Below are 144,179 nucleotides of genomic sequence, written 5' to 3'. Positions count from 1 at the left end.
AAATACAGGTTTTTAGTTAACTGGCCACAGTAGTCAGAGAGAAGTACATTTTCGACGTCTCGTAAAGAACGAGACTTTAGAACATTCCAAAAATTAGCTGGACTACCCATAACTACCTCAAAGGGAGAGAGCCCAGTCTTAGTTTGAGGGGTTGTTCTCATAGATAATAACACGATCGGTAAGGCGTCCGGCCATTTTAGTTTGGTGTCGGCACACGTTTTAGCGAGCTTGTTCTTGATGATGCCGTTGTGTCTTTCTACTAGTCCAGCACACGATCTGTAATCCCGCGCATATCTGCAGAATTACAGCAGCGAAAAAGTGTGGACCATTGTCCAACCAGATGACTCTCGGCAACCCAAATCTTGGAAAATATTCCTTTAACATAGTCTTTTCCATGGTCATAGCTGTGGCATCTTTGACGGGAAAAGCTTTGACCCATTTTCTAAGCACAGATAACAACTAATACATACTTGAAATTGTGGCAACGCTCCATTTCAATAAAATCAAAATGAATAACCTCGAAGGGGACAGAAGGTGGACCGAAACTACCCCTAGGAGTTGATGTGCCCTTTCCCACATTATGCTACAAACAAATCATGCACCCCTGAACGAAGAGTTCAGCTACTTTAGGGATTTTGTCATTTACCCACACATTTTGCAACATTTTAGCGATTTGTCGAGCACATATATGGGTGGGACCATGAGCCATAACAACCATCATCATAATATATGCGTCAGGCAGTAACCACTTTCCTTCAACTTTGTCCACCAACACCCATCATCATCCAGTTTTCCCAAACCCTCAGTCCATTTCTTAGATTCTTCTGATGTGGCATCGGCTTGGATATCCTTTACGGAATCAATACCCTCATCCAAAGTACAGGCATTTGTGGCTTCCCTTGAAGTATACATTTCTGAAGAGAGATCAGTGGCAGTCTGTTTGGTAATCTGGTCAGCAAAAGCGTTCCCTTTTCCTACATGATCTACAATCTTCTGATGCACTGCAGATTTTATGATAGCTAGCTGAGTAGGAAGTGCAAGTGCTGAGAGTAACCGTACTATCAAGGAGCCATGTTGGATTTTTGTACCATGTGAAGTCAAGAAACCTCTTTCTGCCCAAAGTCTACCGAAGTTGTGAACCACCCCAAAGGCATACTGACTGTCAGTATATATGTTTACTGTAAGCCCTTCAGAAAGTTCACAAGCTCGGGTCAATGCTATAATCTCTGCGGCCTGCGCGGAGTTATGCGTGATTCTCTTGGTTTCCACGACCGTGCTCAATGTAGTGATTGCATAAGCAGCTGTGGATGTACCATCCAGATGTTTGAAGCAGGATCCATCGCATAACAGCTCCCTTTGCGGATTTTTCAAAGGAGTATCTTTCAGATCGATTCTACCTTTTGTCTCTTGTTCGGTAGTGTAAAGGCAGTCATGTTACTCTTCGTCACTGCAAGCAGTACCTTGTGGAAAAGGTAAAAGTTCAACCGGATTAAGAGCACAGCACCTCTTAATTTTGATGTGCGGTGCGAACAAGATCAATTCATTGCTCGTTAATCGTGCAGAGGTGAGGTGTTCCTTTGTGTTCTGTTCAGTAGAACATCTACAGAGTGAGGTACCATCAGGGTTAAAGGATGGCCTAGGACCATTCCCTCGCTCTGTTTTATGGACGCAGAAGCAGCAGCGACAGCTCGCAAACATCTTGGCAAAGCACATGCTACAGGATCAAGGGAGGAAGAAAAGTAGCCGCACAGCCTATCCTTCCCTCCATGTACCTGCGTTAATACAGCCAAAACACATCCATCACATTCATGCACATTATACACAGAGGCCTTTTCATAGTTTGGTGTGCCCAAAACTGGTGCCAAGCACAATGCAGTCTTGAGCAGATCAAATGCTTGCTGGTGTTCCAAGTTCCATGGCAATGGCGAAGAAATGCCCTTCTTCGTCAAAGCCAACATTGGTTTAATCACTAGTGAGAAATTGGGGATCCACTGCCTACAGTAAGAAACCATTCTTATCAAGGCTCTAACTTCCTTCTGCGTATTTGGGACAGGCATGCTAGAAATTAGTTTTATCCATTCAGGCGTCAACCTTCTTCCTTCCTTTGACAGGAGATAGCCTAAATAGGTGACCTCCTGAAAACAGTATTGACATTTTTTAAGCAAAGCTTTATGTCCATGTTTAGCCAAGTGAATAAGCAACAACACAGTGCCCTCCTTACAAGCGCTCTCTGAGTCAGTAGCTAAAAGCAAGTCATCAGCATATTGAAGCAGTGTACAAGTAGAGGGCAACTCAAGGGTATTGAGCTGCTCTTTCAAAGCCCTACTATAGATAGTAGGACTTTCTGTGTAATCTTGTGGTGCATGGGTAAAGGTAAACGAATGTCCCTCTAAGGTGAACGCGAACAGGTATCTACTGTCTTTGTGCATAGGAATACTAAAGAAAGCGTTCTTTAGATCCACAACACTAAAATGAGTAGCTGAAGCCGGGATCATGGTTAATACAGTTGTCACATCAGGCACAATTGGAAATTGTGGGGCAACGATCTTATTGATGGCACGTAGATCAATTATGAAACGAAAAGTAATTGCATTATCACCTTTTTTGTACACGGTTAAAATCAGACTATTGCACAAACTACCTGCAATTTCCTCAATCACCCCTCGATGCACAAAGTCGGAGACAATGCATTTCAAAGCTTGCTCACCATCGACCGAAATCTTATACTGGGGAATACGTGGCAACTTTACTCCATGTTTCAAGATGATCTTAACAGGTTCAATTTGCAAGACACCGACGTGATTATCATCAATTGCCCACAAACACTCTGGAACGTCACTAAATTCCAGCGGCAAAGGTCTAGTCAAGAATTGGGAGACAGAAAGTTGCTGTGGTGAAATCGTCAAACGCACTCCATCAGAAGAACAATGAATTACCACATTTAATTCCTTCAACAGATTTAACCCCAACAAATTCTCTCCACCATTCATAGTCAAAAGGAATGAACAATGATCCATAAAGGGACCCAAAGAGATAGGTACTGGCGAAGAAACCGGACAGACAACTGGTGTGCCAGAAAACCCTACAGAAACATTGGTTTGCCCTTACACGGGAATGTTTGTAACCCGTGAATGATCAATGGACCACTTCTGTGCCCCTGTATCTATCAAGAATAGATGTTTCCTATTTCCCACTAACATCTCAACGTAGGGACCTTTCTGATTAACGGGAATAGGCATTGGTTCCAAACCCTGCTTCGGGCAATCCTAGCGAAACAAAATGTCGTCAAAAGGAAGTTCTTCAGAGAGGTAAGCAGCAGAAGGATTATCAAAAATGATTCTATTATCCACACTCGAACTCTGATTGTCCTGTGAAAAAGGTTGCTGTGAATCCTGTAAAAACTGACCTCTACCAGGACACCCTACACCTGGGCGACCTTTGGATCGTCTACCCATATTCCCAAATGTGTTATTTGACCTCTGCTGGAGGATCGGGCATTGTGCATGCCAATGACCCTCTTGTCTACAACAAGCACACTGGTTTATATTTACAGGACCCAATGGCGCATTTCCCTCTAGGGCCTCTAACAATTTGCTGCAATAATACCTTTGTTTTTAAGTCACCTTTTCTCTTTTCAACTATTTCCTTTTCGTTATTGACATGATTCTCGTAATACTGAGCCATGTGCAATACTTCTGACTGAGACTTCGCTTGCCAAGCACTCTCGGAGGACATCATTTGCGACTGGATGTCAGGCAGCAATCCATGCACAAATTTGTCCACAAATAATCTTTTCCCAGACTCTGTGCCTATGTCTTGTCCACTGAAATCTGAAAATACATGTTCAAACCGATTAAAGAACTCGGTAGCACCCTCAGACTTCCCTTGGACACAGGCAGTAAGCTTGTCCCAAATAATTCTCTTTTCAGGAATTATAGTTTTCAATTTTGTAACTATTTGTCAGGCAAAGTTAGTATTACCTGAGGCGGTCTTTCGCCAGCAGGCCTTTCTCCATGGAGTCTAACCATGTTAGTCCATGTATCTCCCAACCCGGGTATATCATCTACAGTTCTAATCTGTTTCCACAGATCAACAGGCAGGAGTACAGGAAATAACAAGTCAATATCACTTAGAGTGAATACTGATGATTGCAAGACAGACTCTATTTCTTTGTTGAACCCTGTCAGATTCTTCCTAATGTCGGGAATAGATGTTTAATGGTGTTCACTTACTGTCTCGAGAATGGGACGTGAACGAACTGCAACACATAATGTGCAGGAATTTCATAGGCCTGCGCACCCGTTCCGGCATCCACTGGAACCTCGACTTTTGGGACAAGTGTCGGAGGAACCTCTCTCATCGGCAACTGAGAAGTAGGCAACTCCGAAAACTTACTAAGCAACAGAGCCAAATCGAGCACTAAAGCAGCCGAAGAAGTGTCAAACGAAAAAGCCCTCTTATAAATACTCAATAACTCTGCGGGACAACAAATCTTTCTTTTTACACACTCATCCTGTAGGTACTCTACCATTACCTGTATCACTTTCCTCTGCATTCCTGGTGTATACTTCAAGGGGAGTTATCGACGTGTCTGAGATCCATCTAATCGCATCTTTCGTACAAATTCATGTTTCCTCAGTTATCGATTCTCGACAATAAAGGAACCGTTTCTGTACAAACATAACATCCAAGCTAACACCATCTTCATCTTTATTTCGTAACTTTCCAGCTCCCTTCTATACTCAAGAACCCTCTCAACATGCTCTAGCACCTTCTCCGCAGTATCTCTAGAGAAAGCTAAAGTATTCAAATCTCTCAACCCTTGTGGGAGATCTATATTATTTAGCCTGTTCCACATTACACATAAATGAATTCCTAACCCTTCAATAAAAACGTTTTTCTCAGGAAGATTGTCTATATTAGAAAGTGTGGCTAAAACATTAGCTTGTTCACCCTTCTCCATGCAATGCTTAGCCCTCACAGTTAACTCATGCTTTTTCTCTGAAGACACATTATTAGGAGTTACAATCCTCGATCCAACTCCCCGATCTACTACAAGCGGTGTAGAACTACTTGGAAGAGGGAGAGCAGGCACGTTTTGAGCATCAGGAAACAGAGGTGCTATTACTGGTTCAGCAGGCAAAGGTGGAGGAATGGGTGGAGGATCAACGACAAGAGGAGGAACAACGACTAGAGGAAGAGGAACAGCAGGAGGAACAATAGGAGGAGCGGGAAGAACTATGTGTGGTGGAATAACAGCAAGAAGAAGCAAAGCAGCAGGAAGAGGAACATACGAAGGTGGCACAGTGGCACCAGACCTTCGTTCATTTAACAATTTATCGATAAGTTAATCAGAAACATGAAAGTCTTTAGAAGGATACATTTTGTGGATCCCAAGTGAAAAAGATCTATCCATATTCCTAACTGACTCCGACTGTTTATTTTGGTCATACAACAACACTTTTTCGGCGTTCGTCATATGACGGCGCGCATGCTTTTCTCTGGTCTTAAATTGCTGCAAAGCTTCTTTCTTCCAATTCTGTAATACATCAAATGCTGCAGGTCTAGCCTTTTTCTTCAATAATATAGATTCTAAGTATTCAATACAAGGGATTTCAAAGCTACCATTGATTGGCCACTGAAGTTTGGAAGCATGTCTAGTTTATCTGTGCCAAATATCATTAAATACTATACTACCAATGCCGTGCTTATAGTACATATTACATGGCAGCGACCCTCCATTGGTGCCCCACGGCCAAATTCCAAAGATTGTCTGTCTTTGCGGAATAATACCCTGAAGCAGGCAGACAATTTCCCAGGCATATCAGAATACTGGTGTTTCCTGGTCAATAATTGAACTCGCGAGTGCAATGCGCCAAAACAAATTATCAGGATACTTAAGAATTGGGTCATGACTCACCTGATCAAATCCTAAGGACGTCTGATCGGATTACAAAGTTTTCTAACAAAGATTTCCTCGTGTTTGGTTATTTCGGCAAATCTGCCTGCCTCGGTATATATGGACCCTCGTCAAGATGCCGACTCGGACCGCATGCTCACCGTCCAGGGATCGGGTCGTGCAGCGCTGCTGAGGTGTTGCGTCTCATCAAAGAAAGGGGCCCCCTTTACATCATCCGATCCCGGTCCGATAGCCGCATCAACCTTCAACGTGATGGCATCAATCTTGAGGGTCCCTATTCGGGCGCCATCTGAAAAAGCAAAAAGAGAATATCGAGGCTGAGTACCCCAAAAGGAAATACATCAAACACTGGCTTACAAAGATACACAGATCTTTATTCTATAACTGAACAGTTTTCAAAGGAACAAAGTATCAGATAGCTATCTGGCCCTCAGTACATCACAGCGAATACCAGCCCTTTCGGTGTGAGAAGTGAGTAGGACTGTACATCAGAACATTCATTCTTTTTATACAATTTGTAACATGATGTCCAGCCCATCTACAAGTTAATCATTCCTCGGGCTGGGGGTTCGTGCCGAATTCACTTCTAATTTATTCATCTATATGCATATGGATTATTCCTAGTTAATACACAAATAGGTTACAATGCCGACAGTGTATGTTCAGGTTTAACATTAAGCCTTAGTACATGTTTAATACACTGTAGTTCAATATTCAAAAAACATTGTGCTTAATATGTGCTGCCGGATCATTATCGTTGGCACAGGTAATCCTCAGCCTACAGGTCAACGAAGGACAAGGTCTCATTACATGACCTTAACATTTGGCCTACGGGCAGTTAAGACATTAACTTGCATGTAGAGGTCAGGGCAGCCAAGTTACAAACAGAAGAACACTGTCTAACATTTTAGAACACAGGGTGACTTTGGAGCAAGAATCAAAATGGCGGATGAACCTAAAATGGTGGCTAAATCGATCTAAGATTGGAACTTTGCTATGCGGATTTCTTCACAGAGCGACTGGGCTTAGGCCAATGTATACAATAAAGGAGGCACAATATGATATCCTGTTTAACATAGCCATTGGGGCAATTCTATCTTAGAAATGCATGGATTCCTATGATCTTCATCCAGTGGCTTTTCATTCCAGGAAACTGACGCCCTGCAAGGTTAACTATACCATCACAGAAAGAGAGCTACTCGCAGTGCGGGATGCTTTTCTGGTGTGGAGACACCACCTGTTGGAGACAACCCAACCTGTACAAGTCTATACGGATCGCCGTAACCTTGTGGGACTACAATCGATAAGGTGTTCTATAGCCCGCCATGCTTGTTGGCACAAGATTTTCTCGATGTACAATTATGTGATCACTTATCGACCAGGGGTGAAACATTCAAAGGCAGATGCGTTATCACGCATTCATGGTCCAAATGCATGGTCCAACAAGGAGAGTGTACATCTTCTACCTCATCAGGTGGTTTGTGGGTGTACCATGCACCCAAATTTGCATTCTAATAATTTGGAGTGCGTACGTTACCATCCACAGCAGGTCATGGAATACAAGCTGGATATTGTTCAGGACCTTCCCTATCATCCTGGCTTGGTTTATCTGCCAGGCATTTTATCTCGCAAGACCGCCATACAATGGTGCCATGATTTGAAATTTGCAGCACATCCCGGTGGCAGGAAAACACTTGATCTGTTAAGACGTTGGTGTTGCTGGCTATCAATGAGTAAGGATGTTACGGAATACCTAATGGGCTGTGCTGTTTGTATTCAAAGTAAGGTTACGCTTGCTAACCCCATGGGGCTCCTACAACCACTAGGGTTATGTTATCCATGGATTTCATAGTTGAACTACCAATGATAAGAGGCTACGATACAATCTGGGTGTTAACCGACTCATTTTCCAAGATGGCCTTGTTCATTCCTTACAGGGTTCTTCCGACTGCACCCGTCTTGGCGGATCTGTTTCTGAGGCATGTCTTTAGATTTTTTGGTCTCCCACACATTATTGTTTCTGATCACGGATCTAAATTCACTTAGCATTTTTGGAGGGCTTTTACACTTTCCCTTGCAGTTAATGAACGTTATTGAAGCACATACCATCCGCAAACGGATGGCCAGACAGAATGTCTGAATGCTACTTTGGAACAGTTCTTGCGCTGTTCGGTTCTTCAACACCAGGATACCTGGTTGTCGGTTTTAGTCATGGCGGAGTTCGCATACAATAACTCCATACATACCTCTACTTGGTCCTTGCCTTTTTTCGCCATGTATGGTAGACATCCTTGCACTCTTCCTTTCCGTCCATTGGTTTCCCAATCTAGTCCTGCTGCCGATGATTGTGTTCATGACCTGACTAGGATACGAGATGCTATCACTTGCCAGTTGCGTAAGGCTAAAGCCCGTGACAAAGTCTTTGCTGATGTCCACAGGACACCCGCTCTGCAATATCAGGTGGGTTCCAAGGTGTGGTTATCCACCCGTTATCTGCATATACCTGGTTGAAAAATCCTGCTGCCACGTTTTGTGGGTCCCTACCCAGTTACTGCAGTCATTAATCCTGTTGCTGTACGACTGACTCTTCCCACTCCTTGGAAGAGCCACCCCGACTTCCATGTTTCGCTTGTTAAGCCTTTCCATCCATCTACTAGATTATCGTCTCGTCCTCTCCTGATTCCTGTTAAGGGATAAGATGAGTACGAGGTTCAGTGTATCCTGGACACCAATGTCCGAAGGGGTGCCTGGTTGTATGGTTGTACCTAATGGATTGGAAGGTTTATGGTCCAGAATATAGGACATGGAAACCCTCCAAGAACATCCATGCCACCGGCTCGGTGCTGGTCTACCAGGGGGATGAGGGCATCTTTGGGTGTGGGTACTGTCAGGTTTGGGACTCAGGCGATCCGCCTGAAGCAGCCTCTCTGATGTTCCAAGGCCTTTTCAGAAATGCACGGTAAGCACCGTCATGGGATCAGACATTCACATCAGGTATCACATGTAAAGTCTTTCCATGGGATCCCTAAATCACCAGGTCCAATTCTTTCTCATTCTCGGGAGCCTCACACAGGGAGGTGGCCATGGCGATTGTGGCATCCTTGGCATGCACATTACACGTTCAGTGCAGGGAGTGGATGCAAGAAAGCCCACGTGAGGAAAGGTACTTAGCTTTTCATTTCCCGCAACTCACCGCTTCTGATTTTTGAAGAATCGTGGCTTTTGTATCTTTTGAACTCCTTGCAGATATCTTGTTACCAGACCCTTGCTAATCTCCACGGAATAGTTTTTGCCCAGACCTTGTGTACCTCGAACATTCTGATACGTGTAATGAACCTTGGACTGTTTATGGATACTGAACCTTGCTATTGATTCAGCCTTTGTCATTGCTCATTCCCTACCGACCGGACCGTAAAAACACCACCTGCTTCACATAGTTTGGAACTTTGGAATGCCTCACACAACACTGACTCGGACAAGGTAAAAGGATTGCTTTTGGATTTTGGAACACAGAAGGAACATCCCAGTGTCATTCCGGTGTATCTCTAACAAACTTTGCGCACAGACTAGAGACTTCCAAAACTGGCGCACGTCGTTAGGCAAGCTCATGCCATCGTGACAGGAGAAGAGAAGGACAAGAGACCCTTACTGTTGTAGGCCTCCACGTGCCGTTATGGTTAGTACTGTTTGGTGGAGTACACTTGGTGTCTCTTCGGAGTCTCTTCGAAGCCATGTGTCAACCAGTTTTCACCGATTGATCTGTACCCTACGGTAAGTCCTCTCTCCACATTTTTGACACTAGATTTTCATGCCATCCCGCTCCTCCTACAGTTGTCTCTTCTGTCTTATAGGTTTTCACCCAAAGGCTATCCACAGACCACTCTCCCTGTTGTCCTTGCCTCATAGGACAAACAATGATACACTGTTCAATGTTAGAGTAACTGAATATTGCTTTCATCCTCCCTAATGCCTGTACAATTCAAGTGTCTGATTTACTTGTTCTTGTTTGTTACAGTTCCTGAGTTCCGTGCCGTGTTCCATCTTCCAATGAATAGACTCCTCTACATGTTTATATCATTTAGAGGGGTACATTGGTAGAAAGAACTCTACGGCTACACTTCGAGTTCAACTACCGGGATTCGACACCAAGGTTGAAGAGTCTTCGAGTCTTAATGTCTACCTTGCCTATATCCCCAAGGAGGTATTTCAATGGTAGAGGTGTCAGGGTATACCAACCATTTCATGTAACGTACGTGCAATATGATGCCAATATTCTGCAATCGGGGGGCAGTTCTAGAGCATGTGCATAGTATCTGCTTTGTCAGAATTACATTTTGGGCAATGCTGTATCTCCTGTGGGTTTAATCTGGTAATGTGCATGGTGGTGTAATGGAGTCTATTCAGTACTTTATATTGTATCAGACGCAAGCGTGCATTAAGGGAAACCTCCCTGGTCAGGCTGCACATATGTTGCCACTTATGTTTGTCAATAGCAGACCATGTGTCTACCTCCCACTTTTCCCTTAGTGTATTAGATAGTGGCATACCCTATTGTATCTTAGATTACAGCCTCGCCACCAGTTTCCTCTTATTGTTGTTTTGTACTAACATTTCCATATATTCGCTGGAGTCAGGCTCAAATGGATATGATAGCCATTTTCGTTTAACTGCTGCATGCATTCAATAGTATTGCAGTGTTTTCACTAGGTTATTGCCCAGTTTGTCTTTGAATACACACAGTGTGACAAACCTGCCCTCTGGAAAATAGATCTCACAGTTCCATAGTCCTTTCTGGGTCCCAAGCATTTTGGATATCCATCGTCCATAGTGGGGGGGAGATCCAGGGGGTACCACAGTGGGATCTGTTTTTTATATGGGTATGTGATTTGTAGTTTTGTCATTATACACCTCCATGCGTCTAGTGTGGTACGTAGTAGGCCAAACGGGCAGGGGTCCACTTTATATTCACAAATCAGTGTAGTCTTTATGTTATTTGGTGCTGCAGACTGTTTCTCGAGGTCAATATAAGAATATTTGTTGTCTGGGCTATATCATAGGCCCGCATATTGGGCTTGAGCCGTAAGGTGGTATAATTCAAAATCGGGGGCCGCTAGTTGTATGGTGAAGGAAGGGATTCCCATTTTGCTCAAGCAGTTTTCCCGCCTGAAACAAATCCCATCGTGATTTTCCATAGTGTATTAAAGAATTGTAGTTCTGGACAGATTGGTATGGTGTTAAAGTAATATAGAGGTTTTGGAGAAACTATCATTTTCAAGACAGCAAACCAGCCAAGCAATGATAGCAGGAAATTATCCCATAGGTTAAGTTTTTTCTCAAGTGTGCTAAAATATTCAGCATGATTTTTATCATATAAAAGTCTATACGATTGTGCCACCCTGACCTCCAGGTATTTCAAAGTTTTCTCTGCCCATTTCATCCCGTGCAGTTGCATCGGTTTAGTGGTTTTATCGTTAAGTGGGAACAATTCTGATTTCAATGTATTAATCATGTATCCCGAGTAAGTGGTGATTCTGTTAACTTTGAAAAGGATTGGTTCTATGTATGTTTCGGGATGTTTTAGGTATATTAGGGTATCATCCATGTATAGCGATATTATTTGCGGGGGTCCTCGTATGTGTATTCCCCTGTGTCCTTGAATTCCTGAATCCTGCTTGCAAAGGGTTCTATAGTTAATGCAAAAACTAGGGGGGAGAATGGACATCCTTAGCGGGTCCCTCAGGCAAGTGTTATTTCCCTTGAATAGTTCCAATTAGTTTGTATCTTGGCTTTGGGGCCCCTATAAAGTATTTTTACATATTAACTAAATCCCTCCCCTACCCCCATGCACTCAAGTACCCCAAAGAGGAAGTTCCATGACACTGAATCGAAAGCTTTTTCAGCATCAAGTACCATTGCGGCTGCAGGAATATTTGGCTTTATCTGTGCCATAGTGCCAAATAGTCTTCTCAGGTTTAGGGCTGTAGATCTGCCCGGTATAAATCCCGACTGGTCTGGATGTACCATTTCAGACATGTGGGGTAGCAGTCTATTGGCGAATGTTTTTGCAAACATTTTTGCATCTGAGTTTATTAAAGAGAGTGGGCGATATAAGGAAATTTCATTTCAGGGTCTCCCTGGTTTTGCGAGCAGCATTATGATCGCCTCGGCGAGGGAAGGTGGTAATGCGCCCATGTTGCAGGCTTCCCCCAACCCTGATCAGCTTGGGAGCTAGGGTATCTTTATAAACATTGTATAGTTCAATACTAATGCCGTCCGGTCCGGTGGCCTTACTGGATGCCAAGGAGCTATAGCTTCCGCAGTTTCCTCCTGTTATTGGGCTGCTAAGTTTCTCGCTGGATTCTCTATTTAATGTGGGTAACTTGGTATCTGCAAGGTATTCCCTCACTTCCTCTTCTGACCCCCTATCGCTGTTTGAATATAGTGTCTGGTAATACTCCCTGAACATGTTGTTTATTTCGACAGGTTTGATGGTATTAAGGCCGTCTGGTTTTGTAATCCCGTTAATATGTTGCACCTCCCGTTCACCTCTAATTATCTCTGCCAGCAGCTGGCTGGGCTGGTCCCTCTCACCATATCATCGAGCCTGTACTTGTTTCGTCATAAACCTAGATTCTGGATCAGCCAGATCACAGAAATTCAGTCTGCTTCCTTTGCTTCCTTTGATTAGCCCCAGTAGAGCTCTGTCGTGTGTTGTTCCATACTCACTTTCTAAGTGTCTGAGCTCCTTCTCCATCTCCCCTAGTTCCCTTCGGGTAGTTTTCAGTATGCCTGCTGTTGATGCTATCATCACCAACTGGAACCATACCTTGAACGACTCCTACACCATGGAAAAGTTATCTACGGACCCTTCCTTTTCTGTGAAGAATGATTCAATGTCTATTCTAAGTGTCTCAATTAAGGAGTTGTCCAATAATGCAGCCGACACCATTCTCCATATTCGTGTTGGTATGGGTAAATGTGCCTGATGTATTTTCAGTACCAGTGGTGAGTGGTCTGACCATGTGCGTGGTACTATTGTGGTTCCATTCACGTTACCCACCCAGTCCTCAGACATGAGCCAGAGGTCTATTCTCAAATGGGCATCATTTACTGTGGAGTAGTAAGTCGATTCAACAGATGTCGAGTGTTCTATTCTCCAGATATCTATTAATCCATATTGGGACTGGTCTCGTTTCTGTGTTTGGTACCAGATCTCTCCATGGATATGTCGAGAGTTGTGTTAAAGTCCTCACCCCACAGTATTGGGCTATCGGGGTATGGCATATTAAAGTTGCCACTTTGATATAAAATGCGGGATCATATCTGTTAGGACCGTACGTGTTGACAAGAGTTAACACTCTATTATTGATCATGCTGGATACCACCACATATCTGCCCTCCGGGTCGATGTGAACCGACCCAGCTCTGAAGTCTATGTTTTTGTCAATTAATGTTATCACTCCCCTCGCCTGCGACGAGTAGTTTGTGAAGAATCCATTCCTCCCCATCTCTGTGACATTTGTTTGTGTGTGGCCTCCAGTGCATGGGTATCCTGGAGCATTATAATGTTAGGTGTATGACATTGTAAATATGCCCAGATCTTTCTCAATTTTATCGGGTTGTTTAGGCCTCTCACGTTCCATGAGATTATTTTAATGTGCCATGTCGCACTATAATCTCTCTCATCCTAGTGTTATCCATTGTTCCATTGTCCCGACTGCATCAAATAAAACCATGCTTGCATACAACCAACCCAGTTTGCTTGAACGTTAAAAAATATTGTAGCTCTGCTTCCCCATCTGTATCACCCTCCACCCTCATCATCAACCCCAACTTGATGATGTGACCATTGGGAACTTTTGGATAAACCCGAGGGGGCCATGCTGACAGCCTTTTCCATCTATCTGGCTTGACGTACCCTAAATCTTCAGTTACCGTTTGTTGCCACTGCTGCAGGATGCGAAGGATGGCTAGTTATGGTAATACATCTCGTGTCTCTTTCAATCACTGTCGTCTCTCTGATCAGCTTCATCATTCTGCAGTGCATTGGGTTCTAGGCGTGGTCGTTGTGGGGGCACTGCTATCGATGCCTCCACATAGGAAAGCACTTGCGCAGGGTTGTCTAAGAAATGGGCCCTACCCCCGTGCTGTATCCTCAGTTTGGCGGGGGGAACATAAGGGAGTATGGCACATTCCTGGCTGGGAGCAGACCTTTTACAGCATCGTAGGATCTTCTTTGTGTTTGTACGCCAGCTGCAAAGTCTGGGTATATGTGTACAGTGTTAGATTAAAATTGTAAAAAACCTTTTTCTCTTGCCAGCCGAAGAACAGTGTCTCTGTCCCTGTAGTTTAACAGACAAGCAATTATTTTTCTTGGTGGAGCTCCTTGTTGTGGGGGGAAGCGAGGAGTTTCTCTACAAATAGTTCCATGGAACCCTTACATGCTGCTTCCGGAATCCCCACCACTCGGATGTTGTTGCGCCTCAATCTTGATTCCAAGTCCTCACACTTATTAGTAATTTTCTTCAATTCAGTTTGGATGGCCTTCAGTGTTCGGTTGTGGCGCAGTATCGTGTCTTCATTTGTGCTTATTCAAGTTTCTGCTTCTGTGATGCACCCGCTCTCTTTTTCTAACTTCACCTTTAGAGATCCTAGTGTGCCCACAATGTCATCTAATTTGACATTGATAGCCAGGAAGCCCTTTTGCATTGTTTGTAGTAAATGATCATCTCTAGAGTTGTCATCTCCACATTCCAACACTGTGGCAGTCAGCGGAGAAGCAGTTGTTGATGGTCTTGGACCCGTGAAAGAATCCATTGGTCCTTTCTTTTTGTTAGCCCCTTTTGTCATGGTGATAACTTTGCTGAATTCAAGGACGATCTCACCTCTATGGTAAAATCCTCAGTGCCAGTTGATATGTATGCCGTAGTGTGGTTCCTCTCACTGATTCCGGTGCTCCGTCTGCGAATGGTAGGGCTGGTTACTGCCTATTCTGGTCATGTAGGTTGAGCAATAGGATATAGGCACTTGAGGATTTTATGCATGGACACACTGTGGGTACAGTATGGTAATGTCCTCACCTCACTTTGCCTTTCGATGCCACCATTGGAGTACGTTGTTGCCCTACGTTATTGTGCCGTCAGTGATAATTGTAACTCAATAAAGTTTGGACCGCTCTTCTAGTATTGTAGGTTGCCTGCCGGGAAAATGTGCAGTCCACAGGGCACACTATGGACCCAAATTTGTATCTGGGTGACCTTGCGTTGTTCTGGTGGTAAGTACAATTTACTGGTGTGTGTTTATCAGATTTGGTCTCCCCGGCGCCACCATGATGTGGGCATAATGCTACCTTTACATTTGCAGCAGATCTTATCAGCGTTCCCAGATTTCAGTACTGGCAAAAATGCCAGCAATTGTTATATCACCTCTCCTGCCTGGGCACAGTATTTTAGCTTGACAGAGGTTGTTTTGTATCCTCTGCACTCTCCTCTCTGAATTGGATTAGCGACTTTCTCGTGTGTACACAAACGGGTCGTCGGGCCCAGGCTTGCGTAGCGCACCGCATCCGAGTTATATTTTGGTTTAATTGTTGGGCCGGATGTAGGCCAGTTCTAGCAAGTAATGTGAACTGCCAGCTGATAATATAAGGCTTTAGCGCGTGCAGGGGCTCTGGTTTGTTTCAGTGCGGGTAGTGGGTTTCTGTAACATCCGGAGCGTGGCCTCCTTGGATGTGGGTCCCTCCACGTTGTACATTGCTGCGACAAGCTTCGCTCTCCAGCGTGGGTGGCAATGAGGTCTGCTCCAAGCGTTTGCGCTCTGTGCTAGGGAATGTGTTGTCAGCACTATGTGTCCACTGTGTGCGGTTGCCTTTTCCCCAGAGCACTCACTGCCAGGATGGATTCCCAGTGGGACCACATCTCAGAGCTAAGGGGTACTGTGTCAAAGTCACCCAGGCCATGACCGGGGTTGTGTTGGTTAAAATAATGTAGTGGGCAATGGCGGGGCACTCGTTCTCACCGCAGTACCTCGTTTGGGAGGTGGCGTGTTCTATCCAATTTGCCTATCCGTATTGTCCACAGGGGCCAGATGGCAGTGGCACCCATACTCTGTTGCTCGGCCGGGCCCTGCTGATGATGTGCCCACGGCGGTCTACAGGGGCCACGCACCAATTTTCTTACTCGCTACTCCTCTGGTCTCAGCCAAACCCCTGTGCCCTTGTATCGGGGGGGTGGTTATGCTCCTGACCCCGACTCACAGGTGGGTACCAGTCTGTTGAAGCTGGCGTGGCTAGGGCCACTCCAAGTCCTTTGCAGCCCAAGTCAAAACATTTTCACATCTCATGGGGCAAGCAGAGGCTCAGTTCGACAACGCACAGCACTTTATGTGTTGAATACAATTACTGCATCACCGCTCCAGGGACGCCAAAATGCAGTCCGGCTCGCTTCTCTCAGTGTCGGATGGAGTTCAATTGGGACTTTTGTTGGTATTTGTGGCTTCACTCTTTCCCCCTTGATTGTTCGCTATCCCCGGCGGAAGTCGGATCTTCCTCCGCCTATGTCTCTGGCATGTTGTTACAGCGTCTGCACAGGTCCTGCTTAGAATATCCGCGTGTACCGCCACAGCTCGCAGTTTCATCCTATTTTCGGGGGCGGGGGGTTTGCACAATCATCCCCCGCACTCCGCCTGCTCTTTAAAGTCAGATATTGATGTTCGGCAACGACTTATTGGGTAAAGGATTAATGATGGGTATGGAGCTCCTTTTTCAGGCAGCCATCACGACTGGCTGCTCAACAGCGCCCCCCATGTCCTGGCATTTTTTATTAGGCATCTGTGATACTGTATCATAGATGCACTGTAAAGAATGTTATGCCACAAAATGAAATGGCTACACCAATTGCAACAAAATGCCAGTCTAGCCCCGTAATAAAACATATCATGCTTGCTTTGTTATGCTTCTAAAGCCAGCATGATATGTGTTATCACATGCATAGACTGATATTTTGGTGTAGTAAGTGTAGGCATTTCTTACTGTGGAAGGCCAACTTTTGCTTGCCATGTATAATACTGAATCACAGACATTCAGTAAAAAAGGCCATGCCACAGTAAGAAATGGCTAGAGTGAGTGCATCAAAATGTCAGTCTAGCCACATGATAACACTTATCATGCTTGTTTTATTATCTTTTTAAAGCAAGCATGAGAAGTGTTATTATGTTCCTAGACTGTATTTTGGTGCAGTAAAGCCAGCTTTTTCTTACTGTAGCGTGACATTTCTTGCTAGGCCTCTGTGGTACAGTATCATAGATGTCCAGTAAAAGAATCACTCCTCCATCCCACTCCACAGCCCAATCAGCCTCCCAGGCCGGCAAAACCAAACACAAGCACAACCCATTTAATCAATCATTAAAAACACACATCAGCATTCACACAGCATTCATTTCAAAATGCATTCACACAGCATTGAAACAATCATTAAAACACAATAACATTCACCCAATCATTCACACAGCATTATCATGCTCATTCACACACATATTCAGGCATTCAAGCAGCATTCACTCAACATGCATGCCCTAATTTAAACACATATTCATGCATTCAGACAGCTTTCACTCGCTCATTTAAACACATTTTCACACATCCAAACAGCATTCAAACAGCATCCATTCACTCATTTAAACACATATTCACATGTCCAAACAGCATTCAAACAGCATCCATTCACTCATTTAAACACACATTCACGTGTCCAAACAGGTGTCCAGACAAGTGGTCGACTGTAAATTGGTCAAAAGACAAATGGTCGACGTAATTTGGTCGAAAACCAAATGGTCGAATTGTTTTTTTTTTTATTTATATATGTATTTTTTTGGTTTTCGTTTAGAGAAAAAAAGGGTTTTTTAGAAAAAAAGGAAGTGAAAGTAAAATAAAAAAAATTTGACCATTTGGTTTTCGACCAAATTGGTTCGACCATTTGTCCAGTCGACCAATTTTTTTCGACCAAATGTCTGGTAACCGTCCAAACAGCATTCACTTGGTCATTGAAACACATATTCATCCATTCAGACATCATTCACACATCATTACCCTCTCATTCACATGCACCCAACTACCTATAAATCAAATGCTCCCTCAATCAAACACACATACATACAGACATACATAAGAACATATACATACAAAATAATATATTAATCTTACCAAGGAACCAGTCCAGATCCCAATCCTTTGCTCCCGTGCACAAGAACAGAAACCAGGAAGCACAGAGTGAAACCTGGTTTCTGGACATGCACACAGGAGCCAGAGCGCTCATGACACGCTGCCCATTTCAGTTGGTATGTAAAGGGAGGCACCTCCTTGCACATACTAATGTGCAGTTCCCCAGCCTTCATCCCCAATAGGCCATGCAAGGCTGGGTAAGCAAAACGCCACCTGGTCTTGCATGTCTCATTGAACATGTGAACTAAATTGTCAAAGGGAAACTATGTTTCCCTTTGACAGTTTAAGCCAGTCCAGGAGCAGTCCCTCAACTGCAACAAAGAATTGGGAGAGCACTCAGTGAATACACTGGGCGGGCACAGCTCATCAATAATGGGCAAGGAATTAGGTGGTCCAGCAATCCTTTGCCCATTATGGATGGACCACCCCTGATGCAATGCCTTTTAAAAAAACATGTTCAAATATTGTTTTGCAGTACAGATCGAATCCTAATGGATCACAATTTCAAAATGTGTTTTAATTGTGTACAAGGGCAATCTCCACCTGCAGAAGACCACTGGAAAGGTGACGTGGGGACAGTGAATGAAAACACCAGACGTTTTATCCTTGAAACAACCTAATTCCTCATTGACAGGTTTATACATTGTAGTTACGATTAAGCTACCACATTCTCTAAATATTTGTTCATGGTTCACCTTGGACTGTATTTAAAATTGGCTTCTGGTGAGACTGATGAATGATCATGAATATGATTCAAAATTACTTACTGGTCATGTCAATTCTGTATTTATTCCATCCATCCCATTCATTGTGATTGCTGAAGAGGAGGACACATCATGGAAGGTTCCCAACCAATGTACATCAGCAAAAAAGTCAACCACAGAGCTGCAAAGTTATTTCTTTTGTTCAGTGGGTTATAGGGATTCTCTCCTAATGGAGCATTGCCCATAGATTTCCTGGAGGCATGCACTAGAGCAGTGTCAACATCAAAAAGTGCTAATGACTATTCCATGGTCAGGACTGAGGAATTCCCTATTCCTTATACTGAAAACACATTGAACATGTCCTCCAATTTCAAATTATCCATCTGAAATAGTGGCCCATTTAAAGGTGTTAGTGCTTGGTGCTTCTCTTCCTCTCGAATCTCCAATGAGTTCAAAAATAACTTGGAAAGAGAATTTTTTTTTTAAACATCAAACATATTTTAGGTAGTGTGGAGCAGCATAAACTGGGGGAAATGTAAACAAAACCGCTAAACAAAAATATTTGGCATTACAGGGAAAACATTTTGGCTGCTTCAGGGGCAAATGCCTATTACCGATTGACCTTGGAAATTCTCAGAAGACAGTAATTTAATTGACAAAAGCGATTCTACCTTAAAACCCTAATGACAATGGGGGTCATTATAAGGTTGCCGGTCCGAAACAACGGTACCAGTAAGCCTACTGGTACCGTTGTTTCTGGACAGGCAAACTACGAGTTCTGCGAGCGGGTGGCTTTGCACCCGCTCGTAGACCTTGATGGATGCACCGGCACAATTCATGAATGGTGCCGGTGCATCCGTCCTCCCCATTCCCATTGATTCCAATGGGACTTCGAATGGCAATAGGGAGTAATATTTTCCATCGGCCGGCAATGGGAAATTACCGGGACTGCCAGGGCTGTAATGCCCGGTAAGTCCCCATTGGCGGGCGGTGGAAAAAAAAATGACTCCAGCGGTAGCTGTGACTTTTTTACCGGCACAGCTACCGCCAGACTAATAATGAGGCCTGATATATTTTCTCCCCAACGGAGAAGGAAAAAAGAGCTTTTACCAATGTAAAAGGTATCTGTATAAATGAACAAATACAAAAAAATGAGGCAGAAATGACCACATTTGTTTACCTATTTTTTTCAAAATGTTGGGTCATTTTTCATAAAATATAGGTGTGGTGTGAGGCAAGGTTATTAGAAAAGGAAGGAGGGTAGTGGGGAGCAGGTGGCTTCCACTGCGTTTTTAGAAAAAAAATGTGGTCATTTCTACTTTCGATTTTTGAAATTCGGACATAAGGAAAAACAGTGTTACATAAATATCCAGGAATACATTAAATGTAATAGTACAAAATTGGATGAATACGTGTAATTGATATTGAAAAACATTATGCTGCTTTCTGGCTGTAGGGGCAATCTGGTGCAGGAGAATTTTTACCACCTAGCAAATTTAATTGCTGAAGGAACAAAGTGTCCTTACCCAAAAGACCTATGCAGGGCCAAATAGCCTATGCTAAATTTGATTTCTTGTGTTGAAGTTGTCCTGTCTGCATGTTGAAATAATGGATGCTATTAACTCAGTTAAACCCTCTTCTATACTGGGCCCACATGAATTATCAAATTATGTATTGCTTCCGGTAAAAAACGTAATTTTCTTCAAAACTCTCTACACTACACACAGAGCAATCCACAGCCAAGGGGCATAATTCATAAAGGGAAAAATCTCCATTTACAAACCAAAACTGACATTAAGGTCCAGCAATGACATTCAAACTCGAACCAAAACAATACTCAAAGTGTAAATTTAGGGAGCAGCATTCTCCTGCATTGTGATGAGACTTTGGAACTCGCTCCCAAAGGAAATACGAATAACAGAAGATCGCCAAATGTTCAGAAAATTGTTAAAAACATGGCTCCTTAAATAATTGAGCTAAACAGGAACATCATCGAAGGAAACCCACCAGCACATCACAATAGAAAACAGCGAAAACCTGATGGGTCGCCACAGGGGCACCGAAAGATATATAACATTCCACTGCAAATCACCATAGAATAATATTAACTCAACAAATCAACATAACATTGCACAAAAGGACTGAGATTACTCCCAATAACCCTACTAAAAACTCATCTTCAAACACTGAACACATTGCACACATTCCTCCTCCATAGAGAAAAAACACAAATAAAAACTATGCAAACCACAGACACTCCACAACACCCAACATAAAACTAAACCAATTGCACAGAAATCACACCAAACACACTCATGCAGCAAACACCCCATAATGCCTACCAACTAAAAACAAACCAGTACACAGTGACAGTTTGTTCCTAAGTGAAAATAACAACAACACATCAAAGCTATCTTGCACTTTTACCTCTCAATCCCACTAAGTCCTCCCAAACCCCTTCCTATTCAGATCCGCCATAGCGCTTATAGTCCATAAAAATGGCAGCGGTGCGCTGTATAAATCACAATCACATAGGATAACATATTAAGAACATGTTCCAAATAATTAGCCACATGTATGTATCCAGTGTTTCCCCTGTTCTGAGATGCGGTGTGTTTGGGAGATTTATAATTTTTATGCTTCATCCCCTCTTCTGGTGAGAACCCCAGCACTTTTTGCTGACCTTCTGGACCCTTTTCTTTATTCCTGAATGAGTGGGGCCTTTTTCACTCAGTCATTCTTAAAGGGCTCTGTCTTTTGGAACTTTGTTCTTTGTTTTACTGTCCTTTGGAGTCTACTTTCCTCCAAATCTCTTTTAAGGCAATATTTATTTTAGTATTGCAGCACACAGCTCTTTATGGCCACTGTTGACGGGGACCCTTTGGGTCCTCCTTTTTCATATCCTAGATTAACTACAGTTGTTAAGGAAAGAGAGATAGTTAGTATCTCTCCTAAAACTTTATAGTCTGAGAGATTGGCACACACCACATTCTCTTTGCTTCTATGACTTTTATGTCACATAGACAACCTCCTAGTTATGGATGGTGGCAGTGGACATGTTCTAACAACTATTGTGTGAACTTTCTACCGCAGGCCATGTCCATAGCCCCAGTAGTGCACAATAGGTTCACCAAAGTACTAACTTGGTGTCTCCCTTCTTTTTTCACCAATACTAGCATGGTTGATCTTTGTCAGCCTTTCTTCTACCATCCAGTGGGATGGAGGCCTGTGTGAATGTTTTGCCTCTGGCAGGAACCCTTGGGTGTCCCTGCCTAGGCTGCAGAGTGTCTGGGCAGGCAGGAAGTGGGGGAGGAGTAGTTCACTCCCTTGCCCGTCGTCTACCTGAGAGCCTGAATGGGACTAGCTCCCACTGGGGCTCTGGCTGTCCTGGTAGGACAGCACCTGCCCCTTTCTTTAAATTGCTGAGAGAGATTGCAGATGAGTGTGTGCTAATAAATGTATAAAAGGTGAGGTTCTTAAAGTGAAAGGCAAGTTGACTACTGGAAACTGAAGTAACCGAAGAAGATGACCAGAGACGCCTGCAGACCGTTTGCAACACTGTGAAGCGATCACTGCTGTCCTGATCATTTTCTGTGCAACTAAGGAACTCCAAAGAGAATGACTCCTTCCCTTTGACTGGTGGGAAATACCAGTCCCAAGACGGACTTTAATCAGAGCCATCTACAATTCAAGTGGATCGTTGTGGAAAGTCCCAAATCATCTTGGTCTTTTCTGAGCTTCAGGTGAACCTCCAGAGACACAATCCGACCCATCCAAGCCCCTTTCAACACAGTGCAGGACTTCAGGTAAGTAAGAAGATTGACCGGGAGGAATGCGTCCTTTATTGGTGCTGCTGAAAAGGTGCCAAAAACCGCAGAGTGACCAGAGAAGTTGCTGAAAGGCATGCCAGAGGTCCTCCCTCCAGACTGCTGCTGAGAGATCCCATCCATTGTCCTGCCTTTCGTCATCAGAATACAGAGGTCGGGTCCGCGCTGCAATATCGAGAAGAATCCAGCCACAATCTTGTCTTCAAACCTAATGTACTGTGGGGAAAAAGGTATAACTTACCTTGATCCGTGAAGTCACTCCAGAGCGTTGCAGTGCACAAAGAGGTATACAGGGTACCCCCCTCTTACCTCTGACTCAAGATGCTGCTTGTGTCCCTTTAGTGAGTCCTTAACAGGGTCTCCAATGTTGGTTTAATCATGGAACATTTCATATTCTGATGCTTGCCAAGGCTTTAAGCCACTCCAAACTGCCTTTAGCTTGGGTTGGAAATTTAAAGACTTGCTGTGTGAAGAAACAGCCTCTAGAACCTTAAGTCTTGCTAGTATAATACTTTTTCTTCCCCGAAGTGACTATCTTATTTGTGTGTGTGTGCAGAGTAAATGCCTTTACCGTATTTCTGCTAAGTTTTGCGAGTGCGCTTTATTACTGATAATACAATAGATCTGTCATTACTGTCAAAAGCTGTAACAAATGTAACAGCAAGCAACTACAATCTAAGCAGTGGCCTTTGAAAAGCATCCTAAAGTATTCCTAAGTGCTTTGGTCTATTGTGCTAAGTATCTAAAAGTGATTCTTGTGTAAATATAATAAATCTATATTTTAATTTGTATTTGTATATATTAACTTTTATGTAGCTCTTTGTTTTAATATACATGTATGTGTAAGTGTTTCTTTGATGTGCATCACTAACTAGGTTCAGTTTATTTATGGACAGCTCACATCTTCCTCTTATGATACACCTGACTGCTCTGCCACTCTACACACCCTTAATATCGGTAAATGCCAGTCAAAAGTTAAGGAAATGTATGGGGATTTAATATTTCTCAGTAGATATAATTATGATTATAAAACAAATAAATGTGACTTGTATTCTTTCAATTAAATTATGAAATTCATGAAATGTTTTATTAATCATCAGTCTATAGTACAAATATATATATATATATATATATATATATATATATATATATATATATATAAATGTATTGAGCTTAACCTGTTCCGGGAATATATATCCGTTCATCAGGAGAAAATAAACTTTACATTGAATCAATTAAATTATGATTGTTCAAACTCCAAAAGTATTTACAAGGTAAATCAAAGGTTGTTTCAGTCACCAGTGTATCATTCTACATATCTGATCATATTTGATCATTTGTAATAAGAAGGCAACTGCATAGAAATCACCCGTGTAGTAGGATGTTCAAACACAGTTGGTATACATCTGTTTCATGATTTCCTCTTGTATTCCGGCTATTGTAACTGATTACTGGGTATGTTCGATAAGCAAGAGATTGAATAAATAAACAAAGATTTGTCTCAGAACTTCACTGAAAAGAATCTCTCAATCACCAGTTTTGCACCAGGGATTTTAGAGCAGATTACTTACAGTTATATTCCAAATGGTCATGGAGGTATTTGGAGGGAATTTAGCTCTCCATCAACGATACATGTTTATATCAGCCAAGGCTTAAGAAACATTACATTTTCAGATATTTAGATTCAACCAACTCTCCCAGGTCCGATGTTGAGGGAACCTGGTCAGCAATGCACAGGGAATGGCAAAGCATATTTTTGTAGAATGCCCAATTTCTGTTCATTAACACAATGGACCTCATTATAAGCATGGCGCTCCCGTAATGAAAAGTGCCGGTACCGACCGGCACCCTTCATTACGGGGCGCCCTATTGCGAGGTTCCCTTTGCGGGACCCGGTAGGGACGCCTGGTAAAACCAGACGTCCTTAGCGGGTTCTGCGAGGGGAAAAGGGAGCTAATAACGGGTCGTTATTAACTGCACAGTTATTAGCTCCCTTCCCATTCCAATTGAGCCCTATGGGGGCTCAAATGGGAATGAGAATGGGTTCCTTCAAGGAGGAATTACCGGGTCCTCCAAAGTCGGAATCACCCGGTTATTCCTCATTGAAGGAACCCGCTACCGGGACCCAGTATGGAGGCAGCCATGCCTTTATTAAGGGCATGGCTGCCTCCATACTCGTAATGAGGCCCAAGACCTGTTTGGGAGAGATATTCTCAGCCAAGATCTCCTTCTGAGGGAGTGCTGAGATGGAAGTCTTTCTTATGGAAAGGAACTCCCATATAATATTGGCTATGGCTGCCTTTCGTAAATGTAGTGATATCAGCTGTAAAGGAGTGGATGATTCTAAAACATTTAGATCAAGTAGTGAATGTATAGATGCCATTTGGTCAATGACAAGAATTATGTTAATCATGCAAGGATGATATTTAGGTGTTGAATTAATTGGAAATGGAAGTTATAAGTTTATCATGGAGTTGCCAACTATCATGTTTTATAATTGTGTATTTTGTTTTCAATTATAGAACTTTTAAAATGCATTGTGGAAACCCGTTACAGGTCTAACACATAGCCTGGTTAGGCCAGCCATATCAATGCAAATCTTTTACAAATGTGTTGTTGAATAATGGGAAACTAGAAACATGCATCTGTGTGTGAGGGAATAGGTTAAATTGTCCTCGTGAAAAGGCGAGTATTGCATGTACTGTGTCAGCAGCTTTGCCATGTTCATGAAATGGACTAGCTCTAATAAACAATTTGGGGATTTTTTTTATATAGTGTTTCATTCCAGATTCTTCCCATTTCTAAACAGTGTAACAATAATTGTTATTAATTCCCAATTTAATGGTACCTCGTACCATCAACCTCGAAAGAATGAGTGGCTAAGGCGGTGCTGGTGCAGGGTTCGAACTCACAATGTGTTATCTGGCCTCATGTAGGAAATGAGGCTTGACCTATGACCTACCTCACCAGGTGCTCATGAAGAAAAGAATCTGATGACCAGCAATGACAATGTAGAATTTAATATTTATAGATCTATATATTGGACCTCTGCAAATTAATTAACCAATGTTTGACTTCTCAGAGTGGAGCATGACATACCAAATAAAGTAGCAAAACACATTCAAAATAAATTTGGAGATCGTAGAGCAAGTCAAATGCCATGTGCAAGAGCTAAGAGGGGAACCAAATGCATGTATTGGTTGAGGTCCTCTGAATATGGCTGCAATTGTTTATTGTGGGAAATGTTTAAGAGATGTACATATTTGGCTTGAATGATCTTAATGAACGGTGAGTAGCATGTTCTTCGATTTTGTGATTGGTCCCTCATGGCCCAAATGGTAGACGGTGCTATTTTGCCCTGTGCTCCATAACATCCCTAAAGTTTCAGCTAATGTAATCAGATTAGAACTGGTCCCTCACTCTTTAGTGTGGATGGTGCCTGGAGTCTTACATCTGTACAATGCCCTTTCAAGGGGCACTCACTTTCCAGAACAGTGTGTCACTGAAGAAATGCAAATAAGAGATTGTTGTGAATTATCTACATTCAATTAGAACTAATACATACTATTTTCATACTATTAAGATTTTTGATCATTTCTCACTTTCTCTCTCAGTTAAGACTTACTATGAATGGACCAGATGAAGCAAACCAGCTACTATCTATCCAGATGGGATTTAGCATTAACTGCAGGTGTTCTAAGGAGCTATTTTCATATTTATCTATATCTCCACCATAGATGCAAACCTCCTCATCATCTACATCATCAGAATGAATGCTCACCTCCACACCCCCATGTACTTCTTTCTTAATAACCTGTCTTTCTTGGATATTTTCAGCTCCTCAGTTAATCTACCCAGGATGCTTCTGGGCCTCCTCTTGTAAGTAAAAACCATCTCTGTTCATGGCGGTTTGGCACAACTTTATTTTGTCCTTTTGTTTGTGTTTGCAGAAGTATTTCAGTGATGTTGTATGATCGATACGTTGCAATGTGCGAACCACTGCATTACACCCTTATAATGGACAGGATATTCTGCACTCAGCTGGCAGTTTCCTTATGGAGTGGTGCTTCTGTGTATGCTTTGCTGCATACACTCTTGGCTTCCCGCCTTTCATTCTGCAGATCCAACATCATCAACCACTTCTTCTGTGATCTTGCTACTCTCTTCAAAATCACTTCCACTGACACCTTCATCGATATCCTGATGGTCTTCACTACTGGGATTTCCGTAGGATTGGTTTCAGTATTTTTTGTCTTCATTTCCTATTCACGTATCATTATTGCTGTGTTGAAAATACGCTCCTCACATGGGAGGAGTAGTGGATTGTCTGCCTGTGTCTCCCACCTCACTGTGGTAATCATATTCCATGGCTCAATGTTCTTTACCTGTTTGCATGACATTTCCAGCTCCCAACAAGTTTATGACAAAGTGGTGTCCCTCTTATATACAACCATGGCTCCGTTATTGAATCCACTACTATATGGCCTTAGAAATACCTGCGACCTGCGACAGCCAAATAGTGCCAAAAACTGTTATGGATATCAAAATGATGTTATATTATCATTGTCTTACTTGTATTGGCAAGCATTCTTCCTGTGTTGATCAATTATCTATTTCTTAACTTGTTTTCAATTATTCCTGTTTCTGCTGACTTGCTTATATCCCTCTTCTCACCCGTTCATCATCCACTGTCTTATCTTTTTGTTCTCAGCCCTCCCTGTTTCCCTGCATCCTTTATTACTCTTAAAAATGGTCGAAGTGAGCGGGAACAGTTTGGAGCAGTGTTCCACTACTTTTGTTTGTTACTGTTAACAGCGCCACTACTTTTTGCAGCCACTTTCCCCATTCTGGAACTGTTCTTTATGAGGTTAAAGCACACTTCTCCACTTTACCAACGAATGTCAGTTACAGCTAAACTGAAATGCATTTCAACTCAGTTGGCTGTCAACCAGCATTACTGAAACCCTTGAAAAGTGTGTTCCATGTTGCTACTTTCCTTGCTACTCTGTCCCCCGCTGGAGTCACAGTTCCACTACTTTTTTGGTGCATTTCTATCACTGCCCTTAATAACAATTCATCTCTCCCACATCTTGCACATTCAAATATGTGTCTTCATTCCCCATCCCAGCTTCTCTCCCTTTCTGGTAGTCAGATTAGCTTGTTGTTTATTACCTCCATGTCAGTCTTCCTCAACACTGTTCTTCCTCTGCGAGATAAGACCTCCTTCCAAAGACTTGTAGCACACGTATCCCTTAAAACTACGACTATTCGTGGGAAACTGCACAGTAAAAAGCCTCTTCATACTCACCAAGGCTTCCTTTTTGCCTGTCTCAGCTGTAGGGAGGCACCAATATGTTTCCTCACCAGCATGTCATAAGGTAAGTAGTATTGTGATATGTTGGCATTGTTATAATGAATGTCAAGAATATTCTTTTAAAAGCATGCTCCTGGAGTGTGCTAATGGAGGCATGTGGCCACAGTTTGGGGTTTTAGCACAAGGGCAAGGACCACTGTTTCTGTGCACATTATAATTTAGGGGAACTGTTGGGCAAACATGAACCCCCTGCTTCACGATATTCCACCACTCCTCTTTCTTAGTGACGCTATGGGGGATATGCACAGTTTAGGAAATCAGGGCACAGAGCGGTGCATGTGTGGGGTCTGGTGTATGCTGTCCAGAAAGCACTACAGGGGAGTCTCTTATAATCTCTAAGGTCTTATGACAACCAGTGGAGTAACTTTGCTGAAAAAGTTGGGGGGGGGACATGACATCTGAAGAAAAGATGCCCAGCCAAATGAATGGGACAAAAATGGTGTGCCATGAAAGTTGGGGGGGACAAACACCCCTATCTCCCCCCCCCCTAAAATTACGCCCATGACAACACCTGTTCTCTTGGTCCACTGCTTTCCTTTAATTCCGTTTGAGTTTAGTACCCATGGTACCTGCTTTATCTGGATAATCAGGTCTGTGCTTCTTCGCAGTGTAATCTATCACTGAGGTTCCCACGCAACCACAAAAGAGACTGGATTCAATGAGCAATATTATGGTACTTTTTTCCTGCCTCCCTTGCCCCTCCCTTAATTGCATCACACATGGTTATTTTAGAGCCAGGCTCTAGGAGAAATGTCTTACATATACTAGGTGAAATGGCAGAGTTGTTTGAAAGTTATCTTCACATGATTATTATGGGCTATGAGACGGTGTTCATGAGCAGAAACAAGCTGAACTTTGTGTGAATTAAATCCGGGTTACTCCTTTAATTTTGAATGAGATTGCCTCTTGTTGGGATGCGAGTGCCGCGTCAATGGTGGAAAGTGGTTCACGGTGCGTAAATTGTAAAAGCATAAAGAGCTAGTCATGTTGTGTCAGTACTGTACCATTTGAGTTGGCCGTGCTACACGCGTGCTCATTGTAGTTAGCTATAAACACGTGTGAACTGCATCGCATTAAGTCAGAGAGCAATATATGATGAAAGGAGGAGCAGCAACAAGGTTGCTTAGTATAATTAGGGATAGGCCCTGGATGTTTAAGGTCTCTTGTAGTTAGCAGTAAGAACATATGTTGTGCCTTGTCTGTAGATAGGAGCATTTCAATTATGCCCCTTATTTTGCAGTTAGGAGTATTATTTGAATAGCCAGTGAAAGGGTGTATACCAAAATTGGGTAAATGTTGGCCCAATAATATAAGGGCGGGGGCCACATTAGCAAGAGTTTGGCCATGCTGAATTAGGCCCTCTTGGAGTTTTTAGCTTGTATTATCTACAGCATTAGGCCAAAGTTGGGAGCTTGGGTTGTGTTAATTTAATTCAAGGGTATTTTGCCTTCCCCCAGAGAGTGTGTTTTTTATAAAGACACCTGGTTCCCAAGAGAGAGAGGGTAGGATGTACCAGGAGCGTTCCATGTTTCAGAATGGGAGTCACTAGAGGTGGTGACAACAAAAACAGAAGACGTTGGGTATTGCCAAATTGTCTGGCCTAATGTGGAAGCCATTGTTTTCCCCTGAGGTGTTGAATTCTCCTTCCACATCTGATCTCTAATTGGGTTCCGTTGGGGGCATGCACTTCTGTCCTTCACCATGCAGGCGTAGACCTATCACATTGTAGTATTTTTTGCTGAATGAACAACTGAGGTCCTCCTCAAGGGCTGTATTTAGATAAGCCAGAATGCTTTGTTGACCAATGGGATAGTTATATATAAGTGATGCTTAGATTTCTGTATAGGGGCTAACCAATGGGGAACGTGGGATTATGTTGTATCTGATATGTGTTGCTTATATTAATTTTGCAGTTTCCCACTATAAAAACTGTAACTTGTATGGGCTTGTTGAGTGAGTTGTTTGTTTTTCAGTTCTACTGAGCGGACTGATGCCCCTGGACCATGATTGTGTGTAATTCAACTTGCTTTTCTTGCAAGCATGCACTCCTTTTTGACCAACCGTATTGTTCTTTATCGGTCGGTGTTGGGTCATCCCTGCACTCTCTGCTCAGTAGAATCACAAGCCATTGCAAAAGCTAGTTTAAACCTTTTAATAATGTGAGCTCATGTGGGCTATGTATGTAGATATTGGATACAGATGTGTCTTGCTTCCTACTACTAAAGTGCTGAAAGTGTCTTCCCTACACGTGTTTGAGTCAGACTAAAATATCTGCTGTGTTTTCAATCTGCTAGGAAGATTTATTGAGCACAATTAAATTGCCACAATATTAAACATGCTGGTCAAGTGCATGCTTTAAGAGCTGCAAAATAGAAATGTCTTTCAGATGTAATAAAAGCAGAAACCAAATGACATCAGTGCTGCACGGTCTACCCAGGGCGGTTAAACTGGTACTTCTTTGAACTGTTCTTGCTTATGTTAGTTTATGTTGAAACTCTTGCATGCTAGGGAATTTCTTCAATGCTAGAATCTATTACCTTTCAATGTTAGCATGCATTAGCTTATTGTTTGAATTATCATTTCCTTTTGGAAATACCAGCCTATAACTCAAGAGTGACCTCTATATCTTTAATACAGCACTTTTTCTGAAGTAATATTGGCTTACTAGGTGTAAAAAGACATTTGAAGTAAAATATTGAATTGCAAAATACTACAATACAATTCGTTTAGCACAAGGGTATAGTCAAATGAAGTCAATACATTGTCAAACACCAGTGAAGTGTGTAGGGCAGGTCTAAATATCTCCTAAATTAGTCACAAAATGTCAAAACGCATCAACACTCACAAATACTGAATGGACAATGACACATAAAATGCAAGTTAATACTATATATTTCTCCTATGCAATTCATCTGAAACATAAAATCCTGATCTGCGGCAAAGCTCTGCTCTTCCTGCACCCACCCCTTGCCCACCTGCCTAGGAACCGCACACAAAGAGTCAAGCACAGTAAAGAACATGGGAGGGACCCTGGACTCGGATCTAACACTCTCACAACACATGAACACTGTATCAATATCTTGCAAGGTTCACATCCGCATCCTCAGACGAATGTACATCTTTTTTTCCTACACTCACAGGGTTTGAGCAATCCTGGGAATCATTCTCTCCTGCTTACACTATGACAATTCCCTCTATTTGGGCACCCCTACCTACCAGCCCAGAGAGCTCCAATGGATCCAAAGCTCTCTAGCCACATCACCCCTGCCCTCCACTGGTTTCCTATCAGCCGAGGTGTCACTTTCAAAGCCATGTGCATCACATTATGCCCTCCACAAGAATGATGCTGAATACCTTCAACATAAATTCACACGCTACCAACTGACCAGAAACCTCATATCTGAAGCGGCTCTCCTCCTTGTGATCTCCCCTTTCATTTCCACCAAAGTTGGAGGATCTTGATTTTCCGTTCGAGCTCCCACCATCTGAAACTCCCTTCCAATCAGTATCTACTGCGAAGAGTATCAACTTTCTTTCAGGAAGGTCCTCAAACCTGGCTTTCCCCGCAACAACCTGGCAAACCCCCTCACCTGCCAAGGTGTGGCACTTGGAATCACTTGTGAAATGGTCACATGCACAAACCAAGGTAAAGTACAATTTGGGGGCGTAGAAGATGATCAACCCCACGGCGACAACAAAGTAAAGTCCCAATCCGGGGTTCAAGGGTACGTATTAAGTGGACTCCAGGCGCAGGCATGGCCGCTCAACCGCATGCATCCGCCTCCACATAGCTGCCCATATCACAACTCACAGCACCTCTGCCATCAGAATGCAGCTAGGTCCCACGACAAAAATGTGGTCTAGCTGGAATGAGTCTCCTGCACTTGCGATTATCCCGACCCTTTTCTCAGCACCCATCCACATGCCTGACCACATGGGTAGCTAACTGGGACCCGGCCACTGTATCTAACTTCCGATTGGCCAAATGAATACATGCATTAAATCCTCTCCGACAATTTTTCCCATATCTTGGACTTCGGTGTACCAAGGGCGTTCCCCCCACAAGCGCATTGATTTGTATAAAATGTCACGCCTGAAATACAATTAATTTTACTCACAAAAAAACAATGCATTATATCCTAAAAGTAAAGTACATAATGTTAACCTGAATTCAATCAATACATAATATCGTACGACCAAAGTACAAAGTGTTGACCTGAATCCATTTCAATGTGGTGTTAAAGAATATCTAACTTCTATCAGATACCTATCAAATGCCTATTAGTGAAGTGACCAGCCTATCCTTATCATTATGATGTTTAATTTCTATTGGATGCAGTATTATTGGTACTGTAACTTCGTGAAATGTCACATTGCTCGTTTCAATGTCTAAGTGGACTGAGGAGCCTTGTGTAATACTTTTATGGCATGTATTTACATTATGGCTCATAGTCAATCATGTGTATGATGGAGAAGAGGTGTGGAACACAACTTTTGCTTCTGCCACCTCCTTCCTCTCCACCATACACATGCTCCAGCATCTGGACCGGCATGGATTTCCATGTCAGCACAGATGCTGGTGATCCCTCTGGGGAGTGCCTGCTTCAGGCATCAGCATGCAGCATACGGCCCCATAGGGATCCATTGTACACGCTTCCTGCCATGCGAGCATATCAGCGAACATGTACAATTATCATTAAACCTGACCAACATGTGAGCATATCGGGGAGGGTTGAATTTCAATTGTCAAGACTGCTTACCATGTGGGCAAGGTCAGCAACGTTCCCAGATGAAATGAAACCCTCGCCTGCATTTCATTTGTGAGCTCTGTTTGCCATGTGAGCACGGCAAGCGGCGCTCACAAACACATGTAAACGTGGCCTGCCATGCCAGCAAGTGTGAAGGGCAAAATGCAGCCTGCACGCTTGTACGCTGCCTTATACCCATTCACATTTGCACCCGCCGTGCAAATGATGAAAATGTGGCATTGGTGACCCGCTAATGTTTCATTGTAGCCATAACAGGTCCTGCCGCCACTTTTGTATACATTGGCTCCTGAGTGTTCCGACCAGCCTCGTCTTCTTCAGGGCAGATAGATATGAATCTGTCCTAACTCTACAAAAAACAGAATCTGTGTCACTCAAAAATTAAAGCGATCCAAGAAATCTATTAAATCATTAACTTTTTGGACGATGTTTCAATGATTTTGAATTTATGTTGCAAAAATTACCGGGAAAAAAAACATATGCAGTCACATCATTTATTTACAATAATTCCTCTATTCAAAATAAAGTAGCTATGAATTACCTTATAATTCTTTCATAGCGTAAATGCAAGGTGAGTAGGACCGTTTTCCGTTTTTTAATTCATACCATGCCATTGTACACTTCAACACCGTAGTGGCAGTCACTGGCTAATGAGGGAGCCGGGCGTCAACTATTGTGCATGCGCACACCTTCCATAACATTTCACTTAGTCTATTTGGAACATAATCAAAACAAACCAACGGTGCTAACTTCACTCTAGTTTTGCCATCATTATTGTTGCCGGCAAACTCTGCAAATGTGATGGGTGGAAACATATAGAGCTCCACGTGACTATAACGTAGACAGCTCAATAGGTTTAAATGCAGCACACCTCTCTCTTCTTGCCTTGGAACTTTGTGACATCTTAATTCTCAAGGTGTGTAAGAAAATGCTGAAAGAAGCATTTGATGTATGATTCAGGCATGTTCTATACCTTTGTGATCTATGAGGTGTGGTTATCTCACCGGTTCAATGATCAGTTAACGGCCTTCTGACTGAGAACACCTGCAGGCCTGGGGTTCTGCATTTATGTATACATTGAATGTCTCCCAAAGCCCTGTTTTCTTTTTCTGACATCCACTAACTGTGCCATTGTTATGTTGCCATTCCACATACTTGCTGCTTGTGTAGAAATCTTTTTTTTTGCAAAATGAAAATATTCACAGGGTAATTGTCCACAAAAGTGTACCTTGCACAGATGGGACTTCGAGGGATTGCCATTTGGTAAAGGTGTACAAGTTCTGGATTTTTTTATTTGTATTAATAAACAAGAGGCAGTTAATCCATCTCAGAAAGAGTGGTCTGCTCAACAGGCCCCTCTCTAAGCAAGTTCCATGCCAAAAGCATACTCTACACAGGTGCCCTTGTGCACCAGTGTCCTGATCAGCAGCTGCTGCTCTTTAGTGGCACAGAGAAGGAGGAAAGGTTGCATGTGAACTGTTTGATAGCTGTTGCGACACCGAAGTCACTGCAGGCAGAGGTTGCATTTGATTCTGCACCTCTGATCTAAAACCACTAGAATTGTGCTGACTATACATCAGGTGGCAGGGTGATCTCTAAGAATAACCCATAAGTGAATTATGATACAGTGACATATAATACACACACTTATTATTGCCACATCAGATTTGTATCAAACTCATGTCAACCAAGTCAGTTCAGGTAAGCTATAGAAAGGCTGTCTGCATTTGAACCGCGACTGCCTGTCTTTTTCAGCAAGCAGGGCACTGGGCAGGAAGGATTTTTCTCTTTGACTCTGCAGGAAGTTGGGTTACACCTCTCCCCAGCCCGGGAAACTCTCAGCAGCAGAGTTGCCGGGAGCCATGCTTCAAAGATGGCCACCTATAGAAAATGGCCAGCATCATGCCAGGGTGTTGCAGACCAAATGTCCTTTGAAGCTACAGTCTTGAGAAGAGGACAGAGATAGGACAGTCAGTTAGATCAGAAGCAGGGGTCAAGTCCTAATAATTAAAGTGGGGGGACTCAACAACAAACGAAATGGGATGTGACGTCACCCAAAATTAGCATATGAAGGTGAAATATGCACATTTCATTAAATTGGCTTTGCATAACCACCAAAATTGAACAGGACAAATCACATTTGCCTTTTATAAAATCAACACACAAAACCAATAGAGGATATTTTCTTCTAATAATGCTTTGGAAAACTTTAAAAGGTGTGCATGTTTTAAACTCCAACAACCAATACAAATGTTTTCCCTGGGACTTTCAGTACCGAAATGGGACATTTCATCTTTACTTGTTTATTATTTGTCATCAGGTTATATAGTGTAGCCATGTAGTGCACCTCCAAACAAGACGTGGTCTTCCATAGCACAAAGTGAGAGAGAGAGGGAAGTGTTAGGAAAGATTCTCTTTTCTGCACCTTTCCTTCCATCTTTATGGAACCCCTCAACTTTTTGCTTTTATTTTTGAATCTGACCTGTACTTTTTGCAGTACAGTGAAGAATTAAGCTTCGCTACACTGGCTATTGCTCACATGTTATGGGGTAACTGATATGTCCTTAAGGCTCTCAGTACTGGTAAACAGTTTTTCCCTTAGTCATGTTACTATGTTGCTACTTGTGGTTACTTTTGTATCACATGTGGTAACTTTTTATCATTGCACAAAGAAGCTTACACTGCAGTGCAATGGGGTGCATTTTTGTTTGGCCCTAGACTAACACTCAAAGGAATGTTTTGCTTACTCTAGATGTGCTTAAAAGAATTTCGTTTCAGCTTTACTTCGTTTACTGCGTTTGGCTACTGACTGCGGCTACTGGTCAAACATGACCGTGCCACCAGATTTTTCTCCCATTCTTTTTGCATCTTGTTGTTTAGCCTTCTTCCTGGCCTCAGAGTCCAAGAAGATCCTTATAAGGACTTCCAGTGCCCGGGAAAGCAGCAGCTTTTGGCAGGCTACTGGAAGGCTTTGTGTATTTGCATGCAGGATGTGGGCTCGGCCAGTCTGGCCCTAATCCACATCCAGGTTTCTGTGTGTCTGAGTGGTATGCATGAGTGTTTCTGCCAGTGTTCCTGATTGGACCACTGTGGGGTGTGTGTGTGTGGGCTAGTTCTGCTATTGGCTAGTGGGAGTTTCAACTCCTACCTGGCTTTTAGTATAAGAAGAGGACCCCTGCATGCATTCTTTAGAGATCCTGGAAGAACCTGAAGGAGCGAAGCATACTATCCAGCTGAGAAGAACCGCAAAGAAACCCGAAACCTGACTGAAGGAGGCCTGGCAACCGACTTCTGCTGCAGATCTCGTGAAGCTGTGTCTTCCTCGTGATCCTTAGTAGCCCTCCAAAGGTTCCATGACCCCTGAAGTGGAGGGACCATCCGATCCCGAAGTCTACTCAGTGCCCAGCACAAAAACCACTTTCGGAAGTGCCTAGGAGTCATCCTGTGGCTCACTAGCTCTGTTTTTGGGCTACCAGGTTAACTTTGTCACCGTTCTGCGTTTCCACCTGAAACTTGGCACACCCTCAACTGCAACAACACCCTATTCACAATTTCGGCATCCTAGCACAAAGGGGACCCGAGAAAGACCAGAAAGTCCGACCGCGGCTACTGAGTCCTGTTGCATCGCTGAGTCGGTGTGCACCATCTGAAACCTGCTTTTCCGACACCAGGCCAGTCCCTAGAGGGGTGATGCATCATTTGTTTTTGCATTTCTTCACTGAGAGTCCTTGCACCAGCAAAAGATCCCAACCGGAGTCATTCTCGAACCTGCAACCCCCGGGAGTTGAGGACCACAGATCTTGGCAGGAAAAGCAAGTCAGGGCACCCTTCCTTTGTTCTACAAAGACCTGGAAAGATTTGGAGTAAGGGGGGTAAGTTACAGAGCTTTTAACATACCCCCATATTCCCATCAACGGTCAATGGGCTTATAATAATCCTATTTCTTATGCTATTGGCTTTGTCGTTACTTGCCTTGGCAAGGCTTCTGACTCTTCGGGGTAATTTTGGGCACTTGTCTACATTGAACCCTAATTAGAATCCCTCACTGGACCCCAGAGACCCTACCTACATTTTTCCTTGCATCCTAAGTTCTGTGGAACTGTATCCTGAACGATAGAGCAAAAGGCCCCAGACAAGTTAGAGTTAGACAAGTTAAGCTAGGGATCATCTCTGTGGTCCTTTTTGTTTATGATACTTACCTATTCAATCCTCTGCAGGAGTATTTTGATGTGTATTGTGCATTTGAACCTGTGAATGTATATATGTATTTTAGTTTGATGGTATTGGTTGAAAAGCCTACCTACTTGTATTCATTTTCCTATAGTGTGTTTTGGCCATAATTAAATAACTGTATTTTTATACATCCTGTCTAAGTGCAATTTGTGACTCCCATTGTGTGACCTTATTGTGGACCCTTTACGCTCTCACCCCTCTCAAGAACTTAGCCTAGACCGCCAGTCACTGCTACCTAAACTGGTTTGGCTACAGCTTCACAGAATTGTCCCTTTCAGAATATAGGTTGGACTTCTATCCATCTGTGCACCAGGCCAGAGTATATAAAATCCGTCCTAACAGGAGGGTATTTAAAATGTTTGGCTACTGCAAAAGCAAAGGACCAGCTGCCCATCCTGCTATTTCGGTACTGGGAAACCACCAAGAGAAAAGCAGCAGCGGAGCAGAGAGAGTGGTTAGGCACATATCGTTGGAATTTCTCTTGTAAGTATTCCTTCCCCACTCCATAAAAAGCCACATGGACTAAACAGAGGGATTTTAAAAAGATATGTTTATGAACCAGTAACCAATGAAGCAACTGGAGGACCACAAAGATCTGAGCACTATAAGGGGTTGCAGTGGCAACACGAGCCGCTAGATTTTGAATTAACTGCAGACGATATAGGAAATAAAGTGGTTGATCCATAAAAGGGGAATTGCAATAGTCCAGGCGGCTCAATAGAAGATCACACCAACCTTGATAGAGGCAGACAGAGAGCATTTGAACATGAATCCAAGGTTCCTCACCTGCACATAAGAAAAAGGGAATGGGCCAAATTCCTGCAGCCAGCAGCTAGGGGACCAGAAAGAGGAAGGGATGGGGGAAGCAAGAGCGGGGACCAGGGGATGGACCCACCACCAGCACCTCTATCTTGTCTCTGTTCAGCTTAAGCCAATTGCTGCCCATCCAGCTACCCACTGATCCCAATCAATTCCAAAGATGAGATGCTGTGTCCAGCTGTGCTAAATCCAGCAGGACAATGATTTGTGTTTCATCAGCATAGGAGTAGCAACGGAAGCCGAGGGAGTAGATGAGCAGCAAAATAGGCTGAAGGTAGATGTTGAACAAGACAGGAGACAAGGTGGAGTCCTGCAGAACACGACAAGAAGTGTACTTGACGGAGAGAGAAAAGAAGAAAGAACAAGAATCTGTGTCTAATCCACCAAGAAAGAGTAAAGCCAGGAAAAGACTTGCCCGTTGAGACCCGCAGCAGCACGGGATGGTCAACAGTATGAAAAACTACGGAGAGATCCAAAAGAATCAGTCCACCTAGCCCTCCCCCTGGTCGACCATTACAGAGACTAGGACACTTGCAGTGCCTCGCCCTGGCTTGAAACCTGTATGAAAAGGGTTCAAAAACGTAGAGTTGTCAAGGTAAGAAGTAAAAAGAGGGGAAGCCAAAGATTCCAAGAGTTTCATAAAGTAAGGAAGCAAGGAGATAGGGCGTAAATTAGCAAGCACATTCAGGTTAAGAGAGGTTTTCTTTAGAAGGGGAATAATACAAGACTGTTTAAGTTCAGCAGGAATGAGGCCTGAGGAACAGGATAGATTAACTGCCTGAGTCATCATGGGAACTATTTGGGAGATAATGTCTTGCAGAATCTTCAATGGAATAGCATCCGATGGGGTCGCTGACTTGAGCCACCCCATTTCCTTTATAATGTCCTCCAAGGAGAATGACGGAAAGCCAGATCAGGTGTAGGAGCAGTAATAATTGGAATATGCAACCTTCTTGAAGCAATAAGATTGAGAATATCGATCTCTTTTTTCAAAAAGAAGTCGGACAGGGTATCGCATGAAGCTTTGTGGGAGTTAAACCAGCAGAGGTGTCAATTCTCGCTCAGTGAGACCACACCTCAAATCACAAGCTCCTTGTACTCTCCACTTTGAGTGTGTAGAATGCAGATTTAGCAAGGCGAATGGCCTGATGGTAATTATTAGCGCTATCTTTAAAGAAAGCCCATCTTCTGCGGAATACGAAGAGCACCATGTAGGCTCCTTTTGACGTTTTTCCAAATGAAGGGATCTCAGGTTATCACTATACCAGTGCACAGAGGGACGGGACATGACCCTCTGCCATTTAAGAGTGGCCAACCAGTTGGTCACTAAGAGGAAGGCCTGTATGAGAGATGTGAATTCTACCAACTGCGTTGTACTACATTCTGCATGAATGTTTGCTGTTATATCCTCTTTAGGTGCCCTATGCCAGGTAAGTTTCAGGATCGTACATGAACTTGCAGTCATTTGAGGAGCTAGTGTCTGGATTGAAAAAGGGACTGCTGAGTGGTCAGACCACACAATAGGGAAAGGGCAAAAGCTAGTAACCAAGGAGATATCCGCAAATATTAGATCCAGTGTGTTGCTTAGAGAATGGGTGGGACCAGTAATGAATTATCCCATACCCAAATCAGCCATAGTTTCACAAAGCTGGACTGCCACCAGGGACATAGGGGCATTATGTCTCCCCATACAAACGGGAGTAGCAGCGGCTAATGAGAAAAGCCAATTGTTAAATTCACCCTTCCACTCCTCTGAAATGCACAGATATTGTGATCTTCATGCCAAAATTGCACCTGCAGGTTCCAATGTGTGAGATCATTTGGGATTGTCTGAGTCAATCCTGAGTATGAGACCGGGGGTATCCAGCACTTGAGGGATGAAACCAGGATGCACTACTGCCTGACACTGACACACTGGAAGGACAATCGCCACCACAGGCAGAGAGAGGGTAAATACAACTTCTGGACACCACTGTCACAGAAGAAGTTCTGCCTGTTCATCAGATTCATTATAATTGAGGATGTATGGTGATTCAGGGTGAGAAGAGTCTTACAGAGATATGGACGAAGGACTTCATGCTGATTGGAAGCATCACAGGGTGGGTGCTCTTGGCAGCTGATGGAACCGATGTGGTGATAAATCTCCTCTTGGTGCAACTGGTTTACAGTAGTGTCAGCAGCACACCCACAAGCACAACAACATAAAAGTTACAGAATGTGCTCATACATCTTAGCTTCCAATTGGCACAGATTTAATAAAACAATCCTTGGTTGTTATGGTAGGGAATACCAAAATAAAAACAAAACAAATACATGCAACACTTTTGCTGGTTTCTATGCCAACCAAACAATCTGCTTCTCAACAAACATTTCTCTTCTCTCCCCTCTTTTTTTAGTTCTTAGTGCAACCCTTCTTATACATCGTTTCTGAAAGAGGGGGGAAATTGGTTAAATACTTACCAGATCTCCAAGAAGAAGAGAGAGTGGTCAGAATTAACATGAAATATACATGACAAACAGTCAAACACTATATTCCAAATGTTAGCATAGTGCTAAGGGGACGATTTTATAATGCACAATCTGGAAGAACGGGATTATATGGAAAGTAATATCATGGCACTTAAAACGTCATGTCATTTTTTATTTTTATTTATTTATTTTATTTTATGGTTAAATAAATTCAACCTTTAATAAAAGTACAACAGTTGTCATTATCATTCAATTAAAAAATGACATTAAAAAGAGAATAATTGCATTTAATCTCAATACATATAAAACTTATTTCATAGTTAAGATTCAATTGTACATTAAAAACACACAACATATAATCATCATTTCATACATCAAACTACAATTGGAATAAAGAACCAATGTACTATAACAAGGACCACTGAATAAATGCATCATATTTTATATTTCATTTCATTTGGGAGAAGAAGTAGTTGGTGCCAACTCAAGAGATTTAATAAAACCAACTACAGCAACTATTACAGAAGTTGTTCTCCGAGCCAGCCATTTATGCCAGAAAGTTTCAGCCTCCACAGATAGATTTGAAGATAAATACTTCCCAAAATAAAGGATGTATGCGCCTTGTAAAGACTTACAATCAATCAGGCAGTGACTCATGGTTTCACAAGTATCAGTTAGATTACAATATCTACACAAGAGTTGATCAGAAGGAAATTGGCCATATCTTACTAGTATCTGTTTTGTGAGTAGAAGATTCCAACGAAAATGCATGAACATAGCACTTGTTATTTTGTCTGGATAGATAGACAAGAAAGCCGCTAAAGGACCCAATTTCTTATGGCCAAGTGACAGTTGCGTTACAGAGGAATAAGAGTGCAAATCGTCAGTTGTTCCAATCCAGTCGATATTATATAAGGTTAATTTCACTCTAACTGGGTTCTGTACCAGATCTTCAACAGAACAGCTGAAAGAATTTAAAATAGCAGCACTCCTTTCATGAATCGAATTGATCCAAGTACAGCATTGATTCCAGAATATTTCATTAAGATTGACAAAAAGAGATCCCATGGGGGGACATGGTATCTTCCGGAGAAGAGAAAGAATTCTCCAGTTTCCTCTTGCCTAAAGGAACAATATCGCCAAATTATACCGTATTGCCACTTTCTTCAAGGAATTCAGAGGTCTTGGTGTTTTTCTCCAGATTACCCCTCAAGGGCAGTTAAGATATTTACTGCACTTGGGGGATGGGTTTCAATGCCGTAAAGAAGCTTCTGTACAACCTTACCTTTTTAGAATTGTATTGCTGGTTTCAAAGAATACCTACAATATTTTTGATCGACAATAGCACGTTGGGAAAAGAGAGCATGCACACGATCTTTAAGTCACTATTTTAATACTCTTATACTAGGCTTATAGTTCATCACAAAACCTAAATAGGTCATGGATGAAACAATATCAATTTTTGTATCACACATTTTCCATCGATATAAACTCCTATTCTTGAATCTTGAAAGTTGCATCACCTTAGTTTTCTCTGGGTTGACCTTCAAAGAGTGTGCTTCAACAAAATTGAAACAAGAATGTGTTAATCACTGCAATCCTACCACAGTGCAGTCTAAACAATAAAAAATAGTCGGCGTAAGCCAATGAACATTGCATCAAATCACCTAATTTAGGTGAAATAAAGGCTGAAGTTTTCACTGAATCATGTATATCGGCAAAATATAAATTGAACAAACAGGCCACCAAAAAACACCATTTACTGACCCCAAATGTAGTGGGAATAGATTTAGACAGGCCACCAGAGTGGTTTAAATGAACCTGTATCTTCATGTCAGTATACAGATCCACTATGAGCCTCAAAAGGCCAGGGGGAATCCCCCATGCCTGAAGTTTTGACCATAACGTATTACGATCAATTGTGTCAAATGCAGAGGTTAGGCCAAGGGATCCCACAAAGATTGAATCATAGTTCCCTCCCCAGGTAAGATTTTGAAGACAATTTACCATTAAACCATTTAGAGTGGTGCGCAGATTAAGTCTAAACCCTGTTTGCCATTTGCTAAGTATTAAAGAATCTGCAATCCAAGATTCTAGGTGAGTTAATAAAATTGAGGCAAATACTTTGCTTTCAGCGTCTTGGATTGCAATGGGTCGATACTTCTTAGGGCTTGATCTCCTCCCTTGTAGATAGTAATTACAAAGGCAGAGGACCAAGAGTCTGGCATTTCACCTGTTATCACTATATTCTCATACAATGTGGACAGTACTTTGGACCATAAATCCAGTATGCTCCTAAACAAATGATTAGTGAGACCACTAGGGCCAGGTACATGGGAACTATTAATATGAAAAATAGCCCTAGATACTGCTTCAGGCTTAAATTCACCAGGGTTCATTCTGACATGACTCTCATTACAAACGTTTACAAGATCTATATCATATTCTTCTTTCATAGCGAAAATAGTCTTAAAATGTGTGGGCCAGACCATTTCTGTCACAGCATTAATTTGCATACTGGAATATTGTCACAGCATTAATTTGCATACTGGATTACGAAAAATCAGTGCTATTAAGCTACCTCCAGAAGGCTTGAGAATCTTTATTTTTTAAACTGGCCAGCATATTTCCTGAGTCGACCGAGAGTCTTCTAGCTCTTGAGTCTTGCGTCCAGTTGTTCGAGGCTTGTTTAGCTTTGTTAACATGCACATGAATCTCCCCGGATTTAAGGTGTTTAATATTTTTTGTAACTTCATCACTATAAAAGTGGGGATGGGGGTTCAATTTTTAATTTTTTCAAGGTCCCCACATTCTTAATCGCACCTGAAAGTTTTAACAATGACTTAACCAGAGAACTGAAGGTTCTAGGAGACATGATTATACATCTCTGATCCCATGGTAAGGAAGAGAGAAAAGTCGAGAGATGATGATTCATACAAGTTAGACTATGTGGTTTACAACAGATTCTGTTACCAGCCTTATTCAGGATCAAATCTCTAGGTCCTAGTATTAAAAAAAAAATATATATAATTTGTACCGCGCTTCAATGACCTGAGTGTTTACGAGCGCCAACAATAACAGACAGGAAAAAAAACAAATCTACCACCGACGAGACAGACTTTATAAACATGAGAACAGTTTCAGGCTTATCCAGAAAAACAGTTTAGTAAAAGAGAAGAAGTGTTTTCTGTTTCGTTTTAAAGATTTCCACTGACTTTATTTTCCTAAGATCAGCCGAAAGGGCATTCCAAGCTATGAGGGCTTTTGTAGTTTTACAACGTGGAATCTTTAGTTGATTGGTGCTGTTAGGTTTTAAGGCTCTCACATTATGTTTTGCAGCCAATCGTTCAGTTAAGTAGGAGGGCATAAGTTCCAAGCAACATTTTTGTGTGATCAGGAGAAGCCTTAACTGAATTCTGGCCATCACCGGAAGCCATTCCAAGTGTCGCCTAGCGTCTGAAAACATGGTCTCTCCAATTCAGTCCAATAACTACCGTAACCGCCACTCTTCTGTATCACCTGGAGGTGATCACAGTCTGTTTGCGAGCTGCCAATAAGCAGGCTGCAGCAATAATCATGTTTGGAACTGATAATTGCACGCGCAATTGTCGCTGCATTCCCCTGTGAAATAAGGGGTCTAAGTGATGCCAACAGTTTAAAATAATAGGGACAGATTGGAGGCTTGTTTCTGGAAAAAGGTTTTGAGTTTGCCAAGGTCAGTGCCCCTTCCAATGATCCGGTTGTATTGGGTCTAGTATCCCTGCACTCACAGGTCATTTGGTGTATGTGTTCACTTTGGAGGAAATGTCTGGTTGGACCAACAGCAGGAAACATAGTAAGCATAATGGTGCATTATTTGTTGTTATCAAATGATTAATTCCCCACACAGTGGCGTATTTTTCTCTTAAAAGCTCTTGCCGAGGTGTCAGTTACTTTTGACATGGTCCTGTATAATCCTGGTCGTGCAAAGATTAAAATCTATCAATATGATTGGTGTACACATCAAACTAAATGTTGCCAGTACAAGGATTTTCATCCAGCATTGTTTGGCTCTAAGCGATATCGTGAACCTGCAGACTACTTGGTGGCCTGCCCTTCAACTTACATTAGATCACAATATATGAAGTTCAGATTTAATCTGTGGCCGACCAGGGACATACTGGCGAGATGCAAACAGATTCCATCTGCACAGAATTTTTGCCAATTTTGTGGAAATATTGACATAAGAGAAACTTTGGAGCATTTGATTGTTGTCTCTCTGGCCTTGGTGGAGAGACGTAATCTATTATTTAAGGGTCTGATTGTGCCTTTTTGTCCAGTTGAAAGATCACAAATATATCAAACATTATTTACTAATACAAAACTAGCAGTAAGAGTAGCTATAGTAAATATTTTTAGATGCAACGTTGACACAAGAGTGAAAATGTCTTTGGGAGGAGCTGATCATTTTCCTCTATTTGTGATGTCATAGGAATTGAAATGATGCACCAAAATCAGAAATATTTTATTTGTTTAATGTTAAGACTATTTGTGAGGTTAGTGACAAGTGTGTTGTATTTAATGCAATTAACTGTCTGCCTTCTGTTTTATATGTGAAATCACTGTGTAGAAGCTTTCTTTATCTATTTTATTATGAAAATGAAATTTCGTTTATTATTGTGTTAAATTTGAAAAGTTGATATTTTTCAACTAAACCAAATAAAAAATAAAATAAAATAAAAATACTAGGAGGAAGAAGAGACCAGTTTGCTAATCTTTGCCTTCATATTGAGGTTCTGGTCCAGGATTATGCCCAGAGTTTTAACTTTACTCTTTATCTCAATTTTAGAATCTGTGATAGAGAAGCTTTTGTAGAGTGATCCTAGATTGTGAATTTTCTTCGATGAGCCAACCACCATAAGCTCTGTTTTCTCTTTATTGAGAGTCAACCAATTTTGAATCATCCACACCTGCATGATATCCTAAACCATGTTAACTTTGTGCTCATCCTCCTCATAAATTCCAGTGAGCGGGATGACACATTGCATGTCATCCGCATAATTAGAGAAAATTATATCATAACTAGCCTGTGGGATGTTTTTATCCACGCATCCAAGCCCTACCTCAAAACTGTGCAGTACTGACATGGAAAACATCATGATGGCCAGAGCTTCCCAGAAAATGCACAGGGAAATGCATGAAGAATAGGCTGCCACTCATTTTTGCCGATGTTATGGGCACAGAAGGACACTGCCTAAAACCACCATTGGACTACCCACACAGTAGTCTGAAACCATTGGGAATGGCAATGCTGATTGCCAAAAGCAAACCCATAACTGTTGGGAATTCATTTTCTTAAATCCCAAAAAGGGGTGCAGTACCAGTACTCACCACTATCAGAAAGCCGGCGTTTTAAAACCACCAGATTTTACTTTTTTGTAGAAAACTGAATAAATGAACCCAAAACATGCCAAAGAAAGACTTACTGAGAGGTGGATACAATGTAAAGTTATATTCTGAAGTGACTTGAAGGTTTATAACAAGACTGGCTGAGCTGTGGATTTCAGCAGTTTAAGTAAATTTGGACCGAAAGACACTAAAAATCTAAATGTTTAAAAGAAATGAGTGACCTACTTTGAGTGTCACATAGGTTGCAATTGTTTAAATGTCATAGTTTTAAACTTAGAATCAGCATTCTAGCTGCATATGTAAACATTGTCTTGACTTAAACTGGGTAACAAAAAGTGACATTTTATCTGAAACCTGGCTTAAGGAACTGAATTCTGCCCACCAGCTACCCCCGACAGGAGATGAAACTTGAGTCACAGCTGTGTTCCCAGGCCTATCTGCCTTTTGCTGGCCACACTAAGGATATGCCATCTCTCTGATAATTGAATTAAGGGGAGCCCCCACAGAATACAGGAGCTCTGAACAAAGCCCTGTCCTGACTCAGGCAAATGTTTTATTGGCGGGAGTCGTAAATGGAGCTTCCTCCTGGAAGGACAGGGGAGGAGCATTGCCTGTGAGAGCAAGCTGGCTTGGCAGAACTGGAAAAACCAGAAATTCAACCTTGTGCTGGGGGGAAACCACACCCCTTTGGGGCCAGAACATAACTCTAAAAAGATGAATAACTCATAGTACGGACTTGTGAAAATTATTCAAATGATACCATAATTCTTGTGATTTTTCTGCCCACATTTTAAGACGTGTTAGGACCCGGTGGTATGTTCAGGGGGGTTTTAGCGGAAAAGAGGATATTACTCAAAATGTGTCCATGTGAAAAATCTGACACTTCATCAACTAATGTCCATACTCCTTGCGCACATGTGTGTAAATTTGGGTTAATGTCCGAAATTGCAAAATCAGTTAAAAAGTGCAAATGTTGCCATTTCTGAATGCAAGCTCCCAGGAAGAGCAGATTTGGACAAGGGTATACCTCCTGTGATATGTGAGGGGTGCATGTAATTTTAAACAAATGTGTACCTGTGCAAATATGTTTTTTGAGCAAATATAGATTGTGTGTAAAGTTGACAGGGGTGGGTTCTCTGTATCATAAACAGACCTCATCATGATGACACTTCATTTCATTCCCCCAATCAAGTGGAAGGGGAGGAAGTAGCCAATGATAAGTGGAGAGGGGTAGAGCCTAGTGATGCTCACACACACCCATTTTCAAAACACATAAAAGCAGACAGGCAGGACAGATAGGGACCTTCAAATCCATTTGCAGCTGGAGGCTCTGCCGGGAAAATCCATACTTTACCTCCATCAACCTCCAGAGAGCCAACATAGAGACTTCAATCTATCCACCTTCAAAGACCCAGACCAGACCAGCAGAGTAGAGCTGACCCAGATCACTGTGAAGTGCAGAGACCAGAGTCCAGTCTAAAACCTGACCAGATCTGTGGCGAGGCCCATTCTAATTCAAGAATATAGTGTGAGTACCTAGCAAGAACTGTGCAGAACCAATCTCTTAGTTAAAATATTATAATTCAATCTATTTAATCTAAGTAGAACTGCCTCCTAACTGTCACCTGTCATTTTCTAGTTGCAAGCTGCACTTGTCTTTTTGGAACTTTAAAATTTCAAATCCGAAAAACAACCTTCACAAAATCACTCATATCTCCGCGACCGTTTGTCGTAGAGACTTGCAGTAACTTTCCTCTGAAAGCTGGGAATCGTGGCTTTCCTAAGAACCTAGAACCGCATTCCTACCCCCTATAGTTTTGCCGCGATCGCGAAAAACGCACTCGCGAATTTGCCGCGATTTGCAAATTTCTCAACGTGTGAAACAGCAGTTTTCTTGCTTTCAGTTGTCAAAAATTCGTTTAACCTGCTAGTTACACCCTAGATCCTTGCTAAAGTGAGCCTGGACTAATATTAACTTGATACCACTCACCCTGAACCTCTAGAGGGAATTAAAAGCATTTTAGCATACTTTTCACTTCATTGCCAGCACATATAAAAGCATTTTGGGCCTGTGTTTCCAACTTCTGTAGTCTAAGCTTGCTGGGGTGAACTGAATTACAGTTGATTGCATTTCTGAGAACTGTGTGCTTTCCTTCCATTTCCTTGCATTGCATAAAGGGGGGAGGGGATTGCCAGAGAAAAGTGATTACATTGTTTTGTTGAAATCATATTGAGTATTTTCTGTATTGCATTTTTCATTCAACATTACATCCATCTGAACTTATATAAAGTATTCTCTACCACCTTCTTCTTCGGTTCCTATTCACAAGTGTGCTAGTGCCAGATTCTCCGTTGTTAATCTTTATCATATCAGATTAAGTGTGATATCCAATTATTAATTTATTATCAAAGTGTGATATATCTATACATTGTTTAATTTTTTTCAAATAAATCTTTTAAATTTGCAAAACAAACCTACTTCTTGGCTCAGTGGGGTCAGGGGGATTCTAAGAGAGGGGTGTTATATAGGGGTAGTCATCCAGAACGCATGAACTGGACATAAAGATATATCAATAAGGGTTTCCATTCAGTATCCCAGACTAGGCATTGACTTAGCTGTAGTGTTGAATTGAATCCTCTTACAAGCCAGCTTGTCAAAAAAGGGACCATGAACCAATTATACAGTGAAGGGGAAACACAGGCTCATTGCGGTACACCATAAAGTAAAGTAAAAGGTTTCGCCTCCGCATCTCCGCTCACAACTCTGCATTACCTCTTACTTAGGAAAGAGTCTATCCATAGTGTTGCATCACAGGAGAAATTGGCCACTTCCCTCAACCTGATGGACAATAATGAATGATCCACCAGGTTGAAGGCCGCAGAGAGATCTAAAATCATGAGAAGGGATGCTTGTCCTTGTCCATGGAATCCAGCAATTTGGCATTCAAATCAAGAAGGGAGGTTTCCGTCCCATCATGACTTCTGAAGCCTGATTGCAAGTTGTTTCAAATATGATGTCAGTTGAGATATTCAGAAATTTGCTCGTAGACAAAAGAGTGTCCAGTATCCTCTGAAGTGTACTAAGGATTTGGTTGGTCATTTGTTGCAGTTCAGCAGATAACATGATTTCCTGTACTGCGGCCAGAAGCAGGGGCATTTATGAGTCACAAGTGATTTGTTTCCAATTTCTAACCATAATAGAGTACCTACTTTTGCTTGGTTTCCTAAAAATTGAAGGTTTGTAGATTTTAAAATGCATAAAATAGTGATCTGACCACGGGCAAGGAAGAATATCCATATTCAAATCCTCAAGCTCATGGGTGGCTACCCAATCCAGGGTATGGCCCTTATCATGTGTGGGCTTTCTAAACTGTTGCTGAAAGCCAAGAAGACCCACAGCATCTTCCAAGACACCTGCAGTATGATCATCTTCAGAACCAAGCCAAAAATTAAAATCGCCCATCAAGATAAATGTAGACTTGGGTTTGAGAATTGGGAGTAGGAGGTCACTCAGTAAAGTCAGGAAGTTGAGAGGCCCCCTCGGATTCAGATCCAATATTAAAAGCTGTCTCCAACATTGCATGATCACTAAGCTCTGCACGGGTGACCAGAAACATTGTACAATGGGAATAAACATACAAAAAAGGATGCAGGCGTCCCTCTCTAGAAAGAACATGGCATCAACCAATACCTGGCAACTCTCGCCCACTGCATTGCCATTTTCTGGCAAATTACCAGTGCTACGCTGACGACACTCAACTCATTTTCAAGCTGCCCTCTGCCACCTCCTCCCCCTCTCTCATCTCTGATTGCCTAACTGCCATTCAAGATTGGTGTGCCGCCAATGATCTTTCTCTGAATGCCAGCAAGACGGAGATCCTCCTCATCGGCACACCTTCACCATCCTTTCCCCTCACTCTCTGGCCGGCCTCCCTTGGCCCTCCTCCTACCCCCACCTGCGAGGCTAAGAACCTCGGGGTCATCTTTGACTCCACCCTTTCCTTCTCCGCCCACATCTCTGAGGTCTCTAAAACGTCAAATTTCCGACTGCACCTCCTCAGAGGTACTCTGCCTTTCCTCTCCTTCCCCCGGAAGCTCATGGTATCTCATGCTCTGGTTCTCTCTAGCTTGGAATATTGTAACAGCCTCTTTCTAAATCTACCTGCCTCTACTCTCCGCCCTCTGCAACTGATCCAGAACAGGACTGCGAGACTTGTCCTTGACCTCAAACCCTGGGATCGTATCTCTCCAGCTCTGAAATCTCTCCACTGGCTCCCAGTGGATGCAAGGATTAAATTCAAAACCATCTGCATTGTCCACAAGGCTTTCTGGGGCCTGGGTCCAAAATACCTTCAGCTATCCCTCCGCAAATACCTCCCCTCTCGAGCTCTTCGCTCCTCTACCTCCAACTCACTCAGGGTAAATCATTTTTCTAAGAAACGAGCTGGGGGTAGATCTCTGTCTTCGGCTGGGGCCTCCCTCTGGAACAGCCTCCCTGCCACTCTAAAACTTGAGGAGAACCATCTCCGGTTCCGACAGCACCTCAAGACCTTCCTCTTTTCTTCTGCCTTCCCTCACCCTCTCCCCTGCTGATCTGTTCTCTCTTGGCACCGTGCACCTGGCCACCCTCTGTGTTTTGGGCCCAGATACCTGCTCATCCTGCCACCCTCCCGCACTGCCTATGGGCCACCCCTTGCACTGGGGTCTGTATCTGTACCCATACAGCCCCCCCTTTTTCTTCCTGCACTTATCAGACCTACCCTGTCTGCTGCCTTAAACCTAGCACTTGCAAATTGCTGGCTGCATTATCACTGTTTGTTGCCTTTATTATTTATTTATTGTTATTTATCTGTTTCTCCTCTGCTTTGCACTTTCCACCTCTCCCCCCTTCCATGCACTTTTCCCCTCCCCCCTCTCCCATGCACTTGCGCGTTCCCAATGTCACTGGGCCTAGTAAGATCGCTGTTTTGTTCTCCCCTGTTGCCCTCCCTTGCCATGTCGTGCTCTGAAACACTTGTGTATGAGCGTGATAGAAATAAAATATAAATCAATCAATCATGATAACGTGTTCTGTGGTTATTTCCCACTTTGAGAGTCCGCAGCCATCGATTTCTGCTCAACATACTTTTCACAAAGGAGGAATATCCATTTGCATATCAGTCTTTGTCCCACCCACAAGGGCAGTCCAGCACCGAAATGCCAGGCAAACCACCTTTGAACAAGAGTACCAACAGAAACCCCATACACGTGTTTCAGCCTTGTTGGGCCTCATAAGTGAGGTGTAGCTGTGCCTCTCTGAGCACACTGATCAAGGTGTCAACGTCTGGGTTCCCTCAGGTAACTTAGGGTGACCAACCCCAAGTACCTTGCAAACATTAAAAAAAAGGTAGCAGGTGCCCCTCTCTAGAAAGAACATGGCATGATAACCTGTTCTGTGGTTTATTCCCACTTTGAGAGTCCGCAGCCATCGCTTTTTGCTCACTGTATTTTTCACAAAGGAGGAATATCCATTTGCATATCAGTCTTTGTCCCACCCACAAGGGGCAGACCAGCACCGAAATGCCAGGCAAATCTCCTTTGAACAAGAGTACCTACAGCAAACCCATACACGTGTTTCTGCCTTGTTGGGCCTCATCAGTGAGGTGAAGCTGTTCCTCTCTGAGCACAGTGAGCAAGGGGTCCAAATGTATATTTCCCATCTGTGAAAGGTACAGTGAGCAGAAAGTGATGGCTTTGGACTGTCATAGTGGGAATAAATAACAGAGCAGGTTATCATGCCATGTTCTTTCTAGAGAGGGGCACCTGCTACCTTTTATTTTTATTTTGCATGGAACTTGGGGTTGGTACCCTAAGTTACCTGGAGGAAACCAGAAGTGGACTCCCTGCTCACTGTGCTCATAGAGGCACAGCTACACCTCACTGATGAGGCCCAACAAGGCTGAAACACGTGTATGAGGTTGCTGACCAACTGTACATTAGAAAAAAGGTGTTCATGACCACTGATATTCCAAGACAGCATGGTCATTCCTTTTTTCGTATTTAGACTGATGCTTTTATGGTTCATTTATCACTGGATGCTTTCAGTAACCATGACCAGTCATGAGTCTGATCAGAGATCTGAATCCTTTCCTTCAAATGCAAAATGTCACCCCGGGGGTCAGATTCCAGTGCCTCCACACGAGAGACTATGTCTATCGCACCAGGCCAAGAGAACAGGGAGATGTCAAAACCAAGAATTCTAAAATTCACGATGTATTCAAACACAAACCTTGATCTTATAAAGACCACTGAATTATCACTGCTCGACAGATTAAAAAAATCCACCCTTACCAGATCATTATAAGGGCTACCAGAAAGTCTCAGAATTGCAGAGAGGAGTTGAAGGATAACAGTTCTTTGCAAAATCAACGAAAAATGTTCAGGCAAAATTACTTCAAATATAATTCCATGTGTCAGATCTTCGAGAATATCTGGCAAGTTCACATCACGTCCCAATTGGGTCCAGTCGGAATATTTACCACAAGATCTTACAGCAACAGGTACTATCACAAACCATAAATCTAAGTTTCCAGTGGTCTGATTAAAATCATTATCATCTGTTTGGTTTACTGCAACAGGTGCAAGCGGAAAATGCAAATCTTAGTTTCCGATAGTGTGATTAGAATCATTATTAGTTGTTTGGTTTACACTTTGGAATTTGTGAGGCAAAATCAATAAAGATGTCATTTGTGGGGACCAAAGAGTCTGGCCCTACATTCCAGCTGTTATTGCTGGTTTCACAGGACAAGACTTCACAACACCTTGTATAATGACATCATTCGCCCGAACCTGACAATCATTAGCCATTGAGAAGGTCTTCCCTGGTCCACTGCTGGCAAGCACCTTAGTTAAAACATCAGGAAATAAGGGTGAATCGATTTTCATTTTCGAGGGGTTGAATTTAGAGCAAGGGGGGAACGGATTTTGAGAGATTTATTAAAAAAGGAATGGAAAAACTGTCTCAATGACTGATCATTCCTTCTCCTCTTTTTTTAGAGGTTAGGGTCTTAGTTTTGCGCTGTAATTAAACATTTTTTGATCAGCCATTCTTTTCAGATATCTTTGTAGTTACAATAGGCATAGAGGAGACATAGGTCATGGAGCAAGATGCTTCGGTTTCAGAGTCAATATTATTCCTTGAAGTTGGTCACAATTGTGTCCTAGAGGATAAGTCTTCGTCTGATGTTGAGTCTAATCTTACTATTGGTAAACTCTCTTTATTAATTGGAACGGGGGAGGCAAGCACAACATGAGCAGCTTCAATTGGGGGTGGTGCAGCAGATATGGCGAAAAAGGGTTTTATAATATTTAGGGTTTGTAACTTGAATGAACCAAATCAGCCACCCCATCACCCCATCTCAAGGTTTCAGGAGTCAATGGATGTTGTGTCCAAATAGGGTTTGTGATGGAACCTCCACCTTGTTGAAAAAGAAATTCCTTTGCTGCTATATGTAGTTTTATATTATTAAACTTAAACAGCAGCAACTCCAAAGCTGCTGAGTTTGACTCAACCTCCAACTTGATATGATATGATATGGCATTTAAAACGCACCTATACACAAGTGTTTCAAGGCGCGACGAGGCAAGGAGGGGAACAAAGGGAGGACAGACAGCGATCCTACTAGGCCAGGTGTCATTCAGATCGCACAGGTGCGTGGGAAGGGGGGAGAGACAGTGCAGTACATGTGAATAGATAAACAATAAGTAAGTAACGGCCATCATGTGGCAAGTACATGGGTAAGTGCAGACATCAGGTGTCTCTTTAAAAGAGAGACCAAAATACACAAAACCTGATTTATCTCAAGCAAGGTCTGATTTGAGGGAGTGTTCCATCGAAAATGTATCCCTGGAGTTGAAGTAGGAAGGCATCTTGGTTGTACAGATAGGGGGGAGATTCAAAAAAGGAGTCTGTAATCGAGGTAGAATTGAATGTAGCATCTGGTGGAGAATCAACATAATTTGTAACCAAAGAATCATGTTTGTCACATAAAACGTCACCCTTCCCCAGTGCATCCAAAGAACTGTCTGGGATCTGTGTGCACAGGGGAACAGAAGGTGGGTCAGATAGCAAATTACATCCAGTCTTTGTTTTCCCTTGAGATGGAAAAAAAAAATATTAATTTTATTTGTGACAAAAGGCAAAGAGGCAGATAAAATCTTACTTATGGCTGCTGTTGTCTCAAGGGTGGAATATTAGGACAAATGTTTCTGGCAAGTTTCAGGGGAGAGCGGAAGAGGTACATTTATGGCAACAAGCATATCTCCGTCAGAAACATACTGAACCATCTCATGTGTTATAGTCAAAGTTATATCGTTCTGTAGTTCACAAATAATGGTGTATAAAGTTCTGTGTGGGTCAAGGCGAGCCATCCAGTCAGTAAGCTAGTCAGGCTTCACAGCCAAAGGAATATCAGTCTTCTGTAGTGTGGGAAGAAGGGCTATGAGATTTTAATTCTGAGGCTCACATTCCCAATTGTCCTTGTTCAAGGTTTCCATTATTTAAGGGCTATGAGATGGCGTTCCGCTGTCACAATCCCGAAAATGAGGGACAGAAATTCAAGCTTACAGTTGATGTACAGGTATGCAAACTTTCAAATAAATATCTTTTCAAAAGTTATTTCAAAGAATAACAGTTCAGTACATCTCACCTCGCACAGGGTGATCCAAGCTTCGGCTCTCACAAAATACCAAACTCCAATCTCCAAACACCAAACACACTGCTGCACACTGTGCAGCACTCCACGCATGCGCAGTGTACTTATTCAAGATCCGGAAAGAGGATAATCAAAAGTGAAGGCAGACTAAAATATCCCTCAATGCAGAGAAAATAGGCAGAGCTCCTGTCGCCTCTCCTGTACCAAACACACTGCTAGCACACCGTGCAGCGCTCCATGCATGCACAGTGTTCTTATTCAAGATCTGGGAAAGAGGATAATCAAAAGTGAAGGCAGAATAGAATATCCCTCGATGCAGAGAAAATAGATAAAGCTCCTGTCACCTCGCCATTAGCAAACACACTGCTAGCACTCAGTATCATGTAATTTTGGGCCTCAAGCCATGAAAAGGTTACACAATCAATTAATGATACAGTGTCAGAACACTAAAGAAAGTGAGGATCAGTATTTAAGGGATGATCCTCCAACCTATTTGAGGTTTCTTCTACAGAAAAGGAAAAGCGTGTTGAGCACAATGCATGGTGTATAGTTGAATCTGTGAAGCAATACTGGGCCATGCATGCCTGCTCTGTGGTATTAATAAGGCTTCTTCTCTGACAGTCAGGAAATACCTTTCTCTCATTAAGAAATACTAGTGTACTTTACTGGGCATGCCCTGTTGCTAAAGGTAGGCATTACACCAGTCACAAGATACTACTTGTGCCTAAGAGCACTCCACATTCAGAATACTACTGTGCCATGAGAACCAACTGCAGTCTATCCCCTCCTGCCCGCATCAGTGACCCTTAAGAGGAACATATTCAGGTTAAGAATTGCGCCCCCAGAAGTGCCAAAATGAGATTTTTTGTGAGTCGCTGTGACTGATCCAACAGAAACACAAAACAGGATGCTCAGGATCACCTCTTCAGAAAGACAAACACTTATGGGAAGGCCATTCTCTTAAGCCCCAGCACACCAACCTATGCATGTATGTATGTATTTGTTGGATTGATAAAGATCAAACCTATGCTGAAAAGCAACAAGATCCTGTATATAGGGGATGCATCTAAGGGGTTATAGGTATGGTGTCACGAATTGAGCTGCATGTTCTGGGGCACATGCTTCTCTATTCTCAGGTTTGTGTAGGCAAAACCATTGTCTTTTGTGCTTGAAATTGAAGTTCTTAAGGAACTGCACACAAAAGAAACAATGGCTGGACGAAAAGAGTTTAACTGAGGTCTTTTGTGTCCCTTCCTCCTTTTTGTGGAACCTGTGCTTTCTGTACAACTGGTCCCAGAGAAAAATGGATTTCTGGTTGTGATAACAATAGGTAAGCTAGTTGTGAATGTTTAATGAGGCTGCTTTTAGAAAAAAAAGAGCTGGGCTTGAGATTTGTGTTGAGAATTACTATTTTATGATGACTACAGTACACTGGAAACTCAATCTGTTAAAGATATAGGCTTGTGAACAGTTTAGCAAATAGGTATTGAGTGCAGGTATAGTTTGCTTCCTCCTCTTCCAATGTGCTAGGTTTATTTCTGATTCCTTAAATGTGTTTCAGCTCAAGATCTTAATCTCAACAAAAGAATAATCAGAAAAACAGATACAATCCTGCAGCACATGCGACAACGCCCTGCTCAAGTAACTCTGTGCTACACACAGATGACAGATCTCCACCACTGCAAAGGCCAACTACTACCAGAACCTTCCAAGTGCATATAGGAAAACACAGCCCTCTTCAAAGCCATCAAACATTGCAACAATCCTCTACACAACCCGCTGCTACTGCACTCCATCAAAAAATCCACTGCCATCAACTTTTTCTTCATCAACAAGATTAGCATGATATGCCAGCAAATACACACCAATGCCACATCTGACAGCACACCACACATCCTGTCTCACAAAACCAACACTACCTGGACAGGTTCAGGGACACTCACCATGGAAGACCTCACTGACACCCTAGCATAACTCAAGAGTACCTATTATGTGGACAACATCCACCCTGCCACCATACTCATGAACCATCTCAATGAAGCATTCCGCCCTTACTTGGCAAACATCAACATCTCCCACACTCAATGCACCATCCCCTTGACCCTCAAAACCAGTCAAATCATCACAATTTTCAAGAAGCGAACACTGGAAACTAGGGCACTCAGCAATTACCACCCCATCACCCATTTTCTTTTTCTAGGCAGGCAAGATTGTTGAGAAAGCAGAACTAATCCAACTCATTGATGCCAACAATCTCTTTCAATCTTAGCAGTCTGGCTTTAGAAGGAGATCAAGTACAAAAACTGCTATCAATAAGGTGCTCTATGTTGCCCTTAACATCCTCAATGATGGGCATCCTTGCCTCCTGGTTCTCCTCAATATCTCAGCATCATTCAACACATTAGACCACTGGACTCTCACCGATATTCTACATTGCTGCATGGAGATCAGAAAGACCGCCCTTAGCTGGTTCAAGTCTCATGTTGCTAACCACCACCAATTCGTCCAAATGTATTTTTCCAGATCACCAAATCTACCCATCACATTTGGAGTCCCCCTCTTGATCATCAACCTTTACACAGAACTGCTTGTAACACTTTTAGCCCCACATAACAACCATATCCACCAATACCCAGATGACACGCAGCTATACCTCAAGGTATCCTCCATAGAAGTCATCCACAGGCTCAAGACTTGCCTCATATTGATCCGGTCCTGGATGCCCAGTACTAACCTAAAGGTCAACTGCTGCTGAATTCCTACTGCTGACCAGCAACACCAAACAATCTGAAATCCAGACCTGGTTCTACGCTATGAACCTCAAGGGCTTCACACCCCAGTTGACCATCTGCACCAAGTGTGTTGGGTTCTACATTAACAGCCACCTCTCCTACAAGAAGCAAGGAAGACACAAGCGACTTGTTTTCAACCTTTCCTCTGACAGAAAATCAAGTACTTCCTCCCAGCAAACAACTTCTGATCTGCTTTCCAAGTCGTGGTACTCTCCCACCTGAATGTTCTTCTGAAAGGTCTTCTGGCAAACATCATAGCTAAGATGTGTCCTACATGTTATGACATGTTATGTTATGGGAATTTGTAGAGTGCAACATTCACCCAAGGGCATCTTGATGCTAAGCAACAATCCCAGGTAGGTTTTTGGCAGCATGAGTCATTAAAGTACTTTGCAACTTCAACCACATCTCCCCAAACTTTATCTATCTTTGATGTCCAGTAAAATAATACCATCCCTGTCTCCTGAGTCCCACATCACCTAACAAACACACACAATCAACATGATTATGTGTGTATGCTAGGTGCTGGGGGCCCAGGGGGCAGACATGGTATTTTTTTACTGGACATCTATGATAGATGTCCAGTAAATAGATACCATTGCTGTCCCCTGGGCCTCACATCCCCCAGAAGGAGAGCTGATTTTGGCCAGTGGGAAGGGGGATTGTGCAACAAAGGCATTTTTAAAATGCCTTTATTGTACAACCCCCCACTCGCCAAAATCAGCTCCACAGACCAGCACCAACACACAAACACACACACACACACATTTGCACAACATTCACACAGAAAGCACTTGATCATTCACACAGCACCCATCATCATACGCTCACTCATAACACAAGCATACACGCATCCAGACACATTTAAATAATAAATAAATGAACATAAGCGTACCTTCTGCCCCGGACCTGAAGTTTCCTCCCAATCGCTCCAGCTCCTGTGTATCATGAACAGGAATCAGCAAGCAAGAGCTGACGAAACGCACCACTCAAACCTGCTCTGACTGTATGTGCGAGGAGGCGCAAGAGCACCCCCTTGCACATAAAGAGATGGAATTCCCAGCCAGTATTTCCAATGAGCTATGCAAGGCTGCAGAAACAAAACAAGTGTTTCCCTTTGACAGTTTAGCCAGCCTATGAGCGCTCACTCAGTTGGAAAAGGCAGCTGAGAGCGCACTCATCGTTTCACTGGGCTGGCTGCTCGGCTCCTCCATATTAGGCTAGGGGGCCGCTGGGTCTATGCCCCCTGTCCCATTATGGAGGAGAAAACAGTAAGGAGATGCTGGATATTGGATGTAAGTGATGAGCTGCTGACTGTTCATCCTTTTTGAGTAATCAGAAACACACAGTTTTGTTCTGTTTACAAACATCATTATGCAGAAGAGCTAAAACTAGATGCACTAAGGGGATTGATGCTGGAAGGAAGGGGCAGGAGTGAAGAGAAAAGCTACTGGAGCAAAGATGCCATCATCCTTAGGATTCTATTTTTATTTTGACATTTAGTCAGCTATCAAGGGTCTATCTAGAGCTGATTATTTGTAGGAATAATAGGCTGATTGCAAGCAGACTGCTCTATCTATGCCTTCACGAATTGAAGCCGTGACTATGTGCGATCATGCCAAATGTGACTGATTTTGAAAATTGAGATGGTGTTCTGCTGAGTGTCATTTTTAATACATTTGGCTGTGAATATTATTTACAATTTGTTAATGTTAGTCAGAATCCTGTGCAGTTCCCTTAGGGGCCACTACACACAATTAAGACTACAAGTGGTAATACAAGTTCACCTTTGTTACAAGCCTGTACTACACTGCTAAAGTGGTAGCAGTAGTGGAGCAGCCAGACTTATCTCAAGAACAAATGAGCAGTAGTAGAGATTACAGAAAGGACCACAGTTACTGTGAGTCAAGCAAACACTGACTCAAGGTTTCAGGTAAAAAAGATAAGTACATTTATTTTTAAACCATCTATTGTAAAACACCTCACTTCTAATACTTTAAAATCACATGTAAAATACACTACACAGAACCAGTTCAACTTGTTCCAATGAATTCAAGGTAAGTACATTAGGATTTGACAGACCAATGTTGCGATACTAACGCGTAACGGTGGATAGAAATGCTCACGAAGTTAAAACACACTTTGTACTTCAGAATTTCAAACAAGGGAAAAGGGGATAAAATCACAGGCAATACTTTTGTCAAGGCAATAGGATCAGAGGACTCATTCAAAGATACAGATGAAAGTCAATAGGCCTGCGCCAGTGCTATGGAGCAGATGCTCTGTTGCCGAGGATCACACGTTGAACAGTTCGAGATTCGAGATGTCAAGAGTACTTAGATATTGTCAGATGGAAGGAAAAGTTATAAGAGGGAAGGAAGAAAGGACAAGCCTTTCTGGAGGAAAAGGGTTCACCCCGATTCCGGATGGTCAGACGGAGAGAACGAACAAATGTGCACAGTACCTTATTCCATTGACGAAAGCTGGTGCCACAGCAGTTGTTCCTGGCACTTCCTGCACACTCACGGTTCCTGCGGCTTCAGTCATGGGGACAAGAAGGAGGACGTCTGGAGCGATCTGCATTACCCAGGGATGAGGCCAGCAGCAGCGAAAAGGCAACGATGAATAAAAGGTTTGTTCCTTTAAATCAGGAGGGGGCTCTTCTGATGGCTGTCCGGAACACTACAGCACAACAGTGATTTCGACCCAGGAGAGGATTCTCTGACTGAAGAAAGGGTGAGCTGGTGGTTGATCACACCAGGCTCAAGGGAAGAAGACTCCGAACTGGATCTTCTCTTGTCGTTGAAGGGTAGATAGCTCAGGACTGCACAAGGGCTTCACCGGGACTCGGGGTTGCAGCAGCCCTCTTCTTCCCCGCTTCTCTTCGGTTCTTTGCAGTTCCATTGGCGACTCTGCCTTCTAGCCCAAGAGTCCTGCCTTTTATGACAAAATCCCCCATTCACACAGCCTCTCTGTCAATCACACAGCAGGGGGGTTGCCTGGCCCGGACAACCACCTCAGCCAATAGACACAAAGTGCGACTTGGGTTTCCAAGGAAACCCTGTGCAGGGGGTGACTACACCCCTCCCTCACATTCATCCCACCTAGACACCCAGCTGCCAAAGGAGGGCTTCTGGACAGAAGCCTGCCAAAGGTCAGCAAACAAAGGAGGCAAACCTGGTTTGCCGCACAAAGAAAGACCCAAGAAGGATGTTAACAAAAAGAAATGTTGATTAAAGCTAACCTGAGCCGAAATAAAAAGTATTTGGGCAAGCGGGTTTAAAGTTCGAGGCTACTAAAATAGCTTAAAACATTACCACGGTATGTAATATAAACGCGGTAGGAAAATTAGGGTTGATACCACTGCCACCAGCCAAGTCTTAATGTTAAGGGAGCGAAACAACGCTCCAGGATACACAGATAAAAAGGGCTATAAATTAACCCTTTCCAATACTCCATATAAGATGGGGAGTACTGGACCTGTGGTTAAAAAGTGACTATGTAAAGTTAATGGCAACTTTACCTTTTCTGGGGGACAGTAGTCAACCCCAGAAAATGGAGTCGGTGGGAAGTCTAAAAGACAACCCTGTGTCACTGCACTGAGGGTGCTGTGTAACACACAAAGGGTGGGGCTCTTGAAGTGGTGTACTCCAGAGCCCACAATCACAAAAACAGTATAAATACACAAGGCAAAACACAGGTAAGAGTGGGGGAAAAGCTCACACTCTTACCAAGTGAAAAAATGAACTCCAGAAATCCAGCAAAGCTGCTGAGGGACTCACTAGGTAAGAGAAATTAGCCATAGAATGAGAATTCTCCGTAACAGTTAATGTAATTTTATAATGCAAAATCTGTAACGAGCAAAACCAAGCTTTTATGATATGATGTGATAGGATATGGCATTTATAACACGACTATATACATGTGTTTCAAGACATGACGAGGCAAGGGAGGGGAACAGAGGGACGACAGAGACAACTATCTTACTAGGCCACGTGACATTGAGATCACGCAAGGGCAGGGGATGTGGGGGAGGGGAAGTGTGAGGGAGAAGGGGGCGTGGAAGTGCAGAACATAGGATAACAGAAACAATAAATAGGAACAATAAATAAGAAGTGCAGCAAGCTGGTGGCAGGTGCAAAGGTAAGTGCGGACATAAGGTGTCAAGTGCTGGTAGGGGCTGTAGGGATACAGAAACAGCCCCAGAGTGCAAGGGTTGCCAGAGGGCAAGGGGGCATTGCAGGTATGCAACTGGTGGGGAGGGTTTCAGCCAGGAGTTCATCAGGGAAGAGGAGGAGAGAAAGCAGAGGCAAAGAGGAAAGTCTTGAGGTGCTTCCGGAACCGGCGATGGTTCGCCTCAATTTTCAGGGAGGCAGGGAGGCTGTTCCAGAGGGAGGCCCCAGCCGAAGAAAGAGATCTACCACCAACGCGTTGCTTGGAGAAGCGACTGACCCTAAGGGAGTTGGAGGTGGATGAGCGAAGAGCTCTAGAGGGAAGATATTTAGGAAAAGAGAGTTGAAGGTATTGAGGCCCCAGGCCCCAGAAGGCCTTGTGGACAATGCAGATGGTTTTGAATGTAACCCTCGCAGTCACTGGGAGTCAGTGCAGAGATATCCGTCTTGGAGAGATACGATCCCTGGGCTTGAGGCCAAGGACAAGTCTTGCAGTCCTGATCTGGATGAGTTTTAGAGGTCAGAGAGTAGAGGCAGGTAGTTTTAGAAAGAGGCTGTTACAGTAGTCTAGCCTAGAGTGAACCAGAGCTCTGGAGACAGTGAGCTTCTGGGGGAAGGAGAGGAAATGAAGAATACCCATGAGGAGGTGCAGCTGGTAGAGTGCCTTCTTAGAGACATCAGAGATGTGAGGATAGAAGGAGAGTGTGGAGTCAAAGATGACCCTGAGGTTTTTAGCCTCACAGGAAGGTGCCGGTAGAGGGCCCAGGGTGGGGGGCCAGAGTGAGAGATGGAAGGCAGGAGCAGGTGTCCCAATGAGGAGAACCTCAGCCTTACTGCCATTAAGGTAGAGATTGTTGGAGCATTTCTGAATTGCGGACAGACATTCAGGTATTTGAGAAGGAGCAGAAGAGACTGAGGTGAGCCTGAAGGAGAGCTGAGTGTCATCTGCATAACACTGAAAGTTAGAACAGAAGGTAGAGATGTGGTGGGTAAGAGGTGCCAGGTAGTGGTTAAAGAGCCATGGAGAGAGCTGGGGAACACCACATGTAGAGAGAGAGAGACAGAAGAGAGGAAGGATCCAAGTTGGACCTGGGAGGGTCGATCAGACAGAAAAGAGCTCAATCAGGCTAGGGCCTGACCAGTGATATCCAGGTGGTCACTAGGACGATTGGGCAGGATGGCATGGTTGACCGTGTCGAAGGCAGAGGGTAGATCAAGGAGAATGAAGACAGAAGGAAGGTTAGAGTCAAGATTAGAGAGCAAGTCTTCACAGGTGTTCTGGAGAGCAGTTCCTGTGCTGATCTGAAGCCAGACTGGTGGTCATGGAGACAACCAACAGATTCAGTATGTAGATTAAGCTGGGAGATGGCCAGCTTTTCCAGGAGTTTGCCCAGGAAAGGAGTGATGGAGTTTGGGCTGTAGTTTGCCAGACAGGAAAGATCCTCAGAGGGCTTCTTAAGGATTGGGTGCACAAGGGAGTGCTTAGGGGGGGGGGGAAGGTTCCAGTGGCAAAAGAGTGACTGCAGAAATCGTCCAAGGCATGAGCACGGGTGTCGATGTGGTCCTTAATGGTTCTGGAGGAGCAGGGTAGCACCTGCTTTGACGACACTTTCATAAATCGGACTTGTCTAGAAACATTGGTGGAAGTGAACAGGGAGAAGGACGAGATAGGGATAGGAGATACAGCCAGAGGGGGGCCTAGATTGATAGAGTGAGACCATATGACACCATCCAATACCCAGGAACAAACAGAAATACCAACAAGCTCAAGAACAGCTACCAAACTAAACACAAGTTCGCTAAGCCACTCCAGTATGGGACAGGAGTACAAACACACCATACAAGCCTGCAGACAGGAAAAGCATATACTGTACAGGTTACAACGTGCCTTTCCACTATGCAATAGATTCAGGTGTGATTATTTTTGACAAGAATGATAAAACGACTCCACCTCTTAGTTGGTTATTTCATATGTTTTTATTTATGCCTACCCACTAATGGGTAGACTGCCAAGGACTGTCGAAGGACTGTTGAAAATTGAAGAACATCTTAAACAGTTGTATATATATATATATATATATATATATATATATATATATATTGTGCAAATTGAATGTTACACACACAATGCCAAGTGGCACTCAGAAAACACTTGAAGAGATTGCATCCTGACACTGTCTCAGGAGGCAAGATGCAGTGCACAATGTATGTGTATTCATTGTAGGCCACATTTCATCCAAGCTAAAGAGAGCATTGCTAACAGCATTCCGATACTTCCTCCACCCTATTTTCTACCATTCTGCATTTTCCTCCTACGAGACACTATGAGTTATTTCACAACCCAGTGCTCTTTCCAACCTTTGCCAAGTGAAACTCCAGTTCCATCCCTTTCATACAAATATTGCCCTTCTTTCCATGGGACTTGTCAGTGTTCCAGCTTGGTTTTTATTACCATTGCATGCCTCCCATGAAGCACTCTGGTAGGCCTCTGCACCACTGTGCATTAAGCCTCTCATCGCATGTTCTCTCCAGCCAGAACACCAAGAGAAATCTCTGACACATTTTTTCGCACTCTGACACATAGATTGGCACCAGCCCAGCTATGATGTGACCTTGGATGTTCTGCAAGCCTCTACATGTTATGCAGAAGATAAGTATTACAAGTCTGGGGGTTATGGTGAAACGTCATCTAAGATTTTTTGGAAGCATGGCAAGGTTTTCTGGGATTCAGTACAATGGGACACCTGCATCTCAGCTAGGGGCTCTGGGAGTCCACAGAGATACCAAAAATACTTCTCTGAGGTATGGACCCTGGCAGCTGATCACTGATGTATGGGCCTATCTAAACAACCAACTACATTTTGGATGGCCCTTCACAGAGGCACACCTAGACCCAACTGACCTGTGGTGACCATGGACCATCATCTAGAATCAGAGGACATTAGGCTCTTGGAATGAACTCATGGATGGGCATAAACTGTTGTGGTGTCCCACCTTTAAGTTAATCTATGAGGGTTGCCCAACTTTGTTACAGGAAATAAACTACTTGTCTGGGGTGTTACCTTGAGACAGGAAGCATGTGGAATCTTTTGAACATTCTCAGTGTGATAGTGCTCCTAGTGGGGAGTGTTTGACATTTGGAAGGAACTTCAGGGCTGCCAGTGACCAGGACAGGGAGATTTTGCATTGTGGCTCAGACCCTGTGTGTCACTCTCCTGCACAAGAAGGGTTTTAACTTGGGTGAAAAAGGCTCGGTTGTTGGCAAATAAAATTCCTCAAGCCCCTGAACACTCTTACATTTTATCCTGTCACATGCTTGTTTATTAGATTTATTGTAGGATCATTAATTTTCCTCTACATTTGTTTCAGAGAATTATTGGTGATAATGGGCAGTAATCGTAATCAGTTTTTCTGAACTATTGGACAACAGTGTCAAGGGAAAAGTGCTAGTTTGGGATTCTCAAATGTAAAGACAACTTGCATTTAGCCTATCCTTAAAACTGTTTCAATTAGGTCATATATTGGCATTTTCTATGTTTCTGGCACTGCGTTTGAAGTGGGATACTATAGGACGCTTGGCTGACATACCATCTGGTTCAAAACATTTCGAAGGGCCTCTATCATCTCTTTGTTCCTCAGTGTATACACAATTGGGTTGAACAATGGTGTGCCAACAGTGTAGAGAAGTGAAAAGGCCTTGCTGAAATTGAGCACTTGACTTGCTGATGGCACCATGTACATAAGGATAAGAATCCCAAAGTACGTTATGACAATGGTGAGGTGGGAGCTGCAGGTCGAGAAAGCTCTTAGCTTCCCATTTGTGGACGGGATCCTCAAGATAGTTAAGATAATGTAAATATAAGAGACAATTACCAACAGGAATGGGGTGGAAAGTACAACAAAGGAGAAAAGGAAAACCTCCATCTCAATATGGGATGTGTCAGAGCAGGCATCCTTGATAATGGGCGCCAAATCACAGAAGAAATGGTCCACCGTATTATCTTTAGGAAACTGCAGCCTGCACAGGAATGTGACATTTATCAATGAAATGACTAAGCCAACTGCCCATGTGCTGACAGCCAGTTGAAGGCAAAGCCTTTGATCCATGAGGGTGGCATAGCGTAGAGGGTGACAGATGGCCACATACCTGTCATAGGCCATTACAGTTAGCAGAAAACACTCAGTGCCAGTAAACCAACTAAAGAGACTGAATTGCATAATACAGCCATGACAAAGAATGCGTATGCCCTCTCCAACATGGGAACCGAGTAGCGTAGGGATGATGGAGGTTGTGTAACAAATTTCCAAGGATGACAAATTGCCCAAGAAAAAGTACATTGGTGAGTGAAGGCGGATATCCGCAGATATTGTAATGAGAATCAAGATGTTCCCAGCTATTGTGAACATGTAAATGGCGAGGAAGAGCAGGAAGAGGATGGGTTTCACTGTAGGAAGGCTCTGGAATCCCAGGAGAAGGAACATTGCCACATCAGTGGTGTTTTCTGGACATTCTGCATGTGCCGCCATTACAGCCACCTACAGGAAAGAGCACAAGGACATATGATATTGATGAAAATAGAAAATGCTTAATTACACATGCTGCCATACAATGTATAAACGGTGAGAGTAACTTAGGCCAGCAGGTTATTCATTCAACATGTACAAATGCATAGACTTTGTCAATATTTCCACAAATTGTCGGAAATTCAAAGCTAAGCCATTTTCAATATTAGTCAACTTGATACTGCAATCAAATACAACTCCTTTCCTTAAATGTATTGTAATAGACATTAAGGGATATTTAATTGTTCACAGATATTTATTTTAGTTGAAAAAGTATTTGCCATGGTTATTGGGATAGAGAATAAAAGTGTTGCCGCCTTTGCCCCGCCTCCTTCCACGTCATCACACTTGCATATTTTACTTGCATTCCAATTGGTAAAATAAAGGATTATTCACAGAAGGTGCTAGTAGTGTTCACCGACCAATCTTGATGGGCAGGGAATACAACCCCAGGAAATGTAGACCATTCTAAGAGATAGGCCAAAAGTGTTCCAGAACCTAGTCACGTGTACTTATTATTGGACCTGCCATTAAGTAGCCTTACTCTGAGAATATGTCTACATTGAAAGTAACCTTTACAGTGGAACAGCTCCCTTGGAAGTGAAGAGGATATTTTTTGTTTGTTTTCAAAAACTAAAGTGCCTCTCACACAGAGTGGGATTCTAGGAATCTTGTATTCACACAATTGCTGAGATTTAAAGTAGCTTCCCCATTTTGGAGATGCAGGACTACTACGGATGAAAAAAAAAATATATATCCAGTCTGGCGGCACTGATGTAGATAAATCTAGCCAGATAATTACATTTATCATGCTTGTTTTACCATTTATTGACCAGTGAAAAATGGCATGTCAGAGTAAGACATTATGCCCAAACTGACTGAACTAATAATATATTAGGCCATTCTAGCCACATAATACACATATCATGTTTGCTTTACACTAGATGCCCTGGACAAAATGCCATGCCACAGTAAGAAAATATATTCTGACTGGCTGCACCAAAACAGACACATCAAGCCATATAACATCACTGACAATGTTTGCTTTACTATTGATGCCCAGAAAACATGCAATGCCACATTAAGAAAATATGCGTCTACTGGCGACTACATGAATGAGTTACACAAACCAAAGACACTGGACCTGGCACCAGCACACATTTATATAGCACACAATCTCTCATTCACCCCTGCACCCACACAGCATACACTTGGTTATTCACACAAGCACCAATAACGCTCACAAGCTCATGTTTGCACACGTACAGACATAAACAATGCTTGCACAAATACATTCATAATATTTTCTTTTCTGCAATCCGGAGTCTACTCAGTATCATACTGCCCGAAATGAATACTCTCTGTCTCCCACACATCACCAAACAGGGACCAGGAAGGAGGGAGAGCTTCCAGGTTACTGCACATGTGCGGTGAAGCTGCAGCACATTCATCATGCCATGTCAGGCCCTCTAAATGCGTTGGGACGTGCAGGACTGTTCCCTACACACATTCAGACCCACAGTACAAAAGCCTGCATCACTAATGGGCCATGCAGGTTTGGGGAAGCAAAACAGCCCCAGCCTTGCATGGCCCATCGAAAATGCACGCTGGGGTACTAGAACTGTCAAAGAGAAACCACCATGTTTCCCTGTACAGTTGCCAGCCCAAGAGTGTTCCCCCAGCTTCTTAATGCATTTTGAGGGGATGTTAAATGTTTTCACTGGGCTGGCTTGGTTTTTCCATGAAGGGTGGCAGGTTGGCACCCAGTCACCAATTACGGACGAGCCACCCATCTGGGATTGTGCCTAATGTCAATAAGCAATTACAAGCTGAGGAATGAGGCAGAACATTTTATTTGCGACCAATTAATACAGATTAATAAATATCACTTTCCATACTTCATGTGTATTTGGCTACTGGATATACCAGATCAAGTTAGCAATTTATAGTTAGAACTTTTGTCTCCCAACCCTCAAGCCTGATTAACTGCTTCCACCTCACAATCCGACTCACTGCATTGTAAGAAGCTGTCTGTGTTCCATCAAATCTGATTTCTTATCTATTGTACCTTCTTTTGTGATCAAAGGAGAATTTCTCCGTCTGTATACAAATAAATAAATACATAAATAAATAAATAAATAAATAAATAAATAAATAAATAATAAATAAATAAATAAATACATACATATACATACATACATACATACATACATACATACATACATACAATACCCCTCCACTTACAGTGTGATTAATTTCAATTGGTCTATAACCTGAAAATCCATACATGGTGACTGATGCAATAGAAGTTACGTGGACAGAATATACATCACAACAATCAATCATTACAAATAAGGCTGAACAAATGAATTTGAAAGCTATTCATTTGGATAGAGGGATGCTATTGCAGAAATTATCCTCCAAATGTAAGTGCCAAATGTATTGTAGGCAATGGTTCCCTTTTCTTCGCCCATTTTCATATATTGCAAAAATGCATTGCGTCTGAGCTTTAACTTGTTAGAAACCCAACAAAATATTGGAGCATGGAAAAAAATCCCATATGAGAACCATACATGTAGACTGTGCAATGCAGATAAGGAAGCCTCCAAGGATTGGTTGAATGACCTTTTGAGGAAGTAATAAACATCAATTGGTCATTCCGCTACCAAAATTAGAAAAATATCATGGTGAATAACATACACAGACAGATCAAGAATATTAAGGGTAATATAAAGGACTAGGACCATTTTGCAGATCTACATAATAGAAATCAATTTGATGTATTAAATTATTGCTCGTCCTTACATCTGTATTTGTATTTATATTTGTATTTCTTATGTGTGTGTGTTTTATTCAAGGTTATTGTTGACATACTTAAATGTTACTTTAGCACATGGCTGCATATGAAAAGCACTGATTACTGTATGTCACAAGTTTATTTTTATGTTGATTATGAATGTCAATTTTACCTTGACAAATTGAGTAATAGGTTCATGGAAAAACATAATAAATAAAAAATGGGGCAGTAAGAAACTCCCAATTTATTAAGGTCTTTAGAAAAAATGATTATGCAGCACTAAGAATTTGGAAAGAACCCTTGAAGGAAAGTGTGAATTAATTACCACATATACCTCAATGAATGGCATAGAAAATGTTGTTTATTATGGAAATGTGACTATTAGGACACGCTTTGTTACAATAGTACTCTAACGCTAAGTCCTAATGCCATAAGGGCCCCCCTCTCGTTCAATATGTAGAAACCTACAGACACATATTGGCGGCATTCTCCTCGGCTTTATGAAAGATATGTTAAAGGATATCAAACGTTTGTTAGTGACTATAGATCAATTTATTCTGACCAATTTTGGAGCAGTATTTATTCTGGAGACCCCCTTATTTTGATAGCTGCAGGAAACCTCATATGGAGAGCAGTTCGAAAAGAGCAGTTACTGCAGCAAGGGGCCGTGAATCTACTTCTCTGGTCTTACCTAGTTGGATTGCCTTGGATTGCATGGACTTTGCAGCGTTTACTTGGAAATGTTTCCAAAACCTTGAAATCCTGCCCTCTTTACCCAAAATCCTACTTACTGCCCATGCACGAGCATTTGCGCGTGCGCATTTCTGCAAAAAGCAGTGCGAAAAGAGCAGTAACTGCAGCAAGAGGCCTTGAATCTACTTCTCCGGTATGAACATGAACAAATTCTGTACTTAACAAAGGAGCCGTGTCTGAAAGGAATCCACTTGACTGTAATAGTATCCTTTTGCATTCTAATCTAGGTCTTACCTAGTTAGATTGCCTTGGATTGCTTGGACTTTGCAGCGTTTACTTGGAAATGTTTCCAAGTCCTTGAAATCCCGCCCTCTTTACCCAGGATCCTACTTACTGCCCATGCACGCGCATTTGCGCTAGCGCATTTCTGCGAAGAGCAGTTCAAAAAGAGCAGTTACTGCAGTTGTTGTGGGTGAGGTGGGAAGCGTGGGGATATAAAGCTCGGAGTTTGATTATAGATTCGTTTTGTATGGTTTATTTAGCCAGTCAATTTTATTTTATTTCATTTTAACAACGGAAATCTCCAGGTTGCATTTTCATTTGTGTCAAAGATAATTTGATTGTTTTACATCTATTTGATTGGAACGAACATGCCAGGCACTTATACTTTAGTGTCAAGCATGCCGCCTTCTAAAGAGATGACTAAATTGTTTGGAAACATAGTGACAACACCAAAACGCACGAGTCACCACATTATCTTGACTCGTAGCTGTGGATCTAATCAGAAAGTTTGTAAAGTGGCTGCGCAACAGCAGTTGTCAGTGATATACACAGATATTACCCTTTAGAATCCAGTTTAGTAAATGAGGCTCAGCCGGTTAGTGGGTCGGAGGGAACTCTCCTGCCTGATTCTATAATCGTAGCCGGATTTGAACTGGAGATGGTACTAGTGAATGATACAGTAAGCGGACAAGCCATAAATTGCGAGACTGGGATGTGTCTACCCAGTGCTGCAAATGAGATGACAGAGCGAGGTGTGGCATGGCATGATGGAGGGGAGGGGGCCTTTGCTCAGCAAATAGACTCCCAAAGTGTCACCGTACCAGTAGAGCCCCTGAATCAGGAAATAATGCATGGGGAGGAAAATGTGGAGGAGAATCTCTGTGACGAGACATCTCATTCCCCTATACCATCCATCACAAAGACCCCCTTCCATAATAATCTATCCCAATCTTTAGCAGCCATACGCGTTCCCACTGGACTCTACACTGCGGCACTCATCCGCACCAGGAGTATGCCTGAGTCGTCGAGCAGCCTACTCACCAATGAAGGTAAGCACAGCACTCGCGGGTCACAACACCCCCTGCATACGCCATGCACCCTAACAATATGAAAGACAATAAGCACGATGCTACGGAGTGTACCAGATGGCTCCTGACAACCGGTCACCACCAGGTAGCCTTGACTACCTTTTAGCCCTAACCACGCGGTTTCAATAACATGAAACCCTTTATTCGCACAGCAGCCCCAGAGACAAATCCTAAACATGCAGCCAGAACACAGAGGTAACCATTCCTTCATTTATTTCATGGACTTTGACTGGATTGGATTCTGTTTGACCCACCGCATTAACGCTGGCGCTCCCCTCTCATATGCCAGCAACCTCCAGGTAGCTATATTGTACCATAACTCTTACCTCAACATTCAGAGAAACTACCATTATGTGTTCCATTTTCTGCATATTCAGTGATACTACCATTATGTGTTTGAGTTAGCACACGGTTCCTTTCTTGTGTTTTTCAGTTGAAACTGAGCGGGGCTGCCAATATAGAGGCACAACACGACCTCTCCTTTTCTTGGCACACCTACAAGCAGCTTCTGCATTTCTCCGCGGTACAAGAATCCCAGACCACTACTGAGGTAAAAATAGGGGCCGATCCTGAGTTAGAACATTGGAGCCCAGCACTGGGCAGGACCCAAAACTTGGGAGTACAGTATCGGCAGGTAAAGCCACAGCCGAGAAACTTGAGGCATAATTTTGATTATAGCATGTCAGACAAATCCTGACTAATATGGAGATGGGGAATTACAATGCTTGTTTTCTTTTGCACCTCTACACTGGATCTTCAAACAAGACGCCCTGATGAAGGCGGACTAAAAAGTGTTTCATGACCGCCGAAACCTGAAGAGGTTGGTTGATGACCAAGCCCCACGTAGGCAAAGAATTCTTTAACCGCAAAGACCCATATACAGGCTTCATTTGAACCTCAGGACATTTATTAACCCTGACCAATCCCTGCCTTTTCACCAAAACAGAATAACTGTCGGAGAGAGATACAGGGATCATCTCAGAACACCCTCAATTGGGTGCATAACTAGGGAACTGAATTCAAGTTTTCCTAATAATTTCTTTTAATTCATTTTCAATGACATATCTAGAAACTCTATTTTTTGTTTTTATTTTGATCGATGCTTTTTGTTATGATGTATCACGATTGAGTTTGTTTATCACAATGTGTATGTTTTTGTATTTTCAAATGATGTTAATATTTAATCAGAAAGTATTCTATCAAAAAGCACTTTATTAATTGCAAATTAAAGAGCACATGTTTTCAAAAAATCTTTTTCCCTCTCCATTATACTCAATTATTCCAAGACTTTTTTAAATAACTGATTTGGATTATTGAGTCTCAACAAGTGTCACTCGTAGAGTAACCACCGAGTGATGACCAAGATTTCTGTTCCAAAATTCCTTTTTTTCCAGGGGGGTTACACTCTTATTTACACTATCCCAATCCCCTGTCATGTTTCCACCGCCGACGTGAGAATCACCGGCACTCTCGCTGTCCTTTATTGAGCCAACACCGAGGAGGGGACAGCAACCATTCTATCCAGAACCAACAACCCCGCCAATTGTCGGTAGTGATAGTCTTCAAAACACCTTACAGGCCCTGGATATGGTGCTATTTTCCGTGGCTAAATTATATGAATGTCTAGATACAAAATTGACCGTGCAATCTGAAATGCTACTTCAAGTACTATAATGGCAAAAGAACTGTGGTTTTGGTGACAGAAAGAATGATGGAGGGGGAATGAACACGTTAAAAATGCCAAAGGAAATCAGTGGCATTATAGAGGATGATTTTGGCTCAATTGATGTAATATGTCTAGGGAATAAAACTAACCCCATATGCAATTTTGTTGCCAAAGACAAGAGACAGCGGAAAAAAAGGTTTAAAAAAAACTGGAAAGAATGACATAGCAATAACCGCCCAACAGGAAACGGCTCAAATATTAGATGGCGAAGAAGCATCTTCAGAACTGGTCGTAAATGAGCCGGTAAAACCTGCAAATATTTTGGAAAACACAGCAAATGCATATGTTATGTTTTCCAAAACAAAATTGAAATTATCCAGCAAAATACCGATGCAGAAAAAAAGAAAAAACATGAAAACACCAACTGCTAGGAGTAGGGCTAGCCCACGGCAGTTTGTGAAAAAAAATGTTTTGCCGAGAGCTGCGTCACAAATAGCTAGAAATGCAATGGTGACCAAATATAGTAAAATGTTAAAGAGGAGAAGTGATCCAAGTACATCCTTGAATCACCCTGAAAAGAAGTCCTCCTCCGACACCATTATGAAATATCAGCCCCCAGACGATCTTGTCAGGACAGTGGAACTATACAAAAATGAGGGCATAGCAACCATAATGCCAGAAATGGCATTGTCGGCTGGGAAACACATACCGTTGAAAAACAAGGAATGTCATGGGAGGATCACAATTCCGGTAGCAAATTATTTTAATGGGAGGCCAGTGGACATCAGAAATAATGCCCAGGAAGAGGGCGTTGCTAAAGATCGGGGTGTGCAGTATAGCTATAAATCTGCTCTCAATCAAAGATGAGAAGACATCGCCAGATTACTTGAGTTTTACATTTGTAGCCAAACCTTGCAGACGAATGTAGGTAGAAATGGCATCTCAAAAAATCTTCAAGACATACCTACTAATGATGCACATCTGCAAAAGAAGTCCCCTGATAATAGGGGGGGAAGAAGAGGAAAAGGAAAGGCAGACAAATAAAATGACATCGAAACTAAAGGGAAATTGAGCATGTAATTATCTAATAATGCAATGCAGATGTGGTCAATATAGTGAATATGATTTGAATAGGTCAAGCGTGTTAAACATCATGAACGAGATTCCCAAACTAGAAGACATATGCTCAAGTGACTTAGACCTGATAGAATTCATGGATGAACACAAATGCACCATTGTGAAATTATGGGTGTGTTCTGGGGTGGTGATGAACTTGATCTGGCAGGCTTGTGTAGAACTACATTCCATGGGTTTTATAGTTGATAAACAAACAAACCCGGACCTTCGGAAATATACCCAGCGCATCAATTGTAATGAAACATGCAACGGAAACCAGATCATGAGCTCTGTTGCTAGGTGCAGCTCTAAGGATATGAATAAACACCCACAAAGCCCTTTGCCTAGCATCCCTCAGATCAAGTATCAAGAATATTTTCAAAATTTTAGACTTACATGCCATCAAAATGTAACAACGGGCCAAGAGTCACTCTGTAGCAGGACTTAACAACGAGAGTATAGCAGAGCAGGGATATGCTCCTTTGCCTTGTGGGACATGAGTGGTAATAAACATTTACAGGCCGATTCATGGAATTAATGTGCGCTGAAAATTCCCGCGCAAGCGTGCAAAACCGTGCGAATCGCAGTGCAAGTGCGAAAATCGCAGCAAAACCCACGCACATCGATTCATGGAAGTGCGTGAGCGAGTAAAATCTGGGATGTGCGCTGAAAATCTGCGTGGCGCACATCGACGCACAGGTCATCTAACGGCGTGCCCTACGGCAACAGCGAAAGCGCACATAGCGCGGCGCACATAACAAAAGTAGGCGTAACATGGGGCGTGACACGCGGAATGGGGAACAACGCGTGAAAATGTGGGCGTCACTGGGGAAATACAGGAGGCAAGAGCGCGGAACGCCCACACGCTCTCCTAAACACGTATTCATGGAATCGAATAGGGCAAACCAGCGCACTGGTGAAGACGCGCACAAGCCTAAACACGTACGCCACACGAAGGCAGGCGGTAGCATCCCTGCGCATGAAAAAAATGTGTGCTAACAAAAAGCACGTATATACAGCTCTAATGATTGTCCCATAATGTGGCCCTCTAGGACAAATGATGTGCAAAGGAGTACGCGACAAACACGAACACCCGCTGTGTCAAAAACAGCATGTGTGTGTATTTCGGGGGTGCACGGGAAGTTTCACATGCGATTGGCCTTGTGCGAGCGGGGTGCGTGTAAATCTGGGGTTGCGGGAAGTTTCACATGCGATAGGCCCTGTGTGAGTGGGGTGTGTGTATTCCTGGGGTGCATGGGAGTACTACATGTGAATTGGCAGTGTGGGTCCTTCCAGGTGTTCCCTCTATACCCTCCACGGCCCCTGCAGGCAGCCCACACCACAGGGGACTACCCTGCACCCCTAGTCATGTCCCGCAGGCAGCCCATCCACCATATGCATGCCCCCCAGCAAAGCCACATGTCACCTTGCACTACTGATCACCAACGCATGACCCCTTCCACCCCCAACCCCCAGCAGTGCAGGGCACCTGCCAGCAGGCCCCCGCTCATGTCCCACTCATGTCCCCTTGCACCCCCACCCCTCAGCAGTGCAGGGCACCTGCCAACAGGCCCCCACTCATGTCCCCTTGCATCCCCACATCCCAGCACAGAGGGGCACCTGCCAACAGGCCCCCACTCATGTTCCCTTGCACCCCCACCCTTCAGCAGTGCAGGGCACCTGCCAGCAGGCCCCCACTCATGTCCCACTCATGTCCCCTTGCACCCCCACCCCCCAGCACTGAGGGGCACCTGCCAGCAGGCCCCAACTCATGTCCCTTTGCACACCCACCCTCCAGCACTGAGGGGCACCTGCCAACAGGCCCCCACTCATGTCCCCTTGAACCCCCACCCCCCAGCAGTGCAGCACACCTGCCAGCAGGCCCCCACCCATGTCCCACTCATGTCCCCTTGCACCCCCACCCCCCAGCAGTGCAGGGCACCTGCAAGCAGGCCCCCACTCATCTCCCACTCATGTCCCCTTGCACCCCCACCCCCAGCAGTGCAGGGCACCTGCCAGCAGGCCCCACTCATGTCCCACTCATGTCCCCTTGCACCCCCACCCCCCAGCAGTGCAGGGCACCTGCAAGCAGGCCCCCACTCATGTCCCACTCATGTTCCCTTGCACCCCCACCCCCAGCACTGAGGGGCACCTGCCAGCAGGCCCCCACTCATTTCCCCTTGCACCCCCTCCCCCCAGCAGTGCAGGGCACCTGCCAGCAGGCCCCCACTCATGTCCCACTCATGTCCCCTTGCACACCCAGCCCCCAGCAGTGCAGGGCACCTGCCAGCAGGCCCCCACCCATGTCCCACTCATGTCCCCTTGCACCCCCACCCCCAGCAGTGCAGGGCACCTGCAAGCAGGCCCCCACTCATGTCCCACTCATGTCCCCTTGCACCCCCACTCCCCAGCACTGAGGGGCACCTGCCAACAGGCCCCCACTCATGTCCCCTTGAACCCCCACCCCCCAGCAGTGCAGGACACCTGCCAGCAGGCCCCCACCCATGTCCCACTCATGTCCCCTTGCACCCCCCCAGCAGTGCAGGGCACCTGCAAGCAGGCCCCCACTCATGTCCCACTCATGTCCCCTTGCACCCCCACCCCCCAGCACTGAGGGGCACCTGCCAGCAGGCCCCCACTCATTTCCCCTTGCACCCCCTCCCCCCAGCAGTGCAGGGCACCTGCCAGCAGGCCCCCACTCATGTCCCACTCATGTCCCCTTGCACACCCAGCCCCCAGCAGTGCAGGGTACCTGCCAGCAGGCCCCCACTCATTTCCCCTTGCACCCCCACCCCCCAGCACTGAGGGGCACCTGCCAACAGGCCCCCACTCATGTCCCCTTGCACCCCCACCCCCAGCAGTGCAGGGCACCTGCCAGCAGGCCCCCACTCATGTTCCCTTGCACCCCGACCCCCCAGCAGTGCAGGGCACTTGCCAGCAGGCCCCCACTCATGTCCCCTTGCACCCCCACCCCCCAGTACTGAGGGGCACCTGCCAACAGGACCCCACTTTTGTCCCCTTGCGCCCCCACCCCCCAGCACTGAGGGGCACCTGCCAGCAGGCCCCCACTCATGTCCCCTTGCACACCCACCCCCCAGCACTGAGGGGAACCTGCCAGCAGGCCCCCACTCATGTCCCCTTGAACCCCCACCCCCCAGCAGTGCAGGACACCTGCCAGCAGGCCCCACCCATGTCCCACTCATGTCCCCTTGCACCCCCACCCCCCAGCAGTGCAGGGCACCTGCCAGCAGGCCCCCAATCATGTCCTACTCATGTCCCATTGCACACCCACCCCCCAGCACTGAGGGGCACCTGCCAGAAGGCCCCCACTCATGTCCACTTGCACACCCACCCCCCAGCACTGAGGGGCACCTGTCAGCAGGCCCCCACTCATGTCCCACTCCTGTCCCCTTGCACCCCACCCCCCAGCAGTGCAGGGCACCTGCCAGCTGGCCCCCACTCATGTCCACTCATGTCCCCTTGCACTCCCAGCCCCCAGCACTGAGGGGCACCTGCCAACAGGCCCCCACTCATATCCCATTGCACCCCCACCCCACAGCACTGCAGGGCACCTGCCAGCAGTCCCCCACTCATGTACCACTCATGTCCCCTTGCACCCCCACCCACCAGCAGTGCAGAACACCTGCCAGCAGGCCCGCGCTCAATTCCCACTCATGTCCCCTTGCACCCCCACCCCCCAGCAGTGCAGGGCACCTGCCAACAGGCCCCCGCTCATGTCCCACTCATGTCCCCTTGGACACCCACCCCCAGCAGTGCAGGGCACCTGCCAGCAGGCCCCCACTCATGTCCCACTCATGACCCCTTGCACCCCTACCCCCCAGCAGTGCAGGACACCTGCCAGCAGGCCCCCACTCATGTCCCACTCATGTCCCCTTGCACCCCCACCCCCCAGCACTGAGGGGCACCTGCCAGCAGGCCCCCACTCATGTCCCCTTACACACCCACCCCCCAGGACTGGGGGCACCTGCCAACAGGCCCCCACTCATGTCCCCTTGCACCGCCACCCCCTAGCAGTGCAGGGCACCTGCCAGCAGTCCTCCACTCATGTCCCACGCATGTCCCCTTGCACACCCACCCCCCAGCAGTGCAGGGCACCTGCCAGCAGGCCCCCACTAATTTCCACTGGCACCCCACCCCCCAGCACTGAGGGGCACCTGCCAACAGGCCCCCACTTATGTCCCCTTGCACCCCCACCCCCCAGCACTGAGGGGCACCTGCCAGCAGGCCCCCACTCATGCCCCCTTGCACCCCCACCCCCAGCAGTGCAGGGCACCTGCCAGCAGGCCCCCACTCATGTCCCCTTGCACCCCCACCCCCCAGCACTGAGGGGCACCTGTCAGCAGGCTCCCACTCATGTCCCACTCATGTCTCCTTGCACCCCCACCCCCCAGCAGTGCAGGGCACCTGCCAGCAGGCCCCTACTCATGTCCCACTCATGTCCCCTTGCACCCCCACCCCCCAGCAGTGCAGGGCACATGCAAGCAGGCCCCACTGATGTCCCCTTGTGCCCCCACCCCCCAGCACTGAGGGGCACCTGTCAGCAGGCTCCCACTCATGTCTCCTTGCACCCCCACCCCCAGCAGTGCAGGGCACCTGCCAGCAGGCCCCTACTCATGTCCCCTAGCACCCCCACCCCCCAGCAGTGCAGGGCACCTGCCAGCAGGCCCCCACTCATGTCCCCTTGCACCCCCACCCCCCAGCACTGAGGGGCACTTGTCAGCAGGCTCCCACTCATGTCCCACTCATGTCTCCTTGCACCCCCACCCCCCAGCACTGAGGGGCACCTGTCAGCAGGCTCCCACTCATGTCCCACTCATGTCCCCTTGCACCCCCACACCCAGCAGTGCAGGGCACATGCAAGCAGGCCCCACTGATGTCCCCTTGTACCCCCACCCCCCAGCAGTGCAGGGCACCTGCCAGCAGGCCCCTACTCATGTCCCACTCATGTCCCCTTGCACCCCCACCCCCCAGCAGTGCAGGGCACATGCAAGCAGGCCCCACTGATGTCCCCTTGTGCCCCCACCCCCCAGCACTGAGGGGCACCTGTCAGCAGGCTCCCACTCATGTCTCCTTGCACCCCCACCCCCAGCAGTGCAGGGCACCTGCCAGCAGGCCCCCACTCATGTCCCCTTGCACCCCCACCCCCCAGCACTGAGGGGCACTTGTCAGCAGGCTCCCACTCATGTCCCACTCATGTCTCCTTGCACCCCCACCCCCCAGCACTGAGGGGCACCTGTCAGCAGGCTCCCACTCATGTCCCACTCATGTCCCCTTGCACCCCCACACCCAGCAGTGCAGGGCACATGCAAGCAGGCCCCACTGATGTCCCCTTGTACCCCCACCCCCCAGCACTGAGGGGCACCTGTCAGCAGGCTCCCACTCATGTCCCACTCATGTCTCCTTGCACCCCCACCCCCCAGCAGTGCAGGGCACCTGCCAGCAGGCCCCTACTCATGTCCCCTTGCACCCCCAGCCCCCAGCAGTGCAGGGCACCTGCCAGCTGGCCCCCCACTCATGTCCCACTCTGGTCCCCTTGTACCCCCACCCCCCAGCAGTGCAGGGCACCTGCCAGCAGGCCCCCACTCATGTCCCACTCATGTCCCCTTGCACCCCCAGCCCCCAGCAGTGCAGGGCACCTGCCAGCAGGCCCCCACTCATGTCCCCTTGCACCCCCACCCCCCAGCAGTGCAGGGCACCTGCCAGCAGGCCCCCACTCATGTCCCCCTGCCCCCAGGTCATGACGATCCTCAATCATGGCCCTTATGGCCAGCCTCCCCAGCCCAAAGACCCAACCAAGTATTGCATCCACCCACATAGAAAAGGCAATTACATGATACAACCCCAATGGCAAGTATGTAAATGAACACATGTCCGTCACACACACACAATGGTTGCAAGTGAATGTGAAAACCCATATCATGACATGCATGAAACCAATGAGATAATACCACACACCGAAGTATGAAGAAAAAAATGTATTAAAAGCAACATGAATTGAATTTAAATCAAACAAACAACAATGGGAATAAAAAAAGAAAAGCTGCATGTCCGTAAAATAATGAAAAACAAGAAATCATAATCCAAAGGAAAGGTGTCCAAAATCAGAGCCCAACAAAGCAAATGCAAGGGAAAAACAAAAGTGAAAACCATTGCTCCATGGGGAAATCCAAAAAAAGAGATGAATCCAATAGTGAACTATATACAGATGAACAATCCAGGGTCCATGATCCCAACTGAAGACATGAAACCTATCAAAAATACTACCTAATGAAAAACTATATACAGAAACGTGGTGCATTGTCCAAGCGCAACCAAAATAAAGAAAAAAACAAAGGAAACCTAACACTAACTATTTACAAGGGCAGCGGGCTAGTACGATGGCTCACTTTTGGATGTCCCTGGCCAGGGCATCATCGAACTCCTGCTCAATGTCCCGGAGGCGGTCCTCTTCCATGGCCCCGAGGGTTCGCAGGGACGATGACATGTTCTCCTCCAACTCCCTGCGAATTGCCTCGAGGCACTCGGCCCGCCTCAGGGCCATCCGCATGGAGTTCTCCGCCCTGACCATCGTGAGCCATGCCGCTTCTGCCCGCTGCCGCACCGCATCTATGGCATGGCCTAACCTCTGCCACACGGAAGACACTTCCTGTCCTGGGTCCTCCTGCCCTCTGGCCGATGCCTGCCCATCTGATGACGAAGACCCCGAGCCATCATGGCTCCCACCGTGTTGCTGCTGCTGCTTTGCCTCTGCCCATGCCCTGGCTCTTGCTGCCTGCACATCCTCCTCCGGCTGGGGTGCAGTTGTTGAGGTGGCCACCCCTGCTGGACGTCCGACTCCCGACTGTGGCAGGGATGTGTCCTCCACCAGCCTAGCCACACGGTCAGAGGCAGCTCCACAGGGCATCCAGGTGACACATGGGTGGGAAGATGGCTGTTAGGGAGAATTCTCTGTTTAGGCTGAATTTCCTAAACTAGTGAGTCCCCCAGCAGCTTTGCTGGATTTCTGGAGTTTGTTTTTTCCATCCTGCCAAGAGTGAGACTCTTTTTCTCCCACTCTTGGACATGAATGTGTGTAAATTCCTTGAATGTCAATGTGTTCTATGGGCTATGGGGTCTTTTACTCCATAGGGTCTCATATGTTTTACTATGTGTGTTACAACGCACCCTCCGTGCCGTAGCACTGGGGCATCCTAGTGGACCTCCATCATAGACTCCATACCCGGGGACTGACTACTGTCACCCCGGGCATGTAAAGTCACCATTGGCTTTACTAGACCTAAATTTACTAACAGAACTAGTACAAACCATCCTATTATGGACGTACTAATAGGGGTAATTCGATTACTCCTGGGTCTGTTATTCGAGGGGGCACTGTCCCGTCCCCCCTCGTCGACTTTTGGCTGGTGGCAGTGGAAACTACCTGTTATATTCGACCCAGAATATAACCCTAAGGGATTCTTCCCATTGTTGGAGATTAATACTTTTTCTCTCGTTAATCTCTAACATACCACCGATTTACTTATCTTAAATAAGTTTATCGGATGGTATTTTCTGCCAGAACTCGTTTTTTAAAATGGCGTCTGTGTTCGTCTCTGTGACTCCTAAACCAAAGTTTGAGCCCTTTGTTCCACTTTTGGCAAGCTTCTGTACAGAGACCCTCCAAAGTGGTGCCATTCTGTCTGGGTTACCACAGGGGTGCCGGAGGGGGTTTAGGCACCCTGGAACAAGTTGCCTTGCCAACTCCGGTCGCACTCTGGTGTGATTGGCCCAAGTGGTGAGCCACCCCGCTCACCACTTAGCGTGTTTTGATTGACAGCTAGGCTGAATGAATGGGGGTTCTCTGCATAAAAGCAGGGCTTTTGGGACTGGATCTTCAGAAGTCGCCACAGGACCTAAGAATCTGACGAGGGTAAAGCTGAGCCGACCTGCAACGACGACACCTCCGGTGGAGCCCTGCGGAACCGACTCACCACTTCCCGACGACAGAGGAAATCTCCCTGCCGGAGAGTCTCTTCCCCTGACTGGTGGGAACAACCAGTCCCCTTTGCTTTTTCTTCGCTCCAGGACGCAGTGGTCAAATTGCCCTTGCAGAGCACCTCGGCAACCGGATAGCCACTACCCCTGTACCGCGACCAAAAGGTGGTGCCTTGTGACGGAGCACTCCGCGGCTGGTGTCTTCCCTGGTGGTCCACCAGACTTCACTTTTCTTCGACGACGAGATCATCTCTACTCTTGGCAAAGACCCGACGTGCATCCACCACCAGGAACAACTGCCCCCGCAGGAGCTGTCTCTCCACAAACAAGGTACCGTGTCCGCCTGGCTTCCCTTTCTGCCGGATAGAGTGAGGTGTCTTAATCCTCGCCTTTCCATTGGGTCGTCTCCAAGCTTTCTTTAACGTGTTGTTCTGAACTGGTCCAATCTTTCTAAAACAATTTGCGATAAAGACTCAAAGCGCATTTCCACTGAGACACTTTTTAGGACATATCGCCTTGCCTCTCTCTGAGTGGGCCTGGCCTCTGAACTTTGTGATCTGCAGTAGACCCTGCCTTACTTGCCTTGCATTTGTCCGTAAAGTATTGGTACCGAGTTGATTTCATAACCTACCTTATTTTTCTCTCCCGTCCTAACGAATACTAGAGTGCCATCTAGGTTAAAGCATACACCTCTGTCTGCAAATAAGTGATGCCGGTGAACCTAGACTTGTTGAACTATTGTTAGGGGGATTGATCTTTTTCTTCCTGTAGTAATTGTGATTGAAGTTGTTTGCCGTATTAGTGTCAGACTGTTTTCTATAGATGTGTTGTTATAAATAAATACCTTTATATCTTTACACCGAAGCCTTGTTCCGTGTTTGCTTGTTCTACTGTGTAAATTGCCCTATTGTGTATACTCCACATACTGCCTAACTCTTCTTGAGGGAAGTCTGACTGCTCAGCCACAGCTACCAAGTGAATCTGTGTGGTACAGACTGCTACCAAGTGGGTTTACTGCCAAACACCTGTAGTCCTAAATCTTTTGCAGTGGTCCCAGAGGGACCTGCACAGGTTTCCGCCTAACACTGGTGTACAGCGGTGGGATTTGTATCGAGTATACAGTTTACAGTGCTTTTCGACACTTTGCGATAACTAACCACAAAGCTTAGCACTAAAAAGCAACTTTCAAAAACATGTCTACTATGGAAGCTTACAATCGAGAATCCTTGTCAGGTGAAAATACTGAGAGTTTACAAGCTCTCTGTAGGCAAGAAAATCTTTCTGTAAGAGGCAAGAAGTTAGAACTGATAGCGAGATTGCTGGAAAACAAAAGTCTGGGTACTGGTTCAGAGGGACCAACTTCTCCAGCAGATGTAGATAACAGTGATGGTGTTGATCTAAATCGTAATTCTGACGATAGTGACGAAGAGGCTGAAGAGGAAGGAGAGGCTAACAAAACTGTCTCCCCTGCTCCTCTACTTGCCTTACCAGCTGTACCTACGTGGCCCATACCAGGTCCCACATGTAACCCTGCTTATTTTGAACTTGAAAAAATGAAGCTTGAATTAGAATACAAACGGTTCTTGGCTCAATCTGAAAGAAACCAAGAGCTCGAGTTCAGACAGATAAATGCCTAGGCTGAGCAGAAGCAAGCTGAGTTAAGGCTCAGGGAAATAGAACTTAATCACGAGTTAGAGATGAAAAAGTTGTCAGTGGAAAATGCTTCTCTCTCCTCTGGTTCTTCTAGAAGCTCCAGTCCCAAAAGACCCCGGATGCCGAAGGAATTAGTGGGTATGTATGAACCAAGATTGGATGTATTGGTTTGGTTAAAACTGTTTGAGTACAATCATGGGCTCCAGGACATCACCGGGAATGATTTACTTCCCTGGTTGTTCTCTAGGCTCCCCCCTGTTGCGACTGATGTGGTAATGGAGTTGGGGGAGGTGGATAAGACGGATTACAAAAGTGTGAAACTAGCTTTGATAGCTAGATTCGGGAAGACCCCTTCCCAGTATCTTAAGAGGTTTAGGACCCTCAAAAAGCATGATGGTACCCCTTGGGCTACCTGGGTGAGTGAAGGGTTGAAAAACTTAGAGGGATGGATTAAGGGTTACAAAGTGAACACTTATGAGGGTATGAAGAATCTTTTTATGTTGGAGTCGATTTATGATGCCTGTTCTCCTGAGCTCAGACAGCACTTGGCTGATTCAAAGGAATTGGATTCCCGGAGGCTAGCTAAGGCTGCTGACTTATGGGTTGCCAACAGGGCTACTCAAAAGGATTCTGGGGCAACTCAGAAAAAGGATGAGGGAAAACAGCCTAAAAAAGACTCAAAAGAGAATTCGAATAACTCAAATTCCAAAGAGGGCCCCAAACAAAACCAGAAGGGTAAGCCACAAGGAAAACCGCAGCAGAATAGTGTGTCTTCTGGTGCCAAACCAGAAGGAGGCCAGAACAAGCCACCATTCCAAAAAGCATTCTGTAAATGCTTTGTTTGTGGCTCGACTGACCACGTGAAAGGAGATCCCAGATGTAAGGGTAAACCTTCAGGGGTCCAGCTTGTCTCCTTAGCCTTCGCTCCAGAGGAGGAAGTCCAAATGGCAAGTGGAAACTTTCTACTGCTAGCTGACGAACCATTGGAGTCTCAGCCTTTGTTTCTTTAGTATCTCTGGGGTTGTGGGAACAACAGAATTTAGACGTCTATAATTCTATCCCCGATAGTACTAACGAGTATTATAAGGACAGTGTCCGGTGAATGGTCAGGAGACTCCTGCCATTAGGCACACTGGGGCCAGCATAACTGTGGTGGATAAATCGTTTTTTCAGGCTGAGAATGTTGCTAAGGCACCCAAACGCCTCACCAAGTTAGCTGGAGGGCCTGTGCAGATGCTTCCCCAATTACCAGTTCTCATCCAGTGTAACGACATGACTGTGAAGATACCTGTCAGCAAACAGAGTGAGGTACCAGGACGCGTACTGTTGGGTAACAATTTGAAAACTCTTGGAGTTGTATCGCATACTCCCAGACCTCCTAGTAAACGGTTAAAGGAGCTAACCAGACCTGCAAGGGAGAGAACCATGCGCGGTACTCTCCAGGAGATGATGAAGAAAGAAATCACTCCTGCTCCACTGGAATTGTCGGCCGCTGTCTCGAAGAAACCAGAAGCGAAAGGGAAACCTAAGACTTCTACCACGAAACCAGCAGCCATCATTTCAGTGCAGCCAACAAGGACGTCCCCGCGGTTGTACAAAAATAAACCCATAGCTCCACCTCCAGCTGAGGCTGAAAGGGAGGTACAACCCTGTGTGGTAGAATTAGACTCTGACGAAGAGCTAATGGAAGGCCAGGAGCGCATTGGAGATCTGGATCCTGTTGACCATCCTGAGCTGCAGTCTTTACTGGCAGAAGGTGGACCCAGCAGGGCAGACTTCAGTAAGGGACAGAGAGAATGTTCAACTCTGGAAGGTCTTCGCAACCAGGCCGAAGCTCAGGCTGAAGGGCAAAAGCCTGGGAAATACAGGTTGCACTGGGAAGATGGCCTCTTCTACAGTGAACCGACCGAGTCTGCACCTGGAGACTACAAGCGGCTTGTAGTACCCCAAGAGAACAGACTACCGTTCTTGCAGTTAGCCCACAAGATTCCTTTGGCTGGTCACTTGAGTTTCAAAAAGACTAAGGAAAGGCTATCTCTCTACTTCTATTGGCCAAAGATGGGGGCCGAAGTAGAAAAACACTGCAGGAGCTGCCACACCTGCCAGACCTCTGGTAAGGTTGGCTCCAAGAATGTTGCACCTTTAGTGCCTCTCCCAGTTGTGGGAGTCCCGTTTGAGAGAGTAGGGATTGACATTGTTGGTCCCCTTGATCCTCCAACCTCCTCATGCAACAGATTTATACTTGTTGTAGTAGACCATGCTACTAGGTATCCTGAGGAAATTCCTATGAGGACTGTTACAGCTCTGGCTGTGGCTAAGGCCCTCCTTGGTATTTTTACCAGGGTCAGGTTTCCTAAGGAAGTAATCTCTGACAGGGGGTTAAACTTTATGTCCCACTACATGAAGGCCATGTGGAAAACCTGTGGAGTTACTTACAAGTTCTCAACAGCTTACCACCCACAAACCAATGGGTTGGTAGAACGATTCAACCGAACCATGAAGAGGATGATAGGTGCTTTAGAGGAACCCCTTAAGCGTAAGTGGGACCTTCTACTGCCATGCCTTCTCTTTGCTTATAGAGAAGTCCCTCAGGAGGGAGTAGGTTATTCTCCCTTCGAACTTCTCTATGGTCATCCCGTCAGAGGTCCATTGGCCCTGATTAAGGAGGGGTTGGAGAGTGTTCCTTCCCCCAAGCCAGTGAGAGTGACTGACTACGTGATAGCTCTCCGGAGGAGAATGTCACACATGATGACAGAAGCAAGCGATAACTTTAAAGCTGGACAAGCATTGGTCAAGCACTGGCACGATCAAAAGGCTAACATGGTTGAGTTCGCTCAAGACCAGCTCGTTCTCGTTATGATCCCAACAAGGCAGAGGGCCTTGCAAGACAAATGGATGGGACCCTTCAGAGTCGTGGGTAAACTCGGAGAGGTTAACTATCTGGTGGACTTGGGCAATCCCAAGGAGGCTCCGACAGTCTTCCACACCAACCGACTCAAAGCGTATGTCTCCCGACCTGATGTAGGAGCGTTGCTTCTAGCATTATCCGAGGAAGAAGAAGAGAGTGAAGCTCTTCCGGATCTCCTCAGAGGCTTCCCTTTGGACGAAAAAATTGAAGGAGTAAATCTCTCTTCCAATCTGACACCCGAGCAACAAGAAGAGTGCAAATCCATGTTGAATCAGTTTGCCTCTCTGTTCTCGCTTTCACCAGGCTTGACCCCTTGGGGCCAGCACGACATACTCACTGGTGACTGTCTGCCAGTCAAAAGCAGAGGATACCGAATGTCAGAAAACGTACGAACCCACACCAAAGGTGAGGTCAGCAAGATGCTTGATCTCGGGGTAATAGAGCCCTCTAATAGTCCATGGCCTAGCCCAGTTGTGTTAGTACCAAAGGCCGTATCTAAAGAGCTTAGATTCTGCATGCATTATAGAGCTCTTAATGCAGTCACCAAGACTGATGCCCACCCTTTGCCAAGAACAGATGAGTTGGTGGATAAACTTGGTACCGCCAAGTTCCTCAGCACATTTGACTTGACGTCAGGCTATTGGCAAATAGCCCTGACAGACCATGCCAAGGAGAAAACTGCATTTTCAACCCCCGTTGGCTTATACCAGTTTAAGGTAATGCCTTTCAGATTGAACAATGCACCTGCTACGTTTCAACGGATGATAAATCAGGTTCTGAATGGGATGGAGGACTTCTGCATGGCATACTTGGATGACATAGCAGTGTTCAGCAATTCCTGGGAACAACATGTAACCCACCTGAGAGATGTTTTGCAGGCTCTTGGACGAGCCCATCTGACCATAAAGGCGAGTAAATGCCAAATTGGACAGAGTAAGGTAGCCTATCTTGGACATGAGGTAGGAGGTGGAGAAATAAGGCCTTTGCTCAGTAAGATTGACGCTGTGCAAAATTGGAAAACACTTACTACTCAAACCAAAGTGAGAGCCTTCCTAGGCCTCACTGGGTATTACAGGAATTTCATCGAGAACTATGGGACCATAGCCTCTCCACTGAATGTCATCTCCTCGCCCAAATTTCCTAAAAAGGTTAGATGGAACGAGGAGTGCAATCAGGCTTTTGAAAACCTGAAAAAGGCTCTTTGCCAAGCCCCAGTACTCAGAGCTCCTGATTACCGCCAACACTTCATTGTGCAGACAGATGCTTCAAATGTAGGAATAGGTGCCGAACTCAGTCAACTGGATGGGAAAGGTAGGGAGCACCCCGTTTGCTTCATCAGCCGCAAGCTGAAGGATCCTGAAACAAGGTGGGCAACAATCGAAAGAGAGTGCTTTGCTATCGTGTGGGCTCTGAAGAAGTTTAGGCCGTACTTGTATGGCTCTACTTTTGTCATTCAGACTGACCACCAACCCTTGAGATGGTTAATGCAAATGAAAGGGGAAAACCCGAAACTATTGAGATGGTCGATCTGCCTGCAAGGGTTTGATTTCACCATTGAGCACAGGTCAGGGTGTCACCACCAAAATGCTGATGGTCTCTCTAGGATGTATGTCATCGACTAGAGGTATGAGATTCATCCAGGAGTGGATTAAATCCTCCTGTCCCTTAGTCTGGGGGGGGGCGAGTGTTAGGGAGAATTCTCTGTTTAGGCTGAATTTCCTAACCTAGTGAGTCCCCCAACAGCTTTGCTGGATTTCTGGAGTTTGTTTTTTCCATCCTGCCAAGAGTGAGACTCTTTTTCTCCCACTCTTTGACATGAATGTGTGTAAATTCCTTTGAATGTCAATGTGTTCTATGGGCTATGGCAGGGGTCGGCAACCCGCGGCTCCGGAGCCGCATGCGGCTCTTTTGCACCTTTGCCGCAGCTCCACGCATACTTGCCAACCCTACCGATTTAGGCGGTAGGATACCGCATTTTAAGCAGGTCCTACCGCCTACCGACATTCGTGGTTGCACTACGCTTTTTCAGCCTCTGCCTGAGGCCCCAGAGCACTGGGGGCGTGACGGCCCATTTCCGATTTTGATTGATGACAGAGAGGCGCTGGCGTGCGCCAGGCGCACGCCAGCGCCTCTGTCATTAATCAAAATCGGAGATGGGCGGCCGTCACGTGACTCCGGCTCTGCCCTGCTCTGCGCACCAGTGTCTGCAGTGGCAGTGCCTGCAGCCATCCTTCGGGCACTGCTGGTCTCACGGTGCCTAACTTTCACGGGTAAGTTCTTGTCACACGTCCTGTGCTGCAGATGAGGTTCGTAAGAGCCCCCAAAAGTTGGCACAGTGTGAGTTCCGTGTGTACTGGGGCTGCCTGCTTGTGTTTTGAAACAAACATTTTTATTACGTGGGCCGGCTGCCCCCGTTCCCCTGGAACTACTGGGGCAGGAGTGGAATGTTCCCGTGGAGATAATAATGTAAGTACTTGCATCGATGAATCTGCAAGTGCGGCTGAAAATGAAAATAACAAAACATCCGGATCGAGCAAAGTCACTCTCAAAAGGAAACTAAGGTGTGACTGTTTACTTTACACCCCCACTGGGCACGGCAGACATTCTGTCTCCTCTGCAGCTGCTGGGTTCAGGCTTGGTATAGTGTTGGCATGCATCTTACAAAGCTAGCAAGTGCTGCTCACTTCCAAGTGGGAAAGTGGGGACAGTGCTCGTTGTTCACCTTTTGCTATTTCTTACTTGTTTCTCTAATTTGTTTAATTTTTCTTGCTTTGACTTTTTGTATTTTACTCTATCGCCATTCTTTTTTTCCTGAATTTCTTTCTTTCTGAATTTTTTCTCTTCAGCCATCTCACCTGTCAATCCTCCCTTTTTCTTTGACCCTTTCATCTGCACCCCATGATTGTGCTGCTGTTTCTGTCTCCCTAATGTGGGGGAACTGGCAAATTTTGCTATGGGGCCCTCTGATTTCTAATTACGTCCCTGTTTTGGACCCCTGTAGGCCAGCCATGGATAAAGGCAAGAAAAGAAAAAATTCTGAAGAAAACAGAGTGTTTAATGATACATGGACAGAATCATTTGCATTCTCTACTGACAAGACTGGTTTACCAGTATGCTTAATATGTGGTGAGAAATTTGCAAACAACAAAAATTTGAATATTGCAAGACATTTCCAGAATAAACACACAGCCTTTGCTGAAAAATATCCAGATGGAGATGAGAGACGAAAAGCCGTTGCAGAACTTATGAGGAAGGTTGATAGGAGCAAAAATAATTTCAAGAAGTAGGTGAAGTCTGCAAATTCCACAACATATGCTAGTTTTGTAGCCGCTCAGGAAATAGTCAAGCACGGGAAGCCGTTCACAGATAGAGAGTATATAAAAGAAGCATTCATTAAGGTTTCGGAACATCTATACATGGACTTCAAAAACAAGAATGAAATTGTGCAGAAAATCAAAGACATGCCTCTCTCTGCGAAGACTGTTAAAGACAGAACCCTAAAAATGGCAGAAAACATTAGCAAACAGCAAATTCAAGACATTAGTTCAGCTGTGGCGTACTCCATCGCCTGTGATGAGTCCAAAGATAAAGGTGATATTGAACAAATAGCGCTGTTCTGCCGATATGTCAACTCTTTTGGGCCACAGGAAGAACTGATTGAGCTGATACCACTAAAAGGCCAAACAAGTGGTGAGGATATCTGTAAGGCTGTCCTGGACTTTTTAAGTGCTAAAAAAATAAACACCAACCACCTGGTCTCAGTGGCTACTGATGGGGCACCGAGCATGAGAGGAGCACAGAAGGGCTTTGTGGCTCTACTGCAGAAGGCACTGGGTAGAACGCTGCTGTCATTTCATTGCATCCTGCACCAAGAGGCATTGTGTGCTCAAACATTTCCCCCCGAATGCACAAAAGTGATGGATGTGGTCATTCAGATTGTTAATAAGATAATGGCAAAGGGTTTAAACCACCGCCAGTTTCGTTTGCTATTGGATGAGGTGGAAAGCACATATTCTGACCTCCTGCTCCACAACAAGGTCCGGTGGCTGTCCAGAGGCGAGGTGCTAAAACGCTTTGTCACATGTTTGGAAGAAGTAAAAACCTTCCTGGCCAGCAAAGAGCTCACCTTTGCTGAGCTGGAACAGCCAGAGTGGCTGGAAAAATGACATTTTATGGTAGATATGACAGCCCATCTAAACACGCTAAATACAACCCTTCAGGGGAAAGGAGGCACAGCCCTGCACATGCTGGAGGAGGTTTTGGCATTCGAGCGCAAGTTGACAGTGTTTGTCAAAGATTTCCAGAGAGGTACACTGTCTCACTTTCCTTCTTTGAGAGAGTTCAAACAAAGTCATGATACGATAAATTTGGAATATTTCAAGTCTGCAATCACCGCAATTCAAAGCTCGTTTGGGAAACGATTCTGTGAGTTCAGAGAGGAAAAAAACACATTATCCTTCCCTGTCACTCCCCTGGCGATCGATCCATCCCTATTGAATATGACTGCATTTGCAGGTGTAAGTCAACCTGATCTTGAGATGGAACTGGCCGATATAGCCGACAAAGATATATGGGTGTCCAAGTTCAAATGCTTAACCGCTACTCTTGAGGATGTTGCCCGTCAGAAGGCCATTCTAGCTCAGAATCATAAATGGAGTGATATTGAAAACCTTCCCAAACAGGACAAACTTGTATTCGAAACATGGAATGCCATCCCCGACACTTATATAAACATGAAAAAGTATGCATTTGGAGTCCTGTCGATCTTCGGTTCCACATATGTATGTGAGCAGGTCTTCTCCAACATGAACTATATTAAAAACAAACATCGATCACGCCTCACAGATGACAGCTTGCAAGCCTGTGTGAACATGAAGGTGACGTCTTACAGCCCTGATGTGCAGACACTGAGCACTGAGGTTCAGGAGCAAAAGTCCCATTAACCAGGTAAATTAAATATTTTAATTAGCTATTAATTTGCAAAAATATATTTTACATTGTTAAGTGAAAGTCCTTTTTTTGTTCAGATTGACAGCTGACTGCACGATCCTGTGTATATAGTTTAAGCAGGTAAGAAACAATATATGCAGTGTTATATTTGTTTTAAATGTCGCAATGGTTTTGCGGCTCCCAGTTTTTTTTTTCTTCGGAAACGGGTCCAAGTGGCTCTTTTTGTCTTAAAGGTTGCAGACCCCTGGGCTATGGGGTCTTTTACTCCATAGGGTTTCATATGTTTTACTATGTGTGTTACAACGCACCCTCCGTGTCGTAGCACTGGGGTGTCCTAACGGACCTCCATCATAGACTCCATACCCGGGGACTGACTACTGTCTCCCCGGGCATGTAAAGTCACCATTGGCTTTACTAGACCTAAATTTACTAACAGAACTAGTACAAACCATCCTATTGTGGACGTACTAGTAGGGGTAATTCGATTACTCCTGGGTCTGTTATTCGAGGGGGCACTGTCCCGTCCCCCCTCGTCGAGTTGTGGCTGGTGACAGTGGAAACTACTTGTTATATTCGACCCCGAATATAACCCTATGGGATTCTTCCCATTGTTGGAGATTATTACTTTTTCTCTCGTTAATCTCTAACATACCACCGATTTACTTATCTTAAATAAGTCTATCGGATGGTATTTTCTGCCAGAACTCGGTTTTTAAAATGGCGTCTGTGTTCGTCTCTGTGACTCCTAAACCAAAGGTTGAGCCCTTTGTTCCACTTTTGGCGGGCTTCTGTACAGAGACCCTCCAAAGTGGTGCCATTCTGTCTGGGTTACCACAGGGGTGTGGGGCGGGGTTTAGGCACCCTGGACCGAGTTGCCTTGCCAACTCCGGTCGCACTCTGGTGTGATTGGCCCAAGTGTTGAGCCACCCCGCTCACCACTTAGCGTGTTTTGATTGACAGCAAGGCTGAATGAATGGGGGTTCTCTGCATAAAAGCAGGGCTTTTGGGACTGGATCTTCAGAAGTCGCCACAGGACCTAAGAATCCGACGAGGGTAAACCTGAGCTGACCGGCAACGATGACACCTCCGGTGGAGCCCTGCGGAACCGACTCACCACTTCCCGACGACAGAGGAGATCTCCCTGCCGGAGAGTCTCTTCCCCTGACTGGTGGGAACAACCAGTCCCCTTTGCTTTTTCTTCGCTCCAGGACGAAGTGGTCGAATTGCCTGTGCAGAGCACATCGGCAACCGGATAGCCACTACCCCTGTACTGGGACCCAAAGGTTTTGCCTTGTGACGGAGCATTCCGCGGCTGGTCTCTTCCCTGGTGGTGCACCGGACTTCACTTTTCTTCGACGACGAGATCATCTCTACTCTTAGCAAAGACCCGACATGCATCCACCACCAGGAAAAACTGCCCCCGCCAGAGCTGTCTCTCCACAAACAAGGTACCGTGTCCACCTGGCTTCCCTTTCTGCCGGATAGAGTGAGGTGTCTTAATCCTCGCCTTTCCATTGGGTCGCCTCCAAGCTTTCTTTAACGTGTTGTTCTGAAGTGGTCCAATCTTTCCATAACAATTTGCGATAAAGACTCGAAGCGCATTTCCACTGAGACACTTTTTGGGACATATCACCTTGCCTCTCTCCCAGTGGGCCCTGGCCTCTGAACTTTGTGATCTGCAGTAGACCCTGCCTTACTTGCCCTGCATTTGTCCGTAAAGTATTGGTACCGAGTTGATTTCATAACCTGCCTTATTTTTCTCTCCCGTCCTAACGAATACTAGAGTGCCATCGAGGTTAAAGCATACACCTCTGTCTGCAAATAAGTGATGCCGGTGAACCTAGACTTGTCGAACTATTGTTAGGGGGATTGATGTTTTTCTTCGTAAAGTAATTATGATTGAAGTTGTTTGCCGTATTAGTGCCAGAGTGTTTTCTATAGATGTGTTGTTATAAATAAATACCTTTATATCTTTACACCGAAGCCTTGTTCCGTGTTTGCTTGTTCTACTGTGTAAATTGCCCTATTGTGTATACTCCACATACTGCCTAACTCTTCTTGAGGGAAGTCTGACTGCTCAGCCACAGCTACCAAGTGAATCTGTGTGGTACAGACTGCTACCAAGTGGGTTTACTGCCAAACACCTGCAGTCCTAAATCTTTTGCAGTGGTCCCAGAACGAACTGCACAGGTTTCCGCCTAACAATGGCACGGAGTACGACTGGCGCATAGGGAGTTCAGTTGAGGAGGGGGTCGGAACAAGGCCAAGCAAATGGAGGAATCCGGCCCTGGTGACCTGTCCCAGTAGGTCGACGTGGTCAACGAGCCATTCGAGAGAACATGCAGTCTCCCCATGAAAAGACTGCATTTCGCCTTGCATGGCCCATTGACGCAACGCCACACCACCCAGGACAGGCTCAACCCGGTCCCGGATAGCCACGTCCGCAGGCAGAGGAAGGCCAGTTGTCGTAAGCTCATCCCCTGCCTGAAACGGGTCATCCCTGCTGGTGCAAGATGATGCAGTCATAGGCTCGGGGACAGGATTACACACAGGCACCTCCGCGGCGGCCTGTGCTGCCTCCTGTCCCTGCCCCTGCACTGCACCACTAGCACCAGTGGAATCCCCACCTCCAGACCCCGTCTCTGTCCCTTGCACGGCCTCCTCCTCCACCAAACCCCCCACTAACCTGGATGACTCCGTGCCATCTTCCTCCGTCGGGCCCTGTGGGGTCTCAGCTGCCCCTTCAGCTGCCGAGGAGTCCAACTCCGACCTCCGCCTCTTGGACCTCCCCTCGGCAGCTGCGACCTGGGACGCGGCACCAGACTCCTCACTCCCCGACGAGTTGACAACCTGGGAGGGGAGCCAGGCCTTGCGTCTCTGGCTGGCGGTGCGATCCCTGCCGCTGTGCTCCACAGCACCCTCTCCGCCCTCTTCATCAGTCGACGCTGCAGACAGGGAGAGATAGGACACAAGCATCAGGGCACTGTACAATGGACTCATACACACATGACAGTTACACGCGAGTGTCATTGTCAAACTTCAGACATGGCATCACAATCCCCAGCACACATGTCATTTCAAATCACACACATGAGCTATTCCACAGCCATATCGCAGCAGCCAGCACCATCCATACACATACAACAGCATGAGCAGGCAAAGGTGAGCCAGACATCACATGAGACACAGGGAGTGCACTAGACATGCAAACACGCCACCACACTTACATGCATGTGTACACCTCTTCCAAGTGTCGCAGTGATGAGATCGGCATCCATGTCACATCTGGCAATGAGTCTTCTACATATAAGTCTCACATGCATCCATGTTGCATGACAGTTGCACACTTGTCAGATACACATACATGCACATGTACACAGTGCAGATACATGCAGCTGGAACCAACATCCATGTGTGACACCACAACCTTGAAAACTGACATACACAGTCATTCAAACATGTGTGCTCACACATCTGCATTTGGCCTGCATGCTTACCTACAAATACACCATCCATGTGTCTCACACATGAAAGGACTCGCATGTGTCAGCCTCATGGCCCTGTACAAACACATCCATACATGGCCCTACAAAACCACATGTGCAACCTGCACACTACTGGCACACCACCACACGCACAGCTTACAATCAGTATGCATGTACACTTACCGCTCGACTCCAGACGGGTCTGCCTCTCAAGGACCTGGACGTGGAGCACTGGGCATACGCATTCCAGGACCCTCATTTGGTCTTCTGACAGGTGGCCCTGGCGCCCCTTAGCATCCGCTGCCTTCAAGAGGCGCCGGGCCTTGTTGAGGGTCCTGGACCTGAATTCCTCCCAGCGCTTCTTGACATGATGGAATTCACGGACTGCCACCCCCTCCGTGTTGATGGCAGTCATGATGTCCGTCCAGATCCTGGTCTGTGCTTCCTTGTCGGCGTGCGACCTTCCGAAGAGGGCATCATACTGCCCCAGGACTTGCTCCACCAGGACACCAACTTCGGTGGCAGTGAAGCTGGTGGCCCTCTGCCTCTCTGGCTGGGGGTTGCCAGTGCCGCCAGATGGTGTAGTGCTGGACATGGCAACCCCAGAGGCAGGAGTGGGTGGGCAACTGGGTCCTGGGGCTGGGCTGTGGAGCGATGGAATCCCAGTCGGTAGTCTTCGGTTCCAGCAGGGGTGGTCACAGCAACAGCAACCCTGGCTGACGTGCAGGCAGCAAATGGCAGGGCACGTGGGCAGAAGGCAATCAGGCAGCAGCATAGGGCAGGTGGGAGCGTGCTCGGGGTTCTGGGGGGCAGTAATTCGGCCTTCTGGGCAGGAGCGTGGTCTTCCGTGTGTGAACGCGTGGCCAGCTTGATACGGCGTGATTTGGCACATGAAAATCTTGCATGTCAGCGTGTGATTCGAGGAAAGGCCCTTAGCGCGTAAGTGTGTCAGCGCACGTAGGCGATTTTATTGGACCAAAGGGCCTTAGCGTGTAAGCGGGTCTGTGACGTGACGCGTGGGGGTGTTTCCCTCATAGCACGTGATGACAGAGCACACGTGGAAAATCTGCACGTCCGAGTGTCAGCGTGTGTAATTGGAGGAAAGGGCGCGTACACGCGTAAGTGACGTGTACTTGTGGGCCGGTTTAAAAGGTACGTGTAGGACGCCATTTCCTTGTACGTGCTTTTTGTGGAGAGCGAGTGGGTGGATTCTGTACTTCCTGTCGGTTCATACGCGATTACTTCACAGCGTTTCAAGTTCATACTCCCTGTTACCTCTGACAGCTTTCATTTTTCTGTTTTTTTTGGGCCTGTTTGCTCAAACAGTGTTCACTTGTCCTTTTGTCCTGTCTCCTCAGACAGCGTACAATTCTTCTTTTGGCGGGGGTGTTGCCAATGTGCACACGCGTGTATTTTTCACGTACTTTTTCCAGGCAGACAGTTCCGCACATACTTAGCAACTGTGCTTGCCCCGTGTGTCGCGTACCCCTTCAGAGGTCATTGTAGGCTGCGTGTATCACGCATACACTTATTTTTTGTGTTTCTGGGAGCCACAGCGTAGTGCGGGTTCATTTTTCCACACACATGGTCTACGAGGGGTTGCATGCACGTTATTTTTGTTTTTGGGCTGCCTGTGCATTGCGTTACCCGTCATCTTCTCCCAGGGGTCACAGACAGCCTTGTTAGTGCACTAGGGTACAAAATCCATCTAGTACCCTACCCCTATGACCCCCAATTGCCCAGGACAATAGTTTACTGCTCCTCCCATATGCACAACAACATCAGTGCCATGGTTGGGAGGCGACCAAGTGGTAAGGGAGGCAAAGGTGGCCGACCTTCAAAAGGTGGACGTGGTGGGGGTGTTAGGGGATGTGGCCAGGATTTGCAGGGTGCCCCTAAACCCCCATGTGTGGAGGACTAATCAGGGACACCCATGCTCCCCCCATGGTTGAGGGAAACATGGCTGAGACCAGCCCAGCTCAGCCCCTGTTGGACCAGCCCATTGTGGCACCTGACCTGGCACAGGATGACTCCCTGGCTGACTTCCAGGTCAGCAAGTCTAGGCAAGTCTAAGCCACGTGTGGCGGTGCAAGTTGTCACCAAGGCACATGGATCTGGGGCAGCTATGTCATCTGCTGCCCCAAGTATGCAGGGTGGTGAGGCTGCAGGGGCAGCTGCAGCTCCATCCGCCCCAGCTCTGACTCTCCCAGCCAGGAAAGTGTCGGTCCTGGTCTATCATACTGATGTTCCCCCTGCCAACATCACACTTCAGACAATGCCTGCACCAAGTCCTATGGTCAATGTGCATTCGCACACTCCAACAACCCAGTCCACCAGTGATTCTGCCCCTACTGACCAGAGCGGCGTTAGCCACTCTGGCTCCGCTCCACCTTCTAAAAAGAGGAAGAAGGGTGCTCTGGCACGACAGGCTGAGACCCCAGGCGCGGCTACACACTCCGGCACGTCAAGGAAGCCTTGCTTTAATGACGCAGAGCTTAATGCACTTGTGAGCTATGTGTTGCAACATAGCCAGGAAATGGTGGTGACTGCAGGGTCGAAGACCACACCTGGTCAACGTAAGGCACACTAGCAGACTATCGCCAACCACATAAGTGCCCTTGGATTTGTGAGGTGCTCAGCTGATGATTGCTACAAGCGGTGGAACGACCTGAAACGCAGAGCAAAGGACAAGCTGACATATGGATGTACTTGTGGAATGTACCATGGCTATGGTACATGCCATCTGTGTGATGGCATGTGTCATTTATGTGTATAGGACATGCCACTCACAGGCCAATGTGTGATGGCAGTGCTACCCAGCATGCAGCAAATGTGTTGCTCTTCCATCTTGGTGTCATCAGTGTCAGACTTTTGCCTCCTCTTCCAACTCTGTGACAGTGCATGCATGGGAGGGTTATAGTCATGTGGGACATGTGTAAATCATGTACTGGTTCTGTAGCTTGTCAGGCCTATTTGTGTGCTATGGTGCTAATGCCTGTTTCCATTTTTTGTCTTTCATGTTTTTGCAGGGGATGACGCACTTGATGCTGGTGAGGTTGAGGAGATGGTGCAGACCCAGGAGGAACCTGAGGCACAACCGGCCACCAGTGGGGGACATGGTGTGGTGGTGGGTGAGAACCCACTCTTGCTGCAGACGATTCTGTCAAGGGGTGTCTCTGGGTGCACCTGCCCAGACCTCTATTCAGGTGTTGATTCGGATGATGAGACCTATGTGGAGTCGCAGGTAAGTGTTTCTGGAAGAGGTTCTGTTCTGTCCAACCCACCTTCACCAGGGGTAGAACCCTCTATGGGGATGTCAGTGTTGGTTAGTCAGCCTTTGGCGGTTACGGGTGCAGGTTCACACTCCACAACATCTGATCCTGTTTCTGGGCCAGCAGATCAGAGGGGGAATGGAGTCCTGCAGCCTCAGGCAGTGCCGGCACAGCAAGGCGCAGATCGCCTTTCCCCAAACAGGTGGGGTGCCCGCCGACGCGGTGGCCGTACGCCACCAGGCAATACCGCATGGGAACAATCCATTTACGGTATGTCAACCCAAAAGGCAGCATCAGTTGAGATGATGGCACAAACAATGGAGAGGGTGGCCACTTCCATTGTCCCTCCTGAAAGGCAGATGGAGCTACTACAGCAGGCAACAGACTCCATTTGCCAATCACACAGGGAGGACATGTTGGCGTCCAACAGGGACAGACGGCTGGCACTGGAGACTCTATGCCAATCGATATCAATAGAGTCCCAGGGCCACAGGGAAGCCCTGAGGGTAGAACTCCATCACCTCAGGGAGACTCTTGTTGACCTTGAGACTTCCACTAACTTGAGGACAGAACAGCAGCAGGAGTGGCTCACATGTTCGCTCTCAGCTGAGATGCAGGCAACTCGGGAGGAGATCCGGGCATCACGTCAGGTGCTGCATGGGGATCTCCGCACTATAATCCTCCAGAACGAGACCTTCCACACCCGCATGCTTGCTGCCATGGAGGACCATACCAGGGCTTTGTGTGGGCTGCCTCCCATAGCACCACCACCTCCTATGGCAGCAGCAGAGGGTAATGAGAGTGACAGCAGCAGTTCTCCCACATTGGCATAGCCGTGCAGGCCTTGAGCCCATGGAGGTGTTTTTTTTCCCAACATCCACACAGGCGGCTGCTGGTGCGCACCCTGTCCTCGGACCTCCTGGGTGCCCCCCCCCTGTCCCCCACATGTCCATTTCTGATTTTTGATTTTTGCTTTTTTGATTTTTGATTTTTGATTTCTGATTATTTTTTAACAGTGTGTTGCCTTGTGTGGCTCCCGTGGGCATCCACTGTATTCCGGCTGGGCACATGCAGGCTTGTCCTGAGTTTGGGTTCAATGCTTGGGTTCGTGAGACACACACCCCTCCTGCTTCCCGTTTCCATGGGCTTGCAAAGGGTGTGACCAAGTGACAGTGATTTACACAGTGATGTTGGGCTCCCATGAACTGTGTGGGCAGTCTGTAGTCAATACTGTGTAGACATTCCTTGTGTATATTGTTGTTGTATTGTACACTGCAAGTTGGAATTATGTAAGCGTCTGCTTCTATGTCTCCCTCTGAATTTGCAGGTTCATTCCTCATGTCTTCACAAGACCGTCTACTTTGGAGATGGAGTTCATGTTGTATGCAGTACACAGACAAGTTTTGAAGCCTGCAAGACTACAGTTGGAAGGGGGCGATGTGGTGGCATATTCAGGTTGTAAGACTACGACTACTTTAAATTAATACTGTCATGTTTGAGTTATGTTTGAGCTTGTGTAGCTGCATTGTATTGTTGGTAAGTATTTGGTCATGTGTGTTGTTAGTTCAACATTACTGGGAGCATATTGTGTGTGGCCAGTTTCCATTAGGGACACTGTACTTTGTGACACTTGTGTCAGGTTTTCGGGATTGCTTTGTTTGCTCTCACATAGCATGACATGCCATGGTGTGTTGGGTGGTGGTGCCGAGGAGGGGTTGGGTGACATGGCACTGTTCTCATGTTGTATTTTGCAAGGGGGTAATGCATTTAGCAGCATATGTGTCTTTTGATGACACAGCATTGGTGGTGTTTCTGTAGGTAGGGATGCACACATTGTGACACTTCCAGGTGACCAATCTCAGGCTGGTATGGTTGTGACAGTTCACTGTCCCTTGTGTCATCATCGGTTGTCAGCTGGTATATGGCAGGGCTGTGTGCACTCCACAGGGGTGTGATTCTAAGTGAAGTAATTAGCCACCAGCTGCGTTCGGGCTGCCTCACCCTGTGCCCTTTCCCCTCCCATGCGCAGCAGGCGTGCATGTGGTTGGGGATGTGGGGGCACCACCATGTCCACCGGCAGGCCCTGGCGTGTTGCAACGTTGTGCAGGAAACATGCTGCCACTATGATCCTGCACACTACTGGGGGATTGTATAACAGCTGCCTGCCAGAACGGTCAAGGGAGCGAAAGCGTGACTTGAGCACTCCGAATGTGCGTTCCACTATGCCCCGGGTTGAAATATGGGCTGTGTTGTATCTTACCTCGGGTGGCGTGGTGGGGTTCCGAACTGGCATCATCATGTGGGTGCTCAGAGGGCAGGCACTGTCCCCTCGGGAGGTGGTGATGGGTATCATTAGTAGGGTTGTGACATTACTCAGTATCTGGCATGCATGCATGTGCTGTGGCACTTATACTCACCGAGCAGCCATGTATCGCCATGCCGCCCAGCTTCTAGGTCCCGGTTTAGAGTTGACATTCTGTAAATGGAACTGTCGTGGGTGGACCCTGGATAGTTGGCATATACTGAGGTGATGATTCCCTTTGCATCACATACTACCTGGACATTGATGGAATGCCAGTGCTTGCGGTTTCTATAGATGTGCTCTGATGCCCTGGGGGGACGTAGAGCCACATGGGTGCAATCAATGGCACCTAGGACCTTGGGGAATTGTGCCACCCCGTAGAAATCCTGGACGGCAGCCTACCTTTCTGCAGGTGTTCTGGGCAGGTATATGTGCCTGCGGACTGATGGGCATGCAGTCATGATGGCCAAGACCTGGTGTAGGCAGCGTGACTGCGTGGCCTGTGACACCCCCCCCCACTATGGCACTTGTCCGCTGAAATGATCCGATGGCCAAAAAGTGCAGTACATTGAGGACCTTCTCCAGGGGGCTGAGTGCTTGGGAGCAGAGGGTGGGTGATGTGAGGTCATCCTCCCACTCACTGACTTGTACCTCCCATACACCTGGTCATCAGGCATGCCAAAAAGGCTGATTCTGGGTGTGAAAATTCTGGGCCTGACTATCCTCCTCCTCCTCCTGTGGTATCCCATGACCACTGCTGCTAGGAACGGTATGTTCATCCTGGCGTCTGAGCTTGCTTGTTGTTTGCGCGCACTTTTATGCTGTGCGGGTCCACATACGCCTGCGTCCTGCTGGCCTACTTGTTTCCAGATTAACGCGTCTTTTTTGGCGCGTGCGTTTGGGCATTCCGCGCATTTGCCTCCTGTACTTCCCTGCCCACCCCAGTAATCCACGTACCCCGCTCGCCCAGGCCCAATCGCGTGTAAAACTTCCCGCGAGCTCCTGAAGTACATGTACACCGCTCACACAGGCACAATTGCGTGTAAAACTTCCCGCGAGCCCCTGAAGTACACGTACCCCGCTCACCCAGGCACAATCGTGTGTGAAACTTCCCGCGCACCCCCGAAATACATGCTATTTTTGACACAGCGGGTGTCCGTGTTTGTCGCGTACCCCTTTGCACGTCATTTGTCCTAGAGGGCCACAGTATGGGACATTCATCAGAGCTGTATATACAGGCTTTTTGTTAGCGCAGGGACGCTACCGCCGGCCTTCGTGTGGCGGACATGTGTTGATGTACATAGTTGACTTTTGGTTTGTGTCATGAGATCGCCATTTCACTGCTGGGGGGTGGGGGTGCAAGGGTTCATGAGTGGGACATGAGTGGGGGCCTGCTGGCAGGTGCCCCTCAGTGCTGGGGGATGGGGGTGCAAGGGGACATGAGTGGGGGCCTGCTGGCAGGTGCCCCTCAGTACTGAGGGGTGGGTGTGCAAGGGGACATGAGTGGGGGCCTGCTGGCAGGTGCCCTTCAGTGCTGGGGGGTGGGGTTGAAAGGGGACATGAGTGGGACATGAGTGGGGGCCTGCTGGCCGGTGCCCTGCACTGCTGGGGGGTGGGGGTGCAAGGGGACATGAGTGGGGGCATGTTGGCAGGTGCCCCTCAGTGCTGGGGCGTGGGGGTGCAAGGGTTCATGAGTGGGACATGAGTGGGGGCCTGCTGGCAGGTGCCCTGCACTGCTGGGGGGTGGGGGTGCAAGGGGACATGAGTGGGGGCCTGCTGGCAGGTGCCCCTCAGTGCTGGGGGATGGGGGTGCAAGGGGACATGAGTGGGGGCCTGTTGGCAGGTTCCCCTCAGTGCTGGGGGGTGAGGGTGCAAGGGGACATGAGTGGGGTCCTGCTGGCAAGTGCCCTGCACTGCTGGGGGGTGGGGGTGCAAGGGGACATGAGTGGGGGCCTGCTGGCAGGTGCCCTGCACTGCTGGGGGGTGGGGGTGGCGGGGGTCATGCGTTGGTGATCAGTAGTGCAAGGTGACATGTGGCTTGGCTGGGGGGCATGCCCATGGTGGATGGGCTGCCTGCGGGACATGACCAGGGGTGCAGGGTAGTCCCCTGTGGTGTGGGCTGCCTGCAGGGGCCGTGGAGGGTGTAGAGGGAACACCTAGGAGAACCCACACTCTCAATTAACGTGTAGGACTCCCCTGCACCCCAGATATACAAGTACCCCACTAGCACAGGGCCTGTCGCGTGTGAAACTTCCCGCGCACCCCCGAAATACACATAGCCCACTCACCCAGGGCCAATCGCGTGTGAAACTTCCCGCGCACCAAAGATTTACACGTACCCAGGCCAATCGCGTGTGAAACTTCACGCGAACCCCGGGAATACACGCACCCCACTCACACAGGGCCTATCGCGTATGAAAATTCCCGCAACCCCAGATTTACATGCACCCCACTCGCCCAAGGCCAATCGCATGTGAAACTTCCTGCGCACCCCCGAAATACACGCACATGCTATTTATGACACAGCGGGTGTTCGTGTTTATCACGTACCCATTGCCCGTCATTTGTCCTAGAGGGCCACAGTATGGGACAATCATCAGAGCTGTATATACGTGCTTTTTGTTAGCGCACATTTTGGTGCACATTTTTTTCATGCGCAGGGATGCTACTGCCTGCCTTCGTGTGGCGTACGTGTTTAGGCCTGTGCGCGTCTTCGCCGGTGCGCTGGTTTGCCCTATGCGATTCCATGAATACGTGTTGTAGGCGAGCGTGTGGGCGTTCTGCGCACTTGCCTACTGTACTTCCCCAGTGACGCTCACATTTTCACGCGTTTTTCCCCATTCCACGTGTCACGCCCCGTGTTACGCCTACTTTTGTTATGTGCGCGGCGCTATGTGCGCTTTCGCTGTGGCCGTAGCGCACGCTGTTAGATGACCTGTGCGCCGGCGTGCGCCAGGCAGATTTTCAGCGCACATCCCAGATTTTACTCGCGCACGGACTTCCATGAATCAATGTGCGCGGGTTTTGCTGCGATTTTCACACTTGCACTGCGATTCGCACAGTTTTGCACGCTTGCGCGGGAATTTTTCAGCGCACATTAATTCCATGAATCGGCCTGTTAGTAACAATAATCTGTTAAATGATTATGATATATTGGCTTGGCAAGAAGTCTGGTTAACTACCCCACCTATATGGAATGAACATCACATTGTCCTATTACCAGCAAAATTAATGGTGAGGGGTAGGCCCATGGCGGGATTAATTGTGGTAGTTAAAAAGACAGCTAACTTAGAACTCTCACCTTGGCTCTCCCCTAATATGTTCTCTCAATTGGTCAGAATAAGGACAACATATGGAATAATAGTACTGATCAACACATACTGGAATCATGGGGGAATTTCAGATAAAAAATTCTTGAAAGACTTTGAGTTGATCTTAAAGCGCGTCCATGCTGATAAAGAAGTCCAACATGTGATTATAGTGGCAGACCTGAACATCAAATGTCTAATAAAGACTCCTCGGGTACAACCAAAGGCAATGCTCCAATGGGTTACCCTAATGAAGGAAATACAGATGGCGATGGTGAATGGAGCGATTAGTGGAGCCATCCCTCCCAAGTTCACGTCGCAGAGGGGTCAACATTCTGCTCTTATAGACTACATATATGTTAGTTGGAAACCTCTTTGCCAAGGTGGAAACCTTCCAGGTACTCCCACAGTCTAGTAGAGATCACAACTTATTAGAACTCCGGTGGGCTGGAGAGATAAACACAAGGATGATTTATAAATCAAACATCAATAATGTGATAGCCTCGAATTCTAGAAACAGGTTTAGGTTGTCTTTACCGAACCTGACTGATCTTGAAAATCGACTAATTCATTCTTGCAGACTTGAAGACCAAGAATCTAAAACTTCTAGTGGCTTATATGTAATTTTACTAGAATAAATACCATCAGAAGGGGGGAAACACCAAACCAAAGAACATTACACATATTCACACTTATGACTCGGAATTGGTTAGGAAGAGAGCTCAATACAAAGCAAATAGATGCTATGAATTAAGACGAAAGACACCTGAGATGCAACAAAACTTGGTGCAGTTGCAGACAAAATATAAGAACTGGATCAGGGCAAGGAAAGCTAACATGTATCAGCGAGACTCACAAAATATGCTGTGATCCCTAGCATCCAAGAGCTCTGCCATGATCTGGGGATTCTTAAATCAGGCACAAGGCCTAAGCCAATTGGAATTTCAGATTAATGCAGTTCCTGAGGAGGTGTGGGCCATGTATTACAAAACCTTATATGCAGAAATGAACCTTTTCTTCTCAACCAATGCCAAAATGGCTAGTGATCAACTGGCCAATGACTTTGATACGGATGACATGCTGCATTATATAAATAAACTTAGTATATGTAGGACCTCTGGCCCTGATGGCCTGACCAAACTAATGTTAAAGACCCATCCTGAGTCCTGAGCCTCCATCTTGTTGATAATTTTTAAACAAGTACTTCAATCCAGCAGAGTACTATCCTCATGGTTAAAATCCATTGTGGTACCCCTATATAAAAAGGGACACCGGCAAACACCTACGAGTTATCACCCTATCACTTTGCTGGATGTCCCGGGAAAGCTTTTTGCACGTATAATTCTCAAACACTTTATAACTTGGGTTAAAGCATCAAACCTAGAAGACTCCTTTCAAACCGGGTTTGTGGTGGGAATGGGAACAAGGGTTAACCTCATGACCTTACATGCTATCAAGCTCCTAGAAAAAGAGAGAAACCAGAGAGTTTACATAGCCCTCATCGATTTCAAGGCCGCTTTTGACTCTGTGTCGAGAGATTTGTTGTGGGATAAGCTTTCAAAAGCAGCATGCCCGATACCAATATTATATTGGATCAAACAACTGCACACAAATACATCAATACAAGTTAGATTATCATTGAATGGAAACCTGACAGCTCCTATAGCAACCCATCGAGGCTTAAAACATGGGTGTATTCTTGCTTCGGCAGTTTTTAACTTCTTTGTCCCGGATATGAGATACACCTTTGGAGAAATTAAATATGATCCTCCGAGATTAAATGGGCATTGCATCCCCTGGTTGTGCTACGCGGATGACTTTGTGCTATTGGCGAAGATTCCCATGGGATTGCAAAGGCTAGTGAACCACTGCGGAGAAATATTATCTGTCAATTAACAAAGAGAAAAGTAAAATTCTGGTGAATTGCAACTCCTGATCTAGAGCAAAGACACAGTCTCGTTGGTTGCTACAGAATAACCCTGTGGACATTGTCCATGAGTATAAATATTTGGGGCTTAACTCAAATGATGCACCCCTCTGATGCACTGTACTATGAAGAATTAGGAAGAAAGTTAAAACTGCCACATCCCAGGCTTGCATAATCATGGGTAAATACGGGAAATTTTCCCTGCAAGCAAAAGGTGACACCAATACTCCTATATGGCGTTGAGACTAGAGCATGGAGGGATGATCCCTTTTGGACGAGGCTGGAGGGGACCTACTGGAAAAAGGTATTAATGCTTCCACAAAGCCAGACCATGTCAACTATTAGACATTGATTGGGCTTGGTATCCCTGAGTATGGGATACACATGGAAAATGGTTGTATTTTACCGGAAATGTCTGTTAGCAGCAAATGACAGATCGATTATGTATCATGTTGCAAATCATGTATTGAATCCATCAAGCAAACAGATGTGTACATGCGTAACAAAAGTAAAGCAACTTCTGAAAGATGTGATTGTCTCCAATGATGTTTTAGAGTCCAACCCAGATAGAGTAAAAATACAACTGTATCAATGGGATTGGATTCTCTACAGAGAACGTTGCATGAAGCTAAGTCGATTTAAGGAACGCAACCACCCTTGCAAAAAACCGCATGTTGTAGAAACCTACTTGGTGTAGTTTCCTAGCGCCAAAGTCAGAAACCTATATTTAAGATTCCAATTGGATCTATGGCACACACAGGAACTAACCCATAGGTGGAGTTTGGTTAAAGATGGTGATGTAACCTGTAGTTTTTGCAAGGACATAGCCAGCATCAAAGCTCTGAAACACTTGCTAACAGAATGTAATGAATTGGTTGTGTTGAGAAAGAAGTATTTTTATCATTTGCTCAACCATCACTGTCAACTAACAGCTGACGTAATGTGGGAGTTACTGATCACAGCAACCTTACACCATTAAGACTAGCAGTGATACACTTCCTAAATGCAGTGAATCTGAAAACACATGAATAGGTTTAGCTTGCTTGAAACCCTCTGCAGTATGATAAAGCTTTCTGTTGTTGCTTTTCTCACCATTTCTGGTGGTAACATCTAATTCTGAAACATATGACAAGCTGTACTGTGACAAGACAGAGACAATGTATTGAACTGTTGTGATAACAATGATGCAATGATGATGTCATCATGGAGAAAGGAAAAGCTTCTTCATTTAGATGTAATTATTGATTTGTATAAGAACGTTTTTGAAAGGTTGATTTAATCAGCCAATTCGATAAATAAAAAAATAAAACTGTGAGGGTAATTTTAAGGTTATAATGGATTCTGTATGATTTTTAAGAATGGTATTAACAATGGTTTATTATTGTTTGATCATGTAGACTAGTGTTAATTTTTATATAATTAATTGGTAATGATTTACTGTGAACATGTCATTTCAAATGTATTTCATTTACATTTTGGGTGAATCATTTTGATGAATGAATTAATGTTCTTTGTATGTGTATCAGTTTGTAAAATAACCAAATAAAAACCCATATATGGGTCATGCCACATTATTCACTAATTGCAGGATCAGTATTTTCTCTGCTGCATTCTGTTACGTTTTACTAATCTCGCAAGCATGGCAACAATCTTAGATTTGTATCCATCTGAAAAAGTATGTAACTAGTACCGTTTTAACTGTATCTGTGCAATGGTTTTGTCACTGATGAAGGCAAGCAGGGCATATGATATAACTCAGTTAAATGTCCATGCAGCTCGAACCTTTGACAATGTTAGTGAGTCTACTGCTCAAGCAAAAACTGCTCAAATACATTTAACTCTTTTGTTGCTTGAATTTTACCACCAAAATGTAAATGGTTGGTTGGGGTCACACAATATTGCTGGGGTGGTGTAGGGGGCTTGGAGGGGAAGTGGCGAGTTTGTGTGGGGGGGGGGGGTCCTTTCCCTGCATTCAGTGGTAAATAGAGCAAAAAAACAAGTGAAAATAAATTAAGATGTTTTTTCAAGCAATAGACATACACCCAACATAACCCCAGTTTACGAGTGGCGTGCCCTTTCTTACAACGCCATTGGACAAACTATTTCTGTTGACCTGTTTTTACCTACCCAGTGGGAGACCAGATTAACCCTTTGCTTTTCTCTCACGACAAAGTATTTCCATTTCCAGTTCTTCCCTAAACATTCAAACAATAGCCATCATTCAATGTATGACAAATTGTGTCTTATTCAGGTCAGTGTTGTAATCAGACGAGAAAAGACGTTTTCTGGGATCTGATCCAATGGCCGTTAGCTACCTAGTCATGTGAAAAGGGTGGTAGGCCTTTATTTCCAACCAAGCTGAAAGCCGAGGGGGGTCAATGGATTAAAGCGCTATATAAAATGTAATACATACAAATACAAAAGACTCCCTGTTAAGGTGTTAAGGTCCGCATTCTTAGTCTAGCTCGGGTGCTTCCAAGGAATTCATGACAAGGGCATTTAAACGTACATCTTGATTTCAAAAACATGATGTGTTTTTAAATGCCCTGAAATGAGGGTTATGCCCCTGTGCCTTTGGAAACAGGCACATGGGGAGGTACAAATCATGGCAGGGTCCTTTCTGATCTTGTCATGATTTTTTGTAAGTATGTCAGCCACAGTGTAAACTGCAGCTGTCACACTTACACTTCTATCTACCAAACAGGGAGCAGATCAGGAGCTTTTCACTGAGGTGATATATGATATGATATGATATGATAGGTGGACCCTTTAATGGTCTGTCCCCGTGAAGTGCACTAACAGCAACCACGTGTTTGCTGGGAGCCTGTCATGCATTAGAGTCTGGAGCACCCTCCCGACACTGATGTATGCAAGGTGGCTGAACTGCGCATCTTTGCGCTATTGTCCAGCCCCTCCTGAAATGCTCAGGTCACTTTTAAGAATAAGGTGACCTGAGCATTTCTGAAAGGTGTGCAAATGAAATGAGAGCATTCTCTGTGTTTCTTTCATTTATGCGGCTTTTTGGAATTCTGGTCATGTACCCTCAAGAGCAGGCACTGTTTTGTGTGGCTCAGATTCATGCTTAGGCTTTCTTTAGGCACACTACAGAAATAATTGGACAAGTCTTCCATTGGGATGGATGGGTGTTTTGAGTTTGCTCTCCCATTAGCACCCTGGAAGTGGGTGCTGCCCAATCAGGACGCTTGGAACATGGGCTGTACTCTCCGGTATAAGCCCACATTCTGAGCAGTCTGCGTGATGTTGGCCAGCACCCCTTTCCCTTCCCCACTCCTCCTCCCCTTCTCTCCTCCCCATCACCTCTTAGCAGACGTGTTGCTTTTACACTTGTGCGCTGAGGGTATTTAAATTGGAAGAAAAAGAAAATGTACCTCTAGTTTGTGGTGTGGCACCACCTGGTCCTCCTGAACTACTGACATTGCAACCATTAACATAGAAAACAGACTTCAGAAGTACTGTGCAGCTCCACATCGTGAGCTAAAGGTGCACTTTTATTTTTTTCAATATAAACACCCTAGCACCCACATAAAAACTACAAGGGTGCTAATGGCGATGTACCCCCCTGTGACGGGCCGACCCTGCGACACTGCTGTCCATGTTATGTTATGGGACTCTCGCTTGACTTGGATCCTTAACTTCAGTGGTGGGCTGTTACCGGCAGGATCACCCCGGCGCCTCGGTATATAGATCACCTCAGTAAGCCATTATTTTCTCTGGGACATTACAGCCTTGGAGAGGATAGACTTACAAGTTTAATAAGCAACCTTAGGGACTTTAGGACCCCAGCAGTGAGTAGGGCTCAGTATTGTCCCGAGGAGGACCTGTCAATGGGTCTCCCTCTCTCTAATGTGCAGCCTGAGTCATCCCTCTGACCCCGGTCCACGGAATTGCTGGGGTGTGTGTCATGGAACGTGGCGGGCATTAACACTAGATTAGGCCACCTCGAATCTCTGTCACTCTCTGAAAGGGCCAATATTATTTAAATACTGGAATCCTGGGTGATGTAGGATGTGGTTGTGGAAGGGTTCAAGGCCTACTCTGTGCTGGTGCTGAGTGGCAAGCGGGGGCACTGTCATGGAGGTTTGTGTATTTTGGTTACGTCGCTGTACATTAAGAATATGAAGAGTGGGTGGCTGCAATGTCTTGGTAGTTAATTTTTACAATAGTGCCCATGCCTAATTTGGTAAGATGGGTGGCTGCAAATAAGGCAGAGCTAAATTGGGGCGATTTCAATGTCACGCTGGGTAATGGACCTGGTGCCACTTTGTACGATCCTACTGATGATGACTTGGCTGGCATTTTGCCAGTTATTAGTAGGGATGTCAGAACATGTAAAGAATGTTTGAGGCTTTGGAAGTTTCTATATGGATAAGGGCAGTGACTTTCTTTTCAATGCTGAGGTGCTCCTCCATTGGTTATTTCTGTGGCCCTGTAAAATTCTGGGATTGTGTCAGCGAGTTTAGGGTGTTTTTAAGACCTAGGCAGTGACCACTTCACTATTCGGATGGAACTTAGATTTCTGGGCAGGTCATTTCCAGCAGGTTCTTTTAGCCTCCGGGAGGGGAGCCCGGGGGTTCTGCAGTATTGGTGGAAATGGCAATCAGTGGACCATTTATGTACCTTTATTTTGTGGTGCGGCAGCCCGCAGTCCTTCTGAACTACTGACATTGCAGTAATCAACATGGAACACGGACTTCAGGAGTACTGCGCAGCGCCACACCGCAAGCTAGAGGTACGTTTTGCTTTTTTCTAATTTTAACACTCTAGCACCCACATAGAAACCAAATGGATGCTAATGGCAATGTACACCTCGGTGGCAGGCCAACCCTGCTGCTAACGGCGCTGCGGCACATGCTATAGGAGTCGCGCTTGATTCGGGCCCTTAACTTCAGCAGCGGGCTGTTACCGTCAGGGTCAGACCACCGCCTAGTATATATATCGCCTCAGTAAGCCATTATTTTCTCGTGGCACATTACAGCCTTGCAGATGATTGGCTTACAGGTTGAAGAGGCTCATATTGTTGAGATTTGTTGGTAGGGTACGGAACTTAGTATCTGAATGCAAGCATTATTTTTCGGTGACTGTTGTAATATGATGAAAAGTCTGAGTCTGTTTTTCACTTTATGGGAGTAGTCATTTTCACTCTGAAATAATGTGCATTTTTCAGGCAATGTCTGAAGTGGGATCACCCACATTTTTTAATGACTTCAGATAGTGTTATATTATTATTACAAGGAAATTGCAGGATTTCTCCTTGATGAGTCATACACATGTATTACCATATTGAAATAATATAGCATGGGTTTAAGGTGTTGGTTCACCTTTGCACACACCTGTTCTTATAACCTCCTGGTACAGATCTGGTTTTGCATCCAATCCTGGATGAAAGCAGGAAGTCCATCAGAGACTGGCTTTCAGCTATGAATGATTCCATGGTTACCAAATCTGGCAATCCAGTCCCATGTTCTCGTAGTCATTGGTTTAGTGTTGACTGTGATATGAGGGAAACCTAATCTACTCTTTTGAGTTTGCAGTTGTTTTTCTTCCTTGAGTGAGATACGTACTTTAAGTTTATCAAACCAAAGAAGTGTTTAACCCCTCAACTGCTAAGAACGTGTATGTCACTTTCATGTTCCTATGTTCCCAGTGTTAAGAGTGTGACATACATGTTCTTAAAACATTTAGCATTAATTGTGGTTGTCACTGTACATAAACGGCTGATGATGACTTGCCTACGCAGATAGATGCCTCATTAATAACACGCAGTATCAGAATGTTTAACAACAGTTGCAAGCCAGAAATGCCCACGCCAGAAAAATAACAGAAGCTGCCTCATTCAAAAACATGAAGGTGATCTGGCACAAGTAATTTAACTTCAGCAACTTCATATATGAAGTCCATCTCCTCACCCAACACTCCTCTCCATGGCTTCTATTAGAGAAAGCAATCACACAAGCATTCAAAATCTGCAACATATGATGCCAAAACACCTTAGACAATCATTCTTAATGAAGCTACTGGAATCTATAGTCCCACCTATACTTAGCACTTTTCTGAAAAATTCTTATTTTTTTAACCCATTCCAATCAGGCTTCAGGCCAGGCCAGGGCACCGAATCGGTTCTGATATTGATCATGGATGACCTTGGGGGGGTAACCGATCTGGTTGGAGGTGGCCTCTGATTTAATTAAATCTTTCAGCCACCTTTGACAGCATAGATGACACCATCTTGCTTCACAGACTGTCCGCGGCTTGTATTTTGGGCACAGTGCTGGGTTGGCTTGCGGCTTTTCTGGCTGATCATTCACAAACTCTCTCTCTCTACGCCCTTTCACTTCATCCCCACATATGCTCACTTGTGGTGTCCCTCAGGGATCTGCACTTTCACCCATTCTTTTCAATGTATGCATTCAGCCCCTTGCTCACCCCATCTAATCTTTTAGCTTGCAATGCTAATGTATGCAGATGACCCACAGATCATAGTTCCCCTCAAACTAGATAATCCTTCTGGGGCCACCAATCTCAATAACTGCCTGAAGTCTGTCAGGGACTGGATGTGCCAGAATTGGCTCAAACTTAATGGCAAAAAACAGAAATCTTTATTATCGGCTCACCATCTGATGTTTCCCTCTGGTGCCTGATTTCTGGCCTCCTTCCCTAGGCACATTTCCGCATCCTGTTTCATTGGCAAAAAATCTGGGTGACAAAATAGTTGCCTCCCTTTCTATGGAGGATCAAGATAGCTTGGTCTGTCAGCAAGGCCACTTTAAACTCAGAGTCCTGCTAAAGTGCTTCTGTTTCTTCCTACCCCTTTACGTGCATCAGTGGTGGCTTCTTTTATTTTGAACACACTGGACTACTGTAATGCACTTTATCTGTATCAGTCCGCTTACCTGCTAGATCAACTAGAAGGTGCTGCAAAACACTGTGGCTCTGGGCGTGTTTGGGCTCTCTACACGTGACTGGGTTTCCTCAGGGCTGCATAGGCTTCATTGGCTCCCGGTGGCACTCTGCATCGAGTTTAAGGCATTATGTCTAGTTCATCATTTCCGCCTTCCAAATTCATGCAGACCACTCAGTATAAAATAAATATTCAGACACAGATTCTAGCATTCTACAGGTCATAATAGACTTCTGGTCCCAGATCTAAAACTTAATGTAAGCCATTAGTGTGTGTGTAAAACAAACACATCAGAAAGCCAGCTAACATGCCAAATACCATCACATTCGTGTTCATCTGTTTTACTTATAAGAGTTCCTGGGAACCAGTTGCAGATGGTGAATTTTTTAACTGGAGGGGCATAAATGTATTTAAATGTATGTGCCTAATATGCCTGAGCAACCAAGCACAACTGAGTGAAGGTTCTGGGGCTTCTCCCCCCATGACATTTTCTTATTAAAAAATGGGTTGAAAAGGTGCATTTTACACCACTTTCTGTGAACATTGTGTAAAAAGCCACACAGTTTGTGATTAATGTCTGTATGGTATAACATGAAAAAAACATAACATGAAAAAAAACAATAGATGCAAGTCACTGTGCACAGGGCCATTGTCAAAATCATTTTTAATATGCCTTTGCCAAACAACATATTCCAGTATATAAAACATGTCCATACATGACCATGTAAGCTGCACCGATTTAGGCCAGTTTTACCATATTAGGACTCTGAGCCAGTAAAACATGGCATGCCACAGAAAGTAAGTATACCCAGACAGGCTATACCATGACAGGTAAGTGTACCAAATAATCACACTCATGCTTTCTTTTACCCTCGATATGATGTCCAAAAATGCAGTGAAAAACAAAAAGAAAATGTGGCTACACTGGAGCCACCAATGTAAGCCAGTCTAGCCACATAACACACAACACATTTGCTTTACCCTTCAAGCTAGCCATGTAATAACACTTATCATGTTTGTTTTACCCTTGATACAAAGTAAAACATGTTTTGTCACATTAAGAATGGAAAGGCAGACTGGCACTACCTATATAGGTTAGTCTACCCATGTAATAACACATATTTATGGTTTTCCCTTGATTCCAAGTACAAAATACCATGCCACATTAAGAAAGGATATGCAGACTTACTTTGGTAGTTTCAGTATGCATATACGTTCTTAATGTGGCATGGCATTTATTACTTGGCATGAAGAGTAAAGTAAACATGATAAGTGTTATTATGTGGCTAGACAGACCTACATTTAATGTAGGGCAGTATAGCAGGTAACAACACTTATTATGTTTGCATTACCCTTTACGCCAAATAAAAATACCATGCCACAATAAGAAAGTGTATGCAGGCTGGCACCACTAATGTAGAGTACTCTAGCCAGGAACAAACATGTATCTTGTTTGATTTACCCTTCTTGCACAGCAACTGTGCATCAAGGACAAAGCAATCCTAGGTGTTCCATGTAATACCACTTCACTTAACATTTTTGCTGTACCCTTTGTGCACAATAATGTGCATCAATGGTAAAGCAACATAAAATGCAATGGTCCCAGCAGCTAAAAGGCCCTAAATTTAGAGGTGAAGGCTGATACACACAAACACTTCCTACCATGCATTAAAACAATATTCATACAACTCCTTGCATGCACGCATTCAAAAAACAAACACCAACATACATACATACATACATACATACATTCAGACAAGCCATGCATGCATAGTTAGATGCACATTACATTAATACAAAACACTTACCTTACTTGCATGCACCCTCCACTCTTGCCCGCACCACCAATGGAGGACCGATAGCCCTCCACATCCCTCTTCAATGTAAACACGCTGACTGACAGGAGATTTCTCCTCTTCCTCAGTGTGTCTGTTTGCGATACAGGTGTCTGCTTCTCTGCTTCATGAACACGCTAACAGACAGGAGAGCACTCTTCTCCTGTCAGTCGGTGTGTCTATGCTGCTAGCACAATAATGAAAGGCTGCAGGCCCAGTCTTCTGACATCCTGCTGCATCCTATTATTGTGCGCTATGTTTGTTGTGGAGTCAAAAGTTCCACAAACATAAAGCATAACGGCTGACACACCCCTGCTCAAACACATGCAGCATATTCCCCTTTGCAAATGAAGCACATGGGGGACTATGATGCCTATCACTCAGAGCAGGAGCCTGCCAGCCACTCAGATAAGGGAGGATGCCCCCCCACCTATAATGGCTGACTGCCACTGCTGGGAGCAGTACATCAGTTCTATGCAAAAAGCTTTTTATCGATTACATATCAACCTCATTGCACATACTTTCCAGCAGTGCAAGTACTGATGAAAATGTGATGTGTGTAATGCTTTGAAACTTTCAATGTGATGTCCTTTTTTATTTACTAGTTGGAGCAACAATAGAACACCACCAGCCTCAACGCAATGGGCCTCATTACGACCCGGGCGGTAAGGGAATACCGGTACCGGTAAGGGCACTGGTGCCAGTAATCCCTTGCCGCCCTATTCCGTGGTCCCTTTGCAGGTCCTCCCATAACGCCTGGTTTTACCAGACGTTAAGGACAGGACCCGCAAAGGGACTTTGGAGCTAATAACAGTACCGCAATTAGCGGTGCCGTTATTAGCGCCTTCCCCATTCCCATTGATCCCTATGGGGGCGCAAATGGGAATGGGGAAGGGCCATGGTAAATGGGGAATTACCGCCCCCGCCAACCTTGGAATGGGGCGCTAATTGCTCCATTCACCATGGCAGAATCGGTAAGGTTTTGGAGGCAACCATGGCGCAAATAGCGCCATGGTTACCGGCTGGGTCTTAATGAGGCCCAATGTATCAGCCCTACTACCAAATAACCTGTCACCCATCGACCAGTACAGGGAACAGAACCAACTGACCATAATCATCAAAAGGTGCAAACCGGATGCACTAATATTGCTGATTTGTTGCATCGGGAATTGGAAAGAAAAAGCCTATGGAAGCAGCCAGAAGACTGTGCAGTGTGGTTTACAAAACATTTTTAATGTATAAATAACTACAATTGGAACCCTTGGTGGATGGATAACCCTTCCCCATTGGTCAATTTGCGGCCTGCAAGAGCCAGTATAGCTCAGTTTTCCCATACCTTCAACTTTTTCTGAAAGCCGTGCATTAACAGTGCTTCACCTTACACTAATGGCCTAGGTGAAAATAAAAATTTTCTACAGATACCGGTATTATAAATGTGCAAGATATATATTTGCGTCGTGTTATTTTTCATGCTTTTCTTTAAACTAAAATATTCCACATGGAACATTTAAGTCCCCCCGCCCAAGAAATGGCTTGGGTTGTAATAGCTTTATAGACCTTGCCCTCGGGCCATACCACGTTATGGGCCCTTGTACCTTTAACTCGGTCTCCAGGGCCCACAACTCCCAGTACGGCCCTCGGGCTATGTCTACAAACCTATATTCATCCCATTAGAATACAAAAAAGGCTCTGTGTACAATCCCACACCACGAACAGTAACATTATGCTTTGAATTGCAAGCAAATAATACAAAGCAACATACAAAAAAGCCACATACACAGAAGCACACCCACACCATGAACACCACTTTACATTCAGAATAATATAAACAATAGCCCTTTACTATAGGAACATCACATTTACTATAGGAGCATGTACCGCACCCAGATGGAATCCCACAATTGGAAGGACAGCAATGCCAACTAACCAACCAACTAACAATTCCATCCCTCTGCATACACCTCTCAAACTATAACCTAACACAACCACCAACCTAAAACGCAGCAATCCGCACAGAGTTCACAACAATGCAACAACAAAACAAACCACACATAGACTTGAACAACAGCACATGACGACTACGGACCATAAAACACCCCAAGCCCAGCCAACGGACCCACCGGGCTGAGGCTGGCAACACCACATCACTGCTCTCTTGCACTTTTCCAGCTTACTCCCACTAACCCACCCCTCTCCTCCCCTTTTCAGAGCCGCCAGACCGCCAGGGGACCACTTCGGTGGTGATAGTGCGCGGTACAAATGTCCTTTAACATTAACAAACTGCATAGCAGCCCAAACCATGGCCACACACAACCAACAACAATACACTCGGCTGGGATAGAAGATGGTAGTAAAATTCGGCACAATCAGCATAGACAGTGTGCACAATAGAATCCTGCTCAATAGCTACAGACTACAGGCAATACGAAGAAATCCACAAAAGTACCACACCATGATCCACAAGAATATGTTTCCAGTAAAGAGGGTCTGAAACGACAAGCGTGATGTCATTCAGCACAATAGCCAATCACAACAGGCAATCTAAATAAGACCACGCCTAGACTAGCAACAACAATGAATAACTTGCATACAACAAAATAGCCACTGCATACATGCCTGCATCATGAGCAAATCATGATTCATGGATTATTTGTGCTGAAACAAACAGGATTTGTGCGCCATTCTGCCCGCAAATCCCCATTTGTTAAACAGGGATTTGAGGGAAGAATGACGCACAAATGCCATTTTTTTTGGCGCAAATAATCCATGAATCAGCCATCCCAATAGCAATACAAAAAGGCACTGCATACACGCCCTCACAAGAAACAAACTCTGACCAGCAATATTACGCTCAGAATAATACACTCTAGTAACACACAGGTGATACAATTTGAAAATCCGTCAGAAAAAATGTTTATTATTTAAAAAGTGTTAATGTTACTACCTCCAAAAATGTTGAATCGTCAAACGTTGGGAATGCCACCAAGATTAAGGTGCACGCATTCAGTAAAAATAATGTAATTCTCACGCCACACTACGAAATAAACCTTATCCCACACTGCACCCAGAAATGTGTATTATTTTCCACTGATAATAAAGTGTAAGTCTTTCTTCCTTCTCTGGCATCGAGAGTGTATACTGACGTATAAATGCCAATTACATGCAGGAACAACCCATCAGAGCATCCACGTGCGATTGGGTCCCCTGCCTAGAATGCTCACCTTTTTCACAACACGGTGCACAAGTAAAGAGTAAAAGCAGTCAAAATCGCGTCTAATCTTTACTTTTACCATCCATTTCTATAAGAGTTGTAAATGCGGCCTTCAAATAACTCTTTGCAGAATTCACTTACAATGGTGTCCTATGCAATTCACCCGAAACTAGCACCTGCTACATAGCATACAGATGCCATGGGAATCCATTCGCTGCACGCCTGTAGGAAAATCTCAAGCAGATATATAACAGAGGTTTTGGAGGCTGAGCAGGAAAAACGAGGAGAAAGCAGAGCCCCCCCCCTCCTCCCCCAAACCCCCTGTCCCCCTACCCACACTGGGCCTAAACACGCTTTTAAATGCTCTGGAGCTGTGAAGGCTGACGAAAGGATTTACATTTTGTGTTCTGCATAAGGTATTTTAAAATAACACCTAGTGCCTGCAGACTATTTATTTATTTATTTATTTATTGGTGATTTGTAAAACATGTCAGACCACTAATAACCGAAGTGGCAGAGAGGAGAGGTGGGACAGGGGAAGAGGGCAGGAGGTAGGAAAAGAGGCTGCTGGAATAACCATACCGGAGGAATGCTACATACCAAAACATACTAACAATATTTAACACACTATCGGAAAGTAACTAACAGCGAATCAGAGGAGGAAACTGGCGGAGAGAACGTTTTAAAGATCTCTGGGAAGTAGAGAGGACAGTCAAGGCAGTAGAAGAGTGAAGAAACTGTGTGGCTATTTTCTAAAAAGAAGTAATTTCATGCAGGAGACCACCAACGTTAGCACTTAAGTGCCGTTGGCAGGGTCGGACTGGCCGATAGGGCAATAGGCCCATGGCTGAACCAAAAACACAAAATGCTGTTGTGGGCCAGTTTTTGTTGGACTATGCGGTTAGTAGTTTTGACTAGTGTTGCTCAAAAAATATTCTTTAAAATACACAATTTGCATCACCTTTTATAAAAAAAAAACCCCTTAGGTAATATTCAAACAGTGGCACAAAAGGAATGCACTGGCATTTGCAACTGTGGGACACTTTTTTATTTGTGGCCGAGGCAATTTTATGGCCCAATCCGAACCTGCTGTTGGGCCTCTACATGCAGTTTTCCACATTTAAAAAACGGACTGGAAAATAAATAGTACAAATTAAAGTGATAAGATGTTTTATGAATTTCACTTGTGTTAGGTCCCGCTCCAATCTGAGCTCCTTTCAGGACTCTGAAAATAAGCCTCTGTGGGAGTCATTTTGCAAGTGTGTTTAGTGTAAAAATAGGTGTAGAAACATGTGTAAGACATTTATGGGAGGATTTTGCACCTGTTTTAGTATTCGGCCAGACTTTAAAGGACTTTACTACGAAAGTGTGAGCACACAATGGACTAACCATGTCCACCTGCCTTTTACACTCTGCCTGTTTTTACCAGGTTCAAAAAACAGCAGGGTCTAATTTTCAGAAAGGCAGAGTGGGAAATGGTGACATAACTGCGAGGAGTAATGCATAGGAACCCGTTAGTAAATGCTGCCTGCAGAGCGTAATGTGCAGGTGGCGTTTACTTGCCCATGAAACGGAGAGGAAAATGTCAGAGTACAAGGGAGTTCGACCTGCTCTCACTCTTTTATTTTCCCCTCTGCCGCGTGCACATTCAATTTTGGATGAGGGGGACCCCAGAGCATGTAACTGCAAACATTGCTGGTCTCCTGCAAGCAGTTTAGATGTGTCATAAAATGAGGCAGGCAGATTCCCTAGCAATCCAATGGTTCACACTAGCATGAGCATGTCATGTTGTTGTAAAACCAATGGAATCAGCCTGCGTTTAGCATCTGGTAAAAGTAGACACATTCCTTGGGAATCATTTGCAAGGGTTTCCTTCCATGCATTAATGTTAGGCAGCATTTACACTTTTTTCAAAACGTAATAAGAAAAAACACCATTCGCCTTTTTTAACACTTGTATTTTTGCACAACGTTTTGCAACTGTGGGAAGTTTCATGGCGGGCACCCGAGTGCACATTGGTGCAAACATTGGGCGTCCCATTCGTGCAATACCACTTTCGGGTAAATGGCCCCCCACTGTGGTTTGATACACCTGCAGTCATTTCTTCAAATCAGCAAACAATGAACCGTTTTTTTTATAGTGATTTCGTATTTATTATCATACAGAATCTGCCTACATTAATAATTTACTGAGAACACTCTCAGTTGCCTTTTGGCACTTGATTGATGGCTGTTTTTATTAAGGGCCTAATTCACAGACGCGTTTTATAATGGCAAACCCCCACTGGAAAACGCTCTGTGAATCAGGCCCTGAGAGTCTCAAATACGGATTAAGGATTGTGTCTACGTAAGTGTAGTGAAGAGAACGATGAAATAATACTCAACAAAGTGACAGCGGTAGATGGAATACTCAGCACACTGGCGCTCGCCTGGGCTGGAAGTGGGGCAGAGGCTGGAGTTCAAATGTGACCAACCATCCCCGATTGCTGAATTAGGGGCAGCTAATTGTGAAGGAGTACTGCAGACTCTCAGTGCTTTCTGAAATCTCAAAAAACTCTATAAACCGTCGTGTATCGCATATTTGTAAAACATGTGAGATGGGATTACTTACTAGACAGCAATTCTGAAGGCTCGTCTGATCCGCAAAGAAATGTGTCACTTCTCAAATAAAAGTAAATACTTGCAAGAGGAGGACCGGAATCTGAAACGATGGATGAAAGGGAAGGAAGGACCATGTGCCATGGGATCTGAGGAAGGGGATCCCTTTCCCTTGCAGCCCAGTTCTTACAGACGGTAGTAGAACAGACGGGGGATCCCCTGAAGATCTCCTGTGCTGTGTCAGACCTCTTTATAACTAGCGCAAGCTGCAGCTGGTGTTCAACCCTCACACCACGAACGCACTTTTCACATGTGTATTCCTCAGTGTGCCATTACCGCTAGCCATTGCTTCTGGCATAGGGATGTTAGGGAAACTTTTCCAAAGTTTACTCTACGAACATTCTGCTAGGAATTGCTTTCTCCTGAAACACGATAGCCATAATTAATGGAAAGTTTGAACTTACACATGTATTTTTGAAGGCACACCGAAAAGCATATGTTGTATGAAGTTACAGGTTACATTGCAGACTAGACTCCAGGAGGTTTTTTGTATTTTGGTGTGCCAGGGATTCAATCGGGTGGGGTGGGTGTTGGTCCAATTTCAACTGGGTATGTTGGTAACTTAAACTGCCGGGATGTGCATCATATAGACTTCCAAACGTAGGCTACCATACACAGGATAGGGTTTGTTTGCATACAGACACAGTTGGCAGCTATTTATTTATTAATTTATTTATTAATTAAATGTATTTGTTTATTTATTTATTATTTCCTGTTTGCTTGTTAGGCGGTTATACAGGAAATAAATTGTGTCTCAAAGTGCCCGTAGGGCAGCAGGGAGGGAACATGGGATAGCGGTACAATTAAAAACAAAAAATACAGAGGGGGAATGGAAGGCCGAACCTACTATGCCTTGTGAGTATTCTGAACGTGAAAGTGCAGGAAGGAAAAGCGCAGCGGTGTAGGTGCTGTGGTGTCCATGCTCGAGGGTGAGCCACAGATGAAATGTGCAAGGTATGGTAAGTGCTCTGCGGCCAAGAGCCGCGTTGTTTAGGAAGAGCAAATCTCCAGTGCAGAGGGTGTGCCGAGGCAAGTGCTGAAGGAAGACAAAGGCTGGGGAGATTGGGTGTGAATGGTCAGAGGCCCAGAGGATGCATAAGGGTCCAAGACACCAATCACACCAACTGTGGGATTAGAAGAGGAAGGATAATCTCAAACAACATGAGATTATGGAGCTCAGTACTACCCAGTGCCAATATTAACCTTTGGCAGGACAGGCTGCCACACAAACTAACACACATTCTAGCAGTTGGAAAACCGTCAGGTAGGTATTACTGAAAGAGCTGAAAGCTGTCCATTCTCCCCATCCGTGCCTTGAAATGCTCAAGCACAGACTTGTTTGACTTAACCAGTGAGCTGCATCCCGACTTCCTAGCCATAGAAAGCCACAGACCCATATCTGTGCATGTACTCTGCCACTTAGGGAGGCAACCTAAAACCAAAATGGGGTGGATAAAAGGTTTAAAAAAATGATAACCAGTGGCAGTGCTCTGGGCAGTCTTCATTCCACCATGTTCAAATTAGTCTTGGCCCTGCCACCAAGGTGAACAGTCCTGTGTGAATTGCTAGCTGACAAGGACTAAACATGGCTGAGATGGCTTGTATTCCTGAGCAGATGGAATGTGGTTGAGCAGTTAAGACTGGACAGCCCCTTACAGTGGCAGGACCCAGGCCTTTTTTCTTATAGCTAGGGCCTCTCTCTAATGAGGCAGATGGGCCAACAAATGATGGTATGGAAGACTGCCCACAACACTCATGATATGATATGATATGATATGGCATTGATAACGCGCCTGTACACAAGTGTTTCTAGGCGCGACAAGACTAGGAGAGGGAAACAGAGGGAAGACAAAACAATGATCTTATTAGGCCTTCTGTCATTCAGATCGCGCAAGTGCAGGGAAGGGGAAGGGAAGAAGTGCCGAGGGGGGAGTGGGGATGCAGAAGTGCAGGTAAAAAAAGTGGAGCCAGCGGCTGGCACAGTGCAGGTAATCAGAGAGTGCAGCCAACAGGTGGCTGATAAGTGCAGAGAAGGGGACTGCAGGGTTACAGATACAGACCACAAGTGCTGGGGGAGCCAAGAGGCAGTGGGAGGTGCAACTGGACAGACAGGGACCTGGGCCCAAATTCAGAGGGTGGCCAGGTGACCAGTGTGTGGATCAGATTGGTCATCAGCAGGGGAGAGGAAGAAAGAAGGCAGAATCGAAGCAGAAGGTCTTGGGGTGTTTCCAGAACTGGAGGTGGTTCTGCTCAAGTTTGAGAGAGTCAGGGAGGCTATTCCAGAGAGCGCCCCAGCACAAGAAAGAGATCTGCACCCAACTCTCTGCTTGGAAAAGTGAATGACCCTCAGAGAGTTGGAAGTAGATAAGCAGAGAGCTCAAGTGGAAAGATGTTTAGGAAGAGAGAGTTGGAGGTAGTGCAGTCCCAGGCCCCAGAAAGCCTTGTGGACAATGCAGAGGGTCTTGAACATGATCCTTGCTGCCACTGGGAGCCAATGAAGAGCTTTCAGAGATGTAGAGATACGATACCTGGGCTTGAGGCCAAGGACAAGTCTTGCAGTCCTCTTCTGGATAAGTTGTAGAGGACAGAGAGTAGAGGCAGGAAGTAAAAGGCTATAGCAGTAGTCCAGCCCAGAGATGACCAGAGCTCTGGAGATAGTGAGCTTCTAGGGGAAAGTGAGGAAAGGAGGAATACCTCTGAGAGGTGCAGCTGATAGTTTGACTTCTTAGAGACCAGAAGTAGAATGGCCTTACATCTTCACCAGAATAGTGGCCTTACATCTCCATGGCTCTATGGAAGGTACAAGGGGAATGAAGGGAAGGATGCATGCTTGTGGTGGTAGGGTTGCATGCGTAATCATTAGTAGTGGATCAGATGAATGTTGACATGAAAGAGAGTAAAGTTCGCCTGCAATTTTCTGTGAAGGCAGATTCGGTGGTACTAGAATTCCTTAAAACGTGTGATGGGCTTGACGATGCTCGAGCGGGCCCTTAGAGTGGTGTGGATTCTTTATCAGATAATGGGCTTCATTACAAGGTTGCCAGTCCGGTAATAACGATACCGGTAAGGGAATACCGGCATCATTTATGGGACCGGTGCATAACAACCTGCGATGCCGGTGCTACTGGCATCTGTAGGGGCCCGTTGTGACCGGGTACCACCTTCCCGGAATGGGCGCGGGCACGCTGCAACCATGCCAGTAACACCGGCTTGCCATAAAGAAGTGCACATTATGAGGTTCACAGACATGCACTTACCGGCATCCAGATGCTGGTAAGAACGGGTACCATGATGCCATTAACACCAGCATTTCGGGGAAGCCATTAATAGCAATCTGTCGTCTTGAAACCTGCCACAGGTGCACACAATCAGCACAGGTGGAGGCAATGGAGTCTGGCACAGCACAAAAGGAGCACACCCACACACCACACCCCTTCCAAACCCAAAATGCTACCATTAGCGGTTGCAATACTGGGGCTGGAAGACATGCCTGCACTGCTAATTCTCTAGCAGGCATTGAACCAGGGAATGCAGCAGAGGCACAGGAGGAGAAGGAGGGTGAGACAGGGCCAGCACATACCACCAGGACAGGCAGTTGTACCCCGTATGCAGCCTCCAATACCTCGCCTAAGGGCCTGTCCATTTGACCTAACCCCTGCACAGATCCACACCATGTACCGCCTGTACAGGGACACCATATGCACAACAGTGGTCCTCATCCATGACGACCTGGTAAGCATCATCAACATCCAAACAGGCATCCTCCCTTTGCTGAAGGTAGTGTCTGTGCTGTACTTCCTTGTCACAGGCACCTACCAGCACACAGTGGGGCAGCTGCATGGCATCTCATAACCATGTTTCTCCCGTGTGCTCAACCAGGTGCTAGATGCCCTCCTTAAATATGGAAGGGACCACATATATTTACCACAAACTGTGGAGGAGGTGAATGCTACCAAAATATCATACTATGCACTGGCAGGCATGTCAAACATAATTGTTCCATTGATTGCACCCATATGGAGCTGGTAGTCTGAGGAGGTAGTGCACCACAACAGGAAGCTCTACCATTCCCTGAATGTCCAGATGGTGTGCGATGCAAGGCAATTAATCATGCATTGCTGTGCAAGATTCCTGGTATCCACACATGATGCAATGGTGCTGCGCAACTCCACGCTTCCCCGCTACATGGCACAATGTGCTGCACAACGTACCTGGCTGGTGGGTAAGTCCAACAACAGGTCAATGAGTGGCATTGCCTAGGGGACACAAGTATAGGCAACCTGTCTGCTGGCTGGGGTATGAGAGGTGTTGCCTGGGAGGGGGCACAAGCATAGGTAACCTGTCTGCTGGCCGGGGTGTAAGGGGTGTTGCCTGGTGGGGTCACAAGCATACACAACTTGTCTGCTGGTTGGGGCATGAGGGGTGTTGTCTGGGGGGGCACAAGCATAGGCAACCTGTCTGCTGGGAACACAACGACATGGGTGGCAAAACTGTGACCACAATCACCTCGGCAGAATGTTTGACACAGCTAATGGATGCAGATGTGGCATGCCTACACAGCTATGCGTAAATGTAAGCAACATACACAGTGCCAATCCTAGCACATGCACCTTGAACAACGTCGGACATGAACCACGGGTACCACGATGCACCACCCTGCAGGCACAATGACTGAAAGACGTGAGCGGAGCAAAGTCCATCACTGGACATGCAGCCATGTCTGTGGCAAATCCAACTACCACACATGGACATCTCTATCAGTGCACCCACCCCACCGGTACACCGCAGACCAGTATACCAACCCAGGCATCTCAAGGGACACTTACAATTGCAATGGTGCAAGCAAGGAAACTTATGTAATCACTGATCAGTTACCACCACTAACATATGAGCGAGTGGCGCAAGACCCATCCACAGTACCTCTGCTTCATCATGCCAGTACACACCCAGCCCCCTCACAGAAATGTTTGCCGTCACTGGCATACCATACCACCGTTGCCATTGGGCCTTGGCCATATGGGGGAAGGCAGTGATGGACAAGTACATGGTGACATCAAGTAGTTGTGAACATGATTAGCAAACCACAGTGTATCATGAAGCACATCAGACAAACATGTCACGATGCATTCCACATGTATAGTACACATTTCAAATGCAACACACCCATCAGATGTCAACAGATCACGGTCATTATCTACTCATTTGTGTGTGTGCTGTACCTGATGGAAAGGTCCCTTAGACGTGAACGGCACACATACCCCCAAGCATGGTTCATCCCTAAGTGCTCTTACCTGGGTCTCACTATAAGGAAATGTCAAGTGCAGTCATGATGAATATGTAGCATGTGACCATGAACACTGTACAGGCATTGCACACAAGGAATGACAACAATGTTCACAAATACACTTTCCATTGCTCCAGTGCAGATGATGCTGGGTATCCCCTGAAGCCGTGGTTCCTGATCCCCAGCAGGCAACCAGTCAACAGGCACGAAGAGGACTGCAATTGTGCACATGCACGCATTTGTGTCACGATTGAGCAGACTTTTGGCCTGTTGAAGGCCGGTTTTCGCTGACTCGGCAGGTCGGTGGGGCACTCATTTACAGGCCTGAGAAGGTGGGCAAAATAGTGTTGGCATGTGCCATGCTGCACAACATGTGCATCTGGTGCAACATACCTCTGCCCCCTGACACGGACCAGATTCCACCAGAAGATGAGGAGGATGATGGTGAAGAAGATGCATTTCGACCACGGCACAATGTGAATGAAGGACGTATTGTTGCACAATACTTTTGATGAACTGGGTGACACAAGGCACTTAGAATGGGGGACACTGAGCACTGTGAACTGTTTAGAAATAAATTGACACACACTCAAGAAGCAATGTCCAGTCATGTGTTTTTCTGATGTACACCAGGTGTATTACATGATTTAAAACTATGTACAGTGAACAGGAACCAACATGGACCTCTACCCCTCAATATATATCAAACTACCCCCACCCCCCAACATCCCCACACTCACACCCCCCACCCACCCCGAACATCCCCACACACCCAGGCTCCCCACCCCCATCACCCAACATCCCCCACCCCTCAACATCCCCACATACCCACGACTCCACCTGCCTCCCCCAATATCCCCAAACACCCACACCCCCACCCCGAATATCCCCACACACCCATGCCCCCATAGCCCCCAACACCCCCATACACCCACGCCCTCACTCCCTTCACCCATTTCAAGTTCAACTGTGTCAGGCTACTGACGCCTCCTTTTAGGAGGAGTGGGTTGTTCCTCTGGCGGGCGCATACTGCGCAGCGACCGCCGCACCGGGCTTGTCTGTGTAGAACTCGCCAGGGTTGAGCTGGTCGATGGTGGGGGTTGAGGGTCGGCCTGTGAATCATGGTGTTGGACCATGGTGGCAACCAACTGGGTGACAGCCTGTGTCATTGCTGCCATGCCCTCACACACGCGGCGGGCCACATTGTAGACAGCACGGCTCATTGACCTGGTGTTGTCTTGCATGGCAAGGCGTGTGGCTTCCCCATCCACAATGTATTGCTTGACCATATCATGCATGGCCTGCTGCTGCTCCTCCATGCGGGTCAACCGCCCCTCCTAGTCCCGGATGGATTCCGCAGCTGGTGGTTGTACGGGAGGTGGTGGTGTCTGCATGGTTCTGGGCTGCGTGCTACTACAGGAATGTCCTCCGTAGAGCTACGTCCATAAGAGGCATATTCAGAGGAGAACAGTGGTGTAGATAGAATGGCAGGGGTGTGTGGCATTTCCTCATACATGCAAAAGGCCTGCAGTGTGTCCGCTTCCTCCAGTTCCTACTCCTCCTCCACGCTATGTTGCACAGATTGTGCTGCCTCACCGAGGTCACTCGTGGCCGTTGACTGTGGCCCCTCAACATCACTGCCCACTGGTGATCTCTCCTCATCCACCTGAGGTGTATGCTGTGGCACAGACGTTTTTCTTGATGTCACCTTGGTGGCAGATGTGCCTTTTGCCATTGGTTCCTTGATGGCACCAGTGTGTTGTTGCTGGGGCTCCTGCCTGGGTGTTGGAGCTAGGCGCTCATCTGGTTCTCCAGCCTGTGCGCCTTTTTGGCTGGGGGGCTGTGGCTGGGGAGCGGTGGTATGCCTCTGGCTAGCCCTTGATTTCGATGGCCTGGAGGCGTCATCGGTCCCTCTGCTCAGGCGTGGTGTTGGCTTTTTAGGTGTTGCGGTGTGTTCTGCCTCACTGTTTGATCCCGTGCCTGTGGGGGATAGAGAGGCACAGCAACATTCATGGGTGAACGCACATCCTATATACATCGATGCTAGTACATTTAGAGTCCTGTGCATTGTCGTGTATATGTTGGAGGGGGGCAGCCATGGTGCTTACAAGAGTTGGGCGGGGGTGCAGTTTCTGGGCATCCTTCTGGTGCAGCCATGATGGGCATGGTGTCTGTTGGATGGGCTACAGGTGTATTGTGGCTTGCGTGCTGTAGCCATGCCTCAGGGGCTGTGTGCCATGTGCTGTTTGGATGTGGGTCACTTTTGCAATCGGTAGTGGAGATGTGTGAAACATGCAATGGGATGGCACAGTGGTCAGGCCTGTATCTTTATGGTGATGTATGTGTGTGTGTGCATGCAGATGGTGCTTGTGTTTGCAATTGGGGACTCATTTGGTTTGTATCAGTGGGGTTAGTGGTGTGTTTTCATGCCGGGGATGTTGCGGTTTTGTAGGGGCTGACTTAAGGTGGGAGGTGATGGCCCATGTATTTACTCTCATCTACTTGCCATTTGGACTCCACCCTTGTACTTGAGGTATTGGGTGTATGTGGCGCTAAGGGTCACTCACTATCATCTGCCGATGATGGGACTCCCATCTCAGAATGGCCAACACCCTCGATGGCCTCCATGTCTATAACGGAGCTGCAGGTTTCCTCCCAACGTGCCAGCTTTATGGGGGATGAAGCTCCACCACCTGTTCCCTGGGCCTGGCTGCGGTTTGCCGAGAGGATGCTGCGGATATGCAGCTGCAGATCATCCCAATGTTTCCTGCAGTCTTTAAATGTGCGTGGGGTTGTCCCCACCGTAGAGACCTTCTGCACCACCTCCTCCCAGATGTTCTTTTTTCTTATTTGTGCCACATGGCGCAGGTCTGGGCAGAACATGACATCTGCATGCTCAACCATAATGTCGGCGAGCATGTTGAGTTCCTCATCGGAAAAACGTGGCTTTCGCATCAGCACTGTGACTTTTTAGGGTTGCCTTGGCTATGTCATTGCTAACACTGTCCATAGTTTGCCAATCCAGGTGTTGTATGCAGAGGATTGCAATGGATTGTGTTTTTAAAGATGGCCGCCGGAACATTTCCTGTTCCAGTGTGATGACGTGGCTTCTGGTACGGGCACGTCCGGTGCCGGTATGTACTTTACTGGTATCAACGGTATCGTTCTGTACAGCATCTAGGATGGCGGTGCCTGTGTCTGCGGCATGGATGATGCCGCTATCAGTGGTTTGGAGGGCCTTACCGGCATGCCGGTGCAGCCATTACCAGCATGCCGGTATGCGCGTGCCCGCTGACTTGGAATCAATCGTTGATTCCAGCAGCAGTGCAACACGGACACGGCTGCACCGGCATGCCGATAATTAGATTTTTTTACTGCCCAACCTGTAATGAGGCCCAATGTTTTGATATTACCCTCTGGTAAACCCGGAGGATAATCTGGGGTTGCTATGTCACCTGGAAAAGGTGTCAGAACCAAGACTTGGCAATGTCAGCGTGAATGCAGGGAACACAAAAGGAGAAGAGGAAAGGAGTTGCAATCTCAAACTTCCTAAAGCCATTTGTGTTTGGCAGCAAAATGAGGAATGCGATTGGCCAATCAATGTGAGATGATGTAGGGAAAGGGTGCCTTACTTGAAAGCATGCCATGAAATTATAATTGCATTGTCCCATCCTTTGTGAGAGAGTATACCCTGAGAAAAATCCATTGGCACATTAATGACAGCCTCTCCACAATAGACACCACTGATATATCACCATACCATGTCCCAAGATGGTTAGAATTCAAGACCCTAACACTGGAAGAAAGTCCAAACATCTTAGTATTACTCAGGGCTACCTCCTAAGAGGACAATGCCATACCAGCCTCTATCCTATAGAGCAACACATGAACGATGCTCACTCCTCTCCTCGAGGCTATCAATGGCTCACTCATGCAAGGCATCTTCCCCAACATATTGAAAACTGGCCAGACCCTATCCTTCCCTAAGAAGCCCACCATTGACCAAGATGGCCTAGTTAACTAGCACCATAATACTAATCCACCCTTTGTTGGCAAGAAAACATAGAAACTGCTATTTCTCAGGTTTAGGTCTGTTGATGCATGCACTATTGTCAATCATCCAGTCATTGGTGCTAACAAGCAGGACAACATGGCAGCTGAATCTGGTATGAGGCTGCCTCCTTTCAATGTAATCTGGGCATCAGCATTGTGTTGGACGGAGGAGGAAAGGGGTCAATGAGGTCTTCAAGTAGTTTGAGGTAAGTATTAACATGGGAAAGAAGCAAGAATTTGTTATTGGATGTTCGACACTTGAAATGCCTTTTACATACCACAATCAGCAGCTTCTCATATTTGTTTTTCCTTTCCCACACTTGCATATAGTAAAACTGTACTCTCCCTTGATGCTCACACATGCACTCAAATACTATGTCTCCCATTGGAATCCTCTGTTCAAATCACGTCTATTCCTGTCATCTTATCAACCTCTACTATCCTACCCCGTAACCCTGCGGATGCATCCCCGAAATGCAGTTCTCCATTACTTCCCAGATATCTGCTTTATAATTCCATACACATTTACACACACACACATACATATGCACACTTAGATACATACACACATGCATAGATACATGCATGCATACATGCATGTTGGGACTTGGATTAGGAATTGATTTCTGAAATTCACAGGGTCAAACTAAAGGAGGTGTATGGGGTGACTTCACATGAAAGGGAGCTGTGTGTTTGTTGATGATTCATTTCAGGTGCCTTTAACGTTACATAAAGAGTTTTATAAGGTCTACCTGGTTTTATGATTTTTGTTGTATTCTAAACCTTTGGCTTTGAATTGCATTATATACGTGGATGGGCGTAGATATTCATATATGTAATGGGTTTTTATAAGTCCTCCCCCCTAATAAAGTTGGGAGGAGGTGGACAATTTGATTTCATCCCATATTCCCCATTTCCAAAGTATCAAATGGCATTCCTTGTTTAGTTAGCGGCATTGCATGCCTCGTACCATCAGGTACAGCAATCAATTAAGTTCCTGTCCACAGACTGGGAAAATAAAGGCTTTTACACAATCACCTCTTTAGCAGTAGGGCCAGTGCAGCTACTGAGGGAAGCAAAGCCTGCAGAGAGCACAAGGATTGAGGTGTCTCACTTGGTAACAGAGCGAGAACTTAAGTAACCACAGGTTTCACACGTGTATGGCTGTGAATGCTCATGGATTTCAATGCTTCTACGTCTGTGTGATAATCCACTGCAGTTATGTCAGCAGGGCTCTCAGAGAACAAAGGTACCTTGAACTGGCGACCCCACAGAGTCAAGGAATACACCATGGCGCATCCTCTGGTCATGGAATAAGATATCTGGTGTTCACAGATACTGACAGAGTATCACCACCATAAGCTGTATTGAAAGGATGCAGCTTGGCAGGGGGCCTTCACAATTTGTGGTCGTGTGGATGCTTCTAGACGCAATGCGAGGCTTGGCAAATTGGGTGTTCACATACTCAGGTTACATTTGAAATCAGAACTCCAACAGTGTCCCATTGGAAGGGTTGCTCCCATTTGAATCGACGGTTGCCCCTGTATGCAAACATTGCAGGACAACCGCAGGTTTTAACTCAGGTGTTGATTCCTAGTTACCTCCAGAATGCATTCACACCTTTGATCATATCTGGTTCTGTCAAATGCAGCCCTCCCTTTCTGAGGTATAGGTGATGGCAATATTTGGCAGCATCTGTATCGCACACACTTTTGCAGGACACACTACTGGGTTGTTGGCTATAGGGACACTCTTCAAGTAAAGCAAGTTCTACCCTACAATCAAAAAATGTTGACACCAACCAGTGGCACCCTCACAGCTGCATATTCTAGAGCAGTCCCGCTTAGGGACACTTAGGTAATTTCCCAGATCAAAATTCCCACAAGAGGGCACTGGAAGTAGGAGGAGGATGAATACATCTTTACATTCTTGGATACTTGAGGGCAGTGAAAGATTATGAGCCACAGCCAGTATGTGCATTGCCTGAGGTAGGTGGCAAAGTCCTTAGAATGCCTCTGCAGAAGCACTTACCTTTCGGTTAAGTCAGAAAGTATTATATGTTTAGGTGGTGGAGGGATTATTTAGGAAAGACACAATGTCCCTGGCATCGCCCAGTCATTTTTATTTGGTGAATGTTCTGTTTCTTTTATTAATTCCTTTTTGCTTAGTGTTTGGTTATTTTTTCCTAAGCAGTACCTTAAGTGGGATGTGAAATTGAGGAATGGCCTAAAGAGGGTGCGGCCGGACTGAAACAACACATCATGAGACGCTGCAAACATGTACTTTGGGTCACTGAGCACCGTCTTGGATGCTCTTGTTTGCATCTATTCTGCATATTCTAATTACACCACTGACATGTTTGTGAATGAATTACTGTCTGTAAATAAATAACTAATTTACTATATAAACAATTCAGTCGGTGAGTAAATCCCCCTCATTTTGTAAATCAATCACCTATGTTATACTTCACAAAGGTATCTGTGATAGTGATTCAAGTACACAACACACTGGGCCTGGTGTTCCTTTAATTTGCCGTAACACTCACCCTAACAGCAACATGTCTGCTAACCATATACCAGACAAACCTTCGGGCATATGGTATTGCATATTTTCAGTTTACTCAAGTGAGACCTAAGCTTCTTTGCTTGAGTGGAGGACAAGTTTAAATTTACCTAAATTGCTTGAATTACCACCAGGGCGAGTCGCCTTAAACGCGCACTTTTAGACTTCAGGCATGAAGACAGAAGAAGTCGTATGGGCTGATAATTAGTAGGTGACAGATAGAGGGCCCCAGTCTGGGAGCAGATTTAGAGACTGGCTGGGCTTTTTCCCAGCTAGCCTCAGCCCAAATAATGCCCTTCTCTTATGTGTCAACAATGTATTTAGGGAGGTCAGCACTTTTCTTTTCAAAATCTTTTTAGGCATCTGCAAAACACCTGGACAAGATCATAACTTCTAGCAGTTTCAATGTACATAGTGCTGGATTAGTGGATTTGCAATAATATGGATACCTAAGTTTGACATAACTTCAGCCAAATGCCAGGGCTGCAAGAATTGGCATCAAAACCTGTTGACATTTCAGAAAGTGAACTCGGAGATGTGAAAACATTAATTCTTAGCTAAATAAAGTAAAATAATTCTACAAAAGCAGACAACAGAATAGTTTGATTGCTAATCATATTATAATTAGGATGCTGCTGCCTTAGAAATCCATAGGTTGTTCCATGTTGTGCCAGTGGTACACCAAAGAGAACCAACAGAGGAACTGGCTTCATATGACAATAAAGCGCCATATGGCCAGCTACTGTCATTGCATAACAGTTATATTGTTAAAATGTTGCACACCTGCCAACGTGCCGCTAAAAAATGGCAAGTGCCTCCTGTTGTATGTGGATATTGTTCTCTATTGGCATGCATAATCACGTGTCCCGGAGCTGCCATCAAATGCTCCAAAAGTTAACTTACATCCAATATATGACTTGCAGAAACAAACTATGGAAGGTACACCGAGGCATGTCCCAGTGCCACCTAAAAGCTCCAGGACTGCTATTTCATGTCATCTCATGTCAGTTAATTTCTGAAATGTCTGGTATAATCACCGTGAAAGATTTCTATCCCAGGTTTGGTTTTTCTGTGCCGTATTTATTTAACAGAGCAGCAAATGTAAGGCAATGGCTGCCAAACAGGCAAGTTACAAACATCAGAGAAAGTGTGCACATGACATCCTTAAGCAGAATACTATAAATGTACTATTCCTTGACATGCCTACTGGTTTTAAGAATAGACATTTAAAAATGTACATTTGTCAATTAACAAACTTGATGTTAGTAGCAACACATGCATTATTCAGAGAAAATATGTGATTTATTTAAATGATTGCCAAGCCAGAAACTGTGTTAAGAACGATAGGATTCACATTAACAGTGCAGCCTAATAACACAACTACATAGCATTTATGTGTCTGTCAATCCTGATTAGAGTGTCCTAGCAGCTACACAATTGAGGAATAGACATATGTCTAAATAACGATGACTGTCCTTAATGGATTTTGATGTGTTATGTACTTAAAGGGGAAGTACGCAAACAATTATATTTTCCAGATCGTTCTGGCATGTCCTGTTTAGCATACTGTGATCGATCATAAAACTTTTTCCTATGCATCTTACCTTAGTTTTCCTCACTTTTACACATACGTGTTGGGCGCGGCCATCTTGTGCTAATCTTATCAGTTGATGTATCGCTCTAAGTTCAAGTGCCTTTGTGGCAATAATACAGATCGTCCGCCCCTGAAGCTGACATCACTTGTCCGAACGATCTGCTCCACCTATTTTCATTACGTTCGTGGCCAGAGTAGCCAAAAGTTCCCTGTCATCGCCCATACCAAAACATTACTTAAGGCAGAACCAGGAAGATAAACACAGATATACTCACACAGAGCGTACTTTCTCTTTCTTGCCCGAAATAGTATTCAAATATAGAATTTTCAAAGAAAGCATCAATAGTCTGCAATGTAACAAGTGATTTTATTTATCAAAGAACATTCACAAGAGATTCAGTCCACGAAATTAACAATATTTTTTGTCTATGGAAGTTATAGCTAGCGAACATCCCATGACTCTAATGTGGTTTATACGTTTCTCATGATACGCCAATTACAATCAACAATAATCTTGTGTGTCCTTATGTTACACCAGCAAAACATTTGAATGACCCACATGGTGCTCCTTGTGGGAGAACATATGGAATTATTGCACTGTCATGCTCAATGCTTTTGCTTCTGCAAGTTACTACATCTGGAAGGCTCACAGGTTGCTCCTTGTTGCAGGTACCACAAAAGGGAAGATTGGTCCCTGTCGGTCATCCCACATGATGGTAATGGAAAAAGTGCTCTTAATGGTTAACCACCAATGCTGATTGAAGAATCCATCTGACGGTAGCTGGAAAATATGGCAGATGCCGAACGGTGCAATATATCTGTGTACATAACAGACTAAAAATAAATTTCAGACGCGTTCTGTAATCGAATATAATAAGTTACTATATAACTCATAACCTATGAAATCTAATCATAAACACAAACCACACATGTTGAGCACACACATGACATAAGATACTCAATTGGCTACACACTAATGACTCCTAACTGACAAACTACACTTCTACCTTACCAGCCCTACACGACCCTTTGTTTCCGCCAAACGACACTGTAGCTTGGCTAACTGTGCACGCATGGTCATCTGCTCTGTCATATCTGTATGCACTATGGACACGATAACATAGACTTGTAGGATGTATATACATATGTGTATATGTATGTGTGCATATACTGATACTCATGTTAATGTTTCCCCGACTCACCAAGACCATTGCTTTGTATTTGATGCATCTTGTACCATGTATTTTGCTCCTATTGCCATCCATGCCCTATGTATTGCTACCTTTGCACTGTAACTAAGTTTTAAGATTTCTTGTTTCTGTTGCACCTGTCTACCCAAGGGCGTGGTGCGGATTACCAAACAAATAAATAAACAAACAAACAAACAAACAAACAACATGGGGGACTATTTGAGACCACGAGTTGCGTAAGGGGTGAGTGCTGTGAAGTCGGTATGGCTCGAAATGGGATGGAGAACCACATGCAAAAAACAAGGACAAAGATAGCAACCTTTTAGGTTGAACCACAGACAGATGTCATCATAACAAAACTGGCAAGATTACTGATTGAAAAGCAAACTCAGTGCCCACGGATAATGTTTACCCCCTGCCCAGAACACCGACTTTATGAGGCTCTAGAATACAACGGTATGTTCCACGGGACAAAGAGGTTTAGATATCACTATCCTGAAACTGGTGGTGTTTACGGGACGTCAATGAATAATCGTAACAATATGCTCCAGCTAACAACCCAAAACAAGGTCAGTTTGCACATTGTTGAATTAGTTATTATGCATACAGCACCCTAGCCATTTTTAATGCCAAAAATAATATTATGTGAACTTGAACTTACATCATTTCTGGAATTTGAAGTTCTGTCGATGAACAACTGCTCTGAACAATAGATCACAGAAGTGTAAACTAACTTTTGGAATGTCCACGCTCAATATAGTACATTTTATCATTTTTTGTGGCTATTCAACAACTTCTGTCATTCGAACTGTTGCTGACCAGTGCTCAAGGCCAAAAAGGAGCTTGTTTTCATTGATGGAAAACAGAGAGGGGTAGGTTTCGATTTTATAAAAGAATGCAAAAAAAAAAAGGAAAAGACGATGATGCATGCAAAGAGTTCAGAAAAGCAAAGACAATCTCAAACATCCATGTAAAATATGTTACGCGGCGTGAATGTGTGAACATTCCCGATTGCTGTGTATTTCTGCAACGCCCATGGATATTTCATCTCTGCAAAGAAAATTCAATAGAAACCCAACCTCGCCCAACACTGTTTAATGCCACCAAGCGCAGAAGGGATTGGTCAGTGTGACTGTACCTATTCCACCGTTCAACCATGGCGGCATCCCACAAGCATTCCTGGTGCATTCTGTGGTGATGTAGTAGTCTGTTTAGTATATTATCATACTTTTCACAATATAACTTGTGACAGTGAGAAACCTGATCTTCGCTACATGGATAGATGAGCCCAGCTTACCCACGCTTGAATCTATAGATGGATGAGCAACAAATCAATTGTAGCCTGCCATCCCCTATGTAATACAATAATGTAAAGTGTCTTACCAATCTATGTTGCGGGTTCAGACACTGTGATCCTAATTCACACAAGGTTTTCCAAAGGGGGTTTGCCATTATAAAAGGCTTATGTGAATCAGGTGCTATGTGTGATGTCACTATTGGCACTGCAACCTTTTGAAAGACACCAACATTCATTCTATGTTGAGAGAACTTTCCTGATATCTTTTGTAGTCTGTACACTTAAACAGTGTTATCCTTGCTAGCTATCTATTGCCTTCTTTCACTTCAGGGTTGTTCATTGAGGTGTAAGTGCAACAGGGGGCAGCTTTCAATTGCGCTGCACTCACTACAATTCATGCACGTCCGTTCATACTCCCTAGCACCCCCAAGTCAGCCCTCTATGTAACCTTCATGTGAGACAGGTGACATTGTGTGCACCACACTAAATAGGTTACATTCATGATCCGAATGGGCCTTGTGCCAATCGGCCGTGGTAGTGCATAGCATATATAAGTGATTCAGGAGGGTGTTAAGATGCATTTCTAAACTCTTACCTGATGTAAGGCGCTAGGAGGATAAGACCATTTTTTGGAGTCTTTCCTTAACTTTCGAGACAGGCCCTGAGCTGTGAGTCAACTTTTTCTCAACAATGCAGTAGCAATAGAAAGCATACGATTGTGCCGCTGAAGCAAAAAAGTGGTTCTTCTTGGGAAGTCTGTGTCAAGTCATGAAGGGGCATGAAGCGATGAAGAATTGGTTCACACTATTCAAGTAGGTTGTGCTTTTGTCATCAGATCAGTTTACAAACCGTGAGAATAGCTGAGGAACGTAGTATAACCCAGCCAACTTCAAATGTCTCCCACTGCCTGTCTGCTAGCTAGGACTGAGTGTGCCGCCAATGATCTCACCTTCTCCCAGAAGATCACTGTGTCTATAGCTCTGGTTATCTCTCGGCTGGACTATTGCAACAGCCTCTTTCTAAATCTGATTGCTTCTACTCTCCGCAATACCTCCAGCCCTCTTTTTGGAAATACTTTCCTACTCAAGCTCTTCGCTCGTCAACTCCAACCCCCTCCGGTTCTGTTGCTTCTACAAGCAACAAGTTGGCGGTAAATCTATTTTTTCAGCTGGGGCCTCCCTCTGGAACAGCCTCCCTGCCTCTCTGGAACTTGAGGAGAACTGTCTCCAGTTCCGGAAGCAACTCAAGACCTACCTTCATCCTTGCTTCTGCATTCTCTCTTCCTCTCACCTGCTGATTTATTGTGTGATTCTGCACTGGTCACCGGCTACCCTACGAATTTGGCCCATATGTACCTGCCTGCATAGTTGCACACCTACAGTGCCTCCTTGCAACCTGCAATCTTAGTATACTGCTGTACCGCCTGAGTTCAGGTTACAGTAGACAGAGCAGCCACGCATGTGTTAGGAGGGAGAGGGGGCTGTAGAAATAGTACAAGTGAGATTGTAATACAAACGGTCCACCGAAACACTGAAACACTATGTATTGAAAAGAAAAATGGTTTATCTAAATACGATTAGCCCTAAAAAATTATTGGGCCACATAAGTAATATCAGATTGTCTATAACCACAATAAAGAAAACACAACACTGTGCTTTAAGGAACCCATACCAAAGTATATAACTTTATTTAGCACACCTAACACTAGTTCTTTTGAAGTTGAAACTAGTACTTACATTAAAATTACTTTGAGTAATACAAGGGTAGTAGACCGTAGTATCAATTGCACCGTCACGCTCAGTAAGAAATCACATACTAAAATGAACTTGACAATATATTTTGCTGATCTAGTGAAACTCAGATACTGGGCACAGTATAAACTAATTATTCTGATGCAAGATAACACATTTGTTATAGGGGAGTTGGACCTTGGGGTCTAATATTCAATTACAGTTTATTGTGAGTTCAAATGTTACTGTGAGCGCATTTAAAAGAGAGCTAGAAATCATTTGAATTTGGAAGTCAACCTTTCGACAAGTTTGGATTTTGAAGGACAAGGCTCGTTTGCAATGTTTTGTGGCATTGTATGTGTCCTGGGAAAAAAAAAATCAGCATCCAGTCCATGAGTATACATGGCCAACACAGTCGATGTCAGATCTTTGAGAAATTCAAAATCCATTTCCTCGTATATTGGCTTGGCCACCCATTGTTTGTCTTGTTTTGTAAAGGCCTTGACATAACAAAGCATTCTGAATGTTCCTGAAGTTTTCACTTGTTCCCTCCTGCCATTCTCATTATGGATAAGTGCAGCTAGTCTTGTTCTGGCCTTCATACCGTTTATGCCGAAATGCAACCTTTTGGGCCTCTACTTTAGGCATATATTATAGAACACCTCCAATTCTCCAGTGTGGCAGAATTCTGCAAGTCCCTTCAGGTCTCTTGAAAGCGTTTTATTGTACACAATCTTTTCAAGTGCTTTGTGTGGAGGTGAACATGGAACCAACCACTTAGTCCTCCGTTCCTCCTCCCTCAATAAAAGTCCATGTGCACATTCGTAGAAATGTTGGTTTTTCTGTCCATGAGTGTACGTTGGAACAATGGTGCATCAATGAACGCCATTTCTAAAGATCCATCACAAGTTTTCAAGCTCCACCAAAGATAGTTTCTGATAGACTGACACCACTTTAAAAGGTTTTCCGAACCCTTCTTTTTACCAGCAGCTGTGATTTTATTGATTGATTTGGCAAAATGCCATTCATCAAATTGATGCTGAATGAGTGGAAACTGCTCTTGCATGGCCTTGGCTACTGAAAAGTGCCTGACAGTGGCTATCAAGTCTATTCGCATTCCTCTGGATTCCAGAATTTCAATGGATTTAATGAAACCATGTTTCTCCATGGCCGCATATGATGTACACTCAGACACCTGCACGACCACCGAACACACCATTTTTTTACTTTCCATGTCTTGAAAGTAGTAAGTGCAGTACTTTGCGGAAAATCATGGACCGTCAAACTGTCCATTGCCAGCAAGCCAGAAATGTTTGCCAGAGAATGTACTTTCCATTGACATCTGTTCAACACCCCAAGCATGACTAATAGCAGGGAATAAGAATTCCCTTTGGTATGTGTAGTATTGGGTTTAGCAAGGCACTCAAGACCCAGAAACTGACCAAAACTGGAAATCTTGCTGAAAGTCAGTCCGCTGAACAGTAAAGCTGCTGAACAAAGTAGATTTCCAGCTGGAACTTTGCCGAGCATCGGTTGAGCAGACTATGAACATGTATTATGGAGGTAGACACAGGTTGCATGGATTTTCAGGTTGGTGCCTTGTAATGGAAGACACACATTCACCAATGGCTCCCTGGATATGTTGCCTCTTGATGTATGATTACATTTCAGCATTAGTACAATCTCTAGCAGGCGTTTGTCAAACACAATGTTTTTTTGCTCCTTTAATAGCCAGTCATCCATCAGTACTGTGTTTTGAGAGTTGATGGCGGTGGACAAATCCCGAAAACCTGGCAAACTGAAGTTGAGATCTTGACCAAGTTCATCAGTCCATTGCATTGAAGCATCAAAATACCGTCAGCTATCCCTCCGCAAATACCTCCCCTCTCGAGCTCTTCACTCCTCTACCTCCAACTCACTCAGGGTCAGTCGTTTTTCTAAGAAACAAGCTGGGGGTAGATCTCTGTCTTCAGCTGGGGTAATGCAAGACACACATTCATCAATGGCTCCCTGTATATGTTGCCTCTTGATGTATGATTACATTTCAGCATTAGTACAATCTCTATCAGGCGGTTGTCGAACACAATGTTTTTTTGCTCCTTTAATAGCCAGTCATCCATCAGTACTGTGTTTTGAGAGTTGATGGTGGTGGACAAAACCCGAAAACTTGGCAAACTGAAGTTGAGATCTTGACCAAGTTCATCAGTCCATTGCATTGAAGCATCAAAATACCTTCATCTATCCCTCCGTAAATACCTCCCCTCTCGAGCTCTTCGCTCCTCTACCTCCAACTCACTCAGGGTCAGTTGTTTTTCTAAGAAACAAGCTGGGGGTAGATCTCTGTCTTCGGCTGGGGCCTCCCTCTGGAACAGCCTCCCTGCCACTCTAAAACTTGATGAGAACCATCGCCGGTTCCGGAAGCACCTCAAGACCTTCCTCTTTTCTTCTGCCTTCGCTCCCCCTCTCCCCTGCTGATCTGTTCTCTCTTGGCACCATGCACCTGGCCACCCTCTGTCTTTTGGGCCCAGGTACCTGCTCATCCTGTCACCCTCCCGCACTGCCTCCAGGCCACCCCTTGCACTGATGTCTGTATCTGTACCCATACAGCCCCCCTTTTTCTTCCTGCACTTATCGGACCTACACTGTCTGCTGCCTTAAACCTAGCACTTGCAAATTGCTGGCTGCATTACTGTTTGTTGCCTTTATTATTTATTAATTGCTATTTATCTGTTTTTCCTCTGCTTCATACTTTCCACCTCTCCCCTTCCATGCACTTTTCCCCTCCCTCCTCTCCCATGCACTTGCGCGTTCTCAATGTCACTGGGCCTAGTAAGATCGCTGTTTTGTTCTGCCCTGTTCCCCTCCCTTGCCTTGTCATGCTCTGAAACACTTGTGTAGGAGCGCGATAGAAATAAAATATCAATCAATCAATCAATCAATCATCAACCTCTGTCAGTTCAGGCTGTGACAATTCAGCATGAATTGTTATTGTTATTGTTATTTTGCACTTATATAGCGCCTTATATACCATTGGTATGGTCTGAAGGCGCTGGTAGGTTGAACGCCCTTGGGAACCGAAGTTCAGATCAGTAGAGAGAGTAGGGAGAGTCAAAAGGTGCGTGTGTGCACCGGATATGTGTGCAGCTCGTGCGGTACACATGTAATAGCTGATTCTTATTGGTAGGTGTGGTGGTTGAGAGATCAGGAGAATGTGTTCGTTCTGGCAGGATTTATCCGGAGCGGATGTGGCTGCGTTAGGCCTGAGGAAAACACCTGGCTGGGGGTGTGAGACCAGCAGTGTTTACATAGAATGATGTGGAGTAAGTGGTGGATGTTCGTATGGGAACAGTTATACCGAATGGTGTCATAGTATCTCTGTGTTCTAGTTGAGTGGTGATGTAAAGGAGAGAGTAAGCGTGGGGTGTGGTAAGAATGGTTATATGCTCTTTCAATGTGCAAACTTCTAAAATCACTTTCCCAGAGAGGCTACCGGCCGAACTTCTAAGTACAATTTTCCATACAGAGGCTATTGGGAACATTTCTAAATTCAGTTTATCAGCGAGGCTATTAGGCACACTTCTAAGTGTAACATTCGCTGAGGCTATTGGGTACACTTCTAAATGCAAATTTTCACAGAGCGTCTACTGGGCTACATTTCTAAGTTCAATTTTCCAGAGAGGCTATTGGGCAAACTTCTACTTGAGACTTTCCAGGGTGTCTATTGGATGCACTTCTATAATCAACTTTCACAGATGCTATTGGTAGCACTTCTAAATGCAGCTTTCACAGCGTGGCTAATGGGCACACTTATAAATGCCGCTTTCACAGAGGATATTGGGCCCATATCTAAATTCAATTTTCCACAGAGAGGCTACTGGGCGCACTATTAACTTCATTTTCCTGCGAGGCTATTGGGGATACTTCTGAATTCAGTTTTCCAGCGAGGCTATTAGGAACTTTTCTAAATTCAATTTACCAGAGAGGCTATTGGGCACACCTCTAGATGTAACTCTCATTGCGGCTAATGGGTACACCTCTAAATTCACAGAGGGGTTGTTGGGCACACTTCTGAAAGCAACTTTCACAGAGTGGTTATTGGGAACACTACTAAATTCACAGCGAGGTTATTGGGCACACTCCTAATGGAGCATTCCAGAGTGTCTATTGGGTACATTTCTAAATGCAGCTTTCCAGAGTGTCTATTGGGCACACTACTGAATGCAATTTTCACAGAGTGGCTATTGGGCTCACTTCTAAATGCATCTTTCACAGAGGATCTTGGGCACACATCTAAATTCAATTTACCAGAGAGGCTATTGGGCACATTTCTAAGCTTGACGGAGAGGCTGTAGGGCACACTTTCTAAATGCAACTTTCACATGCTAACTTTCACAATTCCATCTAAGAGTGGACATGCTAACTTTCGCAATTCCGTCTAGGAGTGGGCATGCTAACTTTCCCAATTCCGTCTAGGAGTGGGCATGCTAACTTTCACAGTTCTAGAGTGGACATGCTAACTTTCATAGTTCCGTCTAGGAGTGGACATGCTAACTTTCACAGTTCTAGAGTGGACATGCTAACTTTCACAATTCCGTCTAGGAGTGGACATGCTAACTTTCACAGTTCTAGAGTGGACATGCTAACTTTCACAACTCCGTCTAGGAGTGGACATGCTAACTTTCACAGTTCTAGAGTGGACATGCTAACTTTCACAATTCCGTCTAGGAGTGGACATGCTAACTTTCACAGTTCTAGAGTGGACATGCTAACTTTCACAAATTCCGTCTAGGAGTGGACATGCTAACTTTCATAGTTCTAGAGTGGACATGCTAACTTTCACAGTTCCGTCTAGGAGTGGACATGCTAACTTTCACAGTTCTAGGGTGGACATGATAACTTTCACAGTTCTAGGGTGGACATGCTAACTTTCACAGTTCTAGGGTGGACATGCTAACTTTCACAATTCCGTCTAGGAGTGGACATGCTAACTTTCACAATTCTAGGGTGGACATGCTAACTTTCACAGTTCTAGGGTGGACATGCTAACTTTCACAGTTCTAGGGTGGACATGCTAACTTTCACAGTTCTAGGGTGGACATGCTAACTTTCACAATTCCGTCTAGGAGTGGACATGCTAACTTTCACAGTTCTAGGGTGGACATGCTAACTTTCACAGTTCTAGGGTGGACATGCTAACTTTCACAGTTCTAGGGTGGACATGTTAACTTTCACAGTTCTAGAGTGGACATGCTAACTTTCACAAATTCCGTCTAGGAGTGGACATGCTAACTTTCACAGTTCTAGAGTGGACATGCTAACTTTCACAGTTCCGTCTAGGAGTGGACATGCTAACTTTCACAGTTCTAGGGTGGACATGCTAACTTTCACAGTTCTAGGGTGGACATGCTAACTTTCACAGTTCTAGGGTGGACATGCTAACTTTCACAGTTCCGTCTAGGAGTGGACATGCTAACTTTCACAGGTTCTAGGGTGGACATGCTAACATTCACAGTTCTAGGGTGGACATGCTAACTTTCACATTTCTAGGGTGGACATGCTAACTTTCACAGTTCTAGGGTGGACATGCTAACTTTCACAGTTCTAGGGTGGACATGCTAACTTTCACAATTCCGTCTAGGAGTGGACATGCTAACTTTCACAGTTCTAGGGTGGACATGCTAACTTTCACAGTTCTAGGGGGGACATGCTAACTTTCACAATTCCGTCTAGGAGTGGACATGCTAACTTTCACAGTTCTAGGGTGGACATGCTAACTTTCACAGTTCTAGGGTGGACATGCTAACTCACAGTTCTAGGGTGGACATGCTAACTTTAACAGTTCTAGGGTGGACATGCTAACTTTCACAATTCCGTCTAGGAGTGGACATGCTAACTTTCACAGTTCTAGGGTGGACATGCTAACTTTCACAGTTCTAGGGTGGACATGCTAACTTTCACAGTTCTAGGGTGGACATGCTAACTTTCGCAGTTCTAGGGTGGACATGTTAACTTTCACAGTTCTAGAGTGGACATGCTAACTTTCACAGTTCCGTCTAGGAGTGGACATGCTAACTTTCACAGTTCTAGGGTGGACATGCTAACTTTCACAGTTCTAGGGTGGACATGCTAACTTTCACATTTCTAGGGTGGACATGCTAACTTTCACAGTTCTAGGGTGGACATGCTAACTTTCACAGTTCCGTCTAGGAGTGGACATGCTAACTTTCACAGTTCTAGGGTGGACATGCTAACTTTCACAGTTCTAGGGTGGACATGCTAACTTTCACATTTCTAGGGTGGACATGCTAACTTTCACAGTTCTAGGGTGGACATGCTAACTTTCACAATTCCGTCTAGGAGTGGACATGCTAACTTTCACAGTTCTAGGGTGGACCTGCTAACTTTCACAGTTCTAGGGTGGACATGCTAACTTTCACAGTTCTAGGGTGGACATGCTAACTTTCACAG

General features: G+C 45.2%; 2 protein-coding genes across 2 annotated transcripts; both read right to left on the bottom strand.

Annotated features, from left to right (window-relative positions):
• Positions 1-38,008: 38,008 nt before the first annotated feature.
• LOC138514591 (olfactory receptor 1f45-like) lies at positions 38,009-88,985 on the bottom strand. The gene is made up of 3 exons (XM_069630044.1): positions 88,875-88,985; positions 64,963-65,910; positions 38,009-38,170 (listed from the first exon to the last, which is right to left on the bottom strand). The coding sequence occupies exons 1-3, from the start codon at positions 88,983-88,985 to the stop codon at positions 38,009-38,011; spliced, it is 1,221 nt and encodes a 406-aa protein (XP_069486145.1).
• Positions 88,986-126,837: 37,852 nt separating this feature from the next.
• Positions 126,838-128,240, bottom strand: LOC138514588 (myb-related transcription factor, partner of profilin-like). Its single transcript, XM_069630043.1, has 2 exons — positions 127,853-128,240; positions 126,838-127,265 (listed from the first exon to the last, which is right to left on the bottom strand). The coding sequence occupies exons 1-2, from the start codon at positions 128,238-128,240 to the stop codon at positions 126,838-126,840; spliced, it is 816 nt and encodes a 271-aa protein (XP_069486144.1).
• Between the last annotated feature and the right edge of the window lie 15,939 nt (positions 128,241-144,179).

Source organism: Ambystoma mexicanum, chromosome 12 (genome assembly GCF_040938575.1).
Source record: "Ambystoma mexicanum isolate Mex_15411 chromosome 12, UKY_AmexF1_1, whole genome shotgun sequence".
NCBI classification, from domain to species: domain Eukaryota; kingdom Metazoa; phylum Chordata; class Amphibia; order Caudata; family Ambystomatidae; genus Ambystoma; species Ambystoma mexicanum.
Note: the sequence above shows the minus strand (reverse complement) of the source record. Positions and strands in the feature narration are given on the sequence as shown.

What these genes read in the sequence shown, in the direction of transcription:
- LOC138514588 (XM_069630043.1), bottom strand. Translation starts at nt 128,240, where the DNA reads ATGCGAAAGCCACGTTTTTCCGATGAGGAACTCAACATGCTCGCCGAC. An exon ending in CCCATCATCGGCAGATGATA is followed by an intron (nt 127,266 to 127,852) that starts GTGAGTGACCCT and finishes TATCCCCCACAG; the next exon opens with GCACGGGATCAAACAGTGAG.
- LOC138514591 (XM_069630044.1), bottom strand. Translation starts at nt 88,985, where the DNA reads ATGGCTGAAGAGAAAAAATTCAGAAAGAAAGAAATTCAGGAAAAAAAG. An exon ending in TAAACAAATTAGAGAAACAA is followed by an intron (nt 65,911 to 88,874) that starts GTAAGAAATAGC and finishes TCTTTCCTGTAG; the next exon opens with GTGGCTGTAATGGCGGCACA. An exon ending in GAAATGTTTTGAACCAGATG is followed by an intron (nt 38,171 to 64,962) that starts GTATGTCAGCCA and finishes CGTGTTCTGCAG; the next exon opens with GACTCCACCTTGTCTCCTGT.